The following is a 144,179-nucleotide window of genomic DNA, read 5'->3' as shown; positions in this document are numbered from 1 at the left end:
ACACTGACTCTGATTATGCAAGACATGTAGATAGTAGGAAGTCCACTTCTGGCTATGTGTTCACTTATGCTAGAGGGGCTATCTCTTGGATGTCCAGGGCGCAGAAGTGTACTGCTCTTTCTACTACAGAGGCCGAGTATATTGCAGCCAGAGAGGCTTGCAAGGAGGCTATCTAGTTAGGCCGTTTGATTGGAGACCTTGGTATGACAGCTGCTATGCCTACACTGCATTCGGATTCTATGAGTGCCATTCAGTTAGGCAAGAACCCAAGCCAAGAACCCGTCTTCCATGCAAAGATGAAACATATTGAGGTGAGGTATCCTTCATTCATGAGGTCATTGAGGACAGGTCTGTTGACCTTGTCAAGATTCTGACTGAGCAGAATCCTGCAGACTTGCTCACGAAGAGCCTCACTACAGAGCACTTTGCCTTCCTCAGGAAATTGATGGGCGTTGGATGAGATGATGTCTTTTTCCTCATCTTGTTGTACATCTGTACACATGTTGTACTGTTTTTCTTTTCTTTTCTCTCTCACTGGGGCATATTTGCCTTTAAGTGGAAGGTTTTTGGGGGTAAAGGCGCCTCTGCCTAGCCACTCGTGTATTACTACACTTTCCTACACTGACAATACCCACCACTGCACATTGCAAGTGGCGGATGCCCATCTCAGTCACTTATTCTTTATTCTTTTAGTGACAGTTTGAATAAAGAAAGGCCCAACCACACATTGTGGTTGTTGGAGTTTCCACTTTTGACTCTCTCTCTCTCTCTCTCTCTCTCTCTCTCTCTCTCTCTCTCTCTCTCTCTCTCTCTCTCTCTCTCTCTCTCTCCATTTGCCATAGCTCTCACTGCCAACCTTCTTCCTCTTGGGCTCTAATTCCCTTTCAAATAGCCATATATACAAAGTCAAGGGGAAAAAGCCTATTAATGAGAAAAAAAATGCCTAGATGGTTCTAAATCTATTCTCAAACAACATATTCCACCCATTGGTCCTTGAAAACATCACATTCTTATCCCATTTCACTTGATTTTATTTAAAATGGGAAGCTTAACAAGCATGAGAGTGAAAACATGTATATGTGGTTTGCTTTTTGTACTAACAAGTATATATTTTTTGAAATTTAAAAGTGTGTAGTCTAGGCTTTTGATATATTATAAAGATTGGTCACTCAAAATACGAGTTTATTTTAAAAAAGACTTAGATTTCAAATAAAGTGAAAAGAAAAGTTAATATGTTTAATAATAACTTCAAGTGCTATTAATTACACCATAATAAGTGCAAATATTATTTAATAGCCTTCTCTCTCTCTCCACCATCTTGCTCTCTCTCTCTCTCATGCCATATTTTGGCTTTTTCCTCTCTCTCTCTCTCTCTCTCTCTCTCTCTCTCTCACACACACACACACACACACACACAGAGTACACCTTATTATGTGAAGGTGATTGGATGAATTCACAAAGATTGTAAGGTGTAGCAACCTTGCTACTCCCGCCACTACTGTTGCCTTTAATACTTACCAATTGACGTCACTTCCAATATTTTTTGCTATAGAGGGAGTATTTTTTCTTTAATCAACATGTGCTACTAACTCCTCTCTATTCATCACCACCTCTAACATGTCTTGCACCACCACCTCAATCCCCCCACCACTCCAATTATCCTCTTGCCACACACTCTTCTGACACTACTTCAGCCCCTAGTTCCTTCTGTTGCTTCCATCTTAATACCATGGTTGCATCTCTTTCCCTAGTCCAATTAGAAGTACCTTGAACCAAGTTTTACATCCAACCCACCTATAAACTAAACCTTTCTCAGTACATCACGAAACACATGCAAATACAACTATTGATCAACGGACACAATCAACAAAGCCAAAAATGAATTAAACAATGGATTGAATACAATAAATGGGTTGCTAAATTATAGGATCAAAAAACTTAAACTGAAAATCAAAACTCAAGACAAAGAAATTACATCCCTTAAGAAGCAATTGGCTAAAATGCAGCTCAACTCTAGGTTGGTGGAGGGAGAAATCCAACCCATAATGGCCAAGGAGATCACTCACATTAAAGAAGAAGTACACGAGTTCCAAAAGAAGGAGACTACAAAGGGATAATTTTTTTGTTTAGAGATGCTCAAGAAAACCCTGAATAGGTAGCAAGATAAGAGAAATGGATTCAAGTAGCCAAGAAAAGGAAACAACAATCCCATATATCTACAATAACCATCATCAATGACACATCAAAGAAAGAACAAAAATGGAAGGTGAGAGCACTTCATGGGTTGGAAATGCATAAGAAAGTGGAAGAAGACACTAAGGAATTATACAACTCGATAAACATTAAGAAAGTCTTACACATATCTATTTGGAGAGTGCATAAGAAGACCATCCAATATAAAGAAGGCAAGAGCTCGAAAGAGCATGCTCTCATTCTCCTCTCCCTTATCATGGAAGCTAGGAGAGACTTTTTAGCCCAACATTGAACATTGAAAGGTACGTGTGTTTTTGAGTGATGAGCTCATACTAATCCAACTAGCCCGCATGACAGAATACATGCTAAGAATTAAGGCAATCAGGGAGGAAGGAAAGTTGGCAAGGGAGCATTTGAGGAGACATTTAGAGGGAGAGATATAATAGTCTATACTACACTCCCATAAGCTATAGATTAGAGAGTTAGCATACAAGAAGACAAGCACATATCAAAGTAGTCGTGGTTCAGGAGATGTGGGTGAGTGTGGGATGAGGAGAAGACTCTTTAGATCACCATATGCTATTTCCCCCCTATGATCTTATGCCCCACCCAAGGGGAAATCATCGTATGTAGCTTTGGATGGGGATATTTGGTAGTTCTCGATGGCAAGAGATGTCATCCTACTAAGGGACTTTAATGCCAAGAACGGCTCCCACCAAGTATCTTTCTTTAATGCATCTGAGGAGATATTATAGAAGTAGAATGCATCACGGGAGATATCTTGTGCAGATGGGCACAACATATGGACTAGCCATCCTAAATGGTCTCTCTAGATACCCTCTATTAGGTGCCCTCACATATTACCCCCCTTCAGTATGGTGTCAACATGGTAGATTATGTACTTGCTTTGTTTATGCTTATACCTCACATTCAAGATCTCAGTCTCACCACACCTCCTTGGTGTTGCAATGGATAAAGCCTATTTATGATTCATTATAGATATCTAGTTTATTGATCCTTTACCCCATTGTGTGGCTCATTGACACCCGACATACTTCTTCTCCAAAGAGTTAGAGGATCTTTATGAGACAAAGATATTCATATAGTTATATGATGTAGACTCTAACATCCCACTATAGGAGCTCACCCAATAGTTCAATGAGGCTCTAACAGATAGCATCAAGCATAGCTTTTCCACACTCACAGCCTACATAGAGAGCCTCTACTGGGTGATACCTTAGAACAAATGGTATGATAATGAGTACCACAAGACCAAATCTCTTCTATAGACAGAATTAGCATTGGGATCCACTATCCATAGACATGCACAACTACTCATCTAATGACTCACATAGTAGAAGAACAGAACATTCTTAGCCTAGTCGGAGAGAGACCTATACTAGCTATCCTTGAGTTAGAATCTTGGAGGCCTTTTAGAGAGCATTGTCTAGCCACACCCATTACATCCTCCAATACATGGGAATAGTATAGAGCCAATCTATGCAACCAATGATCACACATTAGCAAGTTAGCCTCCTCTCCCTAAATCCACCAAATCCTTGCCTAGAGAGACCACCACCTTCCGTACAGAGAGCAAGATCAAAGATACTATTGAGAAACTTAGTAGAGGCAAGGCAACAAATGCAAAGGCTTCCTAGAGAGCTAGAGCACAAACATTATTGTGCTTATCCTGAAGTTAGATGATCCTACTCTACCTAGCAAACAATTATGGTTGGCCAAGTTATTGCCTCTATTCTTGAGCATTTGAGGAGTTATTGTTATTGCCTCCATTCTTGAGCATGATTTGAGGAGTTGGAAAAGAGATGATAAAACATGAATGACCAACTGGTTGCGAACCTATTGTTCCACGATAATACTGCAGAGCCCGGCTTGTCGATGTGCAAAGAATAGAAAGAGAAAGGGCATCGGATTTTTGTAATGATCCTGCTAGGCCATCCTCCTAAACATTCCCCTCACCAATTTGGTAATTGGAAACTGGGTCTAGAGGGCAGAGATTTAGATTGAGCGATGTTTCAATGCTAGATCGTCACTCCCAACAAAAAATAACCAATTCTTCTATCTTTTTTATACTATCTTGACACAAACTATCATAAATATAGAATTTATGATCTGTAAAAAAATTAATGTGAATAACAGACAAAGCAAAGCCTTTAACTTACATTTACTACTTCATTAGAATTATAGATGAAGGTAAATATTTGGCTTTTCAACTCCATATTGTAGGGTGGATCTTTCAATTTTGACAGGTAATATGGGCCCTCTATTCAAAGTCAGTGATTGTTATGTAAAGATGCTCCATGGATTTCGGTATGGATAAAAAGGAGTGCCTTCAGGAATGTGGATAGCGAATAATGCCATTGTATGCTAGTAAATTTTTTGGTATAAGATTAATGTTAGGATCAAACAAATAGTCTCCATACTTTTATGATTTTATGTGGATTTAGGCCAGGCATGTTTGTTGTTCCATTTATGACTCGCATTGGAGTAACAAAGGTTATGAAAGCAAACCATAGGCTCAGTCACAGCAAAGCACATGGATATGTTGGTTTTAGGAGAGACTTGTCTACATTGGATCACATCCTCACACGAAGAGATTATTGAGGAGGAGGGTAAAGCTCATGGCCAATGGATCTATCATGCTGCTTTGTAGACTTTCACAAAACCTTCAGCACAATGGATGGACACCTAAAGGCCTCTCAACAATTGTTCACTCTACCATTGGGTGAAGCGGGGATGCCCCCTTTCTACAACACTATTTTGCCTATACATTGATAGGATTGTGGATTATATCTCCCAAGGAGGAGATAAAGGAGCTCCACTAGTTCACACTTGGATACCTCTCCTACTATATGTAGACAACATTGTATTGATAGTTGACTCTCCACAAGGACTACATAGACCTTTGGATGCATTATAGTCTTATGTTCTAAACAATGGGCTTTCAGTGAACCTTGGTAAAAACAAGGTTATGGTGTTGAATACCACACCACAATGGGTTAGGAGATTAGCACCTAAGTTTACATATAGGTAGGAGTTGGAGTGTGTGGATTCTTATATATACATAGGAGTCTTATTTACTAGTCCCACTTTCTCTATGAGAGAGATAGTAAACACTAGACTAACACAGGATACACAAGACTAGGTGTTTTTTTGGAGAGGATATGCTCATAAGTATATTTCTAGAAACCCCATCGTAAGCTATGGTTATTTTATATTGTTAATCCTCAGAAAACCAAGACAGAAAATCCAGACAATTGCAAGTAGAAGACAATCCCAAGGCAAGAGGAAGACAGAGGATAAAGGCGCACTAAGGAAAATTTGAAGACACAAAGTGAAGGAGAAAAATTATAAATGCAAGAGAGAGGCACACAAGAATAAGTGCACCTTAATATTTCTGCAAAAAGAGCGCCATGCTCATTGTAATTTATTTTGTAAAAGAGCATCAGGCTCTCTCCCATGCAAGTTGTATAGAATGAGAGTCATGGTTAAGGACAATTCTAATAGGAAGGAGGGGGAAAAGAGTGGAGGAATGGACAAAGACTAAACCAAAAGGGGGATGCCGGCCCAAGGAGGAGATAGGGAATGTATAAAAGTCAAAAAGTGAATGAAGAAGCTCATTCTTGGTATGTGAGCAAACATGCTCTCTTCTTTCTTCTTTTTTGTGTATGAGAGAGGGGGAGAGGAAGTGTGAGAGAAGGAGAGTATGTGTGTGAGAGTGAGGGACCATGGAGAAGCTCTTCTTCTCCTCTCTTCATCTTCATCTTCTTCTCTTCTCCTTCTTTGCAAGTATGGATATGGAGCTTGAAGCTTGGAGCTTGGAGATGAAGCTTTCTTGAAAGTGCATCATCTTGGATCACAGAGCTACCAATGGTAGATTCATGGGAGGAGGCAACACGATCAAATGCAAAGGTAAGCTCACTAAATATGTGTGTGGGAGAGTGCACACGACTATGTGAGAGGTAGCCATAACTGTCGACTTGAAATGCTTGAAGTAATAAGTGGTCCGTGGGTCTTAGCGGTGCACTCATGAAAGTGACAACATTTTGGTTCCATTGATGGGACCAATGAATTCAAGCTTGAGTGGTTGTGTGCTCCAAATCAAGTGATGAAGTAGAAGTTCATCTTCAAACAATGCTCGATAAAATTATCGGCTAATAGCTCACCATAAAAGAGTAGTTCTTTTTGCCAAAACTCAAGCCAAGACACCCTAAAAACAATAATGAGAGTCATAGAATCATAAAGTGCTCCATGAGGTAAAATGCCACAGATTACTCCATGAGGTAATAGTCCTGGAATTTGAACCAAATTTAGTGCAACTGATTCTTGTTCAACTCCATAGAGTACCTTATCATAATCCGGTTGAACCAACCTTCTTAATCTAAATCCATTCACTGCAGGCTTAATAATTTCACCTTGTAAAGTAGTCAACACAAAAGTGCCTTGACCAACATCTTTCAAAACTTCGTAGGGACCAGTGTACCTTAACTTTAACTTCCCTGGATGCTTCCCAAGCCGCAAATTATACACCATAACCAAATCCCCTTCTTTAATTATCTTCTTTTTAATATGCCTATTAGCCCATGCCTATCTTCTTGATTGCACCACCCCTTGAAGGTAGTGAGCTATAATCCGATCTTCCTCTAACTGGAACAACTTCAGGAGCCTATCATGAAGTGATTCTTCCGGACACAACCTATAAACAACCACTATCCTCAAACTAGGCACCAAAAATTCCATGGGAACAACTGCCTCAAGTCCATAAACCAACTTAAAAGGAGTCAAGCCTGTTGACACCTTATATGCTTTACGAAAGGACCATAATACCGAATCTAACTTTGTATCCCAATCCTTACAGTTATCAGCCACAATTTTCTTAAGAATTCGGAGTAAAATCTTATTTGAACTTTCAGCTTGTCCATTTTCTTGAGGGTGATAAGGTGTAGACTTCTTATGAAGAATCATATGCTTAGCAGTAAGCTCTTTGATTACTTTATTCAAAAAATGCTTATCCCGATCACTTACCAACTCTATGGGACATCCAAAATGGGTCATGATAGTAGAGTACAAAAATTGAGCTACACTTGCCGCTTTATTATCCCGTAATGCTTTGGCTTCAACCCACTTAGTACAATAATCGATACAGACCAGAATATACTGATTCTTACTCTGACGAGCAGCTGGCTTGATGGGGCCCACAAAATCAATACCCCACTTTTGAAATGGTTCCAAAGATAGAACTGGATGATCTTGCATTCGATCTCGAGATTGAGGTTGACCCTCCTTCATACAAGTAATGCATTCTTTAGCATATTGATGAGCATCTTTGAGCACAGTTGGCCACCACAATCCCGCTTGAAGAACCTTTCTAGCTGTAATTTGACCAAAGAAATGCCCTCCAGTTATTCCTGCATGTGCTTCATGGAGAACTGCAAGCTGCTCTTGAATAGTTACACACCTTCTTAGCACATTATCAATGCCTCTCCTATAAAGAACTCCCAAAATAACTTGATAACTCTTGCTTTGTAATGCCAATCTTCTACGGTGGTCTCTAGACAAATCTACGGGCATCACTCCATGAAGCAAAAACTGTAACATTTGATCATAGAAGGAATTGAATTGACTTACTTGAACATTGAATAATTCTCCATCAGGCAACTGATCATTCACCCCCAATTCAGGGTCCACTGACTCAATTCTACTTAGAAAATCAGCCACTGCATGCTCTTTACCTGGTGTATGTACTATTTTATAATCAAACTCTTGCAATAATAACATCCACCTTGCCAATCTTCTTGTAAGCTGCGGCTTGTTAATAAGATACAACAAAGCCTGATGATCCACATGAAAAATAACTTGGTTCCCCAACAAGTAATGTCTAAATTTTTGCAATGCAAAGATCATCCCCAAAGCTTCCCGTTCAGTAACAGTATAATTCTTCTCAGCTGTTGTAAGCCGTCTACTTGCATAATAGACAGGTCTGAACCAAGCAACAACCCTTTCCTGCATCAAGACTACACCTATTGCAATATCAGATGCATCCACAAATACATGAAACGGAATATCCCATTGTGGTGGTTGCAAAATTGGTGCTACAACCAGCATATTTTTCAATATAGCAAAAGATTTATCCTAGTCATGCCTCCACACAAACTGAACCCCTTTCTTGGTTAACAATGTTAGTGGAGCACAAATATGAGCTAGATACCTCAAATACATGCTATGCCATTTGACCTGCCCCACAAAGCGCATCACTTCTTGAACTGTTGTAGGTACTGCAACCTTCTGAACTGCTTGAATCTTCCTTGAGTCAATAGCCATACCCTCTTCTAAAATGATATGCCCCAACAGAACTCCTCTTTTAGTAGCAAAAACAGATTTGAAAGGGTTAAGGCACATGCCAAATTGACGGCATCTTTCAAAACAAAGTCTAAGATGCTGCAAATGATCCACTTTCTTATCAAATACACAAAAATCATCTATGAAGACCCTCATAAAAGATGTGAGATAAGGATCAAAGGTTTTATGAGTTGCACCCTGAAATTTTGGAGGTCCATTCTTCAAACCGAAATTCATGACAATACTCACAAAGACACCCCATTCGGTTATGAAAGCTGTCTTATCCATATCTTCTGAATGCATACGAATCTGATTATAACTAGAGAAATCATCCAAAAAACTATAAATCTCATGGCCCGCCACATCATCCAATAAAGAATTCGTGAATGGGTTAGTAATAGTTGCTGCATTCAACTTTCTATAATCCACACAAACCCGTATTTTGCCATTCTTCTTAGGCACCACCACAATTGATGACAACCAAGTCACTTCATTAACAGGGCGGATAAAACCCACTCAAAGAAGTTTGTCAATCTCTTGCTTCACCTATTTAGCATAATTAGGGTTCATACGATACCATTTCTACATAACCAGCTTTGCATCTGCCTTTAAATTAATTCTATGCTGACACACCTTTGGATCAAAGCCCTTCATATCCGTATATTCCCAAGCAAAAATATCCTGAAAATCCTTACACAACTTAATTAATTGCTGTTTAAAATCTTCCTCAATGAAAATACTCACCTTTATCGGCTTAGAGCCTATTTCAGCTTCCAAATACACTTCTTGGACATCATCCTCAAAGACTCTAGCTGGCTTATGCATAGTATGCTCATATTTTAGCTCTGCATCTATAATAGCTTGCTGACTCACTTTGTCTAAATCCTCCTCTGCATCCAAAGAAGGCTTCTTTTGGTCTTTAAGTGTTTCCAAATCAGTGTTTTTACTTCCCTCAGAAGTAACATTACTTTCCACCACCAAATTACTATTCTGCTGCATGAAATCACTACTCTACTCCATGAAGTCATTGTCCAGTTTCATGGGGCAACCAGTTTGCTGCATCAAATTACTCTGCTGATGCATGGGGTAACTGTTATGTTCTGAAGATAAAATCACTTCTGATGATAATACCGCTAGAAATACCCTATACCGAGCCAAATTTTTTTGAACATCCACTTCAAAAACTGGCACAACTGTGGGGTTAGCTTGCATAAAAAGTTCCTCCTCATCATCCTCAATCTCAGGTGCAACATTAATTGTCTGAGCAACAAATGGATGATACTTGGGTTCCAAAATTACCCGATTACTTGTGGACAACTTGACCTCCTTACTTCCATGAGGAATAGTCGCTGTATCTGAGCCCCAATCCTGCTTCAACTTGGCTAGTCTAATCCATGATATTCCCAATAGCATATTATATGAATCCCCCAAACCTTCCATACGAAGAACAACAAAACTAACCTTGAACTTCAGCCCGGCTATCCGAATAAGTAGATTCTTTAATATTCCCAATGGCTGAATTCTTCTTTGATCTGCCATTTTAACCTGAAATGGTGCTGCCACAAGTCCTTGCAACTTATGTGCCAAATACATCTCTTCAGGCAAAATATTAACTCCAGAACCTCCATCTAGAAGAACATCATCAAACTTGCTACCCAATTACTCAACTTGAATAGTCGGAACTTTATAGTCTACCACCTCCATCTGTGTGGGAATCACCGCTTAACAATCTGAAGTCTGCTCTTGATCCATAGCATAATGCTTAAACACTTCATCCTGATTTGACATAATCTTAGCTAAAATCTTTTCTTTAAACCTTGGAATTAAATCAAGGATTTGTTCCAAAGTCAACTGTAATGAAGATTCGGCTAGTGCAGCAAACAACTCATGAGAACCATGCAATGCCTCATAAGCCTTCAAACTTTGTGTGTGTTTACTGAACTGCATTCCTGAAGGGGAGCTATAAGCTCTACCCCGAGACCTACGGACCACCTATTGCTCAAGTGTTTCGAACCGAGCAGCCATGGCTACCTCTCACATAGCCGACGCGCAATGCCTACCTTACGGGTGTAGTGAGCTTACCTTGATGCTCGATTGAGTACCCTTATCTTTCTTGCACACCAGTAGCTCCACGATCCTTGAGGCAAGCTCAAGCAACCTCAATCCCTCTCCCATGAGCTTCATCCTCCATAGCCACGCGCGAGACAAGAGAAGAGAAGAGAAGAGGGGAAGATGAAGAGAGAAGATGGAGAGCTTCTTCTCCAAGATCCCTCACTCTCACACAATCCCTCCCTCACTCCCTCACACTCTCTCAATCCCTCTCTCAAGCACAAGCAAGAAGGCGAGAAACAAGAGAAGAAGAAGAAGAAGCTTTGGCCACATACAAGAATAAGCTTCTCATTCACTTTTCAACTTTATATACAAAACCCTAAATCCCTTTTGGGTGGTCATCCCCTTTTCCTCTTTTTTACATGGCCGACCGTAGCCTAGGCCCTTTTTCCCATTGTCCTTCTATCTTCCTAGATTCCTTTCCACCGCCCGTCTACATTTATAAATTGCACGGATGAGAGCCCGGCGCTCTTTTACAAGATTTTAGGGTGCGCCTTTCCCCTTTTGCATTTGCCTTGGACTTTTAAGGCTGCCCTTGCGCTTTTGGCCTTTTCTCCTCTTCTTTCTTCTGTCGGGCTACCTTTTTTCCGCCTTTGCCCTGCGTCTTTTTCATTTCCTTTTGCTTTCTTCGTGTTGGGGTTAACATTACCCTCCTCCTAGACGAGTGCCAGTCCCAGGGCACTCACTGTCGTAGGTAGCAGGCTGTAGCGTGCACCGAAGACGTGTGTAACAAGGACGTAGTGGCTAGTTAGGTCAGCTGCTAGGTGGAACATGTGGGTAGATGACACTGATGCTTGTGAATGAGAGGTGATGGAGTTTGATGACGATGACCAGGAGAGATTTCGGCGTGCTTTAGGCTCCATGAAGATACTCGGCATCTTTCACACTGTTGTGGCACCCCTTATGTAGCTGGTCGTCTTTTGAGTATCCGAAACGCTTGAAGCAATAAGTAATCCCTTAGGAGGATGGTATTGGAGGGATTTATTCTGGAGAAACCCCCCGAACGTTGTTTGCCTTGGAAATCCGTTGCTTTGATTGAAGATCCTTGTCTTTGAGTTGAAAGTGTTCAGTTTTGAGTTGAAGGTCTTCAGGCTTGTGGAATCAATAAGCGATCTGTAGATCTTGAGGCATTGGGCATGGATCATTGGACGATGAGGTTCCAAGATCTATGCCAATGGCAGTTCTACCTTGACTTGGTTCAGTCATGGTAGCCATCAGCATCAGCAGGCAGATGGCTAGCAACATGAAATATGTTGAGCCATTTAAACCTTATCAGCGAAGCTCCTGAAGTTGCAGTAATGGAGTCATGTCCGACTCATGGAAAATTTCCTTGTCATTGGAAGATGTAGTGGATGATGTTCTTCATGCAAGTAGCCAGTTCTTGAAACACGAACATAACCTGCAAGAAAAGTTTTACACTTCCTAAGGGGTGTGTCTATCTCACTGTGTAGTGCATGGTGCCTGTGCCAATGGAACTGAGAGAGGGGTCTAACCTTGGGCAAGCCCTTGGTAATGTCCCACACTTGAGGACCCAGTTCGTGCGTCGTTGGAGGTGCGGTGCAAAACCTAGGGTGACAGGTTTGAAAGTCTTGCCCTTGATGTGCCCTAAGTGTAAAGTGGGGAAGGGGGTAGGGAGAACCCTAGATGCAGTGAGTGTGGTGCATAATAACAATGAAGGGAGACTGCAAGCACATGTGAGGTGTTCTCCTTGTTAACTTGCTTAGTAGTAGATTCATCTTTCAGCTTTGCTATTTTTTGCTCTTGTGTTTCTCTCCAGTCACCTTGTCTTTGTTTCCTTGTGGCTTGTTCTCTCTTTGCTTTTTTTTTTTGGATGAGAGGGGGAGTACAATCGTCAAGGCATATTACATCCATTTAATCACGGGGCGGTCGCAGGCATTGAGATAAGAATGCGCGACTTTGTAGGTATTCTTTAATATTGGCCTTAGCTCTCAGAGGAGTGGTTGACAAGAAAGGGTGATTACACCTTGTGAAGCGGGTGTCACTCATATTTTCTAAGAGCTCTAGACAGAAGGAAGGAAGGAGAGTAACCCACATCATTAACCTAGTCATAGCTCTACTATATATTCCTAGGTTGATATCAAAGAAGAGTGGGGGGAGATGGGCTTCCTCTGCTGTGGGTTTTTGGAGTAGCAGGAATTTGATAAGTCGGAGGTAATTACAAGTGGTCAAAAACGTTGGATCTGGGCAGGAAGAAAAGTCTACAAGGAAACGATTTATAGAAGCAAGTATACCTTCTAGCCTAAACACTAAGTATTCCTCAGGGCTCCTAGCACTTACATTATATATTTTTGGGAAGTCGTAATCCCCATGCAAGTCTCTATCATAGTCCATTCCATGCCTACAAGGATAGGGCATGTAGATAGGATCATTGCGCTCTTCGGGGAGTGAACTGCAAAAGGCGGTCCATGCATCAAAATTGGTGTCCCAAATCCTTCTCCGCCATTTCGGCTGTGCCTCGTAGCCTTGGACGGTTTTGGGAACCAGATTGGCCTTATCTTCCCAGTAATCCTGTGGCTCTTGTCGCCACCTAGTCATTATCATGCTCCTCTCTTCTATCCACCTGTTTGCAAGTTTATTAGCCAGATCCTTGATCTTGGCTAAGACTCCTAGAGGTAGGGCCTGGTCCAGAGAGCGTGGGAAAGCAAATGAGAGCTCAAATGGCCTCTTATGGAACTCTCGCTGACGCCAAATGACCAACTCCTAGGGCCAGTCTACAAGATGTGCATCATCTCTCAGTGGCATGGGCTCTTCAGGAAGTTGTCTTGGAATTGTGTGTGCTGGGCGTTGGGCCTCCTCAGCTAATTCTTGTCTTCTCCTCCTTGTTGCAACTATACGCTCAGGCAGATGGGCATCTGCAGGTTCTTCCTGTGGGAGATCGGGTTGAGGTGGACTCGGCATTCTTTGTTGCTCTTCTTCATCACCTTGCTCGAAATCCGAACCCTCTTCAACATGTTGCTCCACCACAGATGGGATGACTGGTAGTGGTGGTGGTGGCTGTTCATGCTCCTCAAAACCTAGCTCCTTGAGCTCAGCAGTGGAAAGGCCCGTACAGCGTAAGTAGTGGAATTGTTGCTCCTTAGTGATCCATGTACTCGTTTGGGAGCTCCCGCTCTTGAAGACCATACCTTAGAGCTCAGGTGGTTAGCTCCAACTTTCTTTTCACCTTTTCCACTGGATTATCGCCCTCAGCTTGTGTGACATGGAGTACAGTGTTGAGGAAGGCCTGTCGATGTGTTTTAGTAGTTATTTCGGTAGCTTCAACCCTGGCTTCTGCAAGCATTCTTTCGCATTCTGCCACTGCCAAGCATTTGGTCAAGTTTCTCACCCTGTAAAAATTATTCCTTTCCCAAGCCATAGCTCTTTCCTCCATCCTTTTTCTCTCTTTCTCCAATTGCCTCGCCAGGGCGGTTACTACCTGTTTGTTGCTCATTTGTTAAAAACCACAACTGGTTCCTTTCTCTTAACTTCTGAGCCAGCTGCTCTTCAGCAATCCCTTTGTCTTGATCTACAATGCTGAGCCTTTGGTGCACCTCGGCTAGTACTTCTGATTTTTCCTGCACCAGCTGTTCTTGGCTTTGGATCTCAGCAAGGAATAGCCTTTTTTAATTGAAAGCCATGGCCATGAGGGCCTTTACATCTTCCTGGGAGGTCTCCAGCGCATCTTGTAATCTTTGCACCTCATCTTGTAGCTGTTTTGCTTTTGCTGCTGAGACTACTAGCCCTTCACTCTTCAAAAACTCGATTTCACTTATTAATATGTTTTGTTCTTCTAGCTCTTGCCACAAATGGAGCTCCATGGTATGTTCTTGTGGTATACTAGCTTCGCCTTCCTGAACCTCCTATCTTAGCTTTTCCACTTGAGCGACCTTTTGCTGTAGATCATTGTATTGTTGCACTAGTAACTTTAGACTCCTTTGCTATTCCACCAAGTTTTGCTCTTCGTCTTCCAACCTTGGTCTAAGGTGGCTTTTGTTCTCCTGGGCTTCCTTTGTATTTGCTACTAGCTGGTCCTGCAGGGCCTTCATTTCTCTTCGTCGGTCGGCTCCCTGCCTTGAGACTTCTAGCCTAAGAGCAGCTGACGTTTCTTTTTCTTTTTCTAGCTCCATGAAGGCCACTTTCTTCTCTTCTTTTGCCTTGTCTAGTTGTGCCAGTAGCTCAGCCACATATGCGTCATAGTCAGTGTTGGCAGGCATGGGAGTATGGGATGTGGTGGTTGATGCCTCCAGCCTTTGTCTTTTAGGGTCTTGCCGTGACTCTGCATCTGCAACAGCGGGCCTTTTCAATCCGGTTCCTGGCACGATCTCAGCCACATTCCTCACTAGCATTTGCATCATGTTCATTAGCTGTGCCGTGTCGAGGGGAGGTGTGGGTTGTGTGGTGTTTGCAGTCGTGGTTTCAGTCTTGCAGGCACAAAAGAGGAAGAAAGTGGATATAGTAGGGACCTGCCCTTGCCTACTGCCACTGGAGCTGCTTCTACACTTGAACTAGCTTCGGCTTTATGATGGGGGCTCACAGGTTCAAGCTCTCCACACCCGTGGGTCTCTTTCACAGATCTTCGTGTAGCCACTACCAACTCCGCTAGCTCCTTCAGTCTGTGCTCTTCAGCTTCTTCTTCCGCCCTACTTTTCATGTCCTCTTCTACCTTCTTTGATTCTTCTCTTATCTTTGGAACCTCTTCCTCCTCCTTCCTCCTTCTTTCTTCCTTAGCCCTCCTAGACTCTCTTCGAACCCTCTTGATTTTAGCTCATTCTTCTTTGCTTAATTCCTCTTTCCTTTCCTTCCGTCTCCAGTCCCCTTTCTTTTGTCCTTCTAGTTTGCTTGCTTGTGTAGGCGGCACCTCCTGTTCTCCCTTGTCACTTATCGTTCTTTCACTTGATTCTTCTCCTTCGTGGTGAGGTGGGCTTTGATGCGGTGGGCTTTGATGTGCAGCTTCCTCTTCCCTGACTCCAACATCCTTCATTGCTTCATCTATGATGGCTGTCAAAACACCACCATATCTAATTGTGGCCACCTTTGAGGCCGGTTTCTTCCTTGTGGAGCGTGCTGTTGAGGCAGGGGATTCTCCTCCTGTTGGTGCTTCCGCTGGAGTGAGAAGGGCAGCTGAGCTTTGAATGGTTTTCTGCACGAACCCATTCCAGTCTACCTCCTCATGGACTCCTACTGCGATGCTTTCTAACAACGGGACCCCGATCCTGTTCATCAATGCATTGTACCTTTGGCCCGAGAAGAGTGTGTGGATCATCTTCGCTTGCAATTTCACTCCTGGATCCGGGATGTCAATCAAGCTGATTCCATCCACGGTGTGCACCTCTTCTTTCTTTACCCCCAGCATGGCTTAAACATCCCTTCTCGGCCACCTCTCTTTCTTGGGTACGAGCCCCAAGTCCTTCTCTACGATTGCCGCATTGAGGGGCACTTCAATTCTTCTTTCCTGCTCTCTTGTCCTCACTGTGACAGTGCCACAGTTCCTGCCCTTGTCAAAGTTCCTCAGAAATTCAGCACACGTGCTGTAATCCACGGCCTGCCCCACCTTTTCCACATACTTGTGGAGGTGGCATCTATCCACCAATTCTTTGACTGTAGGTTCCTCCAAGATGGCCTCATCCAGGTTCAGCGTGTGCTTGAAGGTGAATTGTTTGAATCCTCATGTCTCGACGCTGATGCCGAACTCGGTCATCTCTTCTTCGAAAAATGGGAGTTTCCCCCTTTGTCTTGTCCTATCATGGTGGTTACCTGTCAACACACCATGCCAACATTAATGCTTAAAAATCGGCTTATTTTTAACAAAACTAAATTTTGAGAGAAAAATGTATGTGTCAAAAATTGGTATACTTGCTTAAAGGCTTGAATTTTAAAGACAGGCTCACAGCAACAATTGCTTTTGTTTTCCCTTTGTAGTATCTTCCATTGAGACTCAATTAATCATAACATTCTACTAGATAGCATGACTCTCATTTTTCTCTGCTCTTGCTCACATTGCCCCCCCCCCCCCATCTTGGATCTTTCAAGGAATCCTTCCTAGGATTAGCACACGAAGTACGATGCAAATGCTGTTTTTCACGGATGGACTTACTTAGCCAATAACCAATCATAGAAGCTTGGATTGTATTCGAGTTGGGCTTGACAATCAAGAGCAGATGGTTGGATGGAGACTTGGGATATGTAGGTCAAGACATCGTGAAAGAGATCCCCAGTATTAAGGCGGCTTGCAACATGTAATTCCTCTTCCGTAAGGAATTGGTCAATACCCTAAACGAGATAGGTGCCACATAAGTGGGGTCATATTCGATGGTTTTAATTACCCTACGTTGCTCATCATCGGTCATTATCTGGCAACCTTTTTTCTGCCATTGGATTCTCAGAGCAAACCACTGTTGCAAGAACGTGGAAGGTGAGCTTTCCATCTGCTTGAGCTCTTGCAACTCATGCTCAGGAACAGAACGAGGAGGCTTATGATATGAAGTGATTAGTCTTCTAAGGGCAGCTTGCTCCTTTGAGATTTCGTCGTTTGCTATCAGTTCAGCAACAATTTTGGGGAATTGACAGGTCATAAGTTCGTATTCTTCCCAAGTGCATGGTAATGCACGACCATCCAAAGCAAGTGTTTTGTCAAGAAGACCTAGGTCTAGCCTCTCCTAACTTCTAGCAAATGTAGTGAAAGTTTTGTCCAACATCTTGATGTAGATTACTAAGTCATCCCCAGAAGTCGCGGCGAGGTCGTTAGCCAAGGAAAGGAAAGGTCATACCATGTATGAAGGTTTAAGACCTGCACGTGGGAATGGTGCAAATGGACTGGATAGTGGTGACTCCATCATTGATGTCACAGGTGTGGCTTTGCACTCCGAAGCACTTTGAGGTGCTGTAGGAAAATCTGGGGGCATGGGAGTTGTGCTGGGTTCTGAGTGAGCAGTCATGGGGGTATTTAAGTTCTCTGGATTAGGTAAGTCTAAGGCTTGTGGCGTTTGCTTTGGTCGATAGATGAGCTGGGGCTTACTAGCCACAGCGGGCAATGGTTTGTTGACTATGCCCTGGGTACCATGTGTGCAAGCCTCCCTTACTAGGGTGAGATTGCTTGTAGATGAGCTTTTAAACTTGCCATTTTTAGGCACCCAAATCCACGGGTTTCCCTCGTAGTATCCTTGTGCTCACAAGAGATCTTTGGGGATCCATCGCGGCATAGTTGTGTGTCTACGTCGATAGCATCTAGACTGCCTCTTAGGCCGTGATGGGGCTGATTATTTTGGCGTTTAGAATCACGTTTGGGTGGTCCACCTAGATGTGGTCTATGCCATTTTGGCACCCATATAAGCTTGGACTCCTTGGCCTTGTGAACACTCTTGGTGGGTTTGGGCCTAGGGTCGAGAGCCTGGCATGAGGCCTTAGTTTTCTTCTGTTTAGACTTGGGCTGAAGTGTGGTCGTAGGGGTTTCTACCGGTGGCTTCGTAATGGTGGAGGAGTCAGGACAGCCCTTGCTGAAAGTCGTCACTATACGCACATTGCCTATAGCAAGATGAATGCGGTTTAGGTTGTAATCCACATTACAATTCGTTTGCTTCTTGAAAGTACGACCTAGTAGTGATATATTGCCGGCTCCTTTAGTGTCATGCAACACATGGAAGAAAGCTAGTAAACTTTCAGACTCGATAGAAAAGACTACCTTGCACTTCCCTAGGAGTGAATAAGCATTACCCCCAAACGGGGTGAGTTTGGCATTAGTGGGCTGATGTTTCGGTTGACCAATGCATGTCCAATGGTCATGCGTCAAGATGTTGTAGTCGGCACCTTCATCAATCAAGGCATCGAAAGAATACGTCGCTCCTCCTATGACCGTGATTCGTAGATACACCGTTGCCACTACTGCTTTGTCCTGATTTATAAGGTCGGTTATAGTAACCATGCAGACGTTCATTGGGGGTTCTAGCATGGGTGGCTCATGTAATGTATGGGAATGAGGATAGTACTTCTTTATTTGACTGCCATTAAAAAAGCCTATTCCTTCGCCTTCAAGTGTTTCTAACTCAGCATTCCTTGTTCTACCAATCATGCGTACTCTGAAAGGCCCTAGCCCCGGAAACTTCATCTTCTATTGATGTCCTTTTACAGAGTATAGCAGAACAAGGTCCTCTTGTTCAAAGTCTCACTGTTTGACATGCTTGTCAAACCACATCTTGCATCGAGCCTTCTCACAAATCGATTGGTCCAAGCCTCTCTTCCCTCCCAACGCTCCTGGACTGCTATCCTTAAGCTAGGGATGAAGAATTCTAAGGGTAAAATGGCTTCAGTTCCGTACGTCAGCCTAAAGGGCGTCTGTCCTACAACCGTTTTATAAGCTGTGCGATAGGCCCACAAGGCCACCATTAGCTTGTTGTCCCAGTCACTTCTTGAAGTAGACACTACCTTTGTAAGCACGTTGACTAAGATTTTATTTGTGGATTCGGCTTGGCCATTAGCCTGAGGGTAATAGGGAGAGGACTTTTGATGAATTATTAGGAAGGTAGAGAGCAGGTGAGAAATCACCTCATTAATGAAGTGCGTGCATTGGTCACTTACAAGTTCGATTGGACAGCCAAACCGTGAAATGGCCTGCTCCCACAAGAACTTTGCAGTGGTTCTAGCATCATTCTTCCTCGTGGCTCATGCCTCTACCCACTTCGTATTAGATAATCGATTGCCACTATGATGTAGCGAGCTTGGGAATATTGTGCCGCAGGACTGATAGGTCCAATAAAATCGATGCCCCATTTTTCAAAGGGTTGTCGGGCTATGACAGGGGTCAACTCCATCTTGTCTTTCCGTACAGGCACTTTGGTCCTTTGGCACTCATTGCAGTGCTTTACGAATTTAGCTGCATCGCGGAAAAGGGTGGGCCACCATAGTTGGGATTGTAGCACCTTTCGGGATCTTGTGTCCCCGCTAAAGTGTCCTCCAGCGATTCTGCCATGTGCTTCTTTCAATGCATCCTACATCTTGTGCTCACACACGCATCTGCACAGTAAACCGTCTTGTCCCAACTTGTAGAGTTGGCCGACTATAAGTTGGTATGGCTGAATTTTCAAGATAAGTCTTCTCAGCCTGGCCTTCTCAATGGGTCTCTCAGGTACTCCGCTCTCTAGCACTTGCACTACGTCATCGGCCCAGTACGGCGTCAGATCAGCTTTAAACAATTCTCTCTCACTAGACAGGTTAAAGAGATGAGCATCCGGTAAATCGTCAGGTATGCCTTGTCCAGCGGCTTCTCCTGTGGTTATGCAGGACATGTGGTCAGCCATGTAATGCTGCTTTCCTTTGCGTACAACCACAAAGAAATCAAACTCTAGTAGAAGGAGTAACCATCTAGCTATGCGTCCCGTAGCGTAAGGCTTGTTCACAAGATATAGCAAGGCTTGATGGTCAACAAAGAAGACAAAGGGAGTGGCCAACAGGTAATGCCTAAATTTCTTTACCGCAAATACCATGGCCAACCCCTCCCTTTCTGTCGTGGAATAGTTCATCTCGGTCTCTGTGAGTTGCTTGTTGGCAAAACTCACCGGGTAATCTAAGTTATGTTCACCAGGCTGGCATAGCACGGCTCCAATAGCAAACTTAGAGGCATCTATGTGTACATGAAACGTTATGTTCCAGTCTGGGACTCGTAAGATTGGTGCAGTAGTAAGAGCCTTTTTCAACTCCTCATATGCGCGCTGGCATTCCTTAGTCCACTCGAACACTATCAACAGCTTGTACAATGGTCTAGCAATTAGTGCATAATTTAGTACAAAGAGTCGATAATATCCAGTGTGTCCTAAGAAGCACTGAACTCCCTTGTAGTTATTGGGTGGCGGTAAGTCAACAATGACTCTGACTTTAGAAAAGTCAGTGGCAATGCCGTTCCTTGACACTACGTGCCCTAAGATGCATCCGTGTTTCACCCAAAACTGGCACTTTAAGGGGTTCAACGAGAGGTGATACAACCTATACCTTTCAAAGACAGCTCTCAATTTCTCTAAGTGTTTGGCCCAACTAGAGTGTATGCATAAGTCATCTACAAACACTTCCAGTCCGCGCCTAGGCATGTCCTTAAAGATAGTGCACATTAGGCGTTGAAAAGTCGCAGGTGCGTTCATCAGCCCAAAAGGCATGACAATGTAGGCGAATACACCCCATTCCATGGCAAAGGCAGTCTTGTGCCTATCGTTGGGGTGCAATTGCACTTGATTATAGCCTGAGAAACCATCCAGAAAATTGTAGGCTTCTTTACCTGCTACCCTCTCAAGCATGTGCTCAGTGTATGGTAAAGGGTAGTTATCCCTCTTTGTAGCGGCATTCACTTTCTTGTAGTTCACACATACTCGGATTTTTCCATTTTTCTTCATGACAATCACGATAGGTGATACCCAGTCTGTGTGCTCAATCTCATATATGAATCCTTCCCTCGTGACTTTATCAATCTCCTCTTTTACTGCATGGGCGTGTTTGGGATTCATGGTGTAAGGTCATTGTTTCGTTGGCACTGCATCAGGGACCATTGGAATATTATGAGTCACAACTCTAGGGTCGACTCCCTTAAGTTCATTCAATATCCACGCAAATACGTCAATGTACTCTTGCAAGAGTGCAACAAGTTTGGTCTCCTCATCCTTCGTCAAGTCATTTGCAATGAATACAAGCCTTGGCTTTTCACCTTCCCTAGCCAAGTTAACTTCCTTGACTTTGGTGGGTCCCTCGATGGGTTCACTAGTTTGGCCTTGTCTTTTCGCACCTAGCAGAATCACCACTCTATCGCCCTTTTTAAATTTTGTAAACCGTTTGGGTAGATCTTGCGGTTTCTTTTGCCTTTCTGCTTCTGAGTCCTTTGCTTGCTTCCTTGCCTCCTCCTTTAGCCTCGTGCGCCTTAGGTGGACTGCCAAGTCTCCCTTGGTGCATTTGACTTTAGAAGGTTGTGGTATCTCGGGATCACTCTCAGTGCTGACTTCCGACTCTGAGTTAAACTCACATCCCTCACTTGAGGAAGGTGTTTCCCTAGGGGGTCGTAGTTCAGTAGGTGCATCCATTTTGAGCACTGAGATTACCCATGGTCGTGCCACCCCGGCTTGCTCGTAATCCACAGCTCCCATGTGTTCTAGCCAGGATCTGTCACACTCCATTCGCATGACTCCTTTTTAGTTCTGACTGGTCCTTCCTTTGCTAGGCCTCGAGTCTGCCCTGACTTATTCTATCGATTTTCCTTCCGTGTCGTACTCTATTGTATCTATCTCTTCTTCACTCTCCTCTCCCGTAGAGTGACAGTCCTCATACTCCTCGTCAACATAGTCCTGTCCTTCTGACTGCTCATCATCACCTAATATTTCCTCTCCGGTCTCCTTATCATCAGTAACTAAAACCCAGTTATATAACAAATTCAGGTCGTGGACCTTGGTCCATTTCCATCCCGGCTTAGCTAATAGATCACGTAGAGGCTTTATGTTAGCAGCCAAGTTGCCTTCCAGTTTATTGGTCAGATACTCCATGATTTCCTGAAGCTCTAGTTTGTTGTTGGGGATACAGAATGAGGCTGGTTTGCCTGGGTTGAGTGAGCTTCCTCCCATCATGCACAGTGGTACAATTGGCTCCTCAATTGGCATGGTTGCGGCTTTAGCAGCCTGCCGATATAGTTCTTCCTCATCCGAGAATGGTAGGTCAATGGTTGCCAAAACGTGCATCCAATCCCTCTCATCCTCAGAGCAGGGAATATATTTAGTGAGTGATCCATAGGGTTTCGTCGTTTGAGTATCGCCTTTCAGCATAGTGAGATGGTATCTAGGTCAACAGGGGCCGTCTTCCAAGTGTCCATCTCTACACTTACTGCACTAGTTATGTTCCCTAGGAAAATCAAACCATTACCCCAGTCCTCAATGACATGCGCATTCCTCATCCAAGGTCGGCCTAATAGTATGTCGTAATTCACTCTCTTCATGACAATGAAGTTTACGGAAAACTGCACATCGGCAATCTTTACTGGCCAATTCTTTAAGACCCCGAATGGTCTCTACAGGAGGGTTTTCCCATGCCTCTAAGATAGCATGGCTTAGTACACTAACACTTGCACTTGTGTCTACAACTCCTTTTCGCATCATATCTCCTAAGGCTAGGACGGGTAAAACTGCATGCATTTCAGTGCCTTCCCAAAAAGCATTGATGTGCAAAGACTTAGGAATTCAGTGTAGAGTTAGACTTGAAATCTATGTAACCGCATCATGATCTTGCGGATCAACACCCGAAGTCCTGTGTGTCCCTCCATCAAGTATTTTAACTCCTGCCATAAGGAATCATTTTGCCTAAGCAGGTCTTCCAAGCTTAGAGTTACTAGAGTAGACAACAAGGTTGTGAGGAGGCTACTAGGCTCTTGTCTTCTCCTGAGGCTAGCATTTCTAGGCCATGCGTTTTGTCTGCCCTGGCAAGTTTCCCCTTGGCCTTGCTGCTAAGTTGCCCCAGTGGTGCCGGTATGCTCGCAGCTTGTGGTTTTGAAGGTGAGACTGGTGTGCTCACGCTAGAGAAATCGTCAATAGGATCTTCTAATATGGGTTCAGCATCCTTGAGGTGCTTTTGGGCGTACTTGACCCACTCCTTGACCTTAACTATAGCCTCGAGCTGCCGTTTGGGATGGGGATATTCCCCTACCTTGGCACTCCCTAGCTCGGCTGTCTTAGGAGCTGAGGTCTCTGCCTCTGCGTCTGTGACCCTCTTTCCCGTTACTAACGTAGTCGCTCCCTCGGTTTTAAGAGTTATCTTTGCATCGGTTCACTTTTTCGATCTCCTCCGGCTTTTCTTTCCTATTGAGGTTGCGTCAAGGTTACTTGGCCCTGGCAAAGAGATTGAAGGGGACCTACAAGCTCTACCCCGAGACCTACGGACCACTTATTGCTCAAGTGTTTCGAATTGAGCGGCCATGGCTACCTCTCACATAGCCGACATGCAATGCCTACCTTACGAGTGTAGTGAGCTTACCTTGATGCTCGATCAAGTACCCTCCTCTTTCTTGCACACCGATAGCTCCATGATCCTTGAGGCAAGCTCAAGCAACCTCAATCCCTCTCCCATGAGCTTCATCCTCCATAGCCATACGCGAGACAAGAGAAGAGAAGAGAAGAGGGGAAGATGAAGAGAGAAGATGGAGAGCTTCTTCTTCAAGATCCCTCACTCTCACACAATCACTCCCTCACTCCTTCACACTCTCACTCTCTCAATCCCTCTCTCAAGCACAAGCAAGAAGGCAAGAAACAAGAGAAGAAAAAGAAGAAGCTTTGGCCACACACAAGAATCAGCTTTTCATTCACTTTTCAACTTTATATACAAAACCCTAAATCCCTTTTGGACAGTCATCCCCATTTCCTCTTTTTTACATGGCCGACCGTAGCCTAGGCCCTTTTTCCCATTGTCCTTCTATCTTCCTAGATTCCTTTCCACTGCCCGTCTACATTTACAAATTGCATGGGTGAGAGCCCGGCACTCTTTTACAAGATTTCAGGGTGCGCCTTTTTATTTTAAAATGCGCCTTTCCCTTTTTGCATTTGCCTTGGACTTTTAAGGTTTCCCTTGCGCTTTTGGCCTTTTCTCCTATTCTTTCTTTAGTCGAGATACCTTTTTTCCGCCTTTGCCCTGCGTCTTTTTTATTTCCTTTTGCTTTCTTCGTGTTGGGGTTAACATTACCCCCCTCCTAGATGAGTGCCAGTCCCATGGCACTGTGGTGGGAAGTAGTGGGATAGATGATGCTGTTGCTAGATGGAACTCGTGGCTACATGACACTGATGCTTGTGAATGAGAGGTGATGGAGTTTGATGACGATGACCAGGAAAGATTCCGGCGTGCTTTAGGCTTCATGAAGATACTCGACATCTTTCACACTGTTGTGGTGCCCCTTATGTAGCCGGTCATCTTTTGAGTATCAGAAACGCTTGAAGCAATAAGCAATCCCTTAGGAGGGTGGTATTGGAGGGATTTATTCTGGAGAAACCCTGCGGACACTGTTTGCCTTATCTTCTTCAACCAAGCAGCTAGTTCCTGAAACACGAACATAACCTGCAAGAAAAGTTGTGCACTTCCTAGGGGGTGTGTCGGTCTCACTGTGTAGTGCATGGTGCCCGTGCCAGTGGAACTGGGAGATGGGTCTAACCTTGGGAAGGGGCTAGGGAAAACCCTAGATGCAATGAGTGTGGTGCACAATAACAATGAAGGGAGACTGCAAGCACATGTGAAGTGTTCTCCTTGTTAACTTGCTTAGTAGTTTTCTTTTTTCTTTCTTTCTCTCTTTTTTTTTTTTTGGAGAATGAGAAAGGGAGTACAATTGTCAAGGCATATTACACCCATTTAATCACGGGGCGGTCGCAGGCATTGAGATAAGAATGTGCGACTTTGTAGGTATTCTTTAATATCGGCCTTAGCTCTCAGAGGAGTGGTTGACAAGAAAGGGTGATTACACCTTGTGAAGCGGGTGTCACTCATATTTTCTAAGAGCTCTAAACAAAAGGAAGAAAGGAGAGTAGCCCGCATCATTAACCTAGTCATAGCTCTACTATCGATTCCTAGGTTGATATCAAAGAAGAGTGGGGGGAGATGGGATTCCTCTGCTGTGGGTTTTTGGAGTAGCAGGAATTTGATAAGTCGGAGGTAATTACAAGTGGTCAAAAACGCTGGATCTGGGCAGGAAGAGAAGTCTGCAAGGAAACAATTTATAGAAGGTAGTATATCTTCTAACCTAAACACTAAGCATTCCTCAGGGCTCCTAGCATTTACATTATATATTTTTGGGAAGTCGTAATCCCCATGCAAGTCTCTATCATAGTCCACTCCATACCTACGAGGATAGGGCATGTAGATAGGATCATTGCGCTCTTCCGGGAGTGAACTGCAAAAGGCGGTCCATGCATCAAAATTGGAGTCCCAAATCCTCCTTCGCCATTTCCGCTGTGCCTCGTAGTCTTGGACGGTTTTTGGAACCAGATTGGCCTTATCTTCCCAGTAATCCTGTGGCTCTTGTCACCACCTAGTCATTATCATGCTCCTCTCTTCTATCCACCTATTTGCAAGTTCATTAGCCAGATCCTTGATCTTGGCTAAGATTCCTAGAGGCAGGGCCTGGTCCAGAGAGCATGGGAAAGCAAATGAGAGCTCAAATGGCCTTTTATGGAACTCTCGCTGACGCCAAATGACCAACTCCTGCGGCCAGTCTACAGGATGTGCATCATCTCTCAGTGGCATGGGCTCTTCAGGAAGTTGTCTTGGAATTGTGTGTGCTCGGCGTTGGGCCTCCTCTTTAGGAAGTTGTCTTGGAATTGTGCATGCTCGACATTGAGCCTCCTCAGCTAATTCTTGTCTTCTTCTCCTTGCTGCAACTATACGCTCAGGTAGATGAGCATCTGCAGGTTCTTCCTATGGGAGATCGAGTTGAGGAGGACTCGACATTCTTTGTTGCTCTTCTTCATCACCTTGCTCGAAATCCGGACCCTCTTCGACATGTCGCTCAACCAGAGATGGGATGACTGGCGGTGGTGGTGGTGGATGTTCATGCTCCTCAAAACCTAGCTCCTTGAGCTTAGCAGTGGAAAGGCCCGTACAGCGTAAGTAGTGGAATTGTTGCTCCTTAGTGATCCTTGTACTTGTTGGGAGCTCCCGCTCTTGAAGACCATATCTTAGAGCTCGGGTGGTTAGCTCCAACTTTATTTTCACCTTTTCCACTGGATCATCGCCCTCAACTTGTGTGACATGGAGTACTGTGTTGAGGAAGGCCTACCTTACGGGTGTAGTGAGCTTACCTTGATGCTCGATTGAGTACCCTTATCTTTCTTGCACACTGGTAGCTCCACGATCCTTGAGGCAAGCTCAAGCAACCTCAATCCCTCTCCCATGAGCTTCATCCTCCATAGCCACGCGCGAGACAAGAGAAGAGAAGAGAAGAGGGGAAGATGAAGAGAGAAGATGGAGAGCTTCTTCTCCAAGATCCCTCACTCTCACACAATCCCTCCCTCACTCCCTCACACTCTCTCAATCCCTCTCTCAAGCACAAGCAAGAAGGCGAGAAACAAGAGAAGAAGAAGAAGAAGCTTTGGCCACACACAAGAATGAGCTTCTCATTCACTTTTCAACTTTATATACAAAACCCTAAATCCCTTTTGGGTGGTCATCCCCTTTTCCTCTTTTTTACATGGCCGGTCATAGCCTAGGGGCCATAGCCTAGACCCTTTTTTCCATTGTCCTTCTATCTTCCTAGATTCCTTTTCACCGCCCGTCTACATTTACAAATTGCATGAGTGAGAGCCCGGTGCTCTTTTACAAGATTTTAGGGTGCGCCTTTCCCCTTTTGCATTTGCCTTGGACTTTTAAGGTTGCCCTTGCGCTTTTGGCCTTTTCTCCTCTTCTTTCTTCGGTCGGGCTACCTTTTTTCCGCCTTTGCCCTGCGTCTTTTTCATTTCCTTTTGCTTTCTTCGTGTTGGGGTTAACATTACCCTCCTCCTAGACGAGTGCCAGTCCCAAGGCACTCACTGTCGTAGGTAGAAGGCTGTAGCATGCACCGAAGACGTGGGTGACAAGGACGTAGTGGCTAGTTAGGTCAGCTGCTAAGTGGAACAGGTGGGTAGATGACACTAATGCTTGTGAATGAGAGGTGATGGAGTTTGATGACGATGACCAAGAGAGATTCCGGCGTGCTTTAGGCTCCATGAAGATACTCGGTATCTTTCACACTGTTGTGGCGCCCCTTATGTAGCCAGTCGTCTTTTGAGTATCCGAAACGCTTGAAGCAATAAGTAATCCCTTAAGAGGATGGTATTGGAGGGATTTATTCTAGAGAAACCCCCTCAACGTTGTTTGCCTTGGAAATCCATTGCTTTGATTGAAGATCCTTGTCTTTGAGTTGAAAGTGTTCAGTTTTGAGTTGAAGGTCTTCAGGCTTGTGGAATCAATAAGCGATCCGTAGATCTTGAGGCATTGGGCATGGATCATTGGACGATGAGGTTCCAAGATCTATGCTAATGGCAGTTCTACCTTGACTTGGTTAAATCATGGTAGCCATTAGCATCAGCAGGCAGATGGCTAGCAACATGAAATATGTTGAGCCATTTAAACCTTATCAGCGAAGCTCCTGAAGTTGCAGTAATGGAGTCATGTCCGACTCATGGAAAATTTCCTTGTCATTGGAAGATGTAGTGGATGATGTTCTTCATCCAAGCAGCCAGTTCTTGAAACACGAACATAACCTGCAAGAAAAGTTGTACACTTCCTAAGGGGTGTGTCTATCTCACTGTGTAGTGCATGGTGCCCATGCCAGTGGAACTGGGAGAGGGGTCTAACCTTGGGCAAGCCCTTGGTAATGTCTCACACTTGAGGAACCAGTTCGTGCGTCGTTGGAGGTGCGGTGCAAAACCTAGGGTGACAGGTTTGAAATTCTTGCCCTTGATGTGCCCTAAGTGTAAAGTGGGGAAGGGGCTAGGGAGAACCCTAGATGCAGTGAGTGTGGTGCACAATAACAATGAAGGGAGACCGCAAGCACATGTGAGGTGTTCTCCTTGTTAACTTGCTTAGTAGTAGATTCATCTTTCAGCTTTGCTATTTTTTGCTCTTGTGTTTCTCTCCAGTCACCTTGTCTTTGTTTCCTTGTGGCTTGTTCTCTCTTTGCTTTTTTTTTTTTGGATGAGAGAGGGAGTACAATCATCAAGGCATATTACATCCATTTAATCACGGGGCGGTCACAGGCATTGAGATAAGAATGCGCGACTTTGTAGGTATTCTTTAATATCGGCCTTAGCTCTCATAGGAGTGGTTGACAAGAAAGGGTGATTACACCTTGTGAAGCGGGTGTCACTCATATTTTCTAAGAGCTCTAGACAGAAGGAAGGAAGGAGAGTAGCCCGCATCATTAACCTAGTCATAGCTCTACTATATATTTCTAGGTTGATATCAAAGAAGACTGGGGGGAGATGGGCTTCCTCTGCTATGGGTTTTTGGAGTAGCAGGAATTTGATAAGTCGAAGGTAATTACAAGTGGTCAAAAACGTTGGATTTGGGCAGGAAGAGAAGTCTACAAGGAAACGATTTATAGAAGCAAGTATACCTTCTAACCTAAACACTAAGCATTCCTCAGGGCTCCTAGCATTTACATTATATATTTTTGGGAAGTCGTAATCCCCATGCAAGTCTCTATCATAGTCCACTCCATGCCTACAAGGATAGGGCATGTAGATAGGATCATTGCGCTCTTCCGGGAGTGAACTGCAAAAGGCGGTCCATGCATCAAAATTGGTGTCCCAAATCCTTCTCCGCCATTTCGGCTATGCCTCGTAGCCTTGGACGGTTTTGGGAACCAGATTGACCTTATCTTCCCAGTAATCCTGTGGCAGTTGTCGCCACCTAATCATTATCATGCTCCTCTCTTCTATCCACCTGTTTGCAAGTTCATTAGCCAGATCCTTGATCTTGGCTAAGATTCCTAGAGGTAGGGCCTGGTCCAGAGAGCGTGGGAAAGCAAATGAGAGCTCAAATGGCATTTTATGGAACTCTCGCTGACGCCAAATGACCAACTCCTACGGCCAGTCTACAAGATGTGCATCATCTCTCAGTGGCATGGGCTCTTCAGGAAGTTGTCTTGGAATTGTGTGTGCTCGGCGTTGGGCCTCCTCTTTAGGGAGTTGTGTTGGAATTGTGCGTGCTCGGCGTTGGGCCTCCTCAGCTAATTCTTGTCTTCTTCTCCTTGCTGCAACTATACGCTCAGGTAGATGCGCATCTGCAGGTTCTTCCTGTGAGAGACCAAGTTGAGGAGGACTCAGCATTCTTTGTTGCTCTTCTTCATCACCTTGCTCAAAATCCGGACCCTCTTCGACATGTCGCTTAACCAGAGATGGGATGACTGGCGGTGGTGGTGGTGGCTGTTCATGCTCCTCAAAACCTAGCTCCTTGAGCTTAGCAGTGGAAAGGCCCGTACGACGTAAGTAGTGGAATTGTTGCTCCTTAGTGATCCTTGTGCTCCTTGGGAGCTCCCGCTCTTGAAGACCATATCTTAGAGCTTGGGTGGTTAGCTCCAACTTTCTTTTCACCTTTTCCACTGGATCATCGCCCTCAACTTGTGTGACATGGAGTACTGTGTTGAGGAAGGCATGTCGTTGTGTTTTAGTAGTTATTTCGGAAGATTCAACCCTGGCTTTTGCAAGCATTCTTTCGCATTCTGCCACACTGCCAGGCATTCGGTCAAGTCCCTCACCCTGTCAAAATTATTCCTTTCCCACTCCATAGCTCTTTCCTGCAGCCTTTTTCTCTCTTCCTCCAGTTGGCTCGCCATGGTGGTTACTACCTATTGCTGCTCATTTGTTAAAACCCACAACTGGTTCCTTTCTCTTAACTTTTAAGCCAGCTGCTCTTCAGCAATCCCTTTGGCTTGATCTACAATGCTGAGCCTTTGGTGCACTCGGCCAGTACTTCTGATTTTTCCTGCACCAGCTGTTCTTGGCTTTGAATCTCAGCAAGGAATAGCCTTTTTTGGTTGAAAGCCATGGCCATGAGGGCCTCTACATCTTCCTGGGAGGTCTCCAGCGCATCTTTTAATCTTTTCACTTTATCTTGTAGCCATTTTGCTTCTGCTGTTGAGACTCCTGGCCCTTCACTCTTCAGAAACTCGATTTCACTTATTAATCTGTTTTGTTCTTCTAGCTTCTGCCACAAACGGAGCTCCATGGTATGTTCTTGTGGCATACTAGCTTCGCCTTCCTGAACCTCCTATCTTAGCTTTTCCACTTGAGAGACCTTTTGCTGTAGATCATTGTGTTGCTGCACTAGTAGCTTTAGACTCCTTTGCTCTGCCACCAGGTTCTGCTCTTCATCTTCTAGCTTTGTCTAAGGTGGCTTTCGTTGTCCTGGGCTTCCTTTGTTTTTGCTACTAGCTGGTCCTGCACGACCTTCATTTCTCTTCGTCGGTCACTCCCTGCCTTGAGACTTCTAGCCTAAGAGCAGCTGACGTTTCTTTTTCTTTTTCTAGCTCCATCAAGGCCACTTTCTTCCCTTCTTTCACCTTGTCTAGTTGTGCCAGTAGCTTAGCCACATATGCGTCATAGTCAGTGTCGACAGGCATGGGAGTATGGGCTGTGGTGGTTGATGCCTCCAGCCTTTGTCCTTTAGGGTCTTGCTGTGACTCTACATCTGCGGCAGCGGGCCTTTTCAATTTGGTTCCTGGCACGATCTCGGCCATTTTGCTCACTAGCATTTGCATCATGTTCATTAGCTCTACTGTGTCGAGGGGAGGTGTGGGTTGTGTGGTGGTTATAGTCATGGTTTCAGTCTTGCAGGCACAAAAGAGCAAGGAAATGGATGTAGTAGGGACTTGGCCTTGCCTACTGCCACTGGAGCTGCTTCCACACTTGAACTAGCTTCGGCTTTATGATGGGGGCTCACAGGTTCAAGCTCTCCACCCCCATCGGTCTATTCCACAGATCTTCGTGTAGCCTCTGCCAACTTGGCCAGCTCCTTCAGTCTCTACTCTTCAGCTTCTTCTTCCGCCCTTCTTTTCCTGTCCTCTTTTGCCTTCTTTGATTCTTCTCTTATCTTTGCAAGATCTTCCTCCTCTTTCCTCCTTCTTTCTTCCTCAGTCCTCTTGGACTCTCTTCGAGCCCTCTTGATTTCAGCTCGTTCTTCTTTGCTTAATTCCTCTTTCCTTTCCTTCTGTCTCCGGTCCCCTTTCTTTTGTCCTTCTAGTTTGCTTGCTTGTGTAGGCGGCACTTCCTGTTCTCCCTCGTCACTTATCGTTCTTTCACTTGATTCTTCTTCTTTGTGGTGAGGTGGGCTTTGATGCTGTGGGATTTTATGCGTAGTTTGCGTTTCCCTAACTTCAGCATCCTTCATTGCTTCATCTATGATGGCTGTCAAAACACCACCATATCTAATTGTGGCAGCCTTTGAGGCAGGTTTCTTCCTTGTGGAGCGTGCTGTTGAGGCAGGGGATTCTCCTCCTGTTGGTGCTTCCGCTGGAGTGAGAAGGGCAGCTGAGCTTTGAATGGTTTTCTGCACGAACCCATTCCAGTCTACCTCCTCAGGGACTCCTGCTACGATGCTTTCTAACAACGGGACCCTGATCCTGTTCATCAATGCATTGTACCTTTGGCCCGAGAAGAGTGTGTGGATCATCTTCGCTTGCAATTTCACTCCTGGATCCGGGATGTCAACCAAGATAATTCCATCCACGGTGTACACCTCTTCTTTCTTTACCCCCAGCATGGCGTAAACATCCCTTCTTGGCCGCCTCTCTTTCTTGGGTACGAGTCCCAAGGCCTTCTCTACGATTGCCGCATTGAAGAGCACTTCAACTCTTCTTTCCTGCTCCCCTGTCCTCACTGTGACGGTGCCACAGTTCCTGCCCTTGTCAAAGTTCCTCAGAAATTCAGCACACGTGCTGTAATCCACGGCCTGCCCCACCTTTTCCACATACTTGTGGAGGTGGCATCTATCCACCAATTCTCTGACTGTAGGTTCCTCCAAGATGGCCTCATCTAGGTTCAGCGTGTGCCTGAAGGTGAATTGTTTGAATCCTCGTGTCTCGATGCTGATGCCGAACTTGGTCATCTCTTCTTCGGAAAATGGGAGTTTGCCCCCTTTTGTCTTGTCCTGCCATGGTGGTTACCTATCAACACACCATGCCAACATTAATGCTTAAAAATTGGCTTATTTCTAACAAAACTAAATTTTGAGAGAAAAATGTATGTGTCAAAAATTGGTATACTTGCTTAGAGCTTGAATTTAAGAGACAGGCTCACAGCAGCAATTGCTATTGTTTTCCCTTTGCATTATCTTCCATTGAGACTCAATTAATCATAACATTCTGCTACATAGCATGACTCTCATTTTGCTAACTCTCATTTTGCTCCGCTCTTGCTCCCATTGCTCCCCCCCCCATCTTGGATCTTTCAAGGAATCCTTCCTAGGATTAGCACAAGAAGTACGAGGCAAAGGCTATTTTTCGTGGATTGAGTTGCTTAGCCAATAACCAATCATAGAAGCTTGGATTGTATTCGAGTTGGGCTTGACAATCAAGAGCAGATGCTTGGATGGAGACTTCAGAGATGTAGGTCAAGACATCGTGAAAGAGATCTCCAATATTAAGGCAGCTTGCAATATGTAATTCCTCTTCCGTAAGGAATTGGTCAATGTAAGGGTGAGCGAACACATGGTCGTCTAAATGCTAGTTGGGGGTGATGGCCAAAACCCTAAACGAGATGGCCAAAACCCTAAACGAGATAGGTCCCACATAAGAAGGGTCATATTAGATGGTTTTAATTACCCTGCGTTGCTCAGCATTGGTCATTATCCAGCAACCTTTTTTCTCCCATTGGATTCTCAGAGCAAACCACTGCTGCAAGAACGTGGAAGGCGAGCTTGCCATCTGCGTGAGCTCTTGCAACTCGTGCTCAGGAACAGAACGAGGAGGCTTACAATATGAAGTGATTAGTCTTCTGAGGGCAGCTTGCTCTTTTGAGATTTCGTCATTTGCTATCAGTTCAGCAGCAATTTTGGGGAATTTAGTGGTCATAAGTTCGTATTCTTCCCAAGTGCATGGTAATGCACGAACATCCGAAGCAAGTGTTTTGTTAAGAAGACCTAGGTCTAGCCTCTCATAACTTCTGACGAATGTAGTGAAAGTTTTGTCCAACATCTTGATGCAGGTTACTAAGTCATCCCCAGAAGTCGCGGCGAGGTCTTTAGCCAAGGAAAGGAAAGGTCGTACCGCGTAGGAAGGTTTAAGACCTGCTGGTGGGAATGGTGCAAATGGACTAGATAGTGGTGACTCCATCATTGGTCTCACAGGTGTGGCTTTGCACTCCGAAGCACTTTGAGGTGCTATAGGCAGCTCTGGGGGCATGGGAGTTGTGCTGGGTTCTGAGTGAGAAGTCATGGGGATATTTAAGTTCTCTGGATTAGGTAAGTCTAAGGCTTGTGGCGTTTGCTTTGGTCGATAGAAGAGCTGGGGCTTACTAGCCACAGCGGGCAATGGTTTGCTGACTATGCCCTGGATACCATGTGTGCAAGCCTCCCTTACTGGGGTGAGATTGCCTGTAGATGAGCTTTTACACTTGCCACTTTTAGGCACCCAAATCCAGGGGTTTCCCTCGTAGTATCCTTGTGCTCGCAAGAGATCTTTGGGGATCCATCGCGGCGTGGTTGTGTGTCTACGTCGATACCGTCTAAACTGCCTCTAAGGCCATGATGGCTGATTATTTTGGCATTTAGAATCACGTTTGGGTGGTCTACCCGGATGTGGTCTTTTCCGTTTTGGCACCCATATAAGCTTGGACTCCTTGGCCTTGTGAGCACTCTTGGTGGGTTTGGGCCTAGGGTCAAGAGCCTGACATGAGGCCTTAGTTTTCTTCTGTTTAGACTTGGGTTGAAGCGTGGTCGTAGGGGTTTCTACCGGTGGCTTCGTAATGGTGGAGGAGTCAGGACAGCCCTTGCTGAAAGTCGTCACTATACGCACATTGCCTATAGCTAGATGAATGCGGTTTCAATTGTAATCCACATTACAGTTCGTTTGCTTCTTGAAAGTATGACCTAATAGTGACATATTACCAGCTCCTTTAGTGCCAGGCAACACATGAAGAAAGCTGGTAAACTTTCAGACTCGATAGAAACGACTACCTTGCACTTCCCTAGGAGTGAATAAGCATTACCCCCAAACGGGGTGAGTTTGGCATTAGTGGGCTGTAGTTTTGGTTGACCAATGCATGTCCAATGGTCATGCGTCAAGATGTTGTAGTCGGCACCTTCATCAATCAAGGCATCGAAAGAATACGTCGCTCCTCCTGTGACCGTGATTCGTAGATACACCGTTGCCACTGCTGCTTCGTCCTGATTTATAAGGTCGGTTATAGTAACCATGCAGACGTTCATTGGGGGTTCTAGCATGGGTGGCTCATGTAATGGATGGGAAAGAGGATAGTACTTCTTTATGCGGTTGCCATTAAAAAAGCCTATTCCTTTGCCTTCAATTGTCTCTAACTCAACATTCCTTGTTCTACCAATCATGCGTACTCTGAAAGGCCCTAGCCCCCGAAACTTTATCTTTTCTTTATGTCCTTTTACAAAGTATAGCAGAACAAGGTCCCCTTGTTCAAAGTCTCGCTATTTGACATGCTTGTCAAACCACATCTTGTGTCGAGCCTTCTCACAAATCAGAGAGTGAGTGGCAAGGAGTCGGGTCTCCGTTAGGCGCTCTAACTCCACCAAGCGATTGGTCCAAGCCTCTCTTCCCTCCCAACGCTCCTGGACTGCTATCCTTAAGCTAGGGATGAAGAATTCTAAGGGTAAAATGGCTTCAGTTCCATACGTTAGCCTAAAGGGCGTCTGTCCTACAACCGTTTTATAAACTGTGCGATAGGCCCACAAGGCCGCCATTAGCTTGTTATCCCAGTCACTTCTTGAAGTAGACACTACCTTTGTAAGCACGTTGACTAAGATTTTATTCATGGATTCGGCTTGGCCAGTAGCCTGAGGGTAATAGGGGGAGGACCTCCGATGAATTATTAGGAAGGTAGAGAGCAGGGGTGAGATCGCCTCATTCATGAACTGCGTGCCTTGGTCACTTACAAGTTCGATTGGACAACCAAACCGTGAAATGACCTGCTCCCACAAGAACTTTGTAGTGGTTCTAGCATCATTATTCCTCGTGGCTCGTGCCTCTGCCCACTTCGTTAGATAATCAATTATTGCCACTATGATGTAGCGAGCTTGGAAATATTGTGCCGCAGGACTGATAGGTCCAATAAAATCGATGCCCCATTTTTCAAAGGGTTGTCAGGCTATGACAGGGGTCGACTTCATCTTGTCTTTTCGTATAGGCACTTTGGTCCTTTGGCACTCATCGCAGTGCTTTACAAATTTAGCTACATCACGAAAAAGGGTGGGCCACCATAGTTGGGATTGTAGCACCTTTCGGGTTGTTGTGTCCCCGCTAAAGTGTCCTCCAGCGATTCCGCCATGTGCTTCTTTCAATGCATCCTACATCTCGTGCTCACACACGCATCTGCGCAGTAAACCGTCTTGTCCCAACTTGTAGAGTTGGCTGGCTATCAGTTGGTATGGATGAATTTTCAAGATAAGTCTTCTCAGCCTGGCCTTCTCAATGGGTCTCTCAGATAGTCCGCTCTCTAGCACTTGCACTATGTCATCGGCCCAGTACAATGTCAGATCAGCTTTAAACAATTCTCTCTCGCTAGACAGGTTAAAGAGATGAGCATCCAGTAAATCGTCGGGTATGCCTTGTCCAGCGGCTCCTCCTATGGTTATGCGGGACATATGGTCAGCCATGTAATGCTACTTTCCTTTGCGTACAACCACAGAGAAGTCAAACTCCAGTAGAAGGAGTAACCATCTAGCTATGCGTCCCGTAGCGTAAGGCTTGTTCACAAGATATAGCAAGGCTTGATGGTCAACAAAGAAGACAAAGGGAGTGGCCAACAGGTAATGCCTAAATTTCTTTACCACAAATACCATGGCCAACCCCTCCCTTTTTGTCATGGAATAGTTCATCTCGGTCTCTGTGAGATGCCTGCTGGTAAAACTCACCGGGTAATCTAAGTTATGTTCACCAGGCTAGCATAGCACGGCTCCAATAGCGAACTTAGAGGCGTCTATGTGTACATGAAACGTTATGTTCCAGTCTGGGGCTCGTAAGATTGGTGCAATAGTAAGAGCCTTTTTCAACTCCTCATATGCGCGCTGGCATTCCTCAGTCCACTCGAACACTATCAACAGCTTGTACAATGGTTTAGCAATTAGTGCATAATTTAGTACAAAGCGTCGATAATATCCAGTGTGTCCTAAGAAGCACTGAACTCCCTTGTAGTTATTGGGTGGCGGTAAGTCAACAATGACTCTGACTTTAGAAAAGTCAGTGGCAATGTCGTTCCTTGACACTAGTGCCCTAAGATGCATCCGTGTTTCACCTAGAACTGGCACTTTAAGGGGTTCAACGAGAGGTGGTACAACCTACACCTTTCAAAGACAGCTCTCAATTTCTCTAAGTGTTCGGCCCAACTAGAGTGTACGCATAAGTCATCTAAAAACACTTCCAGTTCATGCCTAAGCATGTCCTTAAAGATAGTGCACATTAGGTGTTGAAAAGTCGCAGGTGCGTTCATCAGCCCAAAAGGCATGACAATGTAGGTGAATACACCCCATTCCGTGGCAAAGGCAGTCTTATGCCTGTCGTCGGGGTGCACTTACACTTGATTATAGCCTGAGAAACCATCCAAAAAATTGTAGGCTTCTTTACCTGCTACCCTCTCAAGCATGTGCTCAGTGTATGGTAAAGGGTAGTTATCCCTCTTTGTAGCGGCATTCACTTTCTTGTAGTTCACGCACACTCGGATTTCTCCATTTTTCTTCATGACAATCATGATAGGTGATACCCAGTCCATGTGATCTATCTCATATATGAATCCTGCCCTCATGAGTTTATCAATCTCCTCTTGTACTGCATGGGCATGTTTGGGATTCATGGGGTAAGGTCGTTGTTTCGTTGGCACTGCATCAGGGACCATTGGAATATTATGAGTCACAACCCTAAGGTCGACTCCCTTAAGTTCATCCAATGCCCAGGAAAATACATCAATGCACTCTTGCAAGAGTGCAATAAGTTTGGTCTTCTCATCCTCTGTCAAGTCATCTGCAATGAATACAGGCCTTGACTTTTCACCTTCCCCAGCCAAGTTAACTTCCTTGACTTTGGCGGGTGACACTATCTATTATCAATGCATTTCAAATTCTACGTGGACCATGAAACCTTGTCATTTCTGATGAAAAAGGCCAATGTGAATGGAAAAATGATGAGATGGCTCCTTTTATTTTAAGAGTTCGACTTTGAAGTGGTTACCAAACTTGGTTACTCTCATGTCCTAGGTGATCATTTTCCACGAATCCCTCAAAATGATGAAGAAGACGAGCAAGACGATCCAAACCTTCCTAATACTTCCTTATTTCTGGTCGAAACAATTACCCCATGGTACACAGACACAGCCAACCTCTTGGCAACCCAACAGTATCCCTTAGGCATTTCAAGCCGTGAGAATAAGAATATTATGTTGTAATCAGCCCCCTATACCCTATTAGGAGGAGCTCTGTACAAGAAAGGAAAGGACGAAGTCTTGCAAAGATGCATGGTAGGAGAAGAGATTGGAATTATTCTTAAAGCATGTCATGATGAGCCCTGTGGTAGTCACTTCGTGGGAGAAGTGACAACCAGAAAGGCCTTACTTGTAGGATATTGGTGGCCGATCCTCCATAAGGATGCCTATGATTACTGCAAATGGTGTGATACTTGTTAGCGAATGGGAAAGCTTACCAAATCCAGTGCCATGCCCCTATAATCTATTCTTTCCTTAAAGCCGTTCGACAAGTTGGGGATTGATTTTGTGGGCCCCATTGATCTACCAACTCGATGAAAGCATAATAGACACATCTTGGTCTGTACAGACTATGTAACAAAGTGATGTGAAGCTAAGGCTCTGAAGCAGGGTGATGGTAATAGCGTGGCTTTGTTCTTGTATGAAAACATCATCACCCATTTTGGCAGTCCCCTAGAGCTCATCAGTGTACGAGGTACCCACTTTCTTAACAAGATTATGGAAGAGCTGATAGAACTGTACAAGATTCGTCATTGTAAGTCCACACCCTATTACCCCATAGCCAATGGCCAAGTTGAAGTTAGCAATCGCATCCTCTGCTCGATTTTGGTGATAATGATAGCTGCACATCATTGTGATTGGGATGATCGATTTATAGAGGCCCTCTGGGCATAAAACTCCTTTCCAATTGGTGTATGGAATAGAAGTTGTCTTTCTTATTGAACTCAAGCTACCCTCTCTGCGTGTGGCCATCAATGAACGCTTGGGAGATGATGAGTATCTGCAATGCCATCTCTTACACTTGGAGTGTCTCAATGAGATCCGTAGGATGGCCCTACAGTGCGTGGAAGCCACACAAGCTCATAGAAAGGTCTATCATGACAGTGTCATCAAGCAGAAGGAGTTCAAGGAAGGTGACTTAGTCCTCATGCGCAATACTTCTTCTGCTGGGACAACATGGACTACAAGAACAAGTCAAGGGTTCAATCAAACCAATGTTAATGCAGAGTTCCCTATTTGGAAAATTTCTAGGCAAGCTTCAACAACACTGGATGGACCCTTATAAGGTAATTGCCATCAATCCTAATGGCTCAGTTCAAGTCCAGACATTTTAGACGATCCCTTCCTTATTAATGGCTATTGCCTCAAGAAGTATTACCCTCCTTAGGGATCCTGACAAAATCACCGTTGATAGCTTCCTCATTCCTTGTACGAAGGTCGTTACGCCTTTACCTAATGCTCCTGATAACCCTCTTGTTGATCTTGATGATGTGGTTCCGTTTTGATAGTCCCTTGCAGCCACCTTCCCCTCCCCCTTGGCTTCCTGTCCATTTGATACAATAGAGGTGGCGAGGATGGTTCTAATACATGGCATTTCTGCCATTCTACCCTTCAAAAACATGCCAAATGAAGGAATATATATATATACATATATATATATATATATATATATATATATATATATACATATATATATATATATATACATATATATATATATATACATATATATATATATATATACATATATATATATATATATACATATATATATATATATATATATACATATATATATATATATATATATATATATATATATATATATCGATCATGGGAGAAAAGGACTTCAGTCCCTGTCATGCCGACCTATTCTTCGAGAAAATGTGGAAACACCCTCAGGAGTAGGGTAAAAGAAAAGAAAAGAAGAAAAGAAAAATAATAATAAAATAAAAATGTTATGGGAGAAAAGGAAGCAATTTCATGTCATAACGGGCCTTGTTCTAAGAAAAGGTGGCACACACCCTTGGATGGGAAGCTGACTGTGGAAGAGGTGGTACCACCCCGCAGTCTAGGATCGCCGAGCAGAACTCTTGTAGATGAAGTTTTCAAGCCACCTCCCTTAGTGCACTGAAACCTGCAACCTCATCACTACTTTTGGTTCCTACAACAGACTAAGTTTCCAACATGCAATCATAGCACCAAACTTGTTGGCTACCTCCCTGAGTAGGCCTCTTCATCAACCAATCCACGTTGACACCATCAACTAGATGAAGCTGATCTTTATTAAAAAACTTAAAGCATCGTGAGCTTTCATCCTAACCAGATGGGGATGTGAGTATGGGCTATCCTCTATATTTATCAACTGCGCATGAGACATAGGGTAGGGTGAGTGACCAATCCTTGCCCTTGATATTCAACAGAGAGGTGAGATATGTGAATGGAGAGTTGCACGCATGGGATGGGCCTCTCAATACACAAACCACAAAACTTGTTCTAGTACACAGAACTATAAGGCTCCCTAGCCTTCCTTTTTGCACCGTATGCCGACACATGGCAGGATGTACTGTTGCACCATCAATTGCGCACAAGGCATACACCCTCTACACAAGTGACAGTGAGGATTACATCAATGGGTTTCAAGAATGGGCTGCCCTCTTGTATCTATCAACAGAGTGTGAGACATAGGGGGGTTGAGCACGAATGATGTTTCCTCAATCAATTATCAAGAGGTGAGGATTGAGGGACATTATGACACTTGGAGTCAAGTATGTTCCCATTTTCCTATGCACACACAAGATGGGTTTTTGCCATCACCACAGGATACGTCACCCTATTCTGTACATTGCACAACAAGGTCCCCTAGCCTTCCTACTTGCACCTATGCTAGACAGGATTGAACACACTGATGCACCACCAATTGTGCACACTGACAGACTCCCCATGAACCATCTCCCTTGTGATTTCTAAATCGGATGTGAAACTGGGTTTCTCTCATTATTCAAATCGTGTGATGTTTATAATGGGGTAAGTGAATGTTCTTTCATTTCATTTGAGTGACAGTGAGTTGAGTGCATCCTTCGCCATCGACGATTTCTTGCGATTCCCTCAACAAAGTTGCCTATAATGAGCCAAGACATTTTAGGGAGATTGTCCAAAGCTTAGTGGAAACCATCGCCAAGGCCAATTTCGAGGTCAAGGCAGAGGTACGTAAGGCCATGGTCAAGTAGCTATGGCAAGAGGAAGAACATCAAGTATTACCCTAAAAGAGATTAATAAGGAGGAAGACCCTACTATGAAAGAAGATATTGAAAAAGCAAATATTCATGTTACATTCCACATGAAGGGTCCAAATCGTCAATATTCGGTAATACAAATACCACCTAGTTAGCAAGGTAAATCATTTAAAGTTTTAATTGATTGTGGAAGTACACACTTATTTATTTTACCCACATGTGCTAAGAAGTTAGGAATAGATACAATAAATGCATCAAAACTGCTTGTGGAATTACCAAATGGAAAGAAAGTACTTTCTACAAGTCGATCATGAGATCAAACTTGTTCCAGGAGTCACTCCAGTGGCAAAAAGACCTTACAAAATGTCTATTCCTGAAGCCATTGAACTAAAAGAGCAACTCAAACAACTACTAGAACAAGGGTATATTCGGCCAAGTAGTTCACCATGGGGAGCCCCAATATTATTCCAAAAGAAGGAAGATGGAACTCTTCGACTTTGTATCAACTATCAAGGGCTAAACTAGGTAACAGTGAGAAGAATAAGTATTTGATCTTGAGGATAGACGAGATTCTTAATCATCTACAAGGAGCAAGAATTTTTTCTAAGATGATCAATATTTGGTCAGGATATTATTAGATTAGAATCAAGGATCAAGATACTCCTAAAACTGCCTTCAACACAAGATATGGTCATTTCGAATTCATCGTGATGTCATTTGGGTTGACAAATGCCCCAGCTACCTTCAACATATTAATGTAGGATATTTTCAGACCTCATCTCGATGATTTTGTTCTTGTATCCTTTGATGATGTCCTAACTTATTCTAAGGAGGAAGAAGAACATGAACCACATCTTTGCATTGTCTTGGAGACGGTGAGAACACACAAATTGTATGCCAAGAAAAAGAAGTGTGCCTTCTTCAAAAGGAAAATTGAGTACTTGGGCTTCATAGTGTCTACTAAAGGTATATCAGTAGATCCTACCAAGGTCAAAGATGTTCAAGATTGGCCACCCCCAACCACTATCAAGGAAGTGAGAAGTTTTCTAGGTCTAACAAGATGGTATATTATATTTATCAAAAACTATTCCCAAATTCTAGCAACTCTTACAGACCTACTCAAAAAGTAAGTTGCTATTATCTAGACGCCAATAGAACAATCTAGCTTTGAGCAACTAAAGAATAGTTTGATAACTGCTCCTATCTTAAGGCTACGTGACTTGAGAAAGGAATTTGAAGTTGTCACAGATGCCAACTCTCTTGCATTGGGACGTGTAGTCATGAAGGAAGGTCATCTTGTAGCTTACTCCTTGAGAAAATTGAAAGCCCATGAAAACAAACATGCTACTCATGACCTAGAGTTGTTAGCTATGATTCACACTCTCAAATTATGGAGACATTACTTGCTTGGAAATAAGTTTTTCTTAGTCACAGATCATAAAAGTCTTAAGTGGATTTTTACTCAGCCTGATCTTAATATGAGGCAACGACGGTGGATCAAAATTTTGCAGGAGTATGACTTTGAAATTAAGTTCAAATCTGGTAAAGAAAATGCAGTAGCAGATGCCCTTTTGATCCACTAGCCATCATGCCAACAAATGAAAAACACAATACAAGAGAACAAGCTATTGTAAATGATAGCAAATCAACCCAAATCACAGCCAAGACAAGATTTAATTGGAAGGAAACACTAAAGTGTAGGACTTTCCATTAACTACTAGTAATAAACTGTCAAATCAAACCATTTTCTTCCAAATTCAGGACAGCAAACCACTTCACTCTTTCTAGCCTACAAATAAGCTCCAAATATGAGCATTTAACACTCCAATATCATGCTCAAATGCATGATAATAAGGGCATATACATTGTTAGGATGAAAGCCACCAGTGCCCTAGAATCACATGTTGTTTACTACAGTAAACAGTTGGTCTGCACAGGTCTATGCTGAATATCTCAAAATTTGTAAAGAATTTAAAAAGCTTTCTTCTATAAAGTTGTAGACCACATTGAAATGGTCAGGCAATGCAGATCATTTCTCCAAAAACCATTTCTGTAGCAAGATATAGCTTCTACAAAAAAAAAGGGCTAGAGAGGCACAACGTTAATTTCTCATAGAGAAGACCACTCCAGATTGCCAAATAGCCTTGCCACCTCAATATCTTGCTGAAAATGTAGCTTTCTTTCTGCAACTGACAATATTTCTCCCCCAGTCAGACCCTTTACATTAATTTCCTTGTGATCTTGTAGTTTCTCCTCTTGTTTCAAGGTTGTCAATAGCCAAAACACAAATTTCTTGTTAGTGTCTTACAAGATTTTGAAGATGTCTTACAACCAGTTTCACGGTTTTGATGATACAGATAAGGAGCCTTCTCCACACTCCTTTGAATGGTAGCAAGATTATCATGAAGATTATTAGAGGGATCATGAGGCTAAAGTGTAGACAAAGCTTGCTTCTATGTACCATCAAAAGACATTTGTCCATCAAATCACTCTCGAGAAGAATTTACAGATGCTTGTTGTATTGATGATTCTCCTTCCATGAAGGATCATATTAATAGGCTGGAGGATATGAGGGATGAGCTTGTGTCCCCTTGGCAAGATGATCTCTTTAGAGGATATGGCTATGATTCGTTTGACTTGGCTAGGTGCCATCTCCCTGGTTTGATGTCTTCTATACCAGCCTTCTTATGTCAAGGACCTGTGAGAAGCTCCTATGGAAGGAGCTTGCCCCACTTGTTTTGGAGCATGATGAGCATGCCAAAGTGGTTTCCATTGCCATTGGATCGACCTCCACCAAAGCTTTTGTTGTAGGTTTGGGAGGGGGAAAGAAGAAGAAAAGGAAGTCCAAGGCTAAATGACAGGAGAGTTTTTCAAGATCTAACTCTGATTTGAAGAGACCGACCTACCCATATTGTGGGAAGGTGACACATCCACAGAAGAAATGTTGGAAGTCTTTATGAGCTCTGACCTATCTGTCACTTGTTTCGATGGAGAAGGTAGCTCAATCTACATCACTCAATTTATTTTCTTTTAGCGCATTTTTGCCTTCAATTGGGATTTTGTATGCATTTCCTAAGCAGTTTTTGAATTCATCAGTCTACCTCATTTGCTAAACATCGTCCATCCTTTTCAATATTTTTCTGAGATTTTTTGGCAGTTTATCAGCATTAAATGTTGTTCATCTATATTTTAGCCTCAAATTTCAAGTCAACTAAATTTGGGGATATTTGGCTATTTATAGTCTCCCCCACTCAGTTGGCAGATCTTTCATACATCTTCCTCCTTCCTTAGCAGATGCACACTCTGACTCTGTTATCTTTTTCTATCTTTGATGCTACCATCATCGTCAACTTGATCTAGTGCCCTCACTGATATTGTGGGTTGTGTGCAAGGACTAATCACAATCCTCCTTTTCTATTCAACATTCTTTCCTTATTTAGTGTAGATTTCTTTCTTCTTTTCTTATGGTCCCTCTCTTTCCTTCATCTCTATGTTCATGTTCCGTCTACCATTGTGTACTCTCATAGGAACCAAATCCCATGTATGGTTTTTTTGTAGTGAATCAAACTCAAACTATATGGCCCTCTCCCAAGAGTGACTATCACTTCTGCACATAGCCTCCTCATAAGTAGAAGACTCACTCGAATTTGTCACCATAATGTAGACTATGGAGGGCTCAAATCGATCAGGCTAACATCCATCTCTAAATAGACCGTTGCCCAAACAGGTTATGGAGCCTATACATCCTATCTTATATCATGATCATGGACCACTAGAGCATCAATTGTTGCAAGCTATCTAGCTAGCTATACAAGAGTAGAAGGCTCCTCCTGAAATATCACCTTATGTACCTCAACTACTTACTCAAGCTACTTATGCATCTTCTCCTCATGGAAAACAACATCATGACTATGGATGACCTTTCTAGCCTATGGATCCCATAAGCAGTAGCCCATCTCACTTGCATCTCCATAACCCATAAAGATGCATTTCACAAATTTAGGATCTAGCTTATTTTGTTTGTCATTAGGAACATGGTAAAAATCTTCACGTCCAAAGACACACAAATGAGCATGTAAGGGAGGTTTTCCAGACTATACCTCCTCTACAACCTAACAAACAATAGCAATACATGGGGATCTCTTTATCAAGTGTACATCATTAGAGTAACTACCTCGGCCCAAAAATGCTACCATAAGTCTGATTGGCTACAAACTCTCTCCTAAATCATTCCGTTCATGCACTTTGCAACATCATTCTAGGATGGGGTATAAGGAGTGGTCAACTGATGCTTAATACCCTACTAATCAAAAAAATTTCTCAAATGCTTTAGAGATATATTCACCTCCATTATTTGACCCTAGGCATTTCAATCTACACCTAGATAGGTTCTCAAAAAGAGTAAGCCAACACTGAAAGATAGCCAATACGTCTAATTTCTACTTTATGGGATATGCCAAGAACTTATATGAATAATCATCAATGAAAGCTGCAAAATAATTCACACCACCTAATGATTAATAGGGCATGGAACCACATATATCAAAATGAACAAGGGCTAGAGGCTTATCCATGCATGTGATGCCAGACTTCTTATGAGAACTTCACGTCTTCATGTCTACCTGCCATAAATACAATGATCACATGAATCAAAACATTTGTAGTCAAGGGGTGGAAGATATTGCAAATGAGAAATCATTTTCATTCATTTCAAGGGCATGTGCCCAAGGCAACAATATCATAAAGATACACGCGGTATGTCAACTAGTCCAAACATGGTCAAGAGACCCATATACAAATAAAGGATAAAGGCTGCTAGTCTTAGCACCTCGAGCAAAGACAAGATTTCCACGGCCAGGTAATCTTCCATGCAAAATCACCAAAAGGTACATAATAGCATTGTTGAAATATCAAAGTGAGAGCAAGAGAGTGTGCACAAGAGGGAGAGAGAGAGCTCAAGTACAGGAAAAAGATATTGCTTAATGAGTTGTTCGCAAGTACAACTAGTACAATCTCCTCTACATTGAGAGTGACCTTTAGGTTGTTTAAATAGCCTCTAGATGGCTAGGGTTAAGGTTTTCCCCTGCTCTTCAATTCATTCACACCAAGCTACCCTTATCCACCTTTGCATACATAGGGTTCACATGCCTATCTCTCAACAAGCATGCATCATCCAACTGTCTAAGGCCTTTGGTTAAAGCTGATACATGATGTACATTATGCAGAGTAAAAGAGATCCGTGAAGAAAACTACAATCTAGCATCACAATGCCAATAATATCCAATGCTAAGTCATTTTCTAGTCTTAGAAAACTTGTTGTGATACGATAGGAAACTAACTAGCATCAATAAAAGAAACTACCAAGATGTAATCATTAATAGATTAAAACTCCAAGGTACTTATTTCATTAATTTTCATGTTGAACTTACTAGGAACAATGTTGCAATCATCAAACTTATCATGCACTTTGCCCTTGGCTTTCTCCTTGCGCTTTTCATCGTGCATCTTATGGCATGTGGCCTAATATGACCCTAGTTCCTAGAATAATGACATGAATGAGAGGCCTTACGACCACATGACTTCTTGCAAAATTGCATGTGAGACTAAGACCTTTGTAAGTCTCTACCACCGGGGGTCATTACTACTCTTACCATCATGTATGCCCATAAGAATCAATGCATGAGTACAAGGCTGCATCCACATTCTTTCTGTTATCTCCTCTATGAGTCACCCTCAACATCCTAGATTTTCAAACCATCATTAGGCATATGAACTCACATGGCTGTACAAAAAGTGTCCCATGACTCATGAAGTGTTACAAGCAAGAATAAGGGAGGGAGATTATCCTTGAACTCAATGACCTACAAAGTCAACTAGCTGAAAATAGAATGAAATTCATTAAAATGCACATACACACTAGTTCCTTTCTTTATGCAAATGTTCATGAGTTGTTTCAACCAATACATCTATGAAGCAAGACTTTACTTGTCATAAACATTGCATATCTTTTCCTATAACTACCAAGGATTATCATTAAGTGTCATGACACTAAAATAAACATGTTTTGACGATGACAATATAAAAGTGGATTTATATAGCTCATCTAACTCATCCCAAGTATCTCGATCAATGCCTTTGGGCTTTATACTCTTGGTTTTCAAAGGCCTACATGTTTCTTTTGAATGAATACTACCCAACGGCCCCCCTTGTAGGGGTTCAAGGGTCTGGATGACTAGCAAAGATTCATAATATGGTAAGTTGATATGTTAAGCCAAATTGGATAGCTCAACAACATGGGCTATTGATTCATGTGATCTCTACTCTCTAATAGATTTTATACATCTCACACAAATGCTCATACTTTGCCTCTAATCTCTCTATGTTATCTCTATGTGTAGCATATAACATTTAAAAAATCACTCAAGCCATCATCGAGAAAATGTTGTTTCTAGTTTCCTAATTGTAATCAGTTCATTGCAATGATGCCTCAATGGTCCAATGATCCTCATGTGCAAGGTAAGTGTGCTTCTATCAAGCCATAGTCACCTCCAAATGAAAAATAAAAAAGATAAAAGAAAATAGCTGCAAGAGGAAGAAGGAAAGAGATCCTCTTTCTCTCTCTCCCCATTTGATTTTACTAATGTTACTTGTAAAATATAAAGCACAAGGAGTAGAGATTGCAAGAGGAAAGTGATTTAGGCTGTGTGGCTGTGGCAGGGGCCTGGCACATTGTCAGTTGCAGTTTCATATGCGATGTTTTGCAAAAGGAGAACCGAAATAGGGCGATCAATCCAACGAATGAAAACATAAGGACACCCAACAAAAGAGAAGCAAAAGTGCTTGACTTGGAAGATTGCATAGAAGCTAAGAACCAGGAAACATGACTACGATTGGAGATACTAATGAGCGCCTTTCTCGAACTGGATGATTTGTCGCACACAGCAAAGCCCACTCGACAACCATAGGTTCACATCTCTCTACTGGCATGTTGGAGCAGCCATGTGCTGGAGAAATCTCACAGGATGGGATATGGAATTTTCTAGCAACACTTCAAGCATCAATCGATGCATAGAATCAAGAAATCACATGCTTGGCTCTCAAGTGTTAAGCATTGGAAAGCAAGAATACACAGTTGGAACAGACTATGGAGAAACATGCCAAGAGAATCACAGACTTGGAAACGAGTATGGCAACAGGCACATGTATGGAAACACCCAAAACATGGGCCAAAGTAATAGCCCGTACACCCCCAAATGGAGACGTGCATGTACTTCATGCAGAGGGTGGTGATGCAGTGGTAGATGATGTGGATGCACGTGAACGTAAAGAAAGAGAAAAGCAGGCTCAAAACCTAGTTATTTGGGGATTGCCCGAAACAGATGATGAGACTGCATTGTCTCTTACTACGAAAGTCATGGAGTTTTTTGGTATTTTGTCATGGCAGATGTACCTGTCTTTGGTGCTCGACATATGGGCAAGAAGAAAGACGATGGGAAGGCAAGAGCCATTGTATGCACTCTATTCGATGCACGTCAGAGAATTATACTTTTAGACAGTAGTTGAGTATACCCCCATGCAATTATACAGGAATAGATTTTTATGTAAATGAGGATCGCACCCCCATGCAATAGGAGGAACGTTGGAAGCAATACAATAAGCGAAAGAAATCTAGTGATAACACTTCAAAGGATGCATAGGGATGTGCGACCCATGGGAGCTGCGCGCTTGTGAAGGTGTTGTTTTGGAATTGCAGAGGGTTTCCATGGCATAAAGGTGAAAGCATTAATGATATGGTTGGTGATGCTGCATGCATATACAAATGCCATTTGGAAGGAATGATTGATGTATGTGAAGTAGACCGACATAAGTGGTACATATGGATTATGCTCAAGCACACTACACCAATGTACATTACCGGATCTTACATTCCACATAAGGATTCCCCCTTCTATGTAAGACATGAAGTGGATTCGCAAGAACCTCTTGAAGATTTGAGTATGGATGCATGCACATATATGCAACAAGGACATGTGATGGTCTTAGGTGACTTAAATGCAGGTATTGGACATATGCAATTTCAGCCCATAGCATGTGATAAGCTAGACAAGGAAGAGGTTGTGGATGTAGATGCACGTTCGTGTAGACAGTCCGAAGATACAGACATTAATGCTCATGGATGTGCTTTGGTGGATATGGTTAATGGTTTGCACATGCCTGTATGATTAAAGAGTTTTGGTTAGGTGTAAACAAGAAACAAGCATATGCTGGTCACTTGGATAGTCTTATGAGCAATCTTACTAGGAGCACATGGGCTGATCTAAGAGATGCAATGTTAAATAAGGCTATAGAGGTTTTTGGGAAACCAAAGAGCAATCACAAAAATGTCAAAGGATTACCATGCAAGAAATGGTTTGATGATGAATGTAAGGCTACACATAGAAAGCTGAAAATCCTCCCTAACGTACAAGAATGAAGTGAGGCGGAAAAACAATATAATTCTCTAACGCGTAAAAAGCAACGACGATATGTAGTGGCCAAAGAAAGTGAAGATGCTAGCGACTTTGAGAAATGTCCAAGGCAAGCATGGAGAAAATTGCAAACCAAACGGTCAAATGTTATGGGGGATTTTACAGATGATGACATGCTATTGTATGTTACAGAACTTTACATGCATAAAGGGGTACAACCCATCAAATGTGATGTACATACGCAACCATTTAGTGCTTTGTTCATTTTAGAAAAATTGGAGGCAGCCCTCAACAAGATGGCTAATGGAAAAACATGTGATACTTTGTAGTTGAATGCAGAGATGTTGAAATGGACAATAAAGGATACGAGACCGTTTATGTACCATGTGATACATCATGCTTTTGCATATGGCTTCCCCCAAGAATGGCAGGAGAATTGGATACAAGCATCATATAAGGGAGGAGATCGCAATTTTCTCACAAACTACCACACGATTATGGTCAGTTCACAGCCATGGCAAAGCTATTCAACACTATCCTGGAAATGTAATTGAGTAAATGGCAGTAAGTAATCACAAATGACCTTATGGATAAGCAGGTTTTCGCCCTAGTCATAACACCATAGACCATTTGGTTACTTTATGTGTGCTTATGGATGAGAGTCAGCTTGAGGGAGCAACCTTGTATTGTTGTTTAATGGATTTTAAGAAAACTTTTGATACCGTACCAAGAGTTGGCTTATGGCAACGAGTGCAAGAATTAGGGATCCCAAATGATCTATGCATGGAAATTTACAAGATATATCAACGAGTAGTGTGCCGCCTTAGAGGTCGCAACGGGCTATCACAAGTATTTGAGAGTAATATGAGAGTTAAACAAGGTTGCACACTCTCCCCTACATTATTTGGTTTATACATTGATAAGCTAGAGGAAATACTTCTCATGGCTATGAATGAAGAGGAAGCCAAAAGCCCGCATATTGGTATGTTTTCCATCTTGCTCCTACTTTATGCACATGATGTGGTCTTCTTTACATATACTGGGGAATGTATGCAGCAATTCATGGGGATTCTTGAACGGTTTTATCAAGATAGTGGTTTGATAGTGAATGTATTAAAAAACAAAGCTAATGGTTGTGTGCACCAAGCAATCAAATACCCCACCAAGAGTACATTATGCGGGACAGTCTATAGAGGTAGTATCTACTTTCAAATACTTGTGAGATACCTATAAACCAGAGATGGCATACATGTGTGGAGCGGTAATTAGCAGCAGGGAAAAGCAAGTATTATCACTTTGAAAACGACTGCAACTGTACAGATACTAAAAGCTGAAAAATATGATGTATGATTTTTTATGCATATGCTCTACAAACGATATTATATGGAGTGGAAGTGTGGGGAGGGAATATCTCCTCATCTGCATGGAACGACATTGAGAAGTTGCAAAAAGCTTTTATTTGTAGAGATTTGGGCATCAAAAGCACCACACCATATGTACTTATGCTTTTGGAAACTTGTCGTCGACCAATTGAGGTACATGCTATGATCCGAGTACTGAGATATGCCACCCGAGTACGTCAAATGGATGACAATACGCTCCCGAAACGAGCATGATATGCTAGCACACACCTATAAAAAAGGTGGAAAAGCAAAGTGCTTTCAACAAGATGGGTGCTAGATATGTGAAAATTGGTTAAAGGATGGGGAGTGGATAGATATCTAGATATGGCATTCGAAGATATATGCATGGACACATTTCAATTAGACCTCTTATGAGCGTATCAAACAAAACATCAAAGCAAGGGAGCAAATGGAAAACTTGCTTATTACAATATGCATATCCATCCTTCATGTTGGAAATCCTTCATGCAGGTAGAGGCACACACGCAACCATACATAGCCAACCTGCTCTCATTGGTATTTAGACGTGGTGTATTGTACAACTTTGAACTTGATCACACACTTTATTGATCGACATAGGTGCATGGAGTGGACAGGCAAGAGACACCAGGTCATGCAAGCTGTGTGGATTGCAAAGTGTAGAATCAAAGGAGCACATGATTATGACATGACCAACATATGCACACATAAGGGTTGACTTTGATATCCCTTTACAGGAGACACTTCACCAGTTTTTGACCACTACTCCTATTTCAAAGTTAGGGGCTCTCATTACCGCATGTTACGCTTTCGGGAGAACCACGCTATATAGATCATTCTTTCATTGTAGCTACCCCTTTCCTACCATGGGGGAGGAGAATCATTGTATATCTAGAAAGGTCCCATGGGTCATAATTTGGCCTTCTGGACAATAATAAAATACTCTACGCTCTATATTTACTTATTTATTTATTTATGCAATGGACATTTTGGCTCCTCTCCTTGCCTTCATGTTCAATAGGGCTCTAATAAAGGGCTTCCTAGAGGAGTGGACCATGCATATCATTATGCCCATCCACAAGTCTAGAGACCCCCTAGATCCATGTAATTATAGAACTATCATGGTGGGCCACAATTAGCAAAGATATATGGAGAAATGCTAGAGGCAAAACTCAGTCATATGTAGAGAAAGGGAGATTGCTATTAGGACATGCTAGATTTTGATGGGGTTTCTCTACACTCCACCACATCTTCACCTTGAGGAGCATGATTGAGCCAGGGAAAATGAGAAATAAGAGGCTTTATTTCTACTTTGTGGATTTTCAAGAAATCTTTGATACAATTGCATGAGATAGACTATTGCAGAGGCTGCAAACACTAGGTATCCCATTAGACATGATTTGGGGCATCTATGCACTATATGAGAGGGTGGTCGACCGAGTGAGATGCCTAGGAGGACTTTCAGACATGGTCTCTAGCACCATTGGAGTGAAGTAGGGTTTTTCTCTCTCCCCCACTCTCTTTAGTCTCTACGTCGACAAGATAAAAGATCACAGCACACAAAGAGGCGGTTATGATGTAGAGATAGAAAGCATACTCGTCTCTATTATGCTTTTTTATGTTGACGATATTTTTCTGGTCTCTTAATCATAAGAAGGTCAACAACAACATCTCCACACCCTTCATGACTTCTATACACAACGCAGATTGATGGTTAATCTTGGGAAAACCAAGATCTTGATCTTCCACACATTAGCCCCCAATGAGATCAATCTTCACTCTAGGAGCCGAACAAGTGGAGGTTGTGGACTCATACGTCTACTTAGGAATCACTTTTAAGACATTTGTCAAGAGATTCACCATGGCATAGGTAGGCATAGAATGGCTCACACAAGGATACGCAACATTGGCTATGATGGAGAGAGTGTGTCACTAGGCATACTACACCCCCCATAATGATGGAGGCCCTCTTGTGGACCATCAACTTCATACATAGAGTATGTGGTATGCACCCTGATAGAGTGCCTAGGAAGGCCCTGTAAGGCCCCTAGGCAACTTGCTTAGGTAGGACATGAGACTTCATGGTATGCACAAGTCGAGCAGTAGCAACTTACAAGATATGGGATCAACATGGTGCATCTCCCCCCTTCTAATATGATCCAAACTCCCCCTTCATACACCTCCCTCATAGAGAGGAACTTGGTCATGCAACAAGATCTCTATCAATTGCACATACAACATACATGGCTATCACCCAAGCAGCTCCTCCCCCCGAAGATGTCTTACTACAGAGACTGCTTCATGAAGACTACCATGGATGGCTTCTTTGAGAGACCTCAATACCTAAATGTATACATGCCACATGAGAGATGGATAGCCATTGGCTAGCTTAAGGTATCGTCTCACCAACTCGATATCGAGAACGCAAGAGCAACCACATCCCTAGAGTTGAGATCTGCAGATTATGCTCGGACGTAGAGAGCGAGGAGCACTATGTTTGTAGATGCAAAGCCTACATCACTATCCAACCTAGATATCCTACACTATTTGGAGGAGGCACCTCACTCAATCTAGTTATGGAGTCTGCACAACAACACCACTTGGGCCAGTTTCTAGTTGAGATTCAAGGGCTTTGCACATCACTACTACATGCTCACACTACACAGAGGGGGGCGTCAATCACAGCTTACAAATTTCTTCCAGACACTGTGACCACCCGCACGACACCTACATGGAGGGGTGACAGTTCCAAGAGCTGAGATTAGAGCAGCACGCCACCCTCACATATAGGAATACCACACATAGATACTACATCAAAGAACAATGAGGGAGATCTACCAAAGACGAGTAACAGATGATAGAGTCGAGGGCCCAACCTAGACACTACTCTCATACTATTTTCTCTCAAATGTATGACATACTTTACCCACCAATCCTCACTAGGTGAAACTAGATATACAAGTATCATTTAGCCACACAGCTAGACATTTAATATCTCATCCTCCCGTTGTATCCCTATATGAACACTATTTGGCCTTGCACATCACCCTTAATTATTTTACAATATTTTACTTTAAGCACATCACATTCTAATGTCCAGTGACAATCAACATTGTACCATGACTTTGTCTCATAGGCCAATTTTGGCCTCTCTCTCTCTCTCTCTCCTTTCTATGGAGTATATAAGACTTAAGGCTACAAAAGATTGCATACACAAGAATGAGACTTTTCATAGGTTTTAAGGTTGTATATAACTGTGGCAAGCTTCAAATATTTACCCACAATTATAGAGAGCACACAAATAATTAAATTTTTATCTACAAAATAATTTTTGCCCACATGTGATTACTATTTACTACTCAAATTTTACAATAAACTATCTTTAAGTACTCTAGGATTTTAAAATTTCTCCCTATTTTTCACAACACTATGGAGTTCATTAGCTATGTGTAATAAGGCTACAATAATAACTTCAAGTTTTATTTTGCTAAATTTTTCACTTCCATTTTAGTGTCTTGTGGCTAATTTTAATCTCCTAGCTCCTACATGCTAGTTTGAGTCCTTTTTCATTTTTGACAATCGTTGTTTTTGGACAATTACCACTACCATTATCTCGATCAATTAGTCTCTTTGTTAGCACTTGCCTTATCCTTTGACCTTTAGAATTGCTCCTTTGACCTAGACTTTACTAGTTTTAACCATGACTCCGTTACCATTGTTATAAATCCCTTGATACAATGCTTGTTATTCATATCCAAATATGCATCAATTCTTGTGCTAGACCAAAAACACAATCAAGCACCATGCTTCACCATAGAGATTCCAAGAGCTTTAATTTTATGCATTATCCTACATAAATCCATTGGTCTACTCTAGCACTTGATGACCTATATGTATGCAATTGCTTTGTAATATTACTTAAGAGTAATCTACCTGTGTCTCATGCAACCCCCAAAAAGTTATTATTCAAGGATGCACCCATTGGGGGTTGGGACTTGTCTAGCTCAACTATAATAAAGCTAAAAAATATTGCACCTACAAAGAGTCCAATTACAAGCTTTAGGGCTTTACACTTGTACTTTGACTCACAAACCAAACAAGCACTACCATTTAGCGTGGAGCAACTTGTATATCCAAGAACTTGTACTAGCTTGGCAGCACCAACGTGACTACATGACTACTATATTAAAGAACTTAACACATGCTCTATAACTAGGTTCTTACACCACAACTCATGTTTTGAACACTTTTCTCAATTGAGGTTTACAACCTTACACTGCTTGAATGCCATCTTATATCCATGAGAATGCTTCACTTAATAAAGACTTGTATTGAATGGCCTACATCACATATATAATTATACAATAAACATTCATTGCAACCACCAAGCATGTTAAGCTAAAACCATGACTCTTAACACAAATGGGACATTGATAGAGCTCTTTCACTTTTAAGCTTCTTCAAACACACAATCTCCTACCTCTCACTCAAGATGCTCCTCATCCATCCTCTTTCAAGCTCAAGCAAGCTACGTTTTCTATATCCTCAAGCAAGCAACCAAGCATGCTCAATCACAACCAAGAAAACCACATGCTTTGCGATTACATTACTTCCTCCAACATGGTGGGATGAGTGGACCCAATACTCTTGAATCCTTGTGCAACTTCCAATGGATTACGTGCTCTGAGCTTCCCACACGCAAGAATAGAGTAGAAAAGAAGAATCAAAACAAGCAAAGAAGCCCCCACATACTTGAACTCTCTCCCTCACACTCGCAATTTATGGTGGATGGAGAAGAGAATATACATAATAGACTCTAATAGTTAGCACACAATAATCTCTTCTAATCATTGTGTATATTATATACATAGGTTTCACTCTAGGGGAGCACCCTTAATCCTCATTTCTCTTATCCTATTAACAATTTACACCAAGCAAGCACACTGATAATGGAGGGCAATCACAAAAGGTGATATAATCAAGTGAGGGTGAAGATTGCAATGTGAATAAAACACACATGGACACCACACAAGATTCCAAACTCAAACTTGTTTTATTTTTTACAAAATGGTACAACTATCATTGTTCATATAAAAGTGGATGTAAATAAGGCAGCATTACAGAGAATGGTACGAGTACAACATTTCATTTCACATGACAAGTGGAAGTGGATTTTACAAATAAAGCATGCCCATGGGAGGAAAGGGTGCATCTTGCCTCAAGAATCACCTCATCACCATAGGTACACATGCTTTAAATTTTGCTCATTTGTTGCATGCACAACAAGAGCCAAGGATTGGTTTTGGTCCTACCACATACATATTACATGCATGCACACGTAACAACATTGCATGCAAAAAGAGGTGAAAGAAGACAAAATTAAGATTTCTACTCGTCAGAGAATTCAATTACAATTCTATTAACATTCAATCAAATTCAGGCAAAAACCCAAAAAGGACCCAAAACTGCTAAAAATAGACTAATCTGTATTAGTGTTAATGTCCAGTTCATTAAGAGGCATGTGGTGCCTATGTTCTGCCTGCTTGGTAGGACCAAAAGTGTTGGGGCATTGAAGGGTCCATGCTGTAATAAGACAATGTTAAGGATCCACAAAATTGGTGCAATGGCATATGCACAAATTTCCTTCACACATGAAATAAGATTGAAACAGCACATCGTCAAGACAACAGACCGTCGCAATACACAATTGCTCCCTCCCTTTTTGCTGACCTAGAAAAGCAGAAACCCATGAAAACATGTTAATTTTTTGACATTCATGTGACATAAGATGAACCAAACCACAACGCACACTCACCTTTGCAAGGTTGTGAGTTTATACTTCAGCTCTTCTTAAGTCAAACTGGATAAATGCACCAATGACAGACTCATTGACTCTTTGCTAGGCCACACAGCAAACAAGCTGTTAAAAGCTCACCATAAAAGTTGTTATTTTGTGCACAGGAATCCCTGATACTAGCTACTTGCTTAATGTTAGGGAGGAACCAAGAAGCTTCTCAAACTCATCCTCTAGTAGTCCATATAAATTTGACTTCGTTCGCCTATACATCCAGCAGTGGTTCTTTGTATCCCAGTCAAATCTTGCAGGCCCACTGACATGTAAAACGCCCAGAGATGTTAAACCAACATGGATTGAGGAAAACAAACATTGGGGGAAAAAAATGTCACATTTGAGCTTCTAAGCTTGCCTTTTGCACAAGGAAAACAAACGACCACTGTTGTGAGTAAAAGATGCCATGCCTAGCTGGGACTAGTAGCAAAAAAGGTGCTGTACAGCAACTAAAAACCAAGTTACAAAGCATTATGCAGTGGTATTCTAGCCCTAGCTATCATTCATTCCAAACCAGATAACACATCAATCTTGTCTAGCACCTTGTCAAACAACAAGAGAGCTGAGCACATCAGAATCTTGCACACACCTCAACACAAAAATATGGAGATTTTGAGCATCTAAGATTATTTACCTCACTGGAGATGACAGCCAGATTTGTCTATTTGGGGTTTGCTTGTTGATGACGTAAGTGCCATGTGCTCCTAACTTGATGGTCAGTACTCCTTCCTGAGACAAAAATAAATGTATCAAATTGTTGATATGGAAGTATCTCGCATTTGATATATCTGGAGTATCAATTTGAGATTTGGGACCATCTCTCAGGATATTGAACCAAAACATTCTTTCCTATTTACTTGCTGTAGCTTTATTTTTGCTGCTGGTCAGTATAACTGTATGAATATATAGAACTGTTGCCACTTACTGCATGGTCTGTATCAAACCCTTCTATGTCAAGGTCCTCTCCCAACTCCTGTAGAATAGCCATAAGTCAAGTCAAATCATTAAAAAAGATACTGGTTTGACAGAAACATGGGGACTCCCTTCTTACATCTATTTTCTCCTGGATATGATGGAGTGTTGAATCAGCCAATCCATGAAACTCCCTCTCATCCAATAAAGACCTGCCACATTTGCAAAGAAGGGTATGAGTTTTCTTAGTTTTCATGTCAAGCATAGGCTTGCTCTTAGACATGTGTTTCGTGATTAGTAAAAGCTTAGTGCCATTGTTTTGCCATCTAGACATGGCTATGCATAAGGCTCTTACAATCAAAAGCAAGCAAGCCCAAAACAAGCAGCAACGATTAAAAAGCAGAGTTTTTACACAAACTCCACAGCCATACTGTTGGATCGCAGATGGCAGCTCTCAGCTCAATACAGAGTGTCTAGCCAATAGAGAGAGTGAGAGTGTGGTCACTGCTCGACACTTGATTAGTTAGAAAAGTGTGTAACTCCAAGTACAAAGTACAACCCTTAGACTTTAGGGTTGTGTAAGTGCCTTAAGGTGCATTCACACATGAAAGCGTGTAATGTGTGATAAGTGACCGAACTGTGTAACATAAATACACAAATAATAAAGTAATATGACTGGGGAAAAACCTATCTTACAAAGAGTAAAAAGTGCCCCAATATCCTACTACAGATCACCGATACTCCTATGTGAGTGTAGGCATGAGAACAACAAACCCCCTAGAGTGAAAAGTGATCAGTATACAAGGATCATCCACCAAAGGAGATTAAATTTAATGCATTACGAAATGCTTCAAATTTGTCGCGAGGAAGAGCTTTGGTGAAGACCTCTGCCACATTATTGTTGGTTGGACAGTAGACAAGGCTGATATCCCCTACACATAACCTCTCTCTAACAAAGTAATAATGTACCTCAAATGTGTTTCATGCGTGCATGAAACACTGGATTCTGTGCCATTGCAATGGCACTCTGACTATCAGTAAACAAAGAAGTAGACTTTGTGACAAATACATCAAGATCAACCAACAAACATCTCAATCATACACATTCAACTGTAATAGTGAAAGATGCCTTGTATTCAGCTCCACAAGACAATGTGGCAACAGTGGATTGTTTCTTACTAAGCCAAGAAATGCAAAAAGAGACAAGAAAGAAACAATTTCCACTTGTACAAAGACAAGAATCAAAATCTCAAGCCCAACCAGAATCATTGTAAGCATATAACTGCAGTGACCCCCCCTTCGCATAAAGCAATCCAAGAGTCCTAGTGCCATGCAAGTAATGGAAAACATGCTTCACAGCTTGCCAATGTAAAAAGTATTGATTGTGCATATATCTACTTAGGGCTAAAACTGCAAATTGATTATCTAGCCTTGTGTTGCATAAATAAATGAGACATCCAACTGCTGGAGCATATGTATCAATGTCAAACATACCACTATCATCATACAAAGACAGCTTAGGTCCAATCTCCATCAATGTACTTAGTGGCTTGCAATCCTGGAGTTTATCAATATATCTGGACTATAACAATCCAATGCCCCTAGTATCATGAAGAAACTGTATGCCCAAATAGTAATGCAAAGGCCCCAAATCTGACATTTCAAAAGTTTGCTGCAAATTTTTCTTAAATGCTGAAATCTGGCCAACATCTATCCTTGTGAGCAGAGAAGGTCGTCCACATAAAGGCAAATGACTAGCAAGGATCTCCCCTCTTTGCATAGGTAGAGAGTAGACTCTAATGAGCTGTTAAAGAACCATTGGCTAAGTAAGAAGGCATCAATTTTGGCATACCAAGCTCATGGAGCTTGCTTCAAACCATACAAAGCCTTTTTCAGCTTGCATACCAAATGTTCGGATCCTTCAATTGCAAAACCCATGGGCTGCTGAACATACACTTCTTTTTGAAGTTCCCCATGTAAAAATGCACTTCTTATGTCGACCTGGTGCACAATCCAACCATAATGGACAGCCAATGCAACCATATACCCGATAGTAGTCATACATGATATAGGAGCAAATGTCTTTTTTTTTGTGCATAGCCTTTTACCACAATCTTGGCCTTGTACTTATCAATGGATCTATCCACTTTTCGTTTCAGCTTATAGACCCATTTAGTACCGATGGCTTTCTTTCCAACAAGCAATGTAGCTAAATCTCGTGTTTAATTCTTCATGATAGAATCAAATTCAGCTTGCATTGCTACCAATGCACATTTTGTTGAGCATTCTCAAAAGAATCGGACTCATCATCATCAAGTGTGCTTGTTGCCATAACAAACTCCATAGCATTTACATGATCATATAGATGTGTTTGTCTTGAAGTATGGCCAGCAAGAGGAGCATCCAAATGACTGTCTTGTTGAGTCTGCAAATACCATCTAGGTATTTGTCTAGCCTCCTGAATATGTGCATGCTCTTGATGAACCTCAAGTTCAACATATTGTTGGATATTCAGATTATCCATAGACTAAATTTCTGCATTACTTAATGGAACAACTCACTGAACATTTTGTTCATTTGATGAAGCTCCAGCTGTATCACCAAAAGATATAAGCAACTGCCCTTCAAACACATCATTTGCAGCCTAATATGTGTCATAACCACCAAGAGATAATTCTGATTTTTCATCAAAAATCACATCTCTACTAACGAAAACTTTCTTGAAAATAGGATCGTACAATATATACCCTTTGCTTTCACTACTGCACCCCACAATTATACACTTGACGGCCTTATTTTCCAACTTTTTTCTTAACACTATGGAAATATGAGCATATGTAAGACATCCAAAAGCCCAAAAATGACCAATTTAAGGTTTTTAGTTGTTACAAGCCTCAAAAGCATTATATTTTCCAATGCCTTGGTAGGACACGTATTCAAAATGTGACAAGCATACATACCTGCTTTCATCCAAAATCCATGTGGCAATTTGTTAGCTTTTAACATACACCTAGCCATCTCCATGAGTAACCAATTCTTCCTTTCTGCAACCCTATTCTACTATGAAGTATATGCAGCAGTATACTAATATGCAATGCCTTTTTGCTTCAAAAAATTATTCAATAAGGAAGACATATATTCTCCCTCTCGGTAAGAACAGAGAGTCTTAATCTGACAGCCTAATTGATCTTCCACAAGTGCAATAAAAGCCAAAAATGCATCATATACTTCTAATCTTTTCACCGATGAATAAACCCAACATAAACAAGTAAAGTCATCATTGAAGGTGATGAAATAATAACATCCATCCAATGACTCTATCCACATGGATCCACATACATCTAAATGCACAATCTATAGCCTCCTTGTAGCTTTAAAAGCAACAACACGAGGAAAAGAAAACTGATACATTTTTTGCCAAAATGCATCTCTCACAAATATGCTTAAGAGGTCTCACTAAGAGAGAGAAGCCTTCCAATATCTAAGTACATTGCATAAGCATCAAGTTGCTATAGTTCGCATGCCCCATGCGAGCATGCTATAACTATGTCTATGACATAATAGGAGTAATAGTAGATGCCAAGTAAACTGACCGATCAATCGAATGAGCATCTACCTCATAAAGTCCATGACATAATGTGCCAATGAGTACCAAAGACAAAAATTTCTTATCCCTAACCATGCATTTATTATCATCAAATGTGACTTGCATTCCACACTTTGCTAAAGAAAAAATGAACAGCAAATTCTTCTTCATCCCTTGCACATATTAAGCATCTTGCAAACAGAGAGTAGAGCCATCGATGGATTTTAAGACAATCTCTCCAACGTCTCTAACAAGATAATATGCATTGTTAGCACATTGCACTAATTTACCAATAGAAGCTACAACTACAAAGGTAAACAAATCTCTGCGGAATATAATGTGCTTAGAAGCACCATTATCAAAGAACCAAGTGCTAGTATCCTCTGTAGAGCTAAATGCTCTATCTGTCCAAGAAGAATCATAATTGCAAGTATAAAAACAACAATCAATGTCAATGATAAACGATGCAAACTCTATAGAAGTAACAGTAATAGATGTATCTAAAACAAACATCCCAGACTCCTTTTTCTTCTTGGCAATGCATTTCTTATATTCTGTGATGTAATGACCTTGTTTTTAACAATAATGTCACTTGCCCTTCTTGGCTTACATGCCCCTTGTTTCTTGTTGTTTTATGAAGTTCCTGAACTTCCAAAACTCTGCCAAAACACTTGTCCTTCTTGGCTTGCGTTCCCCCTACTTGTTCTCTGAAGTTCCTAAACTTCCATAACTTTGCAGAGCATTCCTAGACTAATTGCCCTTGCCCTTCTGTCTTGCCATAAAAGCATGTTCAGAAGCTACAACATCCAACCCACTATACTTCCTTGTTTGCTCTTCTTTCAACAACAAACTAACTAATTGAAGAAAAATAAGTACCTGCATAAAAATTCGTATTGTAAGATTCAATGTCGTATGAAAGGCCAAATAAAAAGATGGCAAAGAATTCATAGTAGAGATCATCTAAGCATCAAAATAATACTCATCTACATTCATTAACTACTCGTGCAAGTCCTGTATTTTATTGAGATGATCCTGTATAGCATCACCTTCTTTCATCTTCACATTTTCAAACCCCTTCTTTAAGAAAGAAATGAGAGTATCATTTTTTCTAGCAAACATATGCTCAAGTGTAAGCCATGCTATTCATGAAGTAGCAACAGACCAAATATGCAAGATTATAGACCGCTGAACTACCAATGCAATAAGTGACAATGCTTGGGGTTCCCTAGTGTCTCAAGCCTTCTGTGCAATTGTTCTTTGGAGTAGTGGCACCAAAGCTTGCCTTTGACCACGACCTCCTTGTGGAAGAGTAGCAAGAGCCATCTCTCCAGAATCAACTTCTTCCCCACTGACATAATCTCAAAGACTTTATGCAATGAGTACATCCTTCATCACAAAGAACCATAGAGAATAGTTATTGCCATCCAATCTATCCTCTTTAGATACCTAAGTGAAACCATCACTCTGTCTTTGATTTGCTATGATAAATGTCACTCTTTCAAAAGGAGCAAGAGCAATAACAAAAGCTGGCCTGACCTGGAAATCTGAAAAATTCTAGAGATTACAGCAAAGGCCAAGCTGTAATCAACTAAATTGTGTCATAGTTGACCACTATTGTCGCAATGTGCTTAGCAGCACTAAAAACACAAAAGCCCCAAAATTTGACCGTCCAATGTGCATAATTCAGTCAATTTCAGACTAAAACTTCAATACATATTCCAATGTCTGCCAAACATACAAAAGCCCCAAATTTTCTGATCCAAATTTCCAATTTGTGCACGGAAGCACCTTACTATAGCAAAAATAGACCTTTCCCTGTAAAAGACCCTTGCTATGGCTCTGATGTTTTGAATAAAATGATAAGATATACCCATGGCAGCCAAGAACGAGCCAAGGACGAGCTGAGCATGAGCTGTGGATGTTGGTGCTGGAGGCGGGACTGCCCAGGCTGGCGGGCAGCACAGTCTATATGCAAGCTCTGGCCCAGCGGAGCTGGTCAAGACCAGGCAACGGCCTGGACAGGCCGGCAGAGCCACTGGCCCAGGTGGCAAGCGGCAGAATAGGGAGGCAGCAGCAGCTACCTGGACATTGGTGCTGCAAGGCAGCTGGAACAGGTGCAGCAAGGCGGCCACTGCCTGGGCGGCCTGCTGTGCTAGCAAGCATGGCGTAGGAGCTACAAAACAGGCAGTGGTTGCTGCTGCCGCCGGTGGACAAGGTGCTAACCTGGCGTGGGCTGTTGCCAGATGAACCTCAAGCTCTAATACCACTATTAGATCGGAGATGGCAACTATCAGCTCAATACAGAGTGTGTAGATAGTAGAGAGAGTGAGAGTGTGATCACTGCTCGATACTTGATTAGTTAGAAAAGTGTGTAACTCCAAGTGCAAAGTACAACCCTTAGACTTTAGGGTTGTGTAGCCTTAAGGTGCGTTCACACAAGAAAGTGTGTAATGTGTGATAAGTGACTGAACTGTGTAACATAAATACACAAATAAAGAGTTTTATGATTGGGGGGAAAAACCTCTCTTACGAAGCGTAAAAAGTGCCCCAATATCCTACTGCAGATCACTGACACTCCTATGTGAGTGTCGGCATGAGTAAAACCCAACACATACAAGAAATAAGAGAGATGATTTCGACCATCCAAATAGTGGCATAATCCTAGGCTCACTATATACCCACCAGCATAATGCTAATCTCCCTGGAGCTATCAACCAAAGGGAGTGGAAATAAGCAACATGCTCTGACGAAACTAGGGGCTCAAGGGTTTGGCCCTGTGATAGCATTTGCACAACCTGGTTGTGCATACCCAACTCACAAACCAAAACAAGCTCACTACATGTCTAAGCACCATATATGAACCAAATTATTCCAAAATTCCCTGAAAAGAGAAAATGGGGCATAGACCAATATCATGTCATATTCCATATACCCTCTCTCTCTCTCTCTCTCTCTCTTTTCTGACAAAAACAAAAGGACTAAGTATGTGTAAATATCATCTTTCAAATGAGACAATTCTAGTTGAAGTTTAAGAACTACCAAAATGAACAGAAAATTGTTTTACATTCACCTACTGAATCACTCCAAGGGATTGCGAAGACCCAATTGTCAAGGCTTTTTGTAAACAAAACACCGAATTGAACAAGACTCCTTCAGGTATTCCTTTGGTCTCCAATAAAAGATCGTTAAGCCTTATCAACTATCCTTGCTCATATACACATCCACCCCTTATCTCTCTCATGTAGGCCTCCTTGCCTTGAAGCCCACTAGCCTTGGTGAGGAGGTTTTGGACAACTTTCGGGTCTAGGAATTGCCAAAATTTGAGCAATTTTCTTTTCATCAAGCATTTACATTGAGGATAGAATAAAAGCATGTAGATTCTCTGACTACCATGTGTAAGCCATTATCTAGTCATAGCCACTAGATAGACTTTTGTTTGATTGTGATACCATGTTGGTAAGTCAGTTGTCATCTTGTATTGCATATCTTTTGCAACCTGTGTTGCTACCATGATCAAATTGAGGCATTTGCATCTTCAACCAAAGATATCCCCCATCCACAAGGCAATTGTCTTCTTAGTTTTGTGTTTTCAGCCTTCGAAGACCTTGACAAAGCTGAATTTTGGTGGACACGCCTACAACGATCAGAGACTTCTATATTTTGGATAAACAGCCGCCTATAATGTGCATTTTGTGGCCAGCACACATAGCAGCCCAGCATCTCAGTGTTTGAGGCTTCTATGAGATCTCAGGTATCCTTAAAGTTTTCAGCTATGGCATCCATTTTTTACTTGTCTTCATCTGCCTCTTCTTTCCAATGACCCATAGTGGCAATGTGGACTGAGCCTTGTTTCATCTACTTGCTGCACCGGTGCTGCATATTCCTATTCTCCCCAACCTACCAAACGCTCACAACCTAACCTACACGCAAGGGTTCTACACCTTTTCAGCACATGCAACTCACACTAGTCAAACACCTTCTTTGGGGCAAACACCCAAAAGCACCGTCTCATGCATATCCATGCCACACATCACACCTAGTCACCCACCCATCTATTCCATGCCATCCAACTATCCAGCACCTCCCTCAACCTTCCATTCATCCATTGCATCCAATCATGCACTTACTGACAAGACCCATTTCAACAACTCAAACTTCACAACTTCAGGTCAATCTTAATGCCATGTGTCTTGGACTCTTAGAATTTATGGGACCTTCTGCAAGGGATTGCAATCCCCACCCAACCCCATTGGTCCTCATACGAGGTAGTATGCACTTGGAAGAGCAAAAATGCCATGGTCTCATGTCCAAGTTTCCCCCACAATTACAGCACAAACTTGCATCTAAGCATTAGGCAGTACTACTTAGGCAATTGCTATGCAACTCATAGTCATACCCAACGTATCAATTGCTAGAATTTGCCAATTCTAAGAGCAATGCCCAATGTTTGTCTTTAATTCTTTTTCATTTCTTAGTGTGAACACAACTAAAGTTATAAGTTGTCACCACTCTTAAGAGTTAAGAGTTAAGAGTCAATTAGCTCTAGTTGAGTTTGAGCTAGGTCTATCTTAGACCTATCTTGTACCTTTAATTCTTATTCTTTCAATTCAGCAAGTACACTCTACTCTTTTACTTCAGCACACTCTCATTGTCTCTCTTTTCTCTCCTCCAGAGCTAGCTGTAATTTTCTAACATTTGGTATCAAAGCAAGGTTCTACGCGCGGATTTAGTTCAGCCACCATCAGCTCGCACCGCCTTGCCTAACTATCAGCCAACTCTCTGGCCAAGGAAAAGAAGGATAAGCTGTTGCTATTTTCAGCTTGCGCGCAGCTGTATGCGCAGTCCCGTACCCAATCCCATTCGCAGCTCAAAAAGCTATTGTTTCAGAGGAGCTGCTGCTGTTTTTCAGTTTTGCCCCTTATTTTCTCACCTCTGTTTGCAGGCTTGCCTGCGATTTTCTACAAACCCTAATTTTCAAATTTGGGATTTTTTCAAAATTTCTGCAACTTCCCGTCCATTTTGGCCATCCCTTTCCGAATCTCAGCTCATGCCGCCCAAATTTTGGGGCTTTTGTCAATTTTTGCTCCCAAAGTTCAAGTTGACAACCAATCCAAAGAAATTTCACAATTTCTCCGACATTCCCACCAAAAATTTTAGGGCTTTTGCCATATTTGCAATCCCATGTGTGAATCTTCATTGGAAACGCCGACATTGCACAATTTCATCAGCATTTATGCAAGAAATTTGGGGCTTTTTGTCCTAGAGCCTCCGATACGCATCACAAGGCAAATTGCAACTGTTGTTCGTTGTTGGCATGCACCTTAAGCAGGGTTGTCCATGGCCGACAAATGGGTCAACCCATAAGATCCGTCCTGTCCAATCCGGCCCATCTAATCCCGTTCAATGGTTTCATTGCGCCGGTCAACTACACCCCGTCCGAGGTCAAAATAACTGTTTCGTGCTTGTTTTCTGCGCTTTTCCCTCCCATTTTCTCCAACAGCTCTCTCTTCTCTACCACCTAGTCTCCTCAAACAGCTCTCTTCTCTTCTCTCTCTCCACAAACTCTCTCTCTCTCTCTCTCTCTCTCTCTCTCTCCAACTCTAAACCCTAAAACACTCTCCCTCTATAAAAACCTTTCCCTCTCACCATCTCATTCATCCTTTCTAGTATCTACTCACTCAACTCTTAAGCTTCCCACTCTCTTTTGCAATTACTTTTGAGTAAAGTCTCTAAATATTTTAAGTCCAAACATTACGTATAGCCTTTAAATTGCATGTAAATTTTCTTTTCATTAGACACACCATCGATCGTAGATCCAAGTTTTATTAGTTCGATTAGTACTGCACCAGTATGGTATGGTACGGTACTAATCGGATGCCATTGGACATGACAACCCTAACCCCAAGGTGTGACATTAGTGCAAAAATTCAAGCTGTAAGGTACAAATTTCTTCAATTTCTTTGAAATTTTAGAAAGAAATTTGAGGCTTTTGCCTGACATGCATTCCAAGGTAGCAAACAAGCGATATAACAACATTTAATGCTATTACAATCAGATTGAGTAAAAAATTTGAAAATTTTCACTAAATTTTGGTAAGAATCGGCATTAACTTGCTATAATTTGTACTTTTGAGGACACACATTACGAGGCAAGTGTGGTATAGCAATGCATTGTTGTTATTTCTTAGCTAAGTCCTGATCTGGGTCAAATTGGATACACTTTGGCATTTTTGCAACAGTTTGGTACTTGTTGCATAATCGCGAGGGGATTTTTGGTACTCTAAGGAGTACAATCTATACTTTAGTGGAGAAGTATTTGGCTGCAAATTTTTGTCCATCATTGACAGCATGGCATATCAAAGGATTAATGATCACGGCAACATCCTTGGTGTCCTCACTCGAGATAACAAACTTGATGGATCAAACTACCCATTGTGGAGTTTTATGGTCTGTAACCTTCTTGTAGCAAAGGACTCGTAGGACTATGTTACAGGTGATTTTCAGCGACCAAGAGGTCTTGCACCTCAAACACGTCAGCATAACGCTAGAGGAAAAGCTACTAGTGTTGTTGCCCCTCCTCTCCCTCCTACCAAGGATCAGAGGAGATGGGACTCAAAAGATGCACAAGCACTTTCTTTGATTGCCTTGTCAATGAAAAGATCGATCATTTCACATATCTAATCTTGTAAGACCTCAAAATCAACATGCATGTACTTTTGCGTACGTTTGCAACACGTTATAAGGCCAAAATATCTTATCTCCATAGAGCATTGGCCAATGTGAACATAGATGAGGATGATAGCACGACAAATCACCTTATTTACATACAGTATTTGCGCTAGTAACTGATCAACGTGGATGAAATCATTCATGATACTGAATTAATAAACATCACACTAAACTCTCTTCCAGAGTCGTATCTTGGTTTCCACATCTCTTTGATGTTGGCTCTCTTTTTTTTTGGGAGAGGGGGGTTTAGTATGTGCAGGTATATATGGACTTTGTAGCTATGCCATGGCGTTGAAGCCAAAAACACCTATATAGGGAGTAGTGGTGACTCTGAGGTCTGCTTAGTTTCCACTCTACATGTGATTTCCTATACACATTGGTAAACCCTCACCGACGCCATGGTATAGCTACAAAGCTGATATCCTTACACTTCCTCATATATAGAGTGAAAACTACGGAGAGCTCAAAGGCACTACTACTCTCTATATAGGTGTTTATGGCTCCAATGCCATGGTATAGCTACAAAGTTCATACCCTTACAAGTAGCCCCTTACATTTGTGGAGTTGGAAGGCCTCTACTTGCAAAAGCAACAGACTCGGAAGAATGTTGCATTGCATTCAAGAGATGTGGCTATGCTTTCCAAGTTCAAAGACAAAGTAAAAGTCAAGAAAAATGCAAAAGATCAGCAAAAGGTTGATACTGGACAGCCATCAAATAAGGCTGTCCAAGACATAGAAAAGTCTAAAAGGAAGGGGAAATGTCATTATTGCAAGAAGTCACATCACTATGTGAAGTGAGTGATGCGCTGCGGAGATGCAATGTCCGGCGATGAAATGTCAGGTAAAGAGCAAAACACGTGAGCAACAGCAGCGAGTGAGAGCGAGAGATGCAAGATGTTATTGGGTACAATTGGAGTGTGTACCACTTTAGGTTTTTAGATAGATATATATGAAAGTACAAGTGTGCTAAGGGTGCGTTCACACCCGTGCACATATAAAAGGCACGATGGCCCTTTATTCCCAACAACCTCCCACCTAAAGGCAATGTGCCTTAAGAGGAGAAAAGAATCAGCTAAGTCTAAGTATGTACAAAGCTGAAATACATATATCTATCCAATTCCCATCATCTATCGGCAATGAGCAAACCGCTCTGCTGGAAGACCCTTCGTGAGAAGATCTGCAGGATTATCATCTGTATGCACTTTGACAAGCTCAATGCTCTTGCTGTCAAGTACATCTCTGATAAAGTGATACTTCACCTGTATGTGCTTCGTCTTTGCATGAAAGACGGGATTCCGTGCTAGCATGATAGCACTCTGACTATCACAATGAAGAACGGGTAACTCTGTAATGCCAAGATCTCCCACCAGACGTGAAAGCCATAAAGCCTCCTTGCATGCCTCAGTAGCAGCCACATACTCTGCCTCTTTAGTAGACAATGCAACACACTTCTGTAGCCTCGAGATCCAAGAGACTGCTCCTCCTGTGAAGGTAAACACATACCCAGAAGTGGACTTTCTACAGTCCGTATGACCAGCATAGTCTGCATCCGTAAAGCCAACGACAGATGCCTTCTGCTTTCCAAAGCAGATGCACAAATCACTTGTGCCTTTGAGGTATCTCATAATACCTTTCACTGCTTTTCAATGCTTTTTGCCAGGGTTTGCCATATATCTGCTAACCACTCCCACTGCAAAGGCAATGTCAGGACGTGTAGCAACCATAGCATACATCAAGCTGCCAACAGCCGAAGCATATGGAATCTTGGCCATTTCAGCCTTCTCATCATCAGATGTAGGGCTGTCCTCTGCACTGAGTTCCACATATGGAGGCAATGAAACACCAATTGGTTTCCCCCCCTCCATATTGAAACGCTGCAAAACCTTAGAGACATACTCCTGTTGAGATAGAAAGAGTAATCCTTTGGACCTATCTCTGAGTATTCGCATGCCAAGAATGTGATTTGCATCACCAAGATCCTTCATGTCAAAGCTGCCATGAAGACTTTGCTTCAACGAATCCAAGGCATGAGTATCCCTGCCAGCAATCAGCATGTCATCAACATACAGAACCAAGATAATTAGGCTGCCATCTGCGGCCTTCTTGGTGTACAAGCAGTGATCCACTTGACTTCTTTGAAAACTTTGAGACTGCATAAATGTATCAAACTTATGATACCATTCTCTTGGTGCTTGCTTCAGCCCATACAAACTCCGTTTGAGCTTACATACCATCTTCTCTTTGCCTTTAGCCACAAACCCTTCAGGCTGCTGCATATATATGTCTTCATGCAGATCACCATGTAAAAATGCAGTCCTTACATCCATCTGTATGAGCTCCATATCTTCAGCTGCAACCAAGCCCAAAATGGTTCTCAATGTAGTCATTTTGACTACAGGAGAGAAGATCTCATCAAAATCAACTCCATGTTCCTGCTTGTACCCCTTAGCAACCAATCTGGCTTTGTACTTTGGCGAGGAACCAGAAGTGACCATCTTATAAACCCATTTGCATGGAAGCGTTTTCTGCCCTTTAGGCAACTGCACCAAGTCCCAAGTGCCGTTTTTCTCAAGAGATTCCATCTCTGACAGCATGGCTTTATACCATTTCTTGCTATCATGTCTGTCCATTGCTTCCTTGAAGCATGACGGCTCACCACAGTCAGTGATCATGACATAATCAGCCACATTATTTGCACCAGGAACGAATCTGTCGGGCTGTCTAGTAGCCCTAGACGATCTCCTAACCCAATGATCATTGTTTGCTGGCTGTTCAGCCTGCATATTATCATTTACAGCTTGCTGTCCTGGCATTTCAGCCTGCAAATCAACATTAACAGCTTGCTGTCCTGGCTGTTCCTGCACATTTAGTGGCTTATCATTATGGGCAATGGCTGGCTGATCATTTCCAGCATCATTTTCTGCATTCGCAGGTTCATTTACAGCAGGTATTTGCTGCTGTACAGCGGGCACATTTTGCTGTCCAAAAGGTACTTCTTCCCGGAATACAACCCTACGAACCTCCTCAGTCTTTTCGGGCTGTTTATGCATGCGACCTTCCCGGAAGATAACATCATTGTTGCGCACTGTTTTCCTTTTCACGGGATCCCACAATCTATACCCCATTTCACCCTCGTCACCATATCCTAGGAATATGCATTTACAGGACTTTGGCTCAAGTTTGCTGCGGTCTTCCTTACGAATGTGAACAAAAGCCTCGCAGCCAAACACTCGTAAATGAGCATAAGAAGGTGGCTTGCCCGACCACGCTTCCTGAGGGACTCCCCCCCCCAAAGACCTGTTTGGTGACCGATTGATCAAGTGAACGGCTGTCATAACAGCCTCTGCCCAAAAACCATGGGGTAATGCAGCATGAGACAGCATAGTACGGACTTTATCCTCTATAGTCCTGTTCATACGCTCTGCAACTCCATTCTGGGGTGGATTATGAGAGGCAGTGAGCTCCCTTTTTATCCCTTTGCTGTCACAAAATGCCTGAAAGGCCTTGGACACATATTCCCCACCATTGTCAGAGCGAAGACACTTAAGTGTCTTATTCAACCAATGCCAAGAAGTTTTTAAACTTGTCCAGTACTTCATCCTTGCTACGAATGGGGTAAACCCATACCTTCCGTGTAGCATCATCGACAAAGGTGACAAAGTACTTCTTCCCCCCCAAAGACAACCCTGGCATCTGACATACATCTGAATGTACTAACTCTAGAGGTGAAGATTTCAAAGAAAGAGATTTCTTATGAGATGTCTACGCATGCTTACCATAGACACAATGATCACAATGCTCAAAATCAGCATAACAGAGACAAGGCAAGTAACCCAAACGAGAAAGAACTTTCATTCCTGTTTGACTCATGTGTCCTAACCGGCCATGCCACAAAGAAACACTTGGCTGCTCAGTTACTGCGACAACATGGTCACGCACACTAGATACATGAAGAGGATACAGAGTATCACTCTTTGAACCCCTGGCAATGACTCTAGATCCTGTACTGATCTTCCATTTTCCATCACCAAATGTGGTATGATAACCATCATCATCTAGCTGCCCAGTACTGATTAAGCTCTTCTTGAGCTCAGGTACATGATGAACATTCTGAAGAGTAAAGACAGAACCATGCTGAAACTGAAGCTGCACACTGCCAATGCCTGCAATATCACATGCTGAGTTGTCCCCGAGATGGACAACACCATGTCGACCGCCTGTATAATCGGAAAACCAATCTCTGTAAGGGGTGACATGAAAGGAGGCACCCGAATCTAAAATCCAGGTATGCATGTCATCAGCCGAATCGGCAACCAATGCATGGGCATCAAAACATGAAGACACGAAGAGTACATCGTTCCCATTGTCACTGTCCTGAGTGACTACATTCACCTCTTCGATCTTGACGCTGCTCTTCTTGGGCTGGCTCTCTTTCTTCTCTTCCTTGCTGTCCTCTGTCTTCTTGCCTTTCCCTTTCTCTTTCTTCCACTTGTAACAGTCACGTTTGAAGTGACCTTTCTTGCCACAGTGGTGGCATTCCACATTCTTGCCGCGAGACATGCTGCGACCCTTGCCATCAAATTTTCCCTTCTGCTGTGATCTGCCCCTGGTATGCAAGGCACTAGACGACTTACTTGATGCATTATTTTGCCTATTCATCTCTTCCATAAGCAAAGAGCTTTCCACGTCAGAATACATAAGCATAGCATTCGAGTTACTCAAGGCAGTCCTGAATGTATCCCAACTCTCTGGTAGAGTGCAAAGCAGAAAGGTAGCTTTAAACTCGTCATCAATGACAAACTTCAAAGCAACCAGCTGGCTGAAAATTGAGTTGAATTCACTCAGATGATTTGACATAGCAGTTCCTTCTTTCATCCGCAAATCCATAAGCTTTTTTAGCCAATACACCTTACTAGCTGCACTCTTCTGAGCATACAATTCCTCCAGTCTAGTCCAAATGGCATAGGCAGTGTCCAAACCCTCTATGTTAAACAGCAGAGCATCAGAGACAGATAGCTCAATGGTCGAGCGTGCAAGCTCGTTCAACTCATCCCAGTCATCTTGTTCCACATCTGCGGGCTTTACCCCTTTGGCCTTGATCGGCTTAGCCTGCTTCTTCTGCAATAGGATATTGTAGCATTGCTTTTGCCACACTGCAAAATTATGTGCACCCTCAAGTTTCTTGATGTGCATAAGATGGCTGCTATCGCTGCTGCCAGCCATGATTTTCAGTCCAAAATATGACCACAAATTCAGCAAATGCAGGCCCAAACTGTCAAACAAGTGACCAAGGTACAAACAAGTACCAACCAGCAATAAGTACCAGTTAAAAGCAGAAATTTCAGATCTGCAAATCAATTTTCAGAAGCACCAAATGTTGTGCTACAGCACTCCACAACTGATAACAGCTGTTCCAAGGACAAATACATCACATTACATGAGAAGTCCCAAATTTTAGCTGCAATTTCTGCTGTACATGCACCCACGGGCATAAAATTTGACCCGCACGGTCAAAAGCCCCAAGGTTTTGTGCTCAAAACATCAACCATACATCTACACTGTCTCTGACATGCATAGAGTAGACCAATTTTGCCAAAATGAAGCAATTTCAGCAAAACTCCCAAATTTTTCAAGTGTCGGGCGTCCAAATTGCATGAAATTAAACCCGCATGTACATAAAATGACCAATTTGCGCACAAATTTTGCTCAAACAGCAAAAGCCCCAAATTGCACGGGGTCCAATGTGCATCAATGTCAAGAAATTGGGTCAATTTCAGCCCAATTTTAACATGTACATGAAAAGCCCCAAATTTCGGAGGCAAAATGTCACAAATTCCTGCAATTTCTGAGACAGAATCTCACTGTGTGTCTTGCTCGTGTCAAATCCGGACAAATCCCCAAATTTGCGGCTCAAATCTGCCCAAAACACAGAACTGTGCTTACACGCGTGAACTCCCGTCAGTGGGCAAAGGGGGCAGCTTGCAGTAAACCTTTGAAAATTAAAAATTTTGCAAGAGAAATCTAACGAAAACTGTCCCGTAACGTGACGACTGCTGCATTTTGACCTGCCGCCAGCGTTTTGACCTGCCGCCAGCTGCACGTGGCCTGGAAAGTCACGAACTGACCTGGCGTGACCTGCGTGACCAGCGCCTGTGCAAAACACGTCACTTCTGACCTGCGCCTGACCTGCACGCTGCCTGGAACTGCACGCCTGACTGCACACTGTCCAAGAACAGTGACGAGCTGACCAGAAAATGACTGACTGACCTGCGCGCAACCTGGGAAATGTCGCCTGGCTGAAAAACGTGACCTGTGGACTGCGAGAAGCACGAACACCTTAACCGAAGCTCTGCACGGACTGCGAGAAGCGCGAACACCTTAGCCGAAGCTCTGATACTAGTTTGAAGTGAGTGATGGGCTGCGGAGATGCAATGTCCGGCGATGAAATGTCAGGTAAAGAGCAAAACACGTGAGCAACAGCAGCGAGTGAGAGCGACAGATGCAAGATGTTCTTGGGTACAATTGGAGTGTGTACCACTTTAGGTTTTTAGATAGATATATATGAAAGTACAAGTGTGCTAAGGGTGCATTCACACCCGTGCACATATAAAAGGCACGATGGCCCTTTATTCCCAACACTATGTTGATGAATGTTGTAAGAGATTACCCAAAGAAAAGAAAAAAACCTCTGATTTGGCTGTCCAAGAGACATCAACCAGCAAATCTACTGATGGTGATGCTTCAACCAACTTTGTGGAGGAGGACTATGCATTTCTGACTTGCAGTTATGATTCTTCAATGGATGTTTCAACATTTAATGCTGCTGAAACGCAGCAAACATGGTATTTTGACAATGGAGTTTTAAAGCACATCACTTCTAGGAAGTATTTGTTTTCCTCTTTACATTCAGTCCCTATAAGGAAGCGTGTTACATGTGCGAACAGCAGAAGTTATGATGTTTGTGGCATTGGGACAGTCACTATTACTAATGCACAAGGTTCTAGCTTCATGCTTCTAGATGTCTTGTGTGTGCCTACATTACAAAGAACTTTGTTGTATATCTTTGCTTTTAACAAGCATGGCTTTCAATTCATCTTTGAGGATGACAAATGCATTGTCACAAACACGGAGATATATTATACACTCATGCTATATCTAGGACCCTATATAAGGGTTTGTTTTTGTTGGATACCTATGATGCACAATCTCATGATGCTCTAGCAATCACTACTCTATCACCCGCTATGCAGAATGCGGAGCTATGGCATGCCCATTATGGACACATGAGTTTTGGGAGTTTGATGACCCTTCAAGTGTCATATGGTAGATGCATTGCCTCTAGTGGAGACTCCACCTCCTGATGCATGTGAGGGATGTATTTTGGGCAAGATGCATAGATTTGTCCCATTTGAAGCTTGGCATGGCAAGAAAAGTTGACTATTTTCGGACATTTGGTTGCATAGTCTATACATATGTTCCAATAGAGCTTCATGGGAAACTTGCAATCTTTTGCACCAAACCCTTTGTCGTTACCTCCACTCACATCATTTGAGATTGTGCTTATTGAGCCGAGTCTCCTATCCGCGCTCCTAACTTTCCAACAGATAATTCAATTCCCAAGCCTCCTCCATGAGGCCTTGTTATCTCGTTGCTATCAACAAACCATGTGGGATTTGGGGATCCTTTCACGAAATTTCACTCCGAAGAGGCTTAGAAGGTCTGCTTGGCTCATCCTTCATGTGTCATATGCATCACTGTTTACAACTAATTACATTGCTTTTTCAAAAGAATAGCCCACAAAGATCAAGAGATTTTCTCAAGAGGTGAGCTTTCCTATCGTTATCAGGAGTGTGCATATAAGCGCGACTACCGAAAACTCTGAAGTGAGAAATAACAGACCGACAACCAAAAAGTGCCTCGTAAAAAGTTTTTTTAGAGGCCACTATAATCGGACATCAGTTGAGGATATACACTGAAGTATCAATAGTCTCAACCCAAAGGTGCTCAAGAAGCTCTACTACGAACAGCATAGAGTGTGCCATATTTAGGACTATCCAGTTCCTATGCTCTAAAACTCCATTCTGTGCGGAGGGATTGGTAGAGGTGAGTTGGCATGAAATGTCCTGCTCCTATAGAAACTCAAAGAAGTCGTGGAAGGTAAACTCGCCACTAGAATCACTCCTCATAGTACCCACACAACAACCAATCTGGTTATGAATTAGTAGCACCCAGGCACTAAAATAAGTGAAGGCGTCGGACTTGTGCTTTAGGAAGTATATCCACATGTATCGAGAGAAATCATCCACTATAAAAAAGAAATACAACACTCCATTCAAGGCAACGATGGATGTGGGACCACAAAGATCTACATGAATGAGCCTAAGGGTTTCAACAACACGAGTGAGACTATTAAGGAAAGGGTATTCGATGCTACTTACCTAGCTCACATACTTTACAAACTTCTCAAGATAGTTTTAGGTGTGGAAGACTCTCAACCATCCCCTCGCATGACAACTCATAAAGACAGTTGTAGCCCAAATATCCTAAGCAAAAATGCCAAAGACGCTCAAAGCCCGTGGACTCCCGTGTAGTGGCCAAAGCCTGGAAGTAATGGAACTCCAAATCATAGACAATCAGCTCAATAAGAAAATGTGTCATGTGAAAAAGGCCATAAGGCTGTGCCTTGCCACGAGCAATTACTAAACCAGTTTTATAGTCAAGGACCTCGACTACGGTCATTGTGAAGAAAATTGCTCGCCCCAACTCGGAAAGCTGTTGAACAGACAACAAGTTCACCCCAAGTTGGGGGACATAATAGACATCATCCAAGAAAGCGAGATTTGGACCTAGGTGTGTGGGAAAACTGACACGACCCGAGTCTGAGAGTCAAGGACCTCAACTATGTTCGCTATGAAGAAAATTACTTCGCCCCAACTAACAAAGTTGTTGAATGGACAAGAAGTTCACCCCAAGCAGGGAGACATGATAGACATCATCCAACGAAGAGAGACTTGGACCTAGGTCAATGGGAAAACTGACGTGACCCCAAGCCTAAATCTTGATCGAAAAGTTTTCCTACGTGAACACTCTCGGTTGTAAGGGCTCGAGAAATAAAAATGTCCGCTCTAGGAGTCATGTGATGGGTAGATCCACTGTCCACAAGCCAAACCAGTGCCAACATGCTCGACTATGACAAGTGGACCTCAACAAGCACCTCATTAGGAGGCTGTTAACAATCATGTTTGTCGTGCCTTGTCGTCTCCTGCCTGTGAGCCTCAGTTCGAGTCAGACAAGGACTTTAGGAGCTTTGACATATCCATCATTTATTTTGACGAAGGAGGTAGCTCGTTCTAGAGCACTCATTTTATTGCATTTCAATGCATTTTCTCCTCTAGTGGGAATTTTATGTGCATTTCCTAGGGAAGCTTCTGCATTCTTCAGCCTGCTCACCTGCCCTATATTCTCCATCCTTTTTGGGATTTTTTTGAGCATTTTTACCAGCATTAAATGCTGGTCAGCCATATTTTTTGCCCCAAATTTCAAGCCATCCAATTTTTGGGATTTTTGGCAATTTATAGCCATTTTCACTTGGCAATCAATTAGATTATCATCTTCCCTCTTTCCTTGGCAAGTGCCAACTCCGCCATCTTTCTCCGTCTTCAGTGTTGCCGTCATCATCAATCTGATCCGATGCTCTTACTGACACTATGGGCTGCGTGTAAGGACTGATCACTCCTGTATTTAGCATTTGTTCCTTGTTCAGTACAAGTTTCTTTTCTTCTTCTGTTCGAGTTTCTTCTTCCGTTGCGTACTCTCACATGGTGTCTGAGAGCGACACAGAGTTCATGAGGCCATTCACATCTGTGTTTGCTGAAAATTCAAGCTCCTAGTAGCTAGCGATTGCATCTGGTGCTCATGCGTCATCATCTGGAGCCTATTGGGTGGAGGCGACTATCTATTGACCAGGCGACTATCTTCTGCAATCAAACACAACCTTTTAGGAGCAAGCAACATTCACATCAGCGTTTTGGTGCTTCTACATCCTTCGTAAGCAGCCAACATTATTTTCTCTATATTCTATAGCCGATTCCTCCTGTCTCAGAATTGCCCATAGCCAAACGCAATTCCTTGTTGACTCGGAGGATGAGGTCTTTGTTCCTTCCTCTAAGAGACGGAGAGATTTTCCTGCTAGTTCACGTGACGACCAGAGATTACCTAGCCCATTTGTACAAGATCCCTCTCCTCTCCGTTCTCTCCATGTTCCACAAAAAGCTCAATCTGCTAGCCTTCATATGCCTTCCATGGCACCCTCTATACAAGTGTCTATACTCCCTTCTTTGCCCAAAGAAGATCAATGGTTCCAACTACTCACTTTGATCGTGTAAGGTGGAATGTATCCTTAATACCTTCGATCTTTGGGAGTTTTTGGCATTTCTACCAGCATTAAATGCTGGTCGACCATATTTTTTGCCCCAAATTTCAGATCGGCCAGTTTTTTGGATTTTTGGCTATTTATAGCCATTTCCCACTTGGGAATCAGTTAGATTATCATCTTCCCTCCTTCCTTGGTAGATGCACACTCCGACGGCCCATGCTTGTTATTCTTTTTGTCTTTTGCATTAGCCTACTTCTTACATTTTATTCCTTTTAAAAGTACTTGCAATCGGGCTTTTTATGCCGTTTGCGACCACATTGATAATAAGTTACATCTTGCTGTTTTTCCTTGCTTTTGCTGCGATTTTTGTTTTTATTTGCAGCATTATACCTTTTTTCAATTCTTCCTCTTACATTGTAGACTAATCCACTGTTTTTCCCACTTGCCTTGCATCTAATCTCTTCATTCAAAATAGAACCACGCACACCATCAAATGTCAAGTTGGGGTTATTGCTCAATGACACAACCAATGCTTCCCATGAATCAGGCAAGGTCATGAACAAGAAGATAGCCCTCAATTTAGGATCAAAAGCTGGCAAACATGTATCCTATAACTGACTCAAAATACCAGTGAAAGCATTCAGATGCTCTGAGGCAGATTTGGACTCATCAAGCTTCAAGTTGACCAACTTCCGCATGAGATGTACCTAATTGACAAGAGTTGTATTCTCATAAGTAGCCTTAAGTTTCTCCCAAACTACATAGCCAGTATCAAGCCCCTTTATATCAACCAAGATATCATTTGTGATGGCCATTTTAATGTAAGTAATGGCCTTTTTATTCATTTTAGCCCAATCCTCATCTCACAAAGCAACAGGCTTATGTTCTTCTAATGCATCATCACAATCCTTTAGAAAGAGTATACCCTGCATACGATCTTTCCAAAGATCAAAACCATTTCTGTCAAATTTACAAATCTCAAGGAGATTCTGTGTCAGATGTAGATGCACTACCAGCCATCTTTAGCAATACACAACTGCAATAAAGGGCTGAATGCTTTCAGCCAACAGCAAGGTTTCTAAATTGTAACAATAAGTACACACTCTTGTACTTCCAAAGTGACCAAGAAGCAGATGTTTAGCTGCAAATTTCAGTTTCAAGAACTGATTACAGCATATGCACGAATCAAATCTGATACATTTGCATTCAGGACAGCTCCCACTTCAATAATATATCACCAAAATTCCCAAATGCAATGACCCAAATGTTGTATTTACCACTGTTTCACTGCATAATGAGTATTCAGCAATACATATACCAAGAGAAGCTGCCCCTTTTCAACATTTGAAACATCCAAAACTCTAAAGACTCGCACTCACCAATGAATCTGCTGCAAATTTCACTATCCAGTCTCAAAACTGAAAGGGAGCGATGGATCGAAGGTTGGACTCGAGAGCTATGGCGAGAGAGCAAGAGCAAGAAAGGGAGAGACTAGAAATGGGAACTCCAACCGCCACAATGTGTGACCGGGTCTTCCTTTATTCAAACTTTCACTAAAAGAATAAAGAATAAAGTGACAGTGACGGGCGCCCGCCAACTCCAGTTGTGCAGTGGCGGTGACTGTCAGTGTAGTAATACACGCACGGCTAGGCAGAGACGCCTTTACCCCCAACAAACTCCCACTTAAAGGCGAATCTGCCCCAGTGAGGAGTGAAAAGAAAAAGAAAAAAGACACTACAACATGTACACATGAACAACAGGATGAGAAAAGACGTCATCTCATCCCACGCCCATCAACCTCCTGATGAAGACAAAGCGCTTTATAGAGAGGCTTTTCGTGAGCAGATCTGCAGGATTCTGGTCAGTCGAGATCTTGACAAGATCAACAGACTTGTCCTCAACGACCCCACGTATGAAGTGATACCATTCTTGGCCTTACTAAATAGCACTCATAGAATCCGAATGCAATGTAGATATAGCATCAATACCAAGGTCAGCAACTAAACAACCCAACCAAATGGCCTCCTTGCAAGCCTAACCAAATGGCTGCAACATACTCAGCCTCTGTAGTAGAAAGGGCCGTGCATTTTTGCACCCTGGACATCCAAGAAACAGCACCTCCAACATAGGTGAATACATAGCCGGAAGTGGACTTCCTACTATCTGCATGTCCTGCATAATCGAGTCAGTATACCCCACGACTCCTATATCCTCACTGCCATAGCATATGCATATATCTGCAATGCCCTTCAGGTACCTCATGATACCCTTCACGGCATCCCAATGCTTCTTTCGAGGTGTAGTCATATAGCGTACCACAACACCAACTGCAAAGGCAATATCTGGACGAGTGGCTATCATGGCATACATAAGACTGCCCATTGCGGATACATATGAAATCTTGGCCATCTCGGCCCTCTGCTCATCTGTCTGCGGACAATCAGCCTGTGATACCTTCACATAAAAAGACAATGGACAGTCAATAGACTTTACGTCCTGCATGCGGAAGCGCTCAAGGACTTTATGAATGTACTCCCTCTGTGATAAGTAAAGGAGTCCCTGATGCCTGTCACGTCTAATGCGCATACCAAGTATGTGAACGGCCTGTCCCAGATATTTCATCTCAAAGCTCTTCTTGAGCTGAGCCTTAAGAGCATCTGGCTCATCATGAGTTTTCCCTGCTATCAGCATAGCATCCACATAGAGTACCAAAATCAATAAAGAACCATCACAGCTTTCTTCGTGTAAAGACACGAATCCATAGCACTCCAGCTGTAGCCCTGTGACTGCATAAAGGCATCAAACTTATGATACCACTCCCTAGGTGCCTGTTTCAAGCCATAAAGACTTTTGTTCAATTTGCACACTAGGTGCTCCCTGCCAGGTTCTGGAAAGCCCTTAGGCTGCTCCATATAAATCTCATCATGCAAGTCCCCATATAAGAAAGCCGTCTTGACATCCATCTGGTATAAATCCAAGTCAAGCTGAGCAACCAAAGCCAAGACTAAGCGTAGGATAGTCATCTTAACCACATGAGAAATGACCTCATCAAAGTCCACACCATGCTCCTACTTAAAATCCTTTGCTACCAATCTAGGCTTGTATGCCGGCTTGGGGTGTCCAAGGGTACTTTTTAGCTTGTACACCCACTTACATGGCAAAGCCTTCTTGCCCGTAGGCAAGGAAACCAAATCCCAAGTATCATTCTTATGCAGGCAGTCTATCTCAGACTGCATAGCCCTCTCCCAGGAGTGACTGTCACCCCTACGTATAGCCTCATCATAAGTGAAAGGCTCTCCTGCATCTGTAACCAAGACATAATGCATCGAGGGCTGAAATCTATCTGGTGGACGTCTATCTCTAGTAGACCGTCTCACAACAGGCTCTGCTGCCTACCCAGCTGCCTGTCCAACACCCTGACCATGAGCATCTACTGCAACTGTAGGCTGTCCAACTAGCTGTGCCAGGAGCTCTCGGCTCCTCTTGAAATATGACCCTGCGGATCTCAACAACTCTCTCAGGCTGCTTATGCATCTTGTCTTTATGAAAGACTACATCATGACTGCGGATGACTTTCCGCGCCTGCGGATCCCAGAGACGGTAACCCATCTCTGATGATGCCCATGGATGCTCAAAATCTAGCACCCTAACACATCTGAATCAAACATATAATATATCAATATAGCCTTATTATATTTTGTAAAATGATAGATTTCTAAAAGAGGGGCATAACTTTTGAAGGCCCGAAAGCAATGGTGGCTAAGGCCAATGTATATTTAAAAATATTATTAATCAATAAACTATTGCACGAAGGGGTGCATGTGGGGAAAGATTGGGGTGTGCTTCTTCAATATACCCCTCTCTCTCTCGCATATACTTCGAGAGCATTTGATGTGAAAAATTCTCTCTCTCTCTCTCTCTCTCTCTCTCTCTCTCTCTCTCTCTCTCTCTCTCTCTCTCTCTCTCTCTCTCTCTCTCTCTCTCGCATGGAAATAGAGAGTGATGAAGAAGGAGAGGACGCTGATTCAGATGAATGTTTCTCTTTAGTTATATTCCACGAGCGAGAGATGAAATCTCAGCATAGACTTTGCTCTTGTTGTGTTCTCGGGAGAGTTGTCATTTCCATGGTTCATTTTTGGTGCACTGGCCGGGAAAACAATCGCTCGTGCAGGAGATATTTAGCGAAAGATATTCATGAAATGGATGGCAGGGTACTATTTAATCCAGAAAAGGGAGGAGGAGATGAGTCGGGGGGAGAGGCGGAGCAGCAACATCAGCCGCAACATCAAGAAGCTAGTATTCATGAGGTCGAGGGCTCGATCAATTTCTTGGAGGTGATGTTGATATTGGCACAGGGCCTCAAGGACGTGGGCATGTTCTGGATTGGGAGTATGAGCTGCTACGCAGTGGTGTGGATTGACCTCGACCACAAGCACCACACACAAGTGGCCCCCAGCACGGGCTCCTTACCTGTGTGGGACCACCACGTGCACTTGCCTCTCCTGGATGCTGACATGTTCCAACCCCCGAACCTGTGCATCCAAGTGTACAACCATGATGCAATCTCAGACACCTTGGTGGGCAGCTCCCAGATGGTGTTCTTCGAGGCCATGCGCAACGTCAACTATGACCGGTTCGAGTGCATGGCGGCCTACCAGTTGGTGCGCCCCTTTGACTACATCCACAGCCTCATCAACCCATCTCTGCGCCTCTTCTTGCAGCATCGCCTGCGACCGCAACTCCTAGTTTTTCCCCACCCTTGCCGCCATTGATCACGATCCCTGCCACACCACCGATGGATCATGGTCGTTATTATCAACAAGCGTAGCAACGGTTAATTATCACTGATTAATTATCCTTATAAGGACCCTTTCATTGTCACTATTCATTATTCCTTATAATTTCCAATAATCCTATATATACACAACTAAAAGGGTTTATTGATAGAGAATGTTTCTATTCAAAAGCATTCTCTACACACTATTGACTGAAGCATCCTCACTAGCATGAAGAAGATGATGTTCGTTTGCTTTTGAAGTGTGCAAGCTCATGGCAAAGCAGGGGATAGCATCCTTGATGTGGTGGTCCCTAGGTGGTCTCCTACGGCTCGGCTTCGTCATCGACGCTAAAGACATGTTCAATGGTGTTGAGGTTCTTTTTCTTTGTGCTTGCCGAGGACGGCTTCGCAATTGTGTTTGGGGAGAATGATGATGCCCATGGATGCTCAAAATCTAGCACCCTAACACATCTGAATCAAACATATAATATATCAATATAGCCTTATTATATTTTGTAAAATGATAGATTTCTAAAAGAGGGGCATAACTTTTGAAGGCCCGAAAGCAATGGTGGCTAAGGCCAATGTATATTTAAAAATATTATTAATCAATAAACTATTGCACGAAGGGGTGCATGTGGGGAAAGATTGGGGTGTGCTTCTTCAATATACCCCTCTCTCTCTCGCATGTACTTCGAGAGCATTTGATGTGAAAAATTCTCTCTCTCTCTCTCTCTCTCTCTCTCTCTCTCTCTCTCTCTCTCGCATGGAAATAGAGAGTGATGAAAAAGGAGAGGACGCTGATTCAGATGAATGTTTCTCTTTAGTTATATTCCACGAGCGAGAGATGAAATCTCAGCATAGACTTTGCTCTTGTTGTGTTCTCGGGAGAGTTGTCATTTCCATGGTTCAATCTCGCATGTATCCCCATAACCAAGGAAAATGCATTTAACACTCTTGGGATCCAGCTTACTTCTCTTGTCCCTGGGCACATGGCAGAATGCCTCACATCCAAAGACACAGAGATGCGCATAAGAGGGGGGTTTTCCAGTCCATACCTCCTCTGCAACCTGGAAATCCAAACCACTAGAAGGTGATCTGTTTATGACATGCACAGCTCTTCTAACTACCTCAGCCCAAAAGCTCTGTGGCAGGCCTGCATGGCTAAGCATATTGCGTACACACTCCTGGATGGTTCTATTCATCCGCTTAGCCAAACTATTCTGGGGAGGGGTGTAAGGGGCGGTCAACTGACGCTTAATATCCCTCTCATCACATAACTGCTCAAAAGCACGTGGGACATACTCACCTCCATTATCTATCCTTAGGCATTTTAGCCTATACCCAGACTGGTTCTCAACCAATGCAAGCCATCTTTGAAACACAGCCAAGACATCGGATTTCAACTTAATGGGATAAGCCCAAACTTTCCGTGAAAAATCATCTATGAACGTAACAAAGTACTTTGCACCACCCATAGACGAGGCATGGGTCCACAGACATCTGAATATACCAATGTCAAGGACTCACTCATGAGTGGCCTACTAGACTTCTTATGCATAGACCTAGTCTGCCTGCCATAAAGACAATGCTCACATGAATCAAAACATGCGTAATCAAGGGGCGGTAAGTACTGTAAACTAAAAAGCATTTTCATTTCTTTCAAAGACATATGGCCCAAACGGGCAAGCCAAAGAGATACATGTGGAATAGAACCCATAGACAAAACATGATCAAGGGAAAAAGCTAATACAATCAAGGGGTAGAGACTGCCAGCCTTGGCACCTCTCGCAATCACAAGTCTGCCACGAGTGATCTTCCATACAGAGTCTCCAAAGATACATGATAACCTGTGCCATCAAGCTATCCAGCTGACATGAGACTGCGTGTCAAAGCAAGTACATGACGTACATCCTGCATAACAAAACTGCTGCCAGAAGGAAACTGCAGCCTAACATCACCAATGTCCACAATATCAAGAGAGATGTCATCACCCAAGAGCACAGAACCTGAAACAGTACGGTATGAATGAAACCACTCTCAGCAAGATGTCACATGAAAGGACGTACCTGAATCCAAGAGCCAATACTATGTATACATAGAGTGTATCTCTGTCATATGCGAAGCACTAGAAGAGACTGCTAGGATATAATCATCATCATCAACATTCTCAAGCTGCATAACATTGATCTCTTCAATTTTAACACTGGACTTTGCAGGTACTATGCTACGATCAGAAGACTTATCCTGCACTTTGCCTTTCCCCTTATCTTTGCGCAATTCATGGCATTGTGGCCTAATATGGCCCTTTTTCCCACAATGGTGACAAGTAACATCTGCATTCCTGCCACGGGATTTGTTACGTGACTTCCCACGAGACTTGGACCCAGATTTTTGAGAATCCCGTCCACGGCCACTACCACTGCCATGCTTTCCATATCCATCATTCCTGCCTCTAACTGTCATAGCATGAGACACACGAGAAGCATCCAAATTCTTATGGTTAACCTCTTCTTGCAGAAGAGCACTCTCAACATTAATTAATTTCAAGGTAGCAGTAGAGGCACATAATGCAGTGCAGAATACATCCCATGACTCATTAAGAGTATCAAGCAAGAAAAGAGGAGTGACAAAATCGGATCCCAAGGCAATCAAATACTACCAAGACCAAAGCCGGCATCATGCAGACATAGCATAAGCATATGACAGTCGATAAGGATGAATCCAACACCCAAGTATGTCATACAAACATCTGCCAGTGTAGGTACACCCCCCAGTCAACGGGGCAAAGTGTTCTTGCCACTACCAAAACTTGACAGAAGTAGGTGTCAGTTCACAAAGATACGGATCCAAAATTAAGACTTAGCTCATAAGCATACAGTGAACCAAAACATATGATGTATCATCCCAAAAGGTAAGAAGTCCCAAAGTCTCAAGTGTCTGTAACTGCTCAATGGCATGTAACGGCTCAATGCATAAAAGTACCGCCTGCTCAATGTCTGATAAGCATTCAAGAATGCTCCCATTGGCACAAAAGCCATATATATGAGCTCAAGAGCTCAAGCCAAGGCAAGACACAATGCCAATGACATAAGTCCAAGACAGTACATCAATAGTACATCCCGAACATGTAGGCGGTAGAGCATCCGTATGTAGCATCCATAAGCATGTAAGACATCAAATACATCCCAATCCAAACTCTGACAAGCCAAGTAACATACAAGACTACTCCAAATAATCCAAAATGCATCCAAGGTGGAGCTTCAATGAGTACTCAAGCTCAACGTATGCATAGGATAATCAACCGTGACATGAGCATCAAGCCGTAGGCAACGGGTATGCATAAACCCAAGAAGCATCACTGTCAAAGCATATACCAATGTCAATAAGTGCGGGCTGAAATAAGCTCAAGCTTCCAAAAGCATCCGGATTCAATGACAAGCTCCAAGTCGTCCCTCGATGATCAATACATCATAGCATAACCCAAGACATACATCTGAAACCAATAGGCATATGTCAAAGCATGAAAGATAGCTTCAGCCCAAGAGTATTCAGCATGCATTTACTGTTATAAACTGTGTATTTCCAACCCCAAAATCAGGCCAAAATCATAGCATTACATGTAGCTTCAATCCCCCAATCAACCAGGATGCATTAGGCATCAAACCGGTTATGTAGTCATGCCCAAACAAGCATAGGCATACAAATACATGCTGTCTCAGATCTGAAATCTGTTGCAGAAGATTATGTCATCAAAATTTGGCAAATCCGACATCACCATCACATCCGGAGCGTGCCAAAACCCCAACTTAGACTCTTACCTTGCCTGAATCGGGTTCCGAATGCCCGAGATATGACAAAAAGAGTGATTTTTTGGGCCAAATTTTAAAACAGACGCAAAAAAAACGTGAGCTGGCTAGGAGGGGTCTGCTGTCCCACGTGTCAAAAATGGGGCCCAAAGGGGGCACAAATGAGGGCCAAAGAAAGCATACACCAAGCCTCAGCAAGCCTTGATAGACTGGAAGGAGAGCGCATAAAGGGCCTTTACACCCAACAAAGTGTGCCCAACGCTCAAATGCTAAGTCAAAATGTTAAAGCTGAGAGGGAAACTCATGCAATAAGACCCACATAAGCTCAACAATAGCGAAGGCATTATGAGTTTGAGTGGACGACCTCGTATGGAACAAGAGCGGAATCAGGTTGGGGTTCCAACCCCTGCACTAGATCCCATAGGTTCTGAGAGTCTAAGACATGCCTCATCAAATTTGACCAAGTGGTGTAGTTTGACCCATTGAAACAAGTCTTATCATAAAAAGCATGCTTGGTGGATAAGGAGGGAGAACCATGAAGTATCTGTGAAGATGAATAGATGGGATAAGATGGAGCATAAGATGATGGTGGTGGTGGTGGTGGATAAGCACGAGAAGGAGATAAGTTGGACAGACAAAAATAAGCTAATGATGTCCAATGAGTACTACCAAATCGGACATAGGTCCATGCGTTACCGTAGAAGTAGGTGGAAGCACTTGGACATAATAGCCTTGTCCAAATGTTGGCTAGGACACAATATAATGATCAAATGGTCCACTAAGTAATGGCACATATACAAACTACGATACTAAACGATCCACACTCCAGTATTTCTAAGATACACACCCAAAGGGGTAACTCTAAAGTGTGTGTGCAAGAGGTCGAGCCTCTGTCACAGGTACACCATCCAAAAATGGGTAAATAGAGGTCCTAAAGGCTACGCCTAAATGTGTAAAATTCCTTGATGTGATGGATAATGTGGTACAATTAATGGAAGCGGAAAGGAAGGTATAGCGAAAGATGAGGGAGAGACAGATGGAAGCCCAAATGAATTTGTGATGGATGTTATTGTGGAAAACATGGTTGGTTCCTTTTATCCATTAAATGCATTAGATAAAGATGCACCTATTCCATATTAACCATGGGAAATAAAATCATTTGAAGGAAAAGGAAGCGATGAAATACTTACAAGTTCTTCTTTTAACTTCTTATCTAGTTTTGAGTTCATAAAGAAATATATGTCTTCCTCATTACTCACAAACCAAAGTTTGTTTTGAAGAGCCCCTTCTTGACAAGCATCCCCTTATCCAATAGAAAATACAAAATCAATTGGCATAGAATCTGAAGTAATAGAGTTCGTACTTGGCCTTAGAGAAAAGAACTACTGTGGAAGTGATGTGTAATCCAAGCTAGGTTCCACTTGTGGATGGTCAATGCATAGTAGAGATTCCGAAGATCCTATAAGATTATTAGTTCCATGTACCGAAACTAAAGGAGAAAACTCAAGTTACCTTCAACCTTCTATTGAGCCCTATACACAAGAATGAGATTATACTCAGCAGCAGAAATTTTATATAGTTTGTGGACTCCATGGCATTCCGGCGGTTCTTCACACATGTTACATCAAGCAATAGCAAGCTAAGAGGCTCACTGCAGATCGTTTCCGTTTATGTTCGGCTGTGGAGACTGGAGCAGTGTTGTGAATGTATTGGAGTCATTTGACACTTCTATTGTTCCTACTTTTGCAAATGAGCTTTTCAACCAAAGGCCAAGGTTTCTCAAAGTACCTAGCTCTAATACCATGTGAAAAAATGCTCTAAACGCAAAAAAAACAAAATCAATCATACGACAAAGCACAAACTAATAAATACAAAACACGATTAGGGTTAGGGTAACTCAAAGACAAAAAACAAAATGAATAATGAAGTGAATGAATATTCAATATACAGTGCTCATACAACAAACACACTATGTAGTGATTACTAAACCTCAAACTCTCGTATCTCTAGGATCAAGGCAGAGGCTATGAGCTATAGAGTGTATCATACTTCGAAAGCATCTTGAATCGTAGCAAAGGCAACCTCCATGTATCGAACACCAGCAAACGCAACCAAGGCTGGATTTGATGTAGACAGCACTGCAGGAGAGAGAAAGACTAAAAACGCAGGTACCTAAGAGGAGAAAAAAACTAGGCGATAACTACTATGTCCAAAGGCAACCTGTGGAGAAAAGAAGATCAGGACGGTAACCAGAAATTGTAAACGCAGCCTATAGAGGAGAGAGAAGATCAAGATAACAACTTCAGACTAATGGCGACAACACAAAATGATTATGTCAATATCAAACGCAACAAACAGATTGTAGGTGACAGCTCTAGGATACCAAGCAACAACTAAAGACAAGTGGAGAAGACTAGAATCATGAGCCAGATGGTAGCAGATGGCTAGGGGAAGCTCTAACCACGATGTCCTCCGCGAATGAGGTATGGGCAGCAAAGATACAGCTCCTGAAACCTATAAAAATGGGATTAAGGAAGAGTGGTGGACTTAATGTCTATTTATAGAAAGTTTAGGGCACCCAAATTAGGGTTGTATATATGGAACAGAGTAACTATCTAGGATCACATTTCTTTTTAAAATAAGATTTATTCATTAATTAAGCGTGTTTTGGGGTTATCTAAGTCAGCCTAATGCATTTTTAGCTCAACAAGAACATCATCTCCCTATCCTCGAAATGGACTGGCTATTAAAAACGGCTACAACGTAGACAAAAAACCATTTCATCTGGGTTGAGGCATTGTCGATTCATCTTCCGCTTCTTCCTTAATCATCTACCTCACTTCTCTATGTGCCGCATCCTATCCGACAGTCCCCGTCTCCTTGCACAATCCTATCCCAAGCTCCTTGTTGCCTTGTGCGATTCTACCCCTAGACCCTGCTAACTTGCCAGCTCTTCTGTCTCTTCCTCCTTCCACCATCCACACTTCCCTCCTCCTACATGTTTCTACAGACCTGTCATATTTCTCCTTCCCTCTTACTCCTTACCTCTTCCCTCTTCCCTCTTGCTCCTTTCGCCTCTTCCATCTCTTTTTCCTGCCTACTCACCTAGGCCTTGCAAGCAACTATTTAGACTCTACAACAACCTGCCCTATGTCCATCCCTCAGCCTCCTCAGCCACTTTGCCTAGCGCTTGCCTATTTCAATTTCCGCCCAACTATCAACATTTCAATTGCTTTTTCATGACCAGCCTTGTCATACAGGAGGAAGAGGCAAATGCTCCAACACACGGTCATGGTGAAACGAAGTAAATACATAGCGCCCATCAACCAAAGGCAAATCGTGTGCTTGGTCATGCAAGCTATGTCCTTATTGGAGTACCAACAATGCAAACAAGTAAGAACTTGTCTATTGCACGAGTGAAGATTGGAGAAAATTTTGCCCCAATGTCACGCCGAAGAGGAGCAGGAAGCTCCTAGAGCGTGTGGTTGGCCAAGAGGCTCTATTTGTATCAAGGCTTGCTCAAGTAGCAATTGATCTAGCTATGCTTGCGATGGCAATAGCAGTTGTTGTTGATTGGTCTAGAGCTTAATCTACAGTAGCGAGTGTGGCATCCACACCACGTGGATTTAGTTTATCTATGCCATCAATGCCTTCATCCTCGACCACCGGACGCCAAACTACTCTTGAGAAAAGTTGAGACCCAACAAAAAAAGAGAAGACAAATTCATCTATGCCCCGTTATTTCTACGTCGACCACATTGCCTTTCATACAACCACATTTTGACAAATTAACAATTTAACATGCTCTCAAGTCTTTATTATTTACACTTTTTTTGCTTAAATAACTTAGATTTTTAAGTTTCAACTTGGTTATTTAAACTTATAACTTAAAAATTATTTTAATTGTAAAATCATAAGTTAATTTACATTCTAAAATCATATCATCATGACACTTATCATATTTTTCATTTTATGTCCATAGATCCAAGTACTTTGCAGCCATGTTGAAAAAGGTTGAAAACTATAGGCCTACTTTTGAGACTTTACGCATTACCTTGCTTAAGAAGAAGTGTATCGTGGAGCAAGCTGCAACAAACATGAAGAGAGACTAGGAGAGGAATGGTGTCACACTCGCTAATGGATGAAGTGACACAAGGAAGAGATCAATCCATGGCATTCTAGCTTACTCACGAGGAGAGATATATTTCATGTCATCACATGATGCTTCAAGGACTGGGAAGTCTGCATATCAACTTGCAACAGAGTGGACCTTTGCCATTGAGATTATTAGGCCACATCTCTTGATTGGTTTTGTGGCTAATGGTGAGCCCACAAATAGAGCAACATGTGCCATTGTTCAAGAAATGTACAAACATGTTACATTTTCTTACTACATGGCACATTGCTTAAATAATCTCTTAAAGAATATTGGTGAGTTAGACTGGGTTCAACGAGTCATATAGAATGCAAATCAAATGGTCACTTTTATTTTGAATCATCAATTCCTTTGTTATGAGATTACAAAAAGATCAAGAAAGATATTGTTTAAGTATTCGGAAACACGCTTTGCTTACAACTTTTTGATGTTGGGACACCTTAGAGAGTGCGTGGGTGCAATGAGACAATTGTTTGTCAACAATCCGTTTAGTACTTCTCCATTGAACACTCCCATGGGCACATTATGCAAGGAAAAGACTGAGAGCAATGACTTCTAGGAGGATATAAAAAGAATTGATGCAATGGCACATCCTATCATGCACTTGTTGTGACTTGTTGATGATATGCAACCATGTATTGGCAAAGTATACGAGGCAATGGATAGAATGATCGAGAGATTAAAAGATTTAGTACCTGATGATGAGAAATATAAGGAGATACATGATCCATGTATTGGGAGGTGAAATGCCTACAATTCACCTTTGCATTCAATTGACTTTGTTGTGGACCCTGAATTTTAGGGTAAGGATCAAGAAAATGATGCCGAGGTGAATCTACATTGGAGGCTTATTCTAGAGCACATGGTACATGATGTAGATACCATGCATAATATCAAGGACCAGCTTGCTAGTTGCTTTATCACTGGTTATTGTTTACAGTTTAATCTTTTTGACATTTGTCGTGGACTCCTTTGACATTTGTCTTTAGTTTAGACTCTGAACTTTTCATGTTACATGAATCATAACAGTGGACAGATGCTCCTTTGTAATACATCGATCTTTAAAGTTTATCAATATCGTTTATCATTTTTCACTTGCTCGTCTCATGTTCATTTTGTGACATGCTAATAAATACAACGAAAACTGATGTTATAAAAACCTTAAATGTGCTTCTGTATGTATTCATTGCTGTGAAGTCCAATGTGATGAGCTAAAAACTATTTTATATATGAAAATGCATTTTTTTAATGTGTCGTCCCCCCTCCTCCAAATCCCTGTTCCCTGGGCTTGGCCATCCCCAATCCCCAACCCCATCCCTGACCCCGTTCCCATCCCATCTTACTATGGTCTCACACCCACACTAACACGTACAGCTGCGTGTTGGGGCTGACTGTTGCAGCCTTGTACCTTCAGCCATTGCAGTCACATTGTTCCTTCTCTCTCCTGTGTTCTCTCTTTGTCTCCTCCTCCTCTCCATATTCACTTTCCTCTTTCTGTTGCGCACTCTCACACCTCCAGCCCCTGATAGGTTGCATTTTCAGGCTGCAGCCCTGTTCACACCTATGTTTGCAGTCCATCTTTGTCCCGGCATCATTTGGCCCCTGAACATGTTTCACTGCATCCATACACTCCTATCAACAGTATTCTCTTCATTTGTGCTTGAAGGAAATCATATATGATAACTGCGTCTACAAACCAGTCTATGTTACTCCATAAATTGTTGAGCAAAGAGACAGTCAGAAAATATGACTAAAACTTTCCTAACAGTAACATCATGGGTAATATATGGTCCAAACAAAGAAAAGGAAAGATTACCTGTAGTCAACAGCCATTGGGCCCTCTGCATTTTCTTCTCCTATAGATTTTGTTGAAAATTTGAGGGCAACAAGCCTGCAGAAAGAGCTCATCCTGGCAGTCAAGGATGTATTGTGAAAACTTGACAGACTAACTACAGCACCAGCTTTCTCTTTGTGCTTGTTGTTCAGCTGACATATGATTCTTGGAAGAATAAGCACATCAGATAACCGCCGTCTCTTTGCTGCTGCCTGTCTGAGAGTAGTTGCCCACATCTTTGTAATAGCCTTGCATGAAAAGACTTTTGAGTTCAAAAATTAACAGTCAGCACCAAAGAGAAAAGCAAAGGTTCAATAAGATAGCCAGCATAACCAAAAAACTGTAAAATGTACCATCTTTATTGTCTGAGAGAATTGCACAATCAACCCGCCAAAAAGCCAAGAATGTAAGTCAATCGATTCCATATTAAATAAGACATAAATCATGCCTCTTAACAACTGTAAATTGAAATTTGAGCCCTTCCAAAAGCCAAAATCATACCAAGATATCATAAGTCTAACAACAGCAAATGGGAAATTAAATGCTAAAATTATACAAATTCATACCATCTGGTACACAGTTAAGAAAACAATTCTCTCTCTCTCTCTCTCTCTCTCTCTCTCTCTCTCTCTCACAGGTAATTGTACTAACTACAAAAAAGTACAAGATTACAAGATGCGCAATGGCTCTAGGCCATCATGCACAAAAAGATACAAACTCATGGCGATGGAACTGAGGAGACTGCTGTATGCCAAGGAACTAAATCCTCCCGAGGGAGAGGTTCAGCATACTGGATAAGGTCTAACTGCCAATGCAAGAAACCCTTGAACCTGGCAATATGTCCTTGAACACCTGCAGCTGAGTCGAAGACAAAAGCATTCTGGCTGACCCAATTATGCTAGCAACCCCAAAATCTGAAAAAATCAAATATAAGCTTCATATGTTGTTGTGGTGGGGTGGGATATTTTGGCCTAGTAAAAACCCAATCAAAAGGGGCACACTAATAGACCGGCCATAGTTCTCCAAATATCTAATAAGAAAGTCTAGATTTTCTTGGCTAAAGGGCAAGAGATAAATATGTGACCTGAGGACTCCATAGTGGTCATGCAAAAGAAGCAGCTGCCATTCGATATTCGGAGCTTCGAAAGAGTCAAGGCAAGGAGTGGGTAGGCCACCAATGATCACTCACCAATGAAAGACCTTGCATTTAAAGAACGCCTTATTTAGCCAACCCTCCATCACAATCATCTTTCCCCAGACCTTAGATTTATGCATACCCCAAGTTGCATTGACTTTATCAACCACCCACCGATGATCCTTAATCATGAGATGATAAACCAGGTTAGCTGAAGCCTTTTGAAGGTAAAGGCGCCCAAGAAGATCCCAATGCTACCAAGGACAATCAAGAACAAGTACAAGAAAGGGTTGAATAGGCTGCAGCATCCAATCTAGCTTAACCCCATAACTCATAATATCCATGAGGAATCTGATAAAGTCTCCTAGCTGTGCAAAAGGATATGAACACCCCACAACTCACGAGAGTCAAGGCTTTTGAAGGTTAAGGCAGCCAGGAAGATCCAAATCCTACTAGGAACGATCAAGAATAGGTACAAGAAAGGGTTGAATATGTGAGAGTGCACTGCAGAAGAAGGAATACGAACATGGAGGGAGAGAGAGAGAGAAAGCAGAAAATAAGGAAGAGAAATCTGCACTGACTGAAATGAATGCTGAATACAAACGGGAAGGCGAAAGGAGACTAATCAGTCCCTGCATGCAGCCCACAGCATCAGTGAGGGCACCAGATCAAGGCCAGTGGCTGCCCACTAAAAGAGGCCAAAAAGAAATACACATCCTAAGACAGCCAGTCGAGAGTGACTAGCCTCCCCCATCCTAACACATGACGGACATATCAAAGCTCCTAATGTCCTCGTCTGACTCAGATTGAGGCTCACAGGCAGGAGATGACAAGGCATGACAAACATGACTGCTAACACCCCCTCAAATCCTGGATGTGGCTGAAGGCCGAAGAAGAAATAGATCCTGGGGTGGCAAGAGGAATGCCAATGTCGATGAAGTCCGTCGATGTAGACTGCCGCTGAAGGAGCTCCTCACGATCCTGGGAATCCCCCTCTAAAACACTAGGGGCCAGGGAATCCACAACCGCATCACCAAGATCGTCCCCCGCTAAAAGGGATGGGGGGTACGAGGGAACCACCGAAGGAGAAGGTGGGGGATGGGAAGGAACCTGTGGAATAGAAGGTGCACAAGCGGGAACAGGTGTAGCAATAGACTGCCTCGGAGGACCCTGCATCAAAGAAGGGGAATGGAGCCTGTAAAGCCCGCTCTCCTGCCAACCTGTAGATAAGACAGCTCCTGTAAAAGAATCCTCAATAACAACGGCATGCTCGCTGAAGATCACTCGTGTGCCAAGCCTCGTAAGGTCATAAACTAAGAGGAGGGGAAGGCCCAAATCTGGAACATGTAGGGCCTATGAAAAGGAGCTCGAAGGTCAGTCGGTAAACAAAGGCAATGTGCCAACACCACTAATAGGCACCGATAAAATGTCACCAACAGTGACTGAACCCTCTGATGGACGGAGATCCTGTAACAAATCACCTCGGGGAGTCATATGACTCGAAGCACCACTATCCACTAACCAAGGCTGCGCAGAAGACACTACAGCCACGGAAGAAGGATCCTCCTCCAAAGTATGGATATGAAGGAACACTGACTCATGGGTAATAGCTGGTGTAGAGGTAGAAGAAGGCTCCGATATAGATCCACCCTTCGCTCCCGGACGAAGGTGAGGGTACTTCTTCCAGCATTTCTCCTCGGGATGTGTCCCTTTCCCACAGTGTGGGCACTTCGGTCTCTCTGAATCTGAGTCAAAGCCTGAAGAACTGTCCTTCTTCTTAGCCTTTGACTTCTTCTTCTTCTTCTGTCCTCCCGAACCTGCAACAAAGGCTCTAGTGGAGTCGGATCCACTAGCACTGACCTCTCTGAGTCGCTTGTCATGCTCCAAGACAAGCGGGGATGGCTCCTCCCATAGAAGCTTCTCGCAGGCCCTCGACGTAAGAAGGCTGGTGTAGAAGACATCAAACCGAGGCGATGGCAACTGAGTCAAGAGAATCATAGCCATGTCTTCAGAAGATATCGTCCGACCGAGGGATGCAAGCTCATCCCTCATATCCTGTAATCTGTTGATGTGGTCCTTCATGGAAGGACTATCATCAATAGAGAGCATCCGCAACTTCTTTTCGAGAGATATCCGGTGGATAAATGTCTTCTGTTGATAGAGAGATGCGAGCTTTCTCCACATGTCTGCTGCAGTCTTCAACCTGTGAACATGAACAAGGACAGAATCCTGCAAACTTAGAAAGAGGAAAGATCTGGCTCTAGAATTGAGCCGATCCCATAAGGTTGCACGATCCATAGAAGTCCCATCTGCGAGATCCACCTTAGGCGGGGGAATAGGAACAGAAACAAACTCCCAAAGATCGAAGGAGTCCAAGATACACTCCACCTTGCAGGACCATAGAGAAAAGTTGGAGCCATCCAACCGGTCCTCTTTGGGCAGCTGAGGAAGTACGGGTACCTGTACAGGGGGTACCAAAGGCTGCATCTTCGGTCCGCTGGAAGGGGACCACCGAGATACATGAATAGAAGGGGGACGGGAAAGAGGAATAGGCTCCAGACGACGGTCCTCGTGATAGAAATCACGCCTCCGTTCAGATGAGTGTCGAGACAAAAGCTCGTCATCTGAGTCATCAAAGCCCGTAAACTGATGAGAAGACATCTTCCAATCTGCAAAACACCAAACACCAAAGAAAACTTTGCCGATGCCGAATAATGACCAGCAGTATGGTCATCAATCACCAAAACGCAGGCGGGGGAGGCCTACAGACACTTGGAGCTGCAAAACGCAAGGTTGTCTAATGAATAGCACCAAGACAGAAGCTGCCAGCACCAAAACGCAGCCTGGGAGTAGGTCGCCAACAAGAGAAGAGCCGCCTGGAGATGGAACGACAGCCAGATCAGCAAAGCGCAGCTTGGAGGAGTGTCGCCTAGCTGTAGGAGTGGCCGCCCTTATGAAAATGATCCCAGAAAGTGGTTGTTGATGACGTGGCAGCCACTGGAGATGGCGCCTGCAACAAACGCTAGGATTGTGACCTCCTGGAAGTGTTAGCAGAGTATTTGTCAGCTCATGTGTGAGTCTGAGCTTGATCTGGGCTAGGCATTTTTATTAGGTATTTTAGGTATTTTTCTGGTGTAGCATTTTATGCGAGTGGAGCATTTTTATGCACCAGTCGGCCAGCATTAATGCTGTCCGACCAACATTATTGCTCCCCACTTTTTCAGCCTATTTATACTCAGTGCTCCTCCTCAGTCAGTATCATCATCTTCACCATCTGTAGACTCTGTGGAGAGAGGAGCCAGAGCCAGCGCCAGTCCCCACGCAGCCAGTGACTCACTGTTGTATGCGACTGTCTCGTGTTCAGATATATGGATTCCATTTCCCGTGCATACATCTGAATTCTCATCTGTATCGTGTTCTTTCTTTTTGTCTTGTGTTTCAGCAGTTTATTTCAGCACATGTTTATGCTTCCACCGCTGCTCCACTTCTGACATGGTATCAAATTTCAGGATCTATGCTCCTGCTGGAAATCGCACGGCTTTGCCGTGCGAATTGTAGTGTGGAGAGGCGTCCTCTGCGGCGGACCGAGCCCAAGCCCCCCTGGAAAGGGGCGTTAGAGAGGGTGAGAGCCCCGTTGGACCCTGTCGCTCCACGAGGCGCCGTCGACGAGTCGGGCTGTTTGGAAATGCAGCCCTAAGTGGGTGGTAAATTCCATCCAAGGCTAAATATGGGCAACAGACCGATATAGCGAACAAGTACCGCGAGGGAAAGATGAAAAGGACTTTGAAAAGAGAGTTAAAAAGTGCTTGAAATTGCTGGGAGGGAAGAGAATGGAAGCAAAATCAGCCCCCTCTGACTATGTAAACGCAGCTTGTTAGGGCTGTTTCCTCCACTTTCCGAACCTTCTTAAGCTATCAGAGGTGATGAAAAGGTAAAATCTGCAGTAAAAGGCCTAAAACACAGCCTTCCTCCCCTTCAAACAGCACCAACCTACAGTAAATTCACCAACTGGACTCCTTTTCTGCACGCCCACACTCACTTCAGCCTCATTCCGATGTGCAGCCCTCCCACTCGCCCTCAAATGCTGAAAACACAGCCTTGTGTCACACTAAAATCTCCTCTTCAGGTAAGTTCTTCAATCAGTCAGTCCAATTTCACCGCTCTAATACCATGTCAGAGTCCAGCGATGCGGAAGCGTAAGACAAAGACTGGGAGAGAGTGAACACAGAGAAAAGAGAGAGAGAGAGAGAGGAGACAATGAAACGCAGAAAATCTGCAATGTAGTATGCTGTATAGGGGTGCAGAAATATATACAGGTGCAAAGAAAATATGTGTCTCTCTCCGCCAAGAACCTCGATCTTCATCAGCCCGCGCGCTGTCAGTCTCAGCAGGCCGTCTCTGTCAGATGTCAAATCAGAATGTGTACAGAATGTGCTGGAGGACTGCTATAAATAGCAGGAAAGAAAGCACCATAAATACAGCCAACTCACAGAAAATCTGTCCCCGACTGCACAGCCTGGCCGATTGCAGGCTGCAACCTGGCACCTGCACAGACTGCTGTCTTGCTGACGTGGCTCCTACGATGTCCGTACTGCTGACGTGGCACTCCGCTGTCCAAGAAATGACTCTCTAACAATGGAGAACCCAATATCTCTGAATTTTTCAATTGTGATGTCATATCTTGATATCCCAATGGTAGATGGCATGAAGAGAGCTCAAATTGAAAAATGGTCAAATTTTGATGGAGAAATTTAAGGAAAGCAAGCTCAGATTTGAAATGCCCCAATTTTATTGCATGGTACGTTTGTATTCTGCACTACATCAGTGTATTTCTAAAGAAGTTCTACCGACGGTTACTTCCTGTAGGATATCACCAAAAATATGGTCAAAGCTTCAAATGTTGTATGAGACACCTTCCCCCATGCATGTTGTGACTCTTTGCCCCATGTTACACAAGTACAGGACCAGCTTCAACACGTGTAGTCTGCCCTTCCAAAGAGGCATCTTACGGGAACAGTACTCTACAAGCCCCCCCTAGAGTTTGATGGAGTGGCCAATGCCTTGCAAGTGCAAACCTCATCTACACCTGTAAGCTTTTCACGTATGTCCTCAATGTTACTTGAGCATGAGGCATCCTTGCATTTATAGAGGAGGCTTCCATCTCCTTATGAAGGTTCCAATGAGGCTTTTACAACTGCAAAGACAAGTGATAGAAAGAAGAAGTCGAAGGCCCAATGTTATTGATGTGGTAAGAAGGGACACTTGTAGAAGGATTGCAAGGAGTTAGTAGCCTCACGAAATAAGAAGAAGCGGGATGTGAACTCCTCTGACAAGTCGTCCTCTTTCTCAAACTCCAACTCTGATCCTTTGCCAAGGAAAAGTCCAAGGCACGGAAGAGGTCCACTTCTTCAGATCGAGGGAAGGGCTCAATTGCCCCTTCCTTTGTTGCTTTCTAGCCCAAGTGATGTGGTCATCCCTCACAACTCTCCAATGCTAGAGAGGGAGTGTGAGAGGGTGGTGAGATGGGGCAGCCAAGCCTCGTCTATATAGGTATACAAGTACACAAGTTCCTAAGAGGAGCATACCTGACACATCAACTGAAGTCTGGCAAGTTCAAATCCTAGAGCTAGGATTGACATCTAGGTTCATGATGAGCTAGTTATTTGACAAAGAGTAGGCTTGGCTTCTAGTGTAAGCTCACATGAGGGGACACTTTGGCAATCTTGGCCAAAGGGAAGGAATCTATGGTCACATATGTTCAAAGGCATTTTTGATAGGATGGTCTAGTATGCTATTGCACGACATTGCTGACACACACAAAGATCTATTATGACTCTTTTCTATTTTTAGGAGCTCGTACAATCAACATCGACATCAGATTCTCTCTGAGGCACCTTGTTAGAGATCAGATCACAGCCAGTGCAGTGGCAGCCAGTGCAGTCGGACAGGCAGCCGCAGTGTGCAGTCGGACTACCACGTGCCGACTGCCTACACAGGTCCGACTGCCGTGGCAGTCCGACCTGTGCAGGCACGGCAGTCCGACCTGTGCAGGCAGTCGGTTGCATTTAATGCAGCCGACAGGCAGTTTTCTGGCGCCCTATTTTTCCCAGATTTCTAGCTATAAATAGCCGACATCTCCAGCAGTCTCCTATGCTTCTCTGCTCGCAGATTACAGACCGGTGACACGCGCAAATTCCGTCTCTTTCCGCAGATTTCAGACAGGAGACAGTGCAGACTGCAGCGGACTTCGAGGTGAACAGCAGGTTGCATCGTCGAGGTGGAGACACACAGTCCAGCGCACTACACCCGTGTATATATCTGCATATCTTTGTATTCAGCACACTTTATACAGCAGATCTTCATCTTCCACTGTCTCTTTCTCTCTCTTCTCTCTCTGCGTTCTCTCTCTCTCAGTCCTACGCTTCCGCACTGCTGCACTCTGACATGGTATCAGAGCAGTGTTAAAGGGCTGACTGAGCGCAGAATCAACCTGAAGAGGAGTTTCTATCGCGACACAAATTTGCGTTTTTTGCGTTTGAGGGCAAACAGGAGGGTTGCGCCTTGGAACAAGGCTGAAGCAAGTGTGGGCGCACAGGAAAGGATTCCAGGTGGTGGATTTGCTGCTGTTTACTGCTGTTTAACGCAGAGGAAGTTTGAGTTTTCAGCCTAAAAGTGCAGGTTTTGCTTTTTCATCGACTCCGGCGAGTGAAGACGTTTCAGGACGCGGAAGAGCCTTAGCAGGCTGAGTTTTCACAGTTAGAGGGGGCTGCTTTTGCGTTTGTGAAGGCATTCCAGGTGAAGATGTCTACAGAGATTGACTTGGAGTTCCAGTCGATTATGAACCGGAAGGTGCCTGTCTTACTGGCTCTTCCTGCAGATCAGAAGCTCGACGGCGACAACTACCGCATTTGGCGCGTCATGATGTTGGCCATTCTTGAGTCCTATGATTTGGCGGAGCTTGTACGGGAGGAGATCGACCGGCCCTCGGTAAGAGATGAGTCCAAACTCTCTTCCGATGCTCGTGCGGAGCTGGCCAAGGCTCAGTCTCATTGGGACAAATTGAATGCCAGGATTCGTTCCTTTCTTTTTCTATCATGTACTAGAGCCGTGATCGCTCACATCGAGCACTTGACGGTGGCTCGGGAGATATGGCTGGAGCTTGATCAGATGTACAATCGGATGACCCTTATGAAGCGGGTTTCTTTGGAGGTACAAATGCGGACCTTGTCCGTAAACAAGTCTTCTTCGCTGAGGGAGCACATTAACAAGCTAAGGCAGCTTCAGATGCAGGTTCAGAATGCGGGGAAGCCGATTTCCTCCGAAGACATGGCGATCACACTTTTGTCCCAGTTGCCGCCACGATTCGGTATATTTTACTCTGCCCTTATTGCTTTGGGGCGAGAGTCTACTCTTCGATGGGAAGAGTTGGTTCCTATCGTCTTGGACCAAGAGGAACAGTTAAAGGACAGAATGCTTCCAAGTGGGAGACGCTGACACGTCAAGCCTCTCAAAAGAAGGGGAAGGACCAAAAGAAGAAGAAGGGGGATAACAAGTTCAAGAAGGACAAGGAAAAGGACAAGGACAAAGACTCCACATGCCATATTTGTGGAAAGACTGGCCATTGGAAGAAGGATTGCCCTGACAAAGACAAGAAAGACACCAACAAGAAAGACACCAAGGATTCTGGAGCGGTGGCTGCACCCTCATCAGCTGCATTTCTTCATCTAGCTGTCATTGAGGACGCTTCACCGAATGCTTCTGATGCTGCGATGACGGCTCCCCAGGCTCGAGAGTGGATCGTTGATAGTGGTGCCTCCCGGCACATGACTCCTTCATCAGATGGTGTTGCCCAGTTGCGACCCTCGCGTGGGCAGATTCTCATTGGAGATAGCTCTTCAGTATCTATTGCAGGTCGGGGTAAGATGCAGCTTATTCCAAATGGACGAGGTGGTACCCATACCTTAGAGGTTTTGCATGTACCAGGCTTAGGGTACCATCTCCTGTCAGTTCATAAGATTTGCTCCCTTGGCCTTTTGGTGGAGTTTGATAGTACTACGGTGCGAGTCCTTGATCGTGGATCGAGGAAGGTTCTATCATCTGGATATGAGGAGAATGGCATTTATACATTGAAGTCTTCCACCGCCCTCTCTACTCTTCTTCTTACCTCACAGTCACAGTCAAAGTTATGGCATGCTCGGTTTGGTCACCTCAACTATGATTATCTTCGAAGGGCGCCACGTGGACAGCTTGTTCGAGGGTTGCCGGATATAGTGGTGAGCCAGCAGCCATGTGTCTCCTGCATTAGAGGGAAGCAGCATAGGGATGCCATTCCCCACACAGCTTCGCGGCGGTCTACTTCACCGATGGAGCTTGTATTTACGGATCTATGTGGCCCTATGAGGAATGAGTCCTTGCGTGGGAGCTCGTACTTCATGCTGATCGTAGATGACTATAGCAGGATGACATGGGTCTATTTTTTAGCATTAAAGTCAGAAGCTTTCTCACACTTCAAGGATTGGCTTCTCTTTGAGGAGAACCGATCGGGCCGGAAGTTGAAGACCTTGCGATCCGACAAGGGCGGTAAATTTGTTTCTAATGAGTTTGCTCGGTTTTGTGCAGATAAAGGTATTCACCAGGAGTTTGCCAATACCAACACTCCTCAAGAAAATGGCATTCTTGAACGGAAGAACCGCAATGTGATCGAGATGGCGCGCACCATGATGGAGCACCGACAGACCCCTGAGGTTCTGTGGGCCGAGGCTGTGGCTACTGCAGTCCACATCCTTAATCGATCCCCTACTTCGGCCGTGGAAGGGATGACCCCGTTTGAGGCTTACTTTGGGACGAAGCCAAATGTTTCTTACTTTAGGGTCTTTGGGTATGATGCCTATGTTCACATTCCCAAGGCTCACCGTGATAAATTTGACGCAGCTTCCTGAAGACAGGTATTTGTTGGCTATAGCTCCCGGTCCCAAGGCTATCGATTGTATGATCCCGTCAAGCGGGATGTGTACACTAGCCACGATGTGCGATTTGTGGAGGTTCCGGCTATATCAACGGGTGAGGAGCATCCCGTTCTTGGAGATCCAGGGGAAAGTTGGGCTCCTTCTACAATTCCACTGGAGCCCGTGCCTTTTGATTATGATTCCGTTTCTGACACAGAGTCTACTGTTCCACCGGTCACCCCTGAGGAGTTACCACCGGTGGATATTCCAGAGTCTTCAGCTGATGGAGAGAGACGAGGGGAGGTTCGGCCTCCTCCTCGATGGGCCCATGACACACTCCGTGATTCAAGGATCGAGGGGGTTCTTGAGGAATGGGGACCGCAGGATGGTCCGCGGCGGTCACGGCGGCACCAGGCACATTCTACGGAGCTTGTTTGCTCTAACTATTGTTTGATGACCTGTGTTATGCAGGATGGAGAGCCCACCTCCGTGAAGGAGGCTTTACAGTCCGCACCATGGAAGAAAGCTATGGAAGCCGAGTTGGAGGCTATTGAGAGGAATGGCACTTGGTCACTCGTGCCCCGCCCCCCGAATAAGAAGGTGATTGGCGTCAAGTGGGTCTTCAAGACCAAATACCTTAGCGATGGTTCTTTGAATAAGCACAAGGCTCGCCTTGTTACTAAAGGTTTTGCACAGCGCCCAGGGATTGATTGTCATGATACTTTTGCCCCCACAGCTCGTATGGCGACCATTAGAGCTGTCCTTGCCTTGGCTGGCCATAGGAGATGGCATGTTTACCAGTTGGATGTGAAGTCAGCCTTCCTCAATGGTGATTTGAAGGAGGAGATCTATGTAGAGCAGCCTCCTGGCTTTGGATCTTCAGATGGGAAAGTCTACAGGTTGAAGAAGGCCTTGTATGGCCTCAAACAGGCTCCGCGTGCATGGAACGAGAAGATTGATTCGTTCCTCCAGTCTCAGTTGGGATATCGACGTTCCAAGACCGATCAGCAGCTTTATGTTCACACTTCCGAGGATGGTTGTGTGCTTTTTGTCTTATATGTTGATGATTTGATTGTCACAGGTGATGATGCACAGCAGGTCCAAGAGACGAAGTCAGCTTTACATCGGACGTTCGAGATGACGGACTTGGGTCTACTCCATTTCTTTTTGGGCCATGAGATTTATCAGTCTCAGAGGGGGATCTTCATCTCTCAACAGAGATATGTACAGGAGCTCTTGGTGTCTTTTGAGATGGAGGATTGTCGGGCCCTTTCTACTCCTATGGATCCGAACTGGAAGGCCACTTCCCATTCAGCTTCTCCTATGGCGGATGCTTCCCGCTATCGTCAATTGATTGGGTCCTTGATTTGGCTTCTCAACACTAGGGTTGATCTTTGTTTTGTTGTTGGGCTCTTGGCAGGGTTCATGAGTGAACCTAAGACCGTGCATTGGCAGGCTGCTCAGAGGATACTTCGGTATTTAAGGGGGACGTCTGATTTAGGGATTCATTATCCCGCAAGGACAAATGGTTCAGATCTTGTACTTGCAGGTTGGAGCGACTAGGATTGGGCCAGTGATGTGGACCCCAGGCGGTCTACTACAGGTTACTGTTTTACCTTGGATACAGGTGTTATCTCATGGAGTAGCAAGAAGCAGCCCACGGTAGCCCTTTCGTCTACTGAGGCGGAGTATCGGGCCGCGTCTTCCACCACATGTGAGGCTGTGTGGCTTCGGCGATTATTGGAGAAGCTTGGGTGCCCCCAAACTCATCCTACTTTGCTGCAATGTGACAATGAGAGTTGCATTGCCTTGGCACGGACCCCTATTTTTCATGCTCGGACGAAGCACATAGAGATCCAATACCACTTCATCAAAGAAAAGCTTCTGGATGAGACCATCACTGTGAAGTACTGCAAGACGGAGGACAATGTTGCGGATTTGTTTATGAAGGCACTTCCCCAGGCTCTGCTTCGGAGACATTCCAAATCCCTCAGGCTTCTGCCCTGCCCAGGCTCTGAGAGGGGGTGTTAGAGATCAGATCACAGCCAGTGCAGTGGCAACCAGTGCAGTCGGACAAGCAGCCGCAGTGTGCAGTCGGACTACCATGTGGCAGTCCAACATGTGCAGGTAGTCGGCTGCATTAAGCCGACACGCAGTTTTTTGGCGCCCTATTTTTCCCAGATTTCTGGCTATAAATAGCCAACATCTCCAACAGTCTCCTACACTTCTCTGCTCGCAGATTACAAACCGGTGACACGTGCAGATTCCGTCTCTGTTCGCACATTTCAGACAGGAGACAGTGCAGACTGCAGCGGACTTCGAGGTGAACAGCAGGTTGCATCGTCGAGGTGGAGACACGCAGTCCAGCGCACTGCGCCCGTGTATATATCTGCATATCTTTGTATTCAGCACACTTTATATAGCAGATCTTCATCTTCCACTGTCTCTTTCTCTCTCTTCTCTCTCTGCGTTCTCTCTCTCTCAGTCCTACGCTTCCGCACCGTTGCACTCTGACACCTTAGTGGTAGCTTAATCATCCACTACTTGGATATCCATGGTTCTACTTTGGTGGTTCTTTGTTGTATGGACTATGATTAGCCTTTATCATTGTGTCATTGTATTGTATCAGATCACCCATGATCTAAGAGAGTGTTAACAAGATTGTGAAATCATGTGTGAGTCTATGTATCCTAGATAGGCTAGGTATTTAAGTCCGTATTTTAGGCATTACTTTAGTGATTTTTGTGTGGCATTTTATGCATATCATCCAACATTAAATGATAGCCGACCAGCTACCATTTTAGGTCTATTTTATGCCTTTGTTATGGATATAGGAGGTTGCATGTATGTGGAGGAATTACATGCTTTTAAGGGAGGCGACTTCAAAACTATATCCTGGAAATTTCGACTGAGGAATAAGCTAGTCTAGATTGCAGGGTATTGTCACCTTTTCCACAATGAGCTTCTCGCCCAAGAGTGTTTGCCACCTTTAGATAATTTAATTGTATTTAATTTAATTTATTTAATAATAATTTAATTAATAGTTAATAGTTATAGTTTAAGTTTAATTATTAGTAATATTAGTATTAGTTTTAGTTTTAGTTTTAGTTTTATTAGTTTATTGTTAGTTTATTTATAGTTTATATGCCCATTGTATATGGTTCACGCACTTTATGCCCATGGTTAATTTCAATAAAATCCTATAAAGGTAGAGGGTTCAGTTCCCCTCTTATCGTGCTATCCTATCTTCTTTTTCGTAATCAAGTAGCTATCTTAGTGGTAAGCTAGTCTTATCAGCCATCTAAGCAAAGTTTAAATCTCCTTTTTTTACTTCTTTACTAAATGACTGAGCACATGTAGGAATCGAACTCAAGACTATCTAGTCAACGTGCATTTAGCTCTCTCTCTCTCTCTCTCTCTCTCTCTCTCTCTCTCTCTCTCTCTCTCTCTCTCTCTCTCTCTCTCTCTCTCTCTCTCTCTCTCTCTCTCTCTACATGCATACATACATACATATATACATATGTATGTATATATATAGATACACACACACACGCGCGCGCGCGTGTGTGTATGTGTATCTATGTATATATATGTATGTATATATATATATGTGTGTGTGTGTGTGTGTGTGTGTGTGTGTGTCTGTATGTATCTATGTATGTATATATATGTATATATATATATATATATATATATATATATATATATATATATATATGTATATGTATATATACATATATATATGTATATACATATATATCTACACACACACACACACACACACACACACACACACACACATATATATATATATATATGTCACGAGCACGCTTGCTCTCTATCTTTTAATTTCATGGTGATAAATTGAATAAGTTGGATAGCTCAAAGTATCATCTTTCTTACATTCTTCCCAATGTTCACACAAAGAGCACAAGTAAACTAAATACTTGATGTGATAGATGGTATGAGATAGGGCCTCAATATATAGACTAAGATGTGCACCTAAACCTTTGACCCTTATTTTACGCTAGGTAGTGTAAAAGGTGTTCACACATGAAAATACACTCTTACACACAATACTGTGTGTTCGCATGATGAATGATAAAATAACTAACCAACCCCCCTTTGGGTCATGGGTGATTGAAAGCTTGATACAAAACATATTAAAAAACCACTCCTATAAAGGTTCTACTTCAATAGAGGCAATCTCTAATCCCATAAAACAAATTCTAACGAGGTGATACATAAATGAGGAAGATCCAACTAGAGCTACATCATGACATGGTCTACTGACAAGCTCAAAGAACACAAGGAAAAAAATGGTTTTGCAAAGAGAGAGAGAGAGAGAGAAAAGCCCGAGGGTCCCCCAAGGGGGGGGAGTTTAGTTATGGAGTGGAGGTGTGTGCTCAGAGACTAACCAACAGCCAGTATGACTCAAAGGCACAATGCACGTGTTAGCAATCCAAGCAGCTCATGTATGAGTCTGAGTTATAATAGGCATGACCGACATATTAGGCATTTTATCATGGCATTTATGAATGCCATTTTATGCTAGCCAAGCTGCTCCTATTTTGGTATTATTTTGTCCTTTATATATCAAACTCCCTCCTCATTTAGTCACATCATCACCTACAAGTTCTATGGAGAGAGGAAGCCAATACCAATGCCTCACTATTGTACCCATCATTTTTGTGTTTGGTATATAGATTCCATTTCTCAAGCATTCTTTTGAGTTCTCTTCTTTGCAATGTTCTTCTGTGTTTTCTCTTTCTTTCTTTTGTCTTGCGTTCAGTAGTTTATTTCAGCATTTGTTTATGCTCCCACTGCTGCATCCACTTCTAACAAGAAATGACCACGGGCGTAATGCAAAGGTATATGTGTATGGCTCAAAGGCTGATCAAAAGCTTACATAGCTTAGAGGCACAATATACGTGACCAAGGTCCCAAATTTCAAATATGGCTCTCAAGCTCAACACAAAGCTCATGAAAAAAGTGGTTACGAACCCCTCTTGAAACATACTCCCAAGAAAATCATTAAGGAAAGGAAATAAAAATCTTCTTGAACCAAATCCAAGCAAAGCATCCAACTCATCTAAGATGTGTATTGAAAACGTCTTAACATATGTGAGTGTGGTCAATGTCTAATTCCAAACGCTTTTATTTTTTCTTTTCTTTAATATTTTCATTAATAAGTTTAACTTTGCCAAATTTTCGATGGGATTCAAATCCACATCCAAGCAAAGCACCCAACTCATCTAAGATGTGTGTTGAAAACGTCTTAAAACATGAGTGTGGTCAATATCTAATTCCAAACACTTTTATTTTTCCTTTTCTTTAATATTTTCATTAATAGATTCAACTTTTCCAAATTTTCAATGGGATTCAAATCCACCCTTGATGTTGATGTTGAGGACATCGCAATCAATTATGATCGCTTATGACAGCATTGCCAAGTTTTGGATGCTTTGTTGGGTCATTTTATGCCCAAATCAAAGGCGAGGAACAGGCCGGTCTTCAATGCATTGTTGGAGGCCTCAATTTGATAGAAGAGCACTCCAATATATAAAAGCCTGAAAATTTGTTGAAAATTTTTTGAGAAATTCAGCCTCAAATTTGAAAATTCTCAAATACACATGAGCAATCCGTTTAACAAAAGATGTTTTGACTTTAAAGTACTGGAAAATGCTGAGATACCTTGAGAGATGGCTAGAGGATGAGAGAGAATGCTATAGAGAGAAATTTCAAAGTTTCATCGCAAGAAACACTGAAAAGCTATTGCTACCCTGCTCAAACAGCCATGGAAGCTGTCACCTACAGCTTAGGACCATCAGAAAGACTACGCCTCCTCTTGTATGCTATCACCTGCACCAAAAGGATCTTCGACTACTATCACCTGCTCCTCGAGGGCTCCAAACTGTTGTCACACACTGTAGATTTGATCCCTAGTGGCTGCAAATCACATCAACGACCTCCCTTTGCTCTCTAATAGCCTCCTTCTCTCTTCTCACAATGGTTCGAATAGACTTCAACCAGACACTGAAAACGTTTTTCCCACCTGTAGGGCCAAGTTTTGCCAAGTGACAGCCTTCTAATCCCATTTTCTAACATTATTCAATTTATTAATTTAATTTTCAAAATATTAATTCTGAAAATTAATTTAATAATTATTCTAATACTCAAAATTTTATTTCGCCAACCAATAATTAAATTGGCTAAGCAAATTTGTCTTCCAAGTACCCCTAAGCAATTATTAGCTCTTAGACCGCTATTAATTAACGCCTAGTCTCTAATATTACCACTGGCATTAATGGCCAATAAATAGGTCTAGGCAAAAATCTAACACTACGTATTTTTGCCTTTGACGCCCACTGCATCCTTGGCATGCTACCATGAAATAACTTCCATGTGCATCACATATACTAAACAACCTTGCATGTTTGATTTATATCCTAATCAAATCGTATCGCCAAGATTAAAGTATACGTCCCTGTGACAGACCTCCGCCTTGAAATCCTTGCAATCGTCCTTGATTGCACTACATTGTGCCAAAAGAAAAGCATACTACATTGGAACTTCCAAAAGGCATCATAGTCACAACATTAGCCATTATTGTTCAAGCATGCCACATGTCCCAGACCTGCTGAAAATTTCTAACCGGCATAAACATGACATAAATCTGAAAAAAATCCAGAATTGTTGCTAGAAACCCATTGGATACATCCATAACTCGTGTTTCTCTAACTTCAAAACCATAGTAAAGCATATTTTCAGCATAAACCATGGCTAAAACTCCCAATGACATTACTCGCATGTTGCTATCCATGGAGCCAACTGTAAACCATTGAAAACAGAGCATAATCTGATCATAGATTGATCATTTTTTGATCCGAGAACTGATGACGAACTGACTGCAAAAACTAATCGATAACTAATGTAATAATTGATGCAAAAGCCTCATGTGTATCTAGCATGCTAGGAGCACTAGATGCATTACGAAACATTATTGTTTGCATACTTTGAACCATTGCTATGTGACTATGCATGGGAATTTGCATATTACCATCCATACAAAGATACATTTTCCCATACATTGCATGCATTACTAGCTGCAATTTTCCTCATGACCAACTCTATACGGAGCATTTCCATGACCAGCATTGATAGCATCAATCCCGAACACAATGGGCTGCATATATGCCTTGCCAAACTTGCCACTTTGTGCCTTAGCATCATGTCAACATTGTTATGCATGGGATTATGCATATTACCTATCACGAGGATGTGAAATTTTGAGATGCTTTAATCTTGCTGATAGCATTTGATTAAGTTATTAATAAAATGTACAAGGTTGTTTAGCACATGTGATGCCATGGCAATTAGTTCATGGTAACAAGCCAAGGATCTCAAGGATGTAGTGGATGTCAAAGGCAAAAGTTGTGATTAGTTATGCCAGCTAGGCTTTGGGGATCAGTTGGTGTCAGTTTTAACCCTAGGACAATTATTTGGCCAATAAGTGTCGGTGGTGAAACTAGGGACTAGCATTATATTCTCCATACGCACACACATATACACACACATACACACACAACCTTAGGTAATCCGTAGGCACTTATATTCTCCATACGCACACACATATACATAAGTGTCGATGGTGAAACTAGGGACTAGCATTATATTCTCCATACGCACACACATATACACACACATACACACACAACCTTAGGTAATCCGTAGGCACTTATCCTAGGGACTAGCATTATATTCTCCATACGCACACACATATACACACACATACACACACAACCTTAGGTAATCCGTAGGCACTTATCCTAGTTGTGTGTGGGATCGCTTTACTTGTTTTAGAAAGGTAGTGGGGCGACTCGTCCTTAATTTCCCGTACCTTGGAACACATTGACTCAATGGAACGAACACTAATTTGAAACCCTCACTTAATGCTAAATCTTTTGAAAAACTAAAACAAAGCCCTCAAAAAAGAAAAAAACACAAAAAATGCCATTTTTGTGTCCATCGACTTCCGCAAGACTTGGTAGGCCTCTCGACAACAACCAACGAGCATCCATGTCTGATACCCTAGCCTCTCTAGGGTGATCACTTTGGGCTCCCTTAGTACAATGACCATCGCGTCTATAATCTTGGCAAGTCACTAGGCAACCGACATGTATCCTTTGCCCGATACCTTGGCTCCTTTTGAGTGGAACACCTTCAAGTAAAAGAAAATAAATCAAAGAGCTTACTTCTCATGGCTTGATTTTGGGCCTGAGGAGGGGTGTTGAGATAAAAATACATTAGTCTAACTTAAATAGCTCTAAAACACACTTAATCAATGAAGAAACTTTATTATTTTAAAAAGAAACATAATCTTAGAGAGTAACCACTCATTTTTGCAAGTTTCGAAAGCTATATCTCTACTACCCACATCCCGTTCGCGGAGGACATCGCAGTCTACATGAATCAGGGGCCTGATCCTAGTCTCTTCAACATGTCGCCTACCTCCTAGAGCTATCACCATCATTAGAGTACTTACATTTGCTACTGTCAAGGCATTCACACACAATTGCCATCATCTATATCTTGTTGCCATCATCTTCTTGCCTATGTTTGGTGTCTACACCCAGCGTTTGTAGTCATTCTCTCTCCTACAATAGTCATCATCATTATCTGCACTATCACCATCAGCTTCCACCTATTGCCCGACATCAATCGGCTTGCATTTTCCTGTTTCTTCCATCTACACAGTCATCAAGTATTCTCTCTTCTCCACAATTTATGTTTGCTACATATTCTCTCTCCTCTACTTCTACCTGTTAGAGAGATCATAGCCTGCACAGTCAGTCGGACTGTGCAGTCGGACTGCCACGTGGCAGTCCGACTGATCTGCAGCCCAGTCGGCTGCATTTAATGCAGCCGACTTGTTTCCAGGCTGCGCCCTGTTTCTGGCGCCCCAGTTCGTGGCAGTTTTCGACTATTTAATAGTCGACACTTTCAGCAGTCAGGACACTTCCTCTCTGACGCAGATTACAGACCGGTGACGCGCAGTCTGTCTCTGTTCACAGATTTCAGACAGCAGACAGTGCAGACTTCGAGGTGGACAGCAGGTCGCATCGTCGAGGCTGCGCCCGTGTATATCTTTGTATTCAGCATTCTTTATACAGCAGATCTTCATTGTCCACTGTCTCTTTCTCTCCCTTCTCTCTCTGCGTTCTCTCTCTCTCAGAGTCCTACGCTTCCGCACCGCTGCACTCTGACATGGTATCAGAGCAGTGTTTGAGGGCTGACTGAGCGCAGAATCAACCTGAAGAGGAGTTTCCATCGCGACACAAATTTGCGTTTTTTGCGTTTAAGGGCAGACAGGAGGGCTGCGCCTTGGAACAAGGCTGAAACGAGTGTGGGCGCACAGGAAAGGAGTACAGGTGGTGGATTTGCTGCTGTTTACTGCTGTTTGACGCGGAGGAGGTTTGAGTTTTCAACCTAAAAGTGCAGGTTTTGCTTTTTCATCGCCTCCGGCGGGTGAAGAAGCTTCGGGACGCGGAAGAGCCTTAGCAGGCTGAGTTTACCCAGTCAGAGGGGGCTGCTTTTGCGTTTGAGAAGGCATTGCAGGTGAAGATGTCTACAAAGATGGACTTGGAGTTCCAGGCGATTATAGACCGGAAGGTGCCTGTCTTACCGGCTCTTTCTACAGATCAGAAGCTCGACGGCGACAACTACCGCATTTGGCGCGTCATGATGTTGGCCATCCTTGAGTTCTATGATTTGGCGGAGCTTGTACAGGAGGAGATTGACCGGCCCTCGGTAAGAGATGAGTCCAAACTCTCTTCCGATGCTCGTGCGGAGCTGGCCAGGGCCCAGTCTCATTGGGACAAACTGAATGCCAGGATTCGATCCTTTCTCTTTCTATCATGCACTGCAGCCGTGATCGCTCACATCGAGCACTTGACGGTGGCTCGTGAGATATGGCTGGAGCTTGATCAAATGTACAATCGGATGACCCTGATGAAGAGGGTTTCTTTGGAGGTACAGATGCGGACCTTGTCCGTAAATAAGTCTTCTTCGCTGAGGGAGCACATTAACAAGCTAAGGTAGCTTCAGATGCAGGTTCAGAATGCGGGGAAGCCGATTTCCTCCGAAGACATGGCGATCACACTACTGTTCCAGTTGCCGCCACGATTCGGTACATTTTACTCTGCCCTCATTGCTTCGGGGCGAGAGTCTACTCTTCGATGGGAAGAGTTGGTTCCTATGGTCTTGGACCAAGAGGAACATTTAAAGGGACAGAATGCTTCCAAGTCGGAGGCGTTGACAGGTCAAGCCTCTCAGAAGAAGAGGAAGGACCAAAAGAAGAAGAAGGGGGATAACAAGTCCAAGAAGGACAAGGAGAAGGACAAGGACAAAGACTCCACATGCCATATTTGTGGAAAGACTAGCCATTGGAAGAAGGATTGCCCTGACAAAGACACGAAGGACACCAAGAAGAAGGACACCAAGGATTTTGGAGCGGTGGCTGCACCCTCATCAGCTGCATTTCTTCATCTAGATGTCATTGAGGACGCTTCACCGAATGCTTCTGATGCTACGATGACGGCTCCCCAAGCTCGAGAGTGGATTGTTGATAGTGGTGCCTCCCGGCACACAACTCCTTCATCAGATGGTGTTGCCCAGTTGCGACCTTCGCATGGGCAGGTTCTCATTGGAGACAGCTCTTCAGTTCCAGTTGCAGGTCGGGGTAAGATGCAGCTTATTCCGGATGGACGAGGTGGCACCCATACCTCAGAGGTTTTGCATGTACCAAGATTAGGGTACCATCTCCTTTCAGTTCATAAGATTTGCTCCCTTGGTCTTTTGGTGGAGTTTGACAGTTCTACTGTGCGAGTCCTTGATCGTGGATCGAGGAAGGTTCTCTCATCCGGATATGAGGAGAACGGCATTTACAAACTGAAGTCTTCCACTGCCCTCTCTACTCTTCTCCTTACCTCACAGTATCAGTCTGAGTTATGGCATGCTCGGTTTGGTCACCTGAACTATGACTATCTTCGGAGAGCGTCACGTGGACAGCTTGTTCGAGGGTTGCCGGATATAGTGGTGAGCCAGCAGCCATGTGTCTCCTGCATACGGGGGAAGCAGCATAGGGATGCCATTCCCCACACAGCTTCGCGGCGGTCTACTTCACCGATGGAGCTAATATCTACGGATCTATGTGGCCCTATGAGGAATGAGTCCCTGCGTGGGAGCTCGTACTTCATGCTGATCGTGGATGACTATAGCAGGATGACATGGGCCTATTTTTTGGCACTAAAGTCAGAAGCTTTCTCACACTTCAAGGATTGGCTTCTCTTTGAGGAGAACCGATCAGGCCGGAAGTTGAAGACCTTGCGATCCGACAAGGGAGGTGAATTTGTGTCTAATGAATTTTCTCGGTTTTGTGCAGATAGAGGAATTCACCAGGAGTTTGCCAATATCAATACTCCTCAAGAAAATGGTATTCTAGAACGGAAGAACCGCAGTGTGATCGAGATGGCGCGCACCATGATGGAGCACCGACAGACCCCTCAGGTTCTGTGGGCCGAGGCTGTGGCTACTGCAGTCCACATTCTTAATCGATCCCCTACTTCAGCCGTGGAAGGGATGACTCCATTTGAGGCTTATTTTGGGACGAAGCCAGATGTTTCTTACTTTCGGGTCTTTGGGTGTGATGCCTATGTTCACATTCCCAAGGCTCACCGTGATAAATTTGAAGCGGCTTCTCGCAAACAGGTATTTGTTGGCTACAACTCCCAGTCCCAAGGCTACCGACTGTATGATCCCGTCAAGCGGGATGTGTACACTAGCCATGATGTGCGGTTTGTGGAGGTTCCGGCTTCTTCAACGGGTGAGGACCATCCCGTTCTTGGAGATCCAGGGGAGAGTTGGGCTCCTTCTACAGTTCCACTGGAGCCCGTGCCTTTTGATTATGATTATGTTTCTGACACAGAGTCTACTGTCCCACCGGACCCCTCTGAGGAGTTACCTCCGGTGGATATTCCAGAGTCTTCTGCTGATGGAGAACGACGAGGGGCGGTTCGGCCTCCTTCTCGCTGGGCCCATGACACACTCCGTGATTCAAGGATCGAGGGGGTTCCTGAGGAGTGGGGACCGCAGGATGGTCCACGGCGGTCACAGAGGCACCAGGCACATTCTTCGGAGCTTGTTTGCTCCAACTATTGTTTGATGTCCCGTGTTATGCAGGATCGAGAGCCCACCTCCGTGAAGGAGGCTTTACAGTCTGCCCCATGGAAGAAAGCTATGGAAGCTGAGTTGGAGGCTATTGAGAGGAATGGCACTTGGTCACTTATGCCACGCCCCCCGAAGAAGAAGGTGATTGGAGTCAAGTGGGTCTTCAAGACCAAATATCTCAGTGATTGTACTTTGGATAAGCACAAGGCTCGCCTTGTTGCTAAGGGTTTTGCCCAGCGCCCAGGGATTGACTGTCATGACACCTTTGCCCCCACAGCTCGTATGGCAACCATTAGAGCTGTTCTTGCTTTGGCTGGCCATAGAAGATGGCCTGTTTATCAATTGGATGTGAAGTCGGCCTTCCTGAATGGTGATTTGAAGGAGGAGATCTACGTTGAGCAGCCTCCTGGCTTTGGTTCTTCAGATGGGAAAGTCTACAAGTTGAAGAAGGCCCTGTAAGGCCTCAAGCAGGCCCCGCGAGCTTGGAACGAGAAGATTGATTCGTTCCTCCAGTCTCAGTTGGGATATCGGCGGTCCCAGGCCGATCCGCAGCTGTATGTACACACTTCCGAGGATGGTTGTGTGCTGTTTGTATTATATGTTGATGATTTGATTGTCACAGGTGATGATGCACAGCAGGTCCAGGAGACAAAGTCAGCTTTACATCGGACGTTCGAGATGACTGATTTGGGGCTACTCCATTTCTTTTTGGGCCATGAGATTTATCAGTCTCAGAGGGGGATCTTTATCTCCCAACAGAGATATGTACAGGAGCTCTTGGTGTCTTTTGAGATGGAAGATTGTCGGGCCCTCTCTACTCCTATGGATCCGAACTGGAAGGCCACTTCCCATTCAGCTTCTCCTTTGGCGGATGCGTCCCGCTATCGACAGTTGATTGGGTCCTTGATTTGGCTTCTCAACACCAGGGTTGATCTATGTTTTGCTGTTGGGCTCTTGGCAGGATTCATGAGTGAACCTAAGACGGTGCATTGGCAGGCTGCTCAGAGGATACTTCGGTATCTGAGGGGGACGTCTGATTTAGGGATTCATTACCCCGCAGGAACAGATGGGTCAGATCTTGCACTTGCAGGTTGGAGCGACTCGGATTGGGCCGGTGACGTGGACCACAGGCGGTCTACTACAGGTTACTACTTTACTTTGGATGCAGGTGTTATTTCATGGAGTAGCAAGAAGCAGCCCACGGTAGCCCTTTCGTCTACTGAGGCGGAGTATCGGGCCGCGTCTTCCACCACATGCGAGGTTGTGTGGCTTCGTAGATTGTTGGAGGAGCTTGGGTGCCCCCAGACTCGTCCTACGTTGCTGCGATGTGACAATGAAAGTTGCATTGCCTTGGCAAGGAACCCTGTTTTTCATGCCCGGACGAAGCACATTGAGATTCAGTTCCACTTCATCCGAGAAAAGCTTCTGGATGAAACCACCACTGTGGAGTATTGCAAGACGGAGGACAATCTTGCGGATTTGTTTACGAAGGCGCTTCCTCAGGCTCTACTTCGGCAACATTCCAGATCCCTCAGGCTTCTGCCCTGTCCAGGCTCTGAGAGGGGGTGTTAGAGAGATCATAGCCTGCACAGTCAGTCGGACTGTGCAGTCGGACTGCCACGTGGCAGTCCAACTGTCTGCAGCCCAGTCGGCTGCATTTAATGCAGCCGACTTGTTTCCAGGCTAGGCCCTGTTTCTGGCGCCCCAGTTCGTGGCAGTTTTCGACTATTTAATAATCGACACTTTCAGCAGTCAGGACACTTCTTCTCTGACGCAGATTACAGACCAGTGACGCGCAGTCTCTGTCTCTGTTCACAAATTTCAGACAGCAGACAGTGCAGACTGCAGCAGACTTCGAGATGGACAGCAGGTCGCATCATCGAGGTGGAGACATGCAGTCCAGCGCACTGCGCCCGTGTATATCTTTGTATTCAGCATTCTTTATACAGCAGATCTTCATTGTCCACTGTCTCTTTCTCTCCCTTCTCTCTCTGCGTTCTCTCTCTCTCAGTCCTACGCTTCCGCACCGCTGCACTCTGACACTATCTACATCAACTCCAATCTCTGGTTGTGTTTGATAGCTAATGTTCAACGTACAAAGACTGCCTTGTTGCATTTCAAGATTTGTTTTACAATACGACACTCTCTCCAACTCATAACATCTACCTTCATCCTAGAGATACAAAAGTTCAAGGTTCAAATTCACTACATAGTGTGTTTGCCGCATGAGCGCCATATATTCAATAGTCATTCACTTCATTATTCGTTGTGTTCACTGTTTCTAAGTTACCTGAACCCTAACTGTGTTCTATGTTATCAATTTGTGCTTTGTTATATAATTGATTTTTGTGTTTTCTGTGTTTAGAGCATTTCTTTACACATCATATAGTCAATTGCGCATCCTTGGTTGTGAGGGTTTCTACTATATTCCCAGAGACAAGTGTAATAAGTTGGATCCTAAGTCGATGAAATGCACCTTCTTTAGTTGTGAGGATGCCAGTGAGATGGGCTATCGCCTATGGGATCCGCAAGCTCGAAAGGTCATCCGCAGCTATGATGTCGTTTTCCATTAGGAGAAAATGCATAAGCAACCTAAGCACAGAGCAATTAGTTGAGATACTTAAAGAGATATTCAAGAGAAGCCTCCTACTCCAGTACAACCAGCTAGACAACCTGCAAAGCTGAAGTTCGAGTGACCCATGACCGTGATGTTAGACGAGTACACGCTCCACAATCTACTTTGAGATGTTCTACTAGAGATAGACGTTCTCCTAAGCGGTTCGAGTCCTCCATGGACTATGTCATAGTAACAGATGCTGGTGAGCCTCTTACCTATGATAAGGCCATGCGTAGGGGTGACAGTCACACTTAGGAGAGAGTCATGTAGTCTGAGTATGACTCGTTGCCAAAAAATTATACGTGGAATTTGGTTCATTTACCTAGTGAAAAGCATGTTTTGCCCTACAAGTGGGTATACAAGTTCAAAAGTACCCCTGCACGCCCCAAGCCGGCATATAGGGCCAAATTGGTTACTAAGGGTTTTAAGCAAGAGCATGAATTTGACTTCGATGAGATCTTTTCTCTTTTAGTCAAGCTAACTATCCTATGCTTGATACCGGCTTTGATTACTCAATTAGATCTGGACCTTTATCAAATGGACGTAAAAACGGCTTTTTTACATGGAGACTTATATGATAAGATTTATATGCAACAACCTAAGGGCTTTGAGAAAAAAGACAAGGAACATCTAGTGTACACGTTAAGAAAAAGCCTTTATGGCCTTAAGCAAACACCTAGGGAATGGTACCACAAGTTTGATGCTTTTATGCATTCACAAGGATATATCCATAGTGATATGAATCCATGTTAATATACAAAGAAGGCCCATGATAACAACCTTATAGTTTTGATACTCTATGTGGATGATATTTTAATTGCTCGAAGCATCCATGATGAGTTGGATATCTTGAAAAGTCAACTCAAGAAAAGCTTTAAGATAAAGGACATAGAACAAGTCTCATATATTCTTGGGATGTGCATCACACCCAATCCCTCTAAGGAACTCCTTTACTTGTCACAAAAGGAGTACATCCAAAAAGTCCTTGAGCAGTTTCATATGCAGAATGTTAAGCCTATTGGCTATCTTTTACCTTCACATATGAAGGTTAGTCAAGATGATTGTTCACAATCTAATAAGCAAAAGACCTAGATGGCAAAGAACTCTTATGCATCCATAGTGGGCAATTTGATGTATACCATCATCCATGATAGCCACTCGTCCTAATATAGAATTTGTAGTAAAAGTTGTGGCACACTGTATGGTTACACCTAGCAGGCGGCATTGGAATGCCGTAAAGAGTATCATGCAATATCTTAAGTGCACTATAGATATGTGCATATATAATGGTGGCTAGGATACACGAGTCATAAGATACATTGACTCTAATTATGCAAGACATGTAGACAATAGAAAGTCCACCTCTAACTATGTCTTCACCTTTGCTAGCGGTATTATTTCTTGGATGTCCAAGGTGCAACAATGCATGGCTCTATCTACTACAGAGGCAGAGTATATTGCAATCACTAAGGCTTACAAGGAGGCTTTCTAGTTAGACCAACCTTGTCTTACTGATGTGGTCCCTACACTATATTCAAATTTTATGAGTGCTATTTAGTTAGCCAAGAATCTGATCTTCCATTCAAAGACAAAGCACATTGAGGAGCGTTACTACTTTATCAGAGAGGTCATTGAAGACAAGTTCATTAAGCTTGTCAAGGTCTCAACTAAACAAAATCCCCCAAATCTACTCACTAAAAATCTCTTAACAAAACATTTTTCCCTGGAAAAATGATGCACATAGGATGAGATGTCGTCTTTTCTCATCTTGTTATACTCTCTATACGTTTGTACTTTGTCACTTTTTTCTTGTTCTCTCCTCACTAGAGGCACATTTTCCTTTAAGCGGGAGGTGGTTAGAAGTAGACATGCCTATGCCTACACCGCCCATGTATTCACTACACTTACAGTAGTTGCACACCTGTACACTACACGTGGCGGATGCCCATCATTGTCACTTCATTCCTTATTCTTTCAAAGACTAATGAGTACAGGAAGGCCGGTCACACATTGTGACTATTGGAGTTTCCACATTTTGAGTATCTCTCCCTTACTCCCTTACTCCATCCATAGCTTGCACCTCTCTTGCTTCCGCTTGCTCATACTCCCACTCAAGCTTCCCCCTTCAAACATTACCAATTGTTTGTTATTTTATGTGCTTTAGGCACTTTAGATAGAGGATATATGAATGCATTTCCTTTTGGACACTATAGGCAATCATGCGCACCCACATTATAGGCTTAGTGATTTGATTACTAGTTGTCGCCCTTGTTTGCCTAATTATAGACGGCCTACCCCTCATACATTTATTCATTATTGATCAGTAGTGATCAACCAACCCTCCTCGCTCGCTCATTCCCCTACTACCATTTGGCACCCACAATAAGAGGTAGAGTTGTGTGTTGGGGTTAACCGTTGCAACCTTATATCTTCTAACAATTGCACTCAAATTGTTCCTTCTCTCCTGCATTGATTCAACATCCTTTCCATGTTTGCTTTCCTTTCTATTGTACGTTCACATAGAAGGGATGCCACAACGTAAACTCAACTTAGAAAATCTTCTTATTCAAGTTACTAGCTCAAATGGATCAGATCCAACCATGAATCAAATTGATCCAAGTGGCTAGTAAAAGTTCGAGATAAAGAGAGGGGCAATTAAAAACGTGAATTGGCTTGGATGTGATGTTTTCAAGGCAAGAAATCAAACTACAGCAATCACACATTACACGAGAGATAGTGAGAGTCTCGCAAGGGATTCTTGCAAACTCTGATTGAATAGGAGCAGCAGATAGGAGAGGCGATTTGTCCCTAATCCAAGTGATCTAGACCTTCAAACATGCCACTGATTCCCCTTGCAGACCTCTTGATGAGGACACAAGAATGGTAGAGAGGATTGCCAACAAAGGACTGACTAGGTGAACAGAAATTTGGGACAACAAGAATCTCGATGTCCTCCTCCACTTGAAAAATAGAGAGTGAATGGCTGCAGCACAAACTAGAAGAACAGAAGAAAGCTGGCCAACGTCTTCATGGTTTGATCAAGCTAATGTCACTTCACACAAGCTAAATGTCATGCGGTGGGGACTCATAAGGAACAAGCTCACAACCGAGGACAGGCTTGGCAAGGCTATAAGAGTTCAGCATACTGTACCTTCTGCAATAGGGAGGAAAAGTGCGTGTGTCAGCTCTTTTGACAGTGCAGAGAGGTCAAAGCCATATGGAGGAAAGCTCAGGATTGGGTCAAGGCAGCAGAGTTTGAGAAGAACATCAGCCAGAAATTGATTTCGTTTGATGAGCAGGGCAAGCCCAACAATGAATCTATGATGATTTGGAATCTTCTTAGAGCTAGGAATGACTAGACCTTCGGAAGAACAAAGCATGCCCTGTAGCTCATAGCGATGTGGACACAGACACAGAGACATCTTTAGCTCACTTTTTCGGCCAATAGACAAGTATCTAAGACCCTGGAGTCCCAATATATTCTATTCTTAAGAGCTTGGCTCGCCAATGCACACAGTTCCTGAGACAAGGGCCAATACTAGCTCTGTAAAACCTAAAGAGGCGATGCCTGATAACATGATCGTACTCTAGCTCCGCAAAACCTAACAAGGCAGTGCCTGTCATGCCTGTTAACCTACGTTAAAGCCAACGCTTAAAGAGAAAGGCCGGGATGTATTCTTACCTTTGCTTGTGTGTCGACCAGTGGGAAGGCAATTCTTGCCTTTGTAGTAAGCTCGAGGGCCTTTCTTCGAAGTGAGTATGTCGAGGCTAGCGCGATGCTTGCGCCGCACAGACGAGCGCAGGTAAGACACAAAAACTTCGAACTCCAACAAAAAAAAAAGGAGGGACACTCGATGATGGGAAAATTCATTTGAGCCAAGCCAGGCAAGGATAGATATTTAGCACCCATTTCGATGGACTCTTGGAAGAAAGAGGTAGAACTAGGGGTCTTAAACTTCTCGATGTTCAATCTAAAGCTACAAGATTAAAGATCAAGTTGCTCAATAATTGCTAGCAACAACAAAAACCATAGTCGAAAATGCTCATTGAGCTCCTCTTTAAACAAAACAAGAAGTTGTGCATGGATTGGGGCCTATGTAGTAGAGATATTATCTTCTCTCAAGCACTAATTGTGATTTTTGGGCATGGGTAGCGCCACCCCCCACCAATAGCTCTAGTTCTCCTGAGGAGAGGGAAAATACTATTGGGAGTAAAGGCGCCTATACCCAGCCGCCCATCTACCAATTACACTGACAGTACCCGCATTGTGTATTAGTTACTTGCACACTTGTACATGACGTGGCGAGCACCCATCACTGTCACTTTATTCTTTATTCTTTCAAAGCGACATTTGAATAAAGGGAAGGTCGGTCACACATTGTGACTATAGGAGTTCCCACGTCTTGTGTCTCACTCTCTCTCTTACTTTTGATTCTACTATGTGCTTCCACTTCAGGGCTTACTCCCTTCAACTAGTATCAGTTCCATCTCCCCCAAGAGCTCGAGCCCGTCAACCTAGCATTACTTCAGCTTATAGAAAAAACCTTCAGCTCTCAATTTCAATGGCAGCCCATGGATTCTTCATCCCAAGGTATGTATTGAGCTCTATCTTCTACCCGACTTCTTTCCTCCCTTTTGCACCTTGTTCCAAGGCATCACTCGATTTGTTTGAGCACCTTAGAGTGCTCCCAAGGCCTCAATACCAACAATAAGACCAGCAACAACATGAATTGTGAATATTGATGTTGCCCACTCCTTGACAATCTTAACCCCATCCTCCAACTCCTAGCACTATTCTCGGCACTTGGCAACCTTTGGAATCTTCCCGACATCGTTCTTTTCATCTTATACATCATTTGAAGCTCCTGAGATCAACCATTGATTCACAATTTGTGACAATTTGCTATCATACAATTCAAGACAACACTTCACATCTGGAGGTCACTTATGCTTCCTGGGATGCCTATTTAATACAATATCTTTTGGGGATGTTACGCCAAAGTATTAAAATACTCTAGGACTGATTTGAGCTCTCTTTTGCTCAATTTTATAGAGGTTTTGCATTGCTATAATAAGTAGGGTTGAAGTTCATTTGGTTAGTGGAATACATGCCTATTGCTTCTCAAGTGCGTACCGACTAATTGGGTTGATATACCAATGCTCATGGTACATGTTACATGCTTTGTCATGACTCCAAAATGCTTTTAAGCAGTGATCGCAGCTCTTTTTGATTGACATTGTTTGTCATTTACCTACAACAAGCATTCTTTGGGACAATTTATGCCTATTATCCTTGGATGATGATCCTTGGGCAATCCTCTTAGATGTTTATGTTTGATATGGATACTACATGTCTTGACTATGCTTGACGGATATTGAGCCTTGCCTTTAATTTGCTTTTGAGTTATTCTAGAGCTTTTAGACATTGATGTTGGTTGTCAATTACCTACTTGGATGCTTTGCCACCAACTACTTTCACTTGGATGCTTTGGATGTATACACCTGGATCTTGGATGTTTGATGCTATATATATGATGTATTTAAGCTTTGCTTGCTCATTTCTCATCTCACTTTATTCTAGTGGGAGTCACTTCATTGACACTTGGATATTACATTGAGCATTTGGTTATGCAATTGAGCTTGATGGTCTAACACTGAGACCGTGGGACTTAGTGACATGTACATGCTCTTATCATGCTTTATATATGTAGTTGATACTTAGTGGGCTGATCTGACATTACTCTTGGACCAGCACATGTCCCTATCACAATGTTGTCAGTGATATATGTATCTTGGTTGGTTATGTATTGAGCTTTCGTTACATTGCCAAGTCCATTGTGCCTTCAATTAGTCTCCTCTATTACTTATGAGATCCACTCTATCCGTGATGGTTATGCCTATGGGATGTATCTCAATCTAACACATTGATTCTTTGACAATTCTCAATGCCCATCACATATTCACTCGTTGCTAGTTGGAGCTATTTCCTAGTAGTTGTAGTTTGTCTTACATCAGTGATTGCCCCTCTTTGGCATTGATTTATTCTACTGATATACTTCATTTTTAGCATATTGTAATTGATTTTTATTGCATTGTTTATGCAAGCAGTGACCTCCATTTGACAATTCTTTATATTGCGTTTGTGGACTACTTGATCAGGACTCCTTGTTTTCAACTTGACCTAGTAGTGGTTTTGGGTTTGATTTGCAGGTTATTACAGCAACCTGTTTTGTATTGGCTGATAGATTCCGAGGCTCCCTTTCATGTGACTCCTCATAGAGAGTGGTTCCACTCCTATCATAGTTTGGTTGGATTTGTCCATTTGGGTAATGATCTGGAACTAGAGATAGTTGGTATTGATGATGTCTAGCTGCAATTTGGTTCAGGTTGTATGTTTACTCTTCATGATGTACATTATGTACCGGCTCTCACGAAGAGCCTTATCTCTGCTAGCACTTTGGATGATGTTGGCTATGTAGTTTCTTTTGGTGATTCTCATGAAGATTACTCGTGGGAATCTTGTCATTGCACATGGTATTCAGTCCAATATACTCTATCCTTTGCTTGTATTTGGGTCAATTGACCATGTTTTGGCAATGGATGCATTTCCACATATATCTCTTTAGCATTGTCACCTTGGGCATATGTCCTTAAAAGGAATGAAAATACTTATTCGTTTGCATAATATCTCCTGCCCCTTGACTACAAGTGTTTTGGGTCTTGCAATCATTGTTTATATAGTAAACATACATGTAATATGCATTAAAGTTTGGTTTGACACTCATGGATGAGCCATTGGCTCTTGTTTATTCAAATGTATGTGGTCCCATGCCTTGCAAGTTGTTAGGTGGTGCAAAGTATTTCGTTATCTTCATTGATGACTATACGCATAAAGTTTGGGTATATCCTATTAAGTAGAAATCGGAAGTCTTGGCTACATTTTCAGTGTTGGCTTGCTTTGATTGAGAACCAATCTAGGTGTAGGCTGAAATGCCTAAGGTCTAATAATGGGAATGAGTATATCTCTAAGACTTTTGAGCATTTTTTTCAAGGGGCACTAAGTGTCAACAATTAACCACCTTGGTACACCCCATCCCAAAATGGCATGGTTGAGTGTATGAATATGATAATTTAGGAGCGAGTTCGTAGTATGCTTAGCTAGGTAGACTTACCACAGCATTTTTGGGTTGAGGTAATTACTACTGCCATACACTTGAGAAATCGATCCCCATGTATTGCTCTTGATATATCAAGTTGCAAAGGAGATGTGGTTTAGAAAACCTGCCTTGTATGCTCATTTACATGTCTTTGGTTGTGAAGCTTTCTATCATGTACTCAAAGATAAACACAATAAGCAGATTTGCACATGAGATGGGCTATCACCTATGGGATCCGGAGGCTTGGAAGGTTATCCGCATCCATAATGTTGTTCTCAATGAGGAGAAAATGCATACGTAGCCTCAACATGTCATTGAGGTACGTAGGGTGATATTTCAAGAGGAGCCTCCTATTATTGTACAGCTAACTAGATAGCCTACAGCAATGACCAAATGCTCTAGTGGCCCAAGTCCCTAATGCTCCATGGGATGTCCAAGCCCCCTACCTATTTGAGGTGGTCTACTATAGATAGACACCAGCCTGTGCGGTTTGAGCCCTCTATGGATTATGTTATGGTGACAAATGTTGGTGAGCCTCTTACTTGATGAGGTCGTGCATAGAGGAGATATTCACTCCCATAGCCATGTAGTCAAAGTATGACTCATTGCAAAAAAATCATACATGGAAATTGATTCATTTACCTACTAGAAAGCATACTTTTCCATACAAGTGGGTGTATAAGTTGAAAAGTACCCATGGACACCCCAAGCTGACATACAAGGCTAGATTGGTTGCTAAGGGTTTCAAGGAGGAGCATGGTGTGGACCTTGATGAAAGCCTTTTCTCCTTTTGTGAAGATGACTACCCTACATTTGCTATTGGCTTTGGTTACTTAACTTGACTTGAATCTTTATCATATGAATATCAAGACGGCTTTTCTTCATGGGGACTTGCATGATGAGATTTACATGGAGTAATCTAAGGGCTTTGCAAAACCTGGCAGGGACCATTGAGAAAGAGTCTTTATGGCTTTAACCAAGCACCTAGGGAATGGTACCACAAGTTTGATGCTTTTATGCATTCATAGGGATATTCCCAATATAATATGGATCCATATTCATTCAAAAGAAAGCTCGAGATGGCAGTCTTATGATCTTGATCCTGTATGTGGATGATATGTTGATTGCTGGGAGTGCTCATCATGAGTTGGATGCCTTTAAAGGTCGGCTCAAGAATAGCTTTGAGATGAAGAGCATGGGGCAGGCCTCACATATTCTTGGGATGTGCATTACACACAATCACTCTAAGGGGCTTCTTTACTTATCACAGAAGGAGTACATCTAGAAGGTCCTTGAGTGGTTTCATCTCCAGAATATTAAGCATATTGGCTATCCTTCACCTTCTCACATGAAGGTTAGTTAGACCAATTGTCCATAGTTTGATCAGCAGAAGGCCAAGATGGCTAAGATCCCCCATGCATCTATAGTGGGGAGTTTGATGTATGCCATGATAGCTACTCGCCCTAACATAGCATTTGCAGTGGGAGTTATAACATGCTACATGGCTACACCTGGATGATGACATTAGGATGCCACCAAGGGTATTATGACGTACATGAAGGGTACAATAGATATGTGCATTTGTTATGGTAGCCAAGATATAGGAGTCATGGGATACAGTGACTCTGACTATGTAGGACATATAGATAGTAGGAAGTCCACCTCTGGCTATGTCTTCACCTTTGATGGAGGTGCTATTTCTTGGATGTCTAAGGTGGAGAAATGCATGGTTATCTCTACTATAGAGGCAGAGTATGTTGCAGAGCCACTAAGGCTGTGGGGAGCCTTCACTCAACAACCAAGACTCACAGACCGCTTATTGCTCAAGTGTTTCAAGCCGAATGCCAATGGCCACCTCTCACATAGCCGTATGTGCTCTCAAGTCTACGGGTGTAGTGAGCTTACCTCAATGCTCGATCGAGTACCCTTCTCTTTCAAACACACCAGTAGCTCCACAATCCAAGATGCGAGCTCAAGCAACCTCAATCCTCCACCTTTAAGCTCCATGCTCCATAGCCGCGTGCACAAGATAAGAGAAGAAAAGAGATGAGAACAAGAGGGGAGAAGATGGAAAGCTTCTCTACCAGGGTCCCTCACCCTCATACACTCACTCCCTCACACTCCCTCTCTCAAACGCAAGCACAAATAAGTAAGAACAAGAAGAAGAAGAAAAGAGAAGAAGAAGAGGAAGAGGAAGAGGAGATCCAATTTAAGTACACACTAAGAATGAGTTTCTCTATTCACTTTTTGGGTTTTATACATGCCCTTATCCCTTTGGGCACCTATCCCCTTTTTTACAAGACTGGCCATCTTGCCAAGGTCCTCTTTTCCTATTCCCTTCTATTTATAGTATGCCTTCACCTATGCCCGTCTACTCTTTATAACTTGCACAAGAGGGGGTTTGGCACTCTTTTACAAAAAATTGGGGGTGCCTTTACATTTTTAAATGTGCATTTGCCTTTGCCTCGACTTTTAAGGTTTACATTGCACTATTGATCTTTTCTCCTCATCCTTTTGTCGGGTTGCCTTGTTCCACTTTGCTTCATACTTTTTAATTTTCTTGAATTTTCTTTTGCTTCCTTTTTCTCAGTCTTATACTGGCATTAACATGCCCACCCCTCCTAGTTGAGTGCTAGTCCCATGGCACTAGTGGGACTTTGTTGATGAGGGATCAGATGATCGAAGGGTGGTCATGTGAGTCAATGATGGGGCGTTTATGGGGATTGGACATGGGAGAGAAGTATGCCAAAAGGATTGAGGTTATGAGAACCCGAAACAATACTGTATGAATGAAACCGCTCTCGGCAAGGTGTCACATGAAAGGACGCACCTAAGTCCAAGAGCCAACACTGTGCATACATAGAGTGTATCTTTGTCATCTGCGAAGCACTAGAAGAAGATGCTGCAAGGATATAATCATCATCATTAACATCCTCAAGCTGCATAACATTGATCTCTTCAATTTTAACACTGACTTTGAAAGCACTATGCAGCGATCAGAAGACTTATCCTGCACTTTGTCTTTCCCCTTATCTTTGCACCTTTCATTGCATAGTTCATGGCATTGTGGCCTAATATGGCCCTTTTTCCCACAATGGTGACAAGTAACATCTGCATTCCTGCCACGGGATTTGCTACGTGACTTCCCATGAGACTTGGACCGAGATTTTTGAGAATCCCGTCCATGGCTACTGCCACTACCACTGCCATGCTTTCCATATCCATCATTCCTACCTCTAACTGTCATAGCATGCGACACACGAGAGGCATCCAAATTCTTACGGTTAACCTCTTCCTGCAGAAGAGCACTCTCAACATCAGATAATTTCAAGGTAGCAGTACAGGCACATAATGCAATGCGGAATACATCCCATGACTCATTAAGAGTACCAAGCAAGAAAAGAGGAGTGACATCCTCTGCAAAAGTGATGTCCTGTGAAGTCAAGTTCTTGAGTGTAGCATGGAACTGGCTCAAGTGAGCAGACATGGTCACATTCTCCTTCATGTGCAGATCCATAAGCTGCTTCAGCCAATACATCTGACTCGTTGAACTTTTCTTGTCATAGAGATTCTTGATTTTATCCAACAACTGCCATGCACTCTGTTCTTCCTCAAATACATTGTAGTGAACATGTTTTGTGAGAGATAATACAATAGTGGACTTGCATAACTCATCAAGCTCAAGCCATTCCTCATCTGGCATAGTTGCAGGTAGATGCCTACTCAACCTCAAAGGTTTGATCTGCGATTTCTGCACCAACACTTGCCAAATTTGGCTCTTCCAATCAGAGTAATTCGTACCATCAAGCTTAGTGATGTTGAAAATAGCATGATCAGTGGATGAACTCGCCATAATGCAGACTGGAAGATTGTAGACAGTTCAAAACTGCTTGATGTGTACTGCAGAAATTGACAAAAAAATCACAAAAATCGAGAGAAAATGGCGAGAAAATTGTAACCAAAGCTGTCACCCACCAAGTACTAGTGAAAATACATCATTTCAGAATATTTCAGCATGAAAAATCCATGTCAGTCCATACATATATGCTTGCTGTAATAAATTACAGATTTCAGTAAATGAGAGCTAACAGTGCCAAAATTGGATCCCATGTCAATCAGATACTCCCAAGACCAAAGCCCGCATCATGCGAGCGTAACATAGGCATGAATCCAACACCCAAACATGTCATACAAACATTTGCCAGTGAGTAGGCACACCCCCCAGTCAACGGGGCAAAGTGTTCCTGCCCCACTACCAAAACTTGACACAAGTAGGTGTCAGCTCACAAAGGTACGGATCCAAATTTGAGACTCAGCTCATAAGCATACACTGAACCAAGATATATAAACCATGCATCATCCCAAAGGGTAAGAAATCCCAGAGTCTCAATTGTCAGTAAACTGCTCAATGCATAAAAGTACCGCCTACTCAATGTCTGATAAGCATTCAAGAATGCTCCCACTAGCACAAAAGCCGTATGTACTAGCACAAAAGCCTACTCAATGTCTGATAAGCATTCAAGAGCTCAAACCAAGGAAAGACACAGTGCCAATGACATAAGTCCAAGACAATACATCAATAGTACATCTTGAACATGTAGGTGGTAGAGCATTCGTATGTAGCATCCATAAGCATGTAAGACATCAAGTACATCCCAATCCAAACTCTGACAAACCAAGTAACATCCAAGACAACTCCAAATAATCCAAAATGCATCCAACGTAGAGCTTTAATGAGCACTCAAGCTCAACGTATGCATAGGGTAATCAACCGAGACATGAGCATCAAGCCATAGGCAATGGGTATGCATAAACCCAAGGAGCATCACTGCCAAAGCATATACCACTGTCAAGCATGAACCATGTCAATGAGTGCGTAATGTCAAAGCTCTTCCAAAAGCATCCGAAATGAAATCCAAGCTCGAAGTCGTACCCCAAATATCAATACTTCATGGTATATATCCAAGACATAATCGGGAACCAATAGGCATAACCCAAAGCATGTAGAATAGCTTCAGTCCGCTTTTATTACAACATGAAATGACTGTCAAAACTAAGAAATTTCAGTCCCAAATCAGTGCCAAAATGATGGCAAACCATAAGCGTTACATCTACCAATAATGGGCATTGTTCCCATTGCGTATGGGCATCACATGAAGTATAGGTGAGCTCCAATGTACCTACAGAAGTCTGCCCAAACCTGTGAACAACATGTCTGCTATGTATTCCAGCTAAGAAGAAGCTCACTATCAGTGCTCCAAGCCTTGTCAAAGCTCAAGACATACCAACCGGCAATAGGGAATGCCCAAATGAGGGTATGAACTACCAAGAGTGTGTTAGGCTTTAGTGGAGCATTCAAATGCTGATTGGAAATGGTCTACCCAGGCGCAATCAGCATAAACCTGCAGACTGAGGTGTTGCACCACGTGTTAAGCAAGGGCTGGTGGGGAGGGCCACAAAGGGGCTAATGAAGCCTTGAACAAAGCCTCAACAAAGCCTGATCAAGCCAAGCTGAAGGGGGAGCTTCAAACTCCACATGGAAGCTCACTAATGGCTACCCCTTCCCTGTTTACCCTATGAATAGCATAGAACCCTGCAAGGAAAGAGTGTATACCTATGTGTGAATGCCCTAAGGGTGCCCAAAGGGGCCGAGAAGGTGCTCCGAAAGCCAGGGAGTGACGGGAGCTCGAAGGAGTTGGATATGGCTGCCGGGAAGGAGACCCAATGCGAGTGGGAAGTCGATGGGAAGCTGAGAATGCCACGAGCCAAGCTCAAGAGTCGGGAAGCTGAGCTCTGATACCAGTTGAAAGGAGAGAAGGATCAAAGCTTGCACGCGAGAGCTATGGTGAGAAGAGCAAGAGCAAGAAAGAGAGAGACAAGAAATGGGAACTCCAATAGTCACAATGTGTGACCGGGCCTTCCTTTATTCAAATTGTCACTAAAAGAATAAAGAATAAAGTGATGGTGACGGACGCCCGCCGCCTGTAGTGTGCAGTGGTGGTGACTGTCAGTGTAGTAATACACGGGCGGCTAGGCAGAGGCGCCTTTACCCCCAACACACAAAGAACTAGTCCTCGTGATCCTGGTCGTGAGAGGAAGAGGCTGGGGGCTTAAGGGACTTACTAAGAAATCTCTTACCCTGTATGTAGCCTTTTAGGTTCATGTGCACATTAAGAGGGGTTGTTGACAAAAATGAATGACTACATTTAGTAAATTGGCTATCATTCACGTCCTTTAGTAGGGCCATGCAAAAGGATGGAAGGAGGGTGGCTCTCATCATGCTATGCAAGCATTAAGATAAAAAAACAGGGGCAGTAAGCAGTATTCATGAGAGGTAGGATCTTGCTTAAGTAGAACTCTAAGTAGCCTAAGGTGGTTATAAGTTGTAATGAAAGCTGGATCGGGACAAGAAGAGAATTCACTTAGGAAATGGGAGATGGAGGGCCCTATGTCATCTTCAAAGAATGTAAGGGCTTCCTCTAGCTTAGTAGCATTTTATTATATATATTAGGGAAATCATACCTACCATGGATGTTGGAGTTAAAGTCCACTCCTTCCCTTCTTGGATATGGTATGTATGTTGGGGCATTTCTCTCGTAGGGTAGGGTGCTATAAAAGGACATCCATGCATCCCGTCCCAAATTCTTCTCCTCCACTTTGGCTGTGACTCATACCCCTTCATGGTCTTGGGCACCTCCATAACTTTATCTTCCCAATGGTCCTGTGCTTTTGTCCCCCACAATGTTGGATTCTTCTCTCTTTCTATGTTCCACTGATCTCCAAGCCTTTTGCCCATGCTTATCACCTCCTACACCACTTTGGCTGTGACTCATACCCCTTTATGGACTTGGGCACCTACATAACATTACCTTCCCAATGGTCATGTGCTTTAGTCCCCCACAATGTTTGATTCTTCTTTGTTTTTGTGTTCCACCGATCAAGCCTTATGCCCATGCTTATCACCTCCTCCACCACTTTGGGGGATAACACCATGGATGACTTCTCCATCACCAACATGTGATGACGATTGGGAGATAGAGCCAAAAAGATAGTACTGAGCACCTTAGTGAAAAGCCCAATGCACTAACCAAACCTAGAGCTAGTCAATACAATGATCCAAACATTGAGATCCACCTTCCAACATGTGTGTGGCATCCCATTATAGATACCAATAGTCAAAGAATAAGAGGAGTCCAATGTGCAAGGAGAGCAAAGCTTGGCATGTGAAATATGAATTGAGACCTAAGAAAGCTAATGTAGACCAGCAAGTATGGATGCATAACCTCCTTAATCCAAATGCCCATGCCTAATTCACTACAAAGGAGGGGGTGAATCAAACATACTACCCTTACCCTAGGTGGGATGGAGCTGCATATGATCCTAATATATATGGAAGGTATAAAATTTTTAGGATCCCTAACATCAATGCCAAGGATTTAGAGATTACCTACTACAAATTCCAACCAAGGGACTTGGTACCATCCTTTGTTGTTTTTATTAGGATTCACTAATTTTCTGGATCATGTACTTTTTCACACTTATGATGACTATCTTTGGTTGCTCGATCTCTTACTTAAACAAAAGTTGATAGTGTACAATGATTGGCTACCATCCTTTTCCTTTGATGTAAATGCTAGAGTTGACTAAAGTACCACGAATAGGATTTATACTTTGAGCTAGATGCTACTAAGACTTGCTAGAGGACATGGCTGAGAGTCATTTTTGCCCATTGTTCTCACCCATTTCTCGTACAATCTTCCATTTAGATGCATTTGGTAGTCGAAGTGTACTTGATGAGTGGGGCTTACTTTGCTCCCACATTGCACCCACTCCTTGTGGCATAGAATTCAAACACAAAAATAAAGATAAAAAGGAGAAAAGAAATCACCCATCACTTGTATGCTTAGACTAAACACTACACCCAAGGAGAGAGCATAAAAGTTTCTTTTAAGATACACCTCAAAGACACACCCATCCATTAACATCCACCCTACTTGCTTCGACAACTCCATCTGTATAAGATTGCCTCCCTTTCATTCGCATCCTAGGTGTTACTCTCTTCGGTGCTTCTTACAACTTGCTAAAAGTAGAGCTCGAATGGAAGCACACAAGCGAAAGCAAGAGCTATGGCAGATGGAGCAAGAGAGTAAGAGAGAGAGCTTGTATATGGGAACTCCAATAGTCACAATGTGTGACCCAACCTTTCGTTATTCAATAGTCACTGAAAGAATAAAGAATAAAGTGAGAGAGATGGGCGCATGCCACCTATAGTGTGTAAGTGTGCAGTCACAATATGTATAGTAAATACTAGGGTACATAGGCATGGGTGCTTTTATCCCCAACAACCTTTCACTCAAAGGTGAATATGCCTCGAGTGTGTTGGGGATAAAGGCGCCTGCGCCTAGCCACCCGTGTATTACTACAATGTCAGTACCCACCACTGCACACTGTAGGTGGCGGGCTCCTGTCATAGTCACTTATTCTTTATTCTTTTAGTGACAGTTTGAATAAAGGAAGGCTCGGCCACACATTGTAGTTGTTGGAGTTCCCACTTGTAAGTGTCTCTCTCTCTCTCTCTCTCTCTCTCTCTCTCTCTCTCTCTCTCTGCTCTTGCTCTCCATCCGCCATAGCTCTCACCGCTAAGCTTCTTCCTCCTGGGTTCCACTTCCCTTTCAATTGGTATCAAAGCAAAGGCATTGGAGCTTGCCCAGCATTCTCTTCAACCCAGATTTGAAGAGCTTTAACCAGAGCTTCAATGGCAACCATGGCACCTTCATTTGCAGGTATGTTTTGATCTCTTGCCTCCTCCCTGAGCTTCCAGACCTTCATCGGCTTCTTCCCAGGCTGCATTGGAGCCCCCTTGACCTTGCCAAATGCCCCCGGGGGCTCTTGAAGATCCCCAAGCCCCCAGGAATAGCCAACACAATTTTTGGCTCATTTTTAGGGGGCTAGGCTGATCTGCTCCCCGGCATTTCCCTCCTCCTCGGCTTCCTGACGCTCTTGGCAACCTTTCCGAGCATTGCTTAACTTCCTGGCATTGGTGCTTGACTTCCGGTGATCAATTCAAGTGCTTCCCCCTTCAGCCCTTTGCTGTATATATAGTCCCAGGACTGTCAAAATAGGGCAACACTTGACATTTACTGTTTAATGCTTCTTGGCATTGCCCGTTTGATGCTCGATGATGCCTGGATGTCACGGGATGCTACGTCTATGATTTGGGACTGATTTGGAGCAGATTTGAGCACTGTTTGAGCTTCATATAACAGTAAATTGCTTGCTGTAATACAATGGGCTGAAGCTCATTTGCTTGGTGTATGCATTGGTACATGGATACGAGGTGCTTCTTGGAGGTTTGAATGATCATACCGATGTATTTGGAGGTTGTCAAATGCTTTTTCTTGGTTCCAAAATGCTTTTGAGCTTGGATTAAGCTTCGACTTGGTCGTTTTTCACTGGCATTTGGCTTGAGTTGGCATGCTTTGGACTGGTTTATGCTTGTTGTCATTGCTCGCCATTTAGGCTTCTTGCATTTATGCTTTGGTCAAATATGGATACCACTTGGTTTGCCCATGCTTGACAGTTACTTAGAGCTTCGTCTTTAGATTTATTTGAGCATTTTGGACCTATTGGGCATTACATTTGGTTGTCAGTTACATGCTCTTTAAATGCTTTCAGGCTTATGCTTTACGGGAGCTAGCTTGGGATTTATGCTCCGGATGTACCATACTGGGATTTGGTATATCTGATGCTATATATTTGATGTATTAGAGTGTCGCGTGCTCTCTTTGCATCTGACTTTACTTCCAGTGGGAGCCTCTTGGCCTATGCGGATGTGCATAGAGTCTTATTTACACTTGAGCTTGAACTTGTGGGACAGTTACATGCATTTGCTCTCTTGAGAGCTTTATGTCTGTAGTTTGTCTGTAGTGGGCTGATTTGATATACCTATTGGGGTAGGCACCTATCTCTATCACAGGTTTATCAGTTTTGTATGCATCTTGGATGGTTATGTATTGAGCTTCTTGCTCTATCAGTTGTGCTTATGCTTGGTTTCTTCTCTTACCCCGAGACCCACAACATGCATGACTTCTGGACCTATGAGATGTCTCTTGCTTGACAGGTTATTGGTTTGACAGTTCTTGGTACCTTCTTGTCCCTGGAAACTCATTGTTGGATGTATCTCGCTACCTGGCAGTTATAGTGCCATACGTATCAGTGATTGCTTCATTTTGGGATAGTTTTATATACTACTGTCATTTATTACAGCAAGCTGAAATCTACAGATTTTGAGCACTTCAATGAGGGTAATGCTTACTGATGTTATCTTGGTCATATTTGGTGGACACGTGCTTCTCTTGGTGAAATGCACCCTTTCAACCAGTTTTAGGAGTGGTTTTAGTGCATTTTTTGCTAATTACAACAACTTGCAATTTTGCCTTTTTTGCTTTGATTTGGGACAGTATGGCTGGTCATCTGAAAGATACAGCTCTCTTTAACATTGCCAAGTTGGATAGTGCCAACTATGGATATTGAAAGTCCCAAATATGGTAGGTTTTGGTACAAAAGTTGCAGATTAAACCCTTGAGTTTCAAGGGTGTCATACTTGAGGATATGCATGATGATGTTTGGATGGAAGTTGATGAGCTATGAAAGTCTACCATTATTTTGTCACTCTCAAAAGAGGTCCATCATAATGTTGTTAAAGATGAGAATCAGAGTGCATGGGATTTATGGGAGAAGATTCATGAGCTCTATGTGCAGCAGAGTCTTGCTGCGTCAAAGATGTATTGGCTGAAGGAGTTAATGGACCTTCACATGAAGGAAGGGACCTCCCTTTCATCTCATTTCAATCAGTTTCATGCTATCATGAAGAGTCTGTTGTCACAGGGTATTGAGTTTAAATACAACTTGCACCCATTGTTTCTACCTAGCACCTTGCGCCTGAATCATGGGATGTCTTCCGTACTGCCATATGCACGAACAAGCTTGATGGGCTGAAAATCAAAGATGTTGAGAGTGCTTTAGTGACTGAGGAAATCAACACGAGAACAACTTCTTGCTCTTCACAAGCATTAACCATTAGAGGTGGCCGGCATGGCAGGCATGATAATGATCATACGAGCAGGGAATCTCAAAAGTACAGGTCCAAGTCACGTGGTCGCAGTAAGTCCCGTGGGATGGAAGTCTGATCTTACTTGTTATTATTGTGGGAAAGCAGGACATATTAGGCTGCAGTGCCATAAAATACGCGATGATAAGTGCAAGGAAAAGGAAAAATAAAAAGTGCAAGAAAAGTCTTCTGAGTACAGTATTGTACCTGCAAAGTCCAGTGTAAAGATAGAAGAGGTCGATGTCATGCAAGCCACTGATTCAGATGATGATTACATACTTGCAGTTTCTTCATGCGATGCCTTATAGACTTCTAAGATACATTCTATGTATGCACAGTGCTAGCTCTTGGATTCGGGTGCGTCCTTTCATGTGACACCCTGTAGAGATTGGTTTCATACCTATCGTACCATGTTTGGTTCTGTGCGTCTTGGTGATGACATGTCTCTTGATATTGTTGGCATTGGAGATGTTAGGTTGCAGTTTCCTTCTGGCAATTCTTTTGTTTTGCATGATGTACGCCACGTACATGCGTTGACTCGTAGCCTTATGTCAGTTGGACAGCTGGATGATGGAGGGTATTTTGTGTCTTTTGGAGACTCTGTATAGAAGATTACTTGTGGCAGGCTTGTCCTTGCAAGAGGCACCAAGTTTGGTAGCCTCTATCCCTTACTTGTATCTGGAGATACATTGGATCATGTTTTGGTCTGTGGGTTCTATTCCCCATGTATCCCTTTGGCATGCTCGTCTGGGGCATATGTCTCTTAAAGAAATGAAAATGCTCTGTGCTTTACAGTCTCTTCCGCCTTTTGACTCTTCTTGTGATCATTGTTTGTATGGCAGGTAGATTACAAATACGCATAAAAAGTCTGGTAAGAAACGCATGGGCGAGCCCTTGGCTCTTGTGCACTCAGATGTATATGGGCCCATGCCCTGTCAGTCACTTGGTGGGGCAAAGTACTTTGTTACTTTCATAGATGATTACTCATGTAAGGTTTGGGCTTATTCCATAAAGAGAAAATCCAATGTCTTAGACACATTTCAGCGTTGGCTTGCATTGGCAGAGAACCAGTCTAGGAAAAGGCTCAAATGCCTAAGGTCAGATAATGGGGCTGAGTATGTATCACGTGCTTTTGAGATGAACGGGATATTAAGCATGAGTTGACCGCCCCTTATACCCCACCCCAGAATGGTATGGCTGAATGCATGAATATGACCATTCGGGAATGGGTCCGTATCATGCTTAGCTAGGCTGGCTTAATGCAACACTTTTGGGCTGAGGTAGTTACTACTGCAGTGCATCTCATTAACAGGTCGCCTAGCAATGGCATTGACTTTCAGGTTGCAGAGGAGGTATGGGTAAGCAAGTCCCCCTCTTATGATCATTTGTGTGTCTTTGGATATGAGGCATTCTGCCATGTGCCCAAGGACAAACGCAATAAGTTGGATCCTAAAAGTGTCAAATGCATTTTCATTGGCTATGGAGATACATGAGAGATGGGTTACCATCTATGGGATCCGCAAGCGCAGAAAGTGATCTGCAGCATGATGTTATCTTTCATGAGGACAAAATGCATATGCAGCCTGAGAAAGTGGTTGAGGTACGCAGAGTTATCTTTCAAGAGGAGCCACCTGCTCACGTTCACCCCACTCCACGGCCAGCTAGACAGTGTGCAGCATCACCTAATGCTCATGGCCTAGATGCTAGACATGCTAATGTTAGATAGGATGTCGGTCAGGTAGAAGAGCCTAGATTGAGGCATTCTACTAGAGATAGAAGACCTCCTGACCGTTTTGCGCCCTCTATGGTTTATGTACTGGTTACATATGCACGAGAGCCTCTCACTTATGATGAGGCTATGCACAGGGGTGATTGTCACTCTTGGGAGAGAGTTATGCAGTTTGAGCTTGAATCATTACATAAGAATCAGACTTGGGATTTGGTTTCCTTGCCTTAGGGTAAAGGCTTTGCCATGCAAGTGGGTGTACAAGCTAAAAAGTACCCCTGGACACCCCAAGCCGGCATACAAGGCTCAATTGGATGCTAAGGGTTTTAAGTAGGAGAATGGTGTTGACTTTGATGAAGTCTTTTCTCCTGTGGTCAAGATGACCACCCTATGCTTAGTCTTGGCCTTGGTTGCACAGCTTGACCTGGACTTATACTAGATGGATGTCAAGATAGCTTTCTTACATAGGGACTTGCATGATAAAATTTACATGGAGCAGCCTAAGAGCTTTGTAGACCTCGACAGGAAACACCTAGTGTGTAAGCTAAATAAGAGTCTATATGACTTGAAGCAAGCACCTAGGGAATGGTACCATAAGTTTGATGCAGTCATGCAGTCACAAGGCTACAGCCACAGTGCTATGGATCCATGCTTGTACAGGAAGAAAGCCCGTGACGGTTCTTTACTGATTTTGGTACTCTGTATGGATGATATACTTTTAGTTGGGATAGGTCATGAGGAGCTAGATGCTCTTAAGGCTCAGCTCAAGAAGAGCTTTGAGATGAAATATTTGGGACATGCCTCTCATATACTTGGTATACACATTACATGTGATCGATCTCAGGGACTACTCTATCTGTCACAGAGGAAGTACATTCATAAAGTCCTTGAGGGCTTCCGCATGCAGGATGTTAAGCCTATTGACTGCCCATTACCTTCTCATGTGAAGGTTTCACAGGTTGATTGTCCGCAGATAGATGAGCAGGGGGTCGAGATGGCCAAGGTTCCCTATGCATCATCTATGGGCAGTCATATGTACACCATGATAGCCACCCGTCCAGATATAGCTTTTGCAATTGGGGTTGTGGCACATTATATGGCTACACCTGGCAAGAAACATTGGGATGCCGTAAAGGGTATCATGAGGTACCTGAAGGGCACATCACAGATCTGTCTTTATGATGGCAGCCAGGATATCAGAGATCCATACCTTTAGGCTTTAGACTCTTGGTTTTCAATGGCATGTCTTACTTATTTTGAACCAGCACCTACTAAATAGGTGACATTTGTGCCATGAAGCTTTTCAATATTGAAAATAGCACTATCATTCAAAGAATCAGCTATAATGATTGTATACCAATGCAAAATCCAAGAGAATGGACCACTATAAATGTTTACAAATCAACCCCCAAGACTTAGTCAAAATAAGGGAAAAATAGGACGGAATACCAAAGTATAGAGCTATCCACCAACTACAAGCAATAGATTGTCAAAGTACAATGTCTACTCTCCAAGACAATATTTAAAGCTATAATTATAGCAATGCTAAAATAAAGAACAATATTTTTCAATCCAAATATGGGAAAATATGCGAGAATGAAAGCTCCCAATACTAGGGTCATCTGAGTAGTAATTAGGAATGAAAGAATATAGCTAGCAGTGACTAAGCAAAGATTACTAATGCTAAACTTTGTCAACTCAAAGTGTTAGTAAACCATATATCCCATAAGCATATACATCACAAACAAACTACCAATGGAGATTAGTGTGGGTATCCAAAGCATGCCAAATCAAATCAGCCCACAAATGGGAGTAACTACATCCAATAGTGTATAGGAGAGCATACACATGAACCAAGTGTCCCACTATCTCAAAGAACCAAGCTCTGTTTGGTAAGTACAAACATCTTCCATTAGAAGCAAATTTGATGTGCAAAGTGAGTAAGCAAAGCTCAAGTCATATATATCAAAGCATTCAAAAAGCCCAAGCACATCACAAATACATCTAAGAGCATAAGTGTCCAATAAAGCTTCAATACACGTAAGCCAATAAAGCATATAAGCTCAAAGTAACTAATCAGAGACCAAGTACATCAAATGTAGCTCAAATCCAAGTGCCAAAGCAGGCCATAGCCATATTCAGGCTCATATATCGATGCTAGACATATTCGTAGACATGTAGCATAACCAAAATACCATGTAGGTACAACAGGGATTCAAAGAACGACGTTCGCTATTGTATTCGTGTTGTCTAAACTATTATTACAGTAATAAACACTTTAGTAATTGAGCTAATCAAGCTCTACTCATTCCAAAAGCCTTTTTGAAGCATCAATGCATCATCTAGGCATTGCAAATATTTTCCATAAGCATTAATAGAGCATAGAACAAACCAAATTTATTTTGTTCTATGTAGAATAGAGAACTAAAAATTGCATACAAAATCAACTCTATAGCTCTCATCGCACTCTTCATTTCTAGCTATAGAACACTTGAATTCAATATTGTATGCAACAATTATGGCCAAAATATGGAAGTGTTGTTAAGCTATCATAGCTGTACATGACTTTTGTAACATGCTGTATATCCACTCAAAATGGCTAGAATGACTACTCCTTAGCTCAATAAGAATTGAACGAGGCTCAACTAAGCCTTGGGAAGCTCCTCAAGAAAGCTAGAATCCGTTAAGAGAAGAAAGACTCAATGCCTACCTCAAAAGGAAGAAACAATGGGTACCATGAAACTGTGAGCTGAAGCTTTGAATTTGGGCTAAAGTAACGGATGAAGAAGCTCCTCGAATGCCCACTTTGATACCAATTGAAAGGTAGAGCTCAATGGAAGCACATAAGTAGAAGTAAGAGGAAGGTAAGAGCTATGGCAAATGGAGCAAGAGAGCAAGAGAGAGAGAGACCATACATGGGAACTCCAACAGTCACAATGTGTGACCGGCCTTTCCTTATTCAATAGTCATATAATAAAGTGATAATGATGGGTGCTTGGCACCTGCAACCCTGTGTTCCATGTGAGGACAAAACATATTGAGATACACTACCACTTTGTGAGAGAGAAGGTAATAGCATGTGAGATTGACTTGATGTATGTCAGCACACAGGATCAAATAGCTAACATCTTCACGAAGGCATTGGGTACATATAAGCTTCAAAAGTTTCGAAGCTTACTTGGAGTTGCATAGATGCAGTTGAGCTTGAGGGGGAGTGTTGAGATGGCAAGCTCAACACATGCAGACATTGATGATGGACCGCTTGGTTAGATGGGTCCACACGTCTACACTTAGCACGTTGGTGATCATTATGACTCTCACATGGCCACTGACTCATTACTTATTATATTCAAGTTGTTACACCTATTTACAGCTGGCATAGTTATAGCGCCAGTCGACTAGTATAGTTGGTTATGCATTGTTTGACTTAGTAGGCCACTTTCCTTTATGTTGTATCTTATCTATACTTTGTGTACATTGTAAAGAGTGTGGAAGAAGAATAAGAAAACCAGCAAGAAAACATTTTGGCCTCCATCTCTCTTCTCGTCTCTTGAGTGAGCTTCTCCTTGTGCATTCTGTGTGTGTTCGGCGCAGCATCTTGAGCAAGTCCCCCCACCATGCGATTCTTGACAATGCTAGGATCAGTAACTACTTGCAGAGGTTGGGATTTACTGTTGGTAGGGTTGATCACAGCCTATTTACAAAGAAGACTGACAGTGGCTTAGTAGTGCTAGTCATATATGTTGATGATTTGAAAATCACTAGTGATGGTGACTTGGGCATACAGCATGTAATGAAGATGCTAAAATCTGAATTTGACATGAAAGATCTAGGTGAATTGAAGTACTTTTTGGGTATTGAGGTAATCAAGGCTGAAAATGGTTTATGGCTAATGCAAAAACATTGTGCCATGGAAATGCTGAAGAAGTATGGCATGGCTGACTACAAACCATTGGATACACCCCTTGATCAGAATGTCAAGCTGGACATTAGCACTGGAGCTGAAATTCAGGATGTGACTATGTACATGCAGATGGTTGGAAGTCAGATCTACTTGACTATCACTAGGCCGGATTTGAGTTATGCAGTTGGGCTCATAAGTCAGTTTATGCAGAAGCCCAGGAAGCCACATCTGGATGTTGTTAGGCAGATTATGAGGTATGTTAAGTTCACTATAGATTATGGGCTATTCTATATGAGAGATAAGCCCTTGAAACTAGTTGGATACATAGATGCGGATTGGGCAGGATGCTCATATGATCGTAGATCTACGAGTGGTTATGCTTTTGGCTTTGGAAGTTGCATGATCAGCTAGAGCAGCAAGAAGCAACCAACGGTTGCATTGTCTAGTACTGAGGCAGAGTACAGGGGTGTTGCATTGGCAACATGTGAGATTTCATGGCTGCTCAAGCTTAGGCTGATTTGGATATTCAGGTGGATGCTCTAGTGACCTTATTATGTGACAATCTCAGTAGTGTACTCCTGGCAACGAATCCAGTATACCATGCCAAGACAAAACACATAGAGGTACACTACCATTTTATCAGAGAGATGGTTCTTGCAGGGAGAGTAGATCTTATGCATGTGAAGACTGATGAACAGGTTGCATATATCTTTACCAAGTCTTTGGGTAAAGATAAGTTTAGTAGTTTTAGACAACTACTTGGAGTTCATCAGATGATTTGAGCTTAAGGGGGAGTGTTAGAATATCAAGCTCATACTATTCTCCTGTTAGTATGCGTGACTGACATTAGTCTTGTCCAGCTATATCAGCAAGTATGGGACATTAAATAAGTCGGAGGTCTTAGACCCAATGTGATTGGTCCTACAGACCTTAGTACTATTGTATACACTTACTCTATGTGTGTGGTTAAGTGAGAATGAATGAATGAAGAAGATGAGAGCATGCTTGCTCCTCACTCTGTCTCTGCCTCTCTCAATCTCAACAAGCTTACAAGAGAGTGTTGAGATTACAAGCTCAACACCTATGGACATTGAGGATAGACTACCTGGTTAGATGAGCTTGCCTGTCTACAGTTAGCAGTTAGCACATTAGTAGTCATTATGATCCTCACATAGCCACTAACTTATCACTTATTATATTTAGTCTGTTGCACCTATTAACAACTGATATAGCTATAGCACCAATCGATTAGTATAGTCAATTGTGCACTGTTTGACTTAGTAGGACACTTTTCTTTATGTTGTATCTTACCTATACTTTTTGTACATTGTATCGTATGTGAAAGAAGAAGAAGAAATGAGCAAGAAAAAGTTTTGGCCTCCATATCTCTTCTTGTGTTCTTGAGTGAGCTTCCTCTTGTGTGTACGGCGTGTGTTTGGTGTAGCAACTTAAGTAAGTCCCCCTATCACACGATTCTTGACACGCTTAAGGACTATGCTCGGAGTACATGAGCTCATACTAAGCTCAAGGGAGATGTGGAGACGTGGATCTCCACATGAGTTAGTATATACACCTTGGTGATATGGCATGACTTTTACTCATCAACATGTTAGGTGATAGACATGGAGGATGTGCTAGTGACTCTACAACTTGACTATACCCACACAATTCACAGTGGCACATTCATTGTGCCACCTATTATAAACTAAGGCTTTTTACATTGAAGAAAACAGAAGAAGAAGAACAAAATTTCAGCCCTACTTCACTATATGCTCAAGTCTCTACTATAGATGTGTGTGCACTCTTAGTAGCCCTCTCTCCTCTCTTATTTGTTCATAGTTGCTATGGATGGGCTCTCCCATAGTGAGCCAAAGTGGGCCAAGGTGGCACTTGAAGATAAGGCTAGAAGGGCCAAATGGCATGAATAAATGTGTAGAGACTTACTTTGTTTCCCTTGAGTGTTGATCAAGCTATTTTCTAAACAAATAGAGCCGAGGGTAGCATAAGGGTGAGGAGGCCTGCCATAGTGACATGCCAATAGTCTAGTGGTCAAGACTAGGCGGATAAGGAAAGTAATTTATTTAAGCCAAATGTAGGTGGTTGAGATTTGAGGCACAAGGCCAAGCCTTGGTGCATTAGTGGCCAAGGGCCAAGTGCTAGCGATGCTTGGGGATGGCCTATCTTGGTTGAGTGGTGGCAATTATTTGGTAGGTAGTTGAGGGCTAATAAAATAATCATGATATTGGGATTATGACTAAGATGTGAAAGGTTGCAAAGCAACAAGAGTTGGAGCTCATGGGATTGAGAGGTGGCCAAGGAGAAGGGCATAAGGGTTGATGTGAATGGAGTGGCGGCCATCACGAGAGGCCTAGGAGATTTACAAAGGCATAGGGTGCTTTAAAGCAATACAAGGTGACCTATTTGCGAGTTGGAGGCATGTGAGCCCCATTCTTAGTAGGGGGGGGAAATCTTGGCTTATTCAAAACCTAAACAAGAAGGAAACAAGGGATTTAACTTGTACCTTACTTTGAGTGCAAAGATGATGATGGTGTTGCCCCTTATAGATCCTCCTCCTTCTCATCTTACTATTTTAGATATTGAAGTCATTTTCATTATCTTCTCCTCTTGTTGTCCTACTTTTGTCTCTTACAATCTCCACCTCTAGCCCTCTTAGAGTCTCC

General features: G+C 43.1%; 1 protein-coding gene across 2 annotated transcripts; it reads right to left on the bottom strand.

Moving 5' to 3' along the window:
* Positions 1–56,117: 56,117 nt before the first annotated feature.
* On the bottom strand, positions 56,118–121,529 carry FH (frataxin-like protein). 2 transcript variants are annotated; one of them, XM_087690653.1, is made up of 7 exons: positions 121,284–121,526; positions 92,659–92,924; positions 57,551–57,623; positions 57,425–57,472; positions 57,134–57,228; positions 56,467–56,761; positions 56,118–56,381 (listed from the first exon to the last, which is right to left on the bottom strand). In XM_087690653.1, exons 1-6 carry the CDS (start codon positions 121,509–121,511, stop codon positions 56,629–56,631), a joined length of 843 nt encoding a protein of 280 aa, XP_087546779.1. In that variant the 5' UTR covers positions 121,512–121,526; the 3' UTR covers positions 56,118–56,381; positions 56,467–56,628. The 2 variants fall into 2 exon arrangements, with proteins under 2 accessions (XP_087546779.1, XP_087546782.1); XM_087690656.1 differs by lacking the exon at positions 56,118–56,381 and adding an exon at positions 56,858–56,937 and having other exon boundaries at positions 56,628–56,761; positions 121,284–121,529.
* Positions 121,530–144,179: the final 22,650 nt, after the last annotated feature.

The sequence above is a fragment of the Lygodium microphyllum genome, chromosome 2 (genome assembly GCF_053477565.2).
Source record: "Lygodium microphyllum isolate KBCC chromosome 2, Lygodium_microphyllum_v1.1.10, whole genome shotgun sequence".
NCBI classification, from domain to species: domain Eukaryota; kingdom Viridiplantae; phylum Streptophyta; class Polypodiopsida; order Schizaeales; family Lygodiaceae; genus Lygodium; species Lygodium microphyllum.
Note: the sequence above shows the minus strand (reverse complement) of the source record. Positions and strands in the feature narration are given on the sequence as shown.

Coding starts and splice junctions, on each gene's coding strand:
- FH (XM_087690653.1), bottom strand. CDS start 121,511: ATGGGTGCTAAATATCTATCCTTGCCTGGCTTGGCTCAAATGAATTTT. Junction 57,229..57,424: donor GGTTTGATACAGACCATGCA/GTAAGTGGCAAC, acceptor TTTTTGTCTCAG/GAAGGAGTACTGACCATCAA. Junction 56,762..57,133: donor TGGCTGTCATCTCCAGTGAG/GTAAATAATCTT, acceptor TTTACATGTCAG/TGGGCCTGCAAGATTTGACT.